At 42.3% G+C, this 144,179-nt stretch overlaps 2 protein-coding genes across 2 annotated transcripts; both read left to right on the forward strand.

The window, feature by feature from the left end:
• Positions 1 to 16,962: 16,962 nt before the first annotated feature.
• Positions 16,963 to 42,867, forward strand: SLC49A3 (solute carrier family 49 member 3). The gene is made up of 10 exons (XM_058043585.1): positions 16,963 to 17,115; positions 26,857 to 27,015; positions 27,901 to 28,120; positions 33,893 to 33,969; positions 34,087 to 34,224; positions 34,786 to 34,902; positions 36,454 to 36,606; positions 38,398 to 38,555; positions 39,428 to 39,540; positions 40,963 to 42,867. Exons 1-10 carry the CDS (start codon positions 16,987 to 16,989, stop codon positions 41,115 to 41,117), a joined length of 1,419 nt encoding a protein of 472 aa, XP_057899568.1. The 5' UTR covers positions 16,963 to 16,986; the 3' UTR covers positions 41,118 to 42,867.
• Positions 42,868 to 58,070: 15,203 nt separating this feature from the next.
• LOC131095815 (neuronal acetylcholine receptor subunit alpha-7-like) lies at positions 58,071 to 116,488 on the forward strand. The gene is made up of 10 exons (XM_058043929.1): positions 58,071 to 58,446; positions 74,283 to 74,422; positions 87,685 to 87,729; positions 89,390 to 89,499; positions 91,805 to 91,884; positions 93,096 to 93,263; positions 94,940 to 95,134; positions 96,435 to 96,521; positions 109,830 to 109,939; positions 115,102 to 116,488. Exons 1-10 carry the CDS (start codon positions 58,368 to 58,370, stop codon positions 115,621 to 115,623), a joined length of 1,536 nt encoding a protein of 511 aa, XP_057899912.1. The 5' UTR covers positions 58,071 to 58,367; the 3' UTR covers positions 115,624 to 116,488.
• Positions 116,489 to 144,179: the final 27,691 nt, after the last annotated feature.

Consider the following 144,179-nt stretch of genomic DNA (forward strand, 5'->3'; position numbering starts at 1 on the left):
CCAAGACATTTGTGGGTTAGATTACTGCAGTTCAGTTTTAAAAAAGAAAATTGAGAAATGTATTTGCATGATGAGAAATGCATGAAAGACTCACAGTGACAGGGTATTACTATGGTGACCAGTGCAGCATCATGTTTAGAGTACAGTGATAAGAGATGTTGATGGCAGAATCCGGGCTCCTGAAGCAGCCAGACCTTTAGGGGACCTGAGTACACTTTAAAAGGAGAATGAAGGTGTTTCCCAGAGATAACAAAGGAAAAACACAAACAGAAACATTGTCCTAGCCATGCAGAAGTTTGAAGCTGAGATATGAGGGGGGCTCTTGGAATCCCCAAGTACAGCTCTGAGAGTACAGCACTACTTTTTCAGTATTTCTAGTGCAACAGGCAGAAAACAAGCGAAACAATGGGTACATTTGTGAAGCTGGATACCAGAGGAATACAAAGACTGTATTTTTAGCTTCTTATAAGGAGAACAGCACAGCTCAGTTGTTTTCAGCTTGCACATTGATGTTTTGTTGCTAAGGAAGCCAGGGCAAATCATGGGATACAAGGCTCAGACCCAGGAAATGGAAAATAATCCCAAAGTCCATATCTAGCTGTAAATCACACATTATTTTTTTAATATGAGCTATCTATAAAGGGAAATACATTGTCCCGTAGCTTTGTGATAATTTTCATGTGAAAAACTTTCATATTTTCAGCATGCCAAACAGATAGTATTCCATCTTTGTGGAATAAACAAAAAGCATATTCCTGTGTTAGACTTCAGGTCTACCCTGTTCCTTGCTAAGCTGGTTTTTGTTTTGTTTTGTTTTCTCCAGTAATATGTTCATAAATTTCTTCAGTCTTCTGCTACTTTCATCCTGGATTAGGCTATTAGTCTTTTCTTGTACCTACTTGCACCTGGTGCTGCTACTACAGATTCTACCACCAACTTTCCTTAGCCCTCTACAGTAGCCATCACCTAGCTTGACTTGCAGAAGCCTCTGACTCCCTTTATTCCCGTAAAGCTTTCTTAAAGCTTTACTTGTAATAATCCCAGTTTATTTGCCTGGCTGTAACATGACACATTAAAAGTCTTTTTTCTTAAAACACTAGTAACTTTTGAAATCAGGATAGATCAAGGCATCATAGTTTCATGAGGAACAGGCAGTAGAAATGCACTTGATGGGTTTCAACCAGGGCAACAGTCACCAATACTACAGCTTCAGGACAAAGAAGCCTCACAACAAATTATCTCTTATTGTCTGCATTTGTCCTCCAAGTCAAGGAGTCACCCAACACACCGAGTACTACTCTTGTTAGTTCTGGAATGCTAACAGATTGCAGAGAATATTTCAGGAAAATGAGCTGAAATAGTGCCCAAGAAGCTGTGATATAGTATTGTAGAATATTTTTTTCACAAGAGAACTCTGGAGGTCTGATCCACCACTTGCCCCATCACACTTTTAAGCTCCATGTTTAAAGGAGTACCAGCTGAACCCGAGTGCCTCAGAACTTGTTCAGTAGAGCAGGGAATATATACAGGAGTGGAGATCCCATGGCTTTTCTGTATGTCTCTTCTTCAGTCAAGCATCTTGCTGGGGAATAAAGGGGCCCCTTTGGTCTCTGGCAAATGTCTTTGGTGCTGTCCCTCTATACCTCAGAGAAGAGGTCTGTCTCTTTCCTTTCTGTTTCCCCACCACAAAGAAGTTGAAGACATCCAAAACAGTCCTTCTCTCCCTTCTTGTCTCCAGATTGTACGAAAGTCTTTTCTCCATCCCTTTCCAGATGTACTACACTCCAGCACCTTCTCTATCTCTGTGACATCTACTGGGCTTTTTCCATGGAGTTAGTGGCTACCCAGTTCCAGGGAGGCAAAACTCAGCACAGATCTCCAGATGCTGCCAGGCTCACTGGTGCTGATGCAAGAAAAACACCTGAATTTGAAATTAAGTGGCACAGAAGCAAATTCAGGCAGGTGAGTCTATCAGAGTCATCTGAAGCACTGGTCTTGGTGCTCTCCTGAACTTAACAGGGGACTTCTTGGGTGAGAAGTTTTTGTGTACCAGATACTGGTTTTTCCAGGAGGAGATATCTAAGTGTGCATGGCACAGAAACAGGTGTATAGAACAGTTCCTTAACACTGTGCCAGCCCTGCAGGGGAACACTGTTTAAAACTGTCCTCAAGGGATGGACTAGATGTGTTTCTTTCCACTGTCTTGTGCCCTAACTCCTTCTACCTGATTTTCTTTGGCCTCATAAGAGGTAAAAAAGTGTCAGGTTTTAGATTGTAATCTATTTTATGCCATGAGACCCCTTAAATAATAATTAATTTTTAATTACTATTAGTACTATAGGTACTATTAAGTACTTATTAATTCTGGTTTTCATTTCTGGCTGATGTGTGAAACAGTGATCCAGAGTCTAGCACAATAAAATGAATACTGTCCCACTGCCTGTCTGCCCAGGGCAGAGGGATTTCTTGTCCATGAGAAAACCACTGAAAGGCTCCCTAACCTTTATGTGGAATATCTACATACTCCATACTAATACTTAAACATTGATAAAAGTATTTTAATTAAAATTTTTGTAAGCACCTTTCAGAAACTCCTCAAACACTTGTCTTTGTACAATCATCTAAATGCTATTCACTTCCATTGAAACAAATTATTTTCAGGACTAAAGAATTAATCTAAAATTGTCTCTGAAACTTCTTTTCTCAAAAAGACAGAATTAATTTCAGAGACAAAAATCCATAGAAATAATTTTATATTCTTTAAATAAACTGTTGAATTTGGAGCTGGACTTCAGAAATGATCATTTATTTTTATATTCTAAGTAGCTTGACTAAGATATTAATTTGAGAAACTAAAATCCATCACTTAAGCAGAGTAAATCCCATGGTTCAAACTCAGATCTTCTGTAATCATTTTAGATAAAAAATACTTACAACAACCCTAGGAGTGGAGAAAACAAGATCAGCTCTTTCCTTGGAGTGGCAAGAGCTTATTGTTGCAAACCCACAGCGTCTGTTCTCATATGATGGGGAAGTGAGAAACCACATATAATTACTGTCTGCAGTCTTGGAGCCACTGGCTGCCTTTAATTGCAGAGAGTTTGCAGACTCTGTCTAATGTAAACTCTCTCTGCAATTAAATCCAGCCCACTCACATCTCATCTGGGCAACTGACCCCCAGTGACCCTGCTGGAGCAGGGGGGTTGGACTGGACCAGGACCTCCAGAGACTCCTGCCGCCCTCAGCTGTTTTTCAGCCCTTTGAGGCTGCGATCCCCGCCAGAGCAACGAGGAGGTGTGGTCAGCAGCCACCCTAAGACAGCCCTCCTCCCCGTGCAGAGCTGTGCCCCAGCCAAAGCTCAGGTCAGGAGGTCTCAGCTCCTTATTCCTGCCCTATGCCAGAGCCCAGCAAGACCCCTGCCAGCTGCAATGGCAGAGTGAGGGCAAGATGAAGCATTTCCTGACAGGCTGGAGTCACTTGGTAGGAGCTGACACTCAGAAGAAAGATGAAGAGGGATGATAATGGTGAGGTGCTTACCTCAGCATGGAATGCCCAGCTGCAGAGCAGAGCTGCTCCACCAGAGATGAAGCCCCATGCATTTCCTGGCCTGACCTGAGGCATCAAGGACACCCCAAAGCTTAGAAGTCCAAAAAGCATAGACTCACAGCTGAAATGTACAAAGGTTTCTTTCAAGTGACACAGGCTGCTTCTCTGGAGGCCGGTGCTGGTGCTGAGGGTAGCTTTACATTGCTATGGAAGAACAGAAACTGCTGGGTGATGATGGGGCAAATCTTGAGGAATGCCTTGTTTGCTGTCCTTGCCTGTGGGAGGAACCCCTTTGCAGAGACTGAGCCACCATCTGTCCTCAATGAAAAAGCTATGATCAGTCCCTGGGACATAGTGGTGAGGCAGTGAAAACAGAAGTCCATAGGCTCACTGGCAGCATGATTCAAGGGTCAGAGCGGCACTGTGCTGGCAGGGTCATGAACAGGAGACCCAAGTGCAGCCAGAGTGATAAACATGAGAAACCCTCACAAACATCATAGATTTTAGGATCCCTGGCTTCTTTAGTCCTGATTTGCCTTTGTAATAACTTTTCCATGCTCCAAACATCCTCCCAATACCCACCCACAGCAAACTACCAGCAGGAAAAACAGGCTGCACATCAGAGGTAGAACATCTGTTGGGATAGGAGGAGCTGACACGAGTTCATTTTCCATACCCTTTAAGACATTGTTAACCTGAACAAATACATTCCCGCCCTGAAATTAATTTAAAGAGCAATTTTACAGATTATATGCAGAAATTACCTGGGTGTGGCTGATCTAATTTATTATGTTCTTTAATGTTCTTTTAACAAAAACAATCTTGTCATTCTCCTCTGTACATTGAACCCTGTTCAAAAGGATGCTAAAAAATAGCCTAACAAGTCATTCTTGCTGGACATAAATTAAAAAAATATAATTCAACTGCTGACTCATTAGCTAGAAGCAAGAGAAAAAATTCCTGAACTTGGAATGATTTAGAGATGTTGGTATGGCAACAATACATTGCCAAATTTTATGCCAAGCATGAGTCCAAGTAATAATACCCACAAGGGAAAACACACTGGACAATGCAGATATTGCTGTGAATAGGCATTGGGATTTCCTCACCCTGTCCAGATCTCTCTGCAGTGAGAACTAGTTCTCATGGTATGTATGACTGCATGTGAATGTAAAATTTTGACCAGAAAGGCCTCTTGAATGCATAAGTAAAATTCTAGACTACTGGAAATATTGTCAAAATCAAATGAGACGTCCTAAAAGCTTGATGACCAGGAGACAATGATAAAGTTCACATTTTATTTATCTTAAATGAGTGATTTACCATCTGAGTAGCATTAGGGAAAATGGAAACCATAGGGATTATCTTATCTTTGTTACTGAATGTTTAGGTCAGGCAGATGTGCAGCTAACCACTAGACATGTTCATGTTTTGCTAGTGAGGCGTTATCTGAAGAAGGAAATTATAAACCACATTGCAATACCAGATATGCTATTGCCCAAAAGTTGCTCTTTTCCCAATTTACTCAGAACAGAGCAGACTTTTATAATAGGCATTTTCCCACTTAGGCCAGGCCTGTAAATTATCTTGTTAGAAGCCTTTTTTAGGAGGATTTAGTGGAGATAGGTACTTTGCTGTACAAAAGGATTCATTACTATGACATGCCTTTGCTGCTTGTTTTAAATGCAAGCCAGGCTTTCTGCATGCTCTTCAGAGGGGATGCAGCAGCAGATTTTGAAAGCTTTTCTTCATTTTCTCAAGCAGTAATGCTTCAGCAGCCTAGAGACCTTATTTTGTTTCTATTTCTTAAAAGTCTGCCTGTGCAGACTTCTAAGAAATAGATCTGAATTACTTTCTTCCAGCAGAAATCTCACTGAGATTTTACTTTGATTGTGGCCTTCACACATGCTCAAGAGACATTATATCTGTGTAGACAGATAGTTGGAAACTAATCCTGCAAAGAGGGAGGCAACTTCACATCAGGACCCTCTATGGCTTAATTACAACCAACACACCTGTGTCAGATGTTTTCATCTTGAAAATTGGGCACATTACACCAAATACTTTTTCCAGATATTTGAAAACAGCAATATATGGCAAACATGCTAAAATAATACTTCTTTCTCCACTTGGACTTTTGAAAACTCCTGCAATTTCATGCAAATTAGTTTTAACTTAACAGTTGCCCTCTAATGTGTGTGGTATGGGTTTCATCATGTTATTAATGAGATTAGTTAAATTGCATTTCTGATATGCCTCTGAGCTACAGGTCAAAGGGGCATTGACAGCCAGTACATGACTGGCTCTTATTCCACAGCTCTTCAACCATGTTTCCAAGGCAGACAATTTGACCCTGTGATCCAGAACAATCCACAGCGGGAGAAGGCCTTCAAAAAAGAAAGGCAAACAGTTCGCCACTGTCACAGAGCGCAAGAAGCTTTGGTTTGAGTGGTGTTTGTTCCACATTCACATTCTCAGCATGCTGTTATGATTTCTCTTCCTTCCCCTACCAATTATAATAGGTGTCTCCAATCACAGTTTCTCCACAATTGACTTGCAAATACTTACCTAGTTTAAACACTGGACACTATCTAGCATAGTTACTGTTCAGTGATATAATTCGACTTAGTTTGTTATTTCCTTAATTAGTTAATATGCTGTTACTTGAAATGGTGCCACTTCACCCAGTTAAAACCAGATTAAAGAACAGAACATTAACTATTAATACAGGACCTAAATCCATGCTTGAAAAGCTCCCTGAGATCTTCAGTGATTATTTTATTTTTTAACGTCTTTTATTGCAATGAACCTACATGTCGGACCTAAATAAAGGAAACTATATATACTTTTTACCATATAATTAGCATAGTAGGTCAACCTTTGAGTCTGCCAAGACATCAATAAAGTAGTTAGAGGTCAAAAAATAAAATTAGTTAAGTTTGAATGTATGAATGGCTTTTTTTTAAAGAATGTTATGAATAAGTCTTATGCAAAATACTTCTCCTTAAGAAAATGAAAATGTGGGAGAAAGGTTGTATGGCTAAATTGCAGAGATGACTTTTTGCTTTCTCAAAAGTGTTTGAAATACTTATTCCAGTATAGAGGGGAGCCTTATCTTTTAAATAAAATGCAGACTGCTAAAGGTTTAGATGGGTTAGAGGAGAAAACCTGGCCTATACGTTTTTAAGAATGGCTATCAGAGCTACAGTCTTATCCCCAACCCAAGGGGAATTCAGGAATATAAATAAATTGCACCACTGTCAGAAGTGATGAGTGTATAGCAGCTGACTGCAAGGAAAGTTTGTGAGCATACTGTGGTGAAGCACAACAGCCAGGTAGTCTCTGAGTCTCTTGTAGTTCACAGCCCATTTCAGACAGCTTCTCTGCCAAAGAAGTCATGTAAGAGAGATTTCATTTTAAGACACAGCTTTTTCCACTCAACTTTTTTTGTTGGTCCTCTTTCTAGATTTCAGTGCCAAATCAGAAGCTTACCTTGACAAATAAAATTTCCTTGTACCATGTTGACTGTTAACTAGGCAGACTAAACAGCTGAACTCATGCCGACTGTACTTGGAGACAAAGCAGAGGAGAGCAGCTTGATTTATTGTCAGCAGGAGATTGCTTTTTCCAGTGAGGGAATGTGGTGTCTGAGGAGACAATGTAGCTCCTGATGCAATTCACAGTACTTCTGATGTGAGAAAGGTAAGGGCATGCTTTTTTCACATTGGTGTTATTTTCTGAGTGCATAGGTGAAAAGTAAGCAACCTCACCTTTTTGAAATGAGTGCGCACACTTCCCCTCTTACATTAAAGCTTTCAGTCTACCAGGAAGCTCATGCAGCTGATGTGTTCAATGTGGAAATGAGCAGCTGGATTTTAGAGCATTAATATAGTAAAATAAGTTGGTTTTGTGTAGTTTTTTTCCTTTACATTAGTGATGAGCCAGCATAGTATACTGCAGCACCAGCCTGAATGGCTGACTGCATTGGCTCTGCTATCACAGTTGACCTTTGTTTTACAAGCAACCAGTTCTACACAGGTTACCTCCACTGGCCTCTGTAGTATCTAATTTATCCCATGCTCTTTGTATGAACAGCTCCTCTGGGTAACACATTACAGTGTCTCTCTTCCGCATGTGCAAAGGCCACAATGACAATCAAATATCAATCTCATTATTTCTGCTGGAATAAAAACTGTTCAGGTCTGTCACATGGAAGCTTTACCATCCATGCAGTCTATGAGTTTTTCAAAATCAAATGATAATGCCAGCTTCATAGTCTTAAGCCACAGGATGTAAACACCCCATCTCTTACACAGAGGCTAATTATTCCCTAAAAGTATTTAAAATTTTCTGTAACAATTTTGATTTTAAAAATTTGTGCTGCTGAGAATATTTAAATTGTGTAATTGCATTTTCAGATATATTACACATGTGACAGCACAAGAGAGAACAAATCAGCCTCTGGTGGATAAAGTTCTAACAGGAGTTGAGCTTTAAAGCATTTCAGTAATTCTGCAGGACCATAAAGAGAATTTAAAATCATAACAATTGGGATCTGTGTTAAATACTTCTGTCTTCATATCTGTTAGTTATACATGGAAACAAGAACTGGGTATTTGCTCAAGGTGGGAAGCAACTGTGAAATTCAGCACAAGAACACAGAAGTTCTTTGTGAAGCGCTATCCTATTCTTACAAATTTGAAGACAGACCTGAACTATACCCTATGTATTTTCCTAACAACTCCGTGATACTGTAAAAAAAAAATCATTAAAACTGAAAAAAGCATCAAGAAAATAGGCATGATTTTTAACTGGCTAGTTTTTACTTTCTGGCCTGGTGTAATAAAAAACTAAACAAATTGGTCTTTCTGCAGAAAACGTGTAGTTTTCATGCATTTCTTCCCCATATCCACTCTACCACATGAATCTTTTCTTCCGGTCTTCAAGACGTAGAGTGTCTCTTTTTGGTTGAGTGGACAGCAGGCAAAGGGCAAGTGTGCCTTGGCTGGCTTGGAACAGGACACAGGATGCCAACTGCCCAGCTTAACTCTGCTCCTGAGCTTTTGGGGAGCTCACCAGAAGACAGAATACCTGACCCTTCTCTGCCTTTCCTTATGCACAGTTCTGTGTCTTCCTTCTTGTCTTCCTAGAAACCAATTTTACAAAATTTATATGACATCAAAGCCATTGGGATTTCCAGCATGACTGAAACAGGTCAACACACACAAAAAGTTACTTATACAGATCACAGACTTTTCCCTTGGCAAAAGGAGGGGTCTTCTAGTGCGGCACTAAGCAAATTGTACTTCTTTCACAAATACTTGCTAGCTCTCATTTTCAGTAACACTGACTACATGCATGACAAACATAATTACTTTTCCATTTCTCATCCTTCTGGGCTGGTTTAGGCCCAGTTGGTTTGTTTTGTATTTACTGGTCAGCAGCTATATCAGAAACAAAAGAACTGAGATTAACTGGTTAATTCTGGACTTCAATGAAGCTTTCACATGCCACTTTCTGCCACCACTGTGTAATAGAAATATTGAATTGCTCTTTTCCAATTACACAAACTGACAGCAGAAGACCAGGAGCAAAGCAAGCATGCATGCCTCCGTGTGCTGTGGGTGTGAGAACACACTGCGCGTCCTCCTGCAGAGAGATTAAGAAGTCCCCTGCTGGGGATTTCTGGCATGCACAGATACAGGCAAAACAGAAGAGGAGGGAAGTAACCTTGTACACCTTTGGACTTTGTTGTCCAAAATCCTCTGCCAGCCTATATACACCTTGGCCAGCTGCGCTCTACATCTGAAAATGTGTTTAAAGCAGAAGGAATGCATTAGTGCATTTGACTACTGAAAGGTAACACTACAAAAGGTTTTTAAGAACTCTGTAGTTATTAGCAGTCAAAAATGACAACATCCTCTTTGTTGTTTTGAATTAGGTTTAGGAAGGAATTCCATTCCAGAAAAATGTCCAGCTGAAGGGGCATATAACAGAATGTGCATCCAATGACATGGTAAAGTCCTCTGAAGAGAAACTAAAAATACCACAAAATAGGTCTTCCAAACACTAGAAATTGAACCGAGATGACTGATATGCAGAAAAGGCCTAGATAAATCACCCAACTTTTTTTGTTTTTCAGCGAGAAGGAAAAGGAAAGAGGAGGAGGAGAGAGAGAAAAGAAGATAGAAAGGCAGAACACGGAGCTACTGTCTACAGGTGTCACTGCTTTCTGGGAAGATGAGCAATAATGTCTTGAGGTATTTAAAAATGATAATGGTATGGCCTTTGCAAAGTATCCTTAAAGCAGATTTAACTAAGTCCCCGTGTGCTCTACCTGGATGGCACCAACCATCTCTTCTCATCTTCACCTTTGTTGCAGTGGACCTGGAATTGTAGCTGTTGCTTTCTGGGATCATCAGTCATCTAATTGTGTTGGCAATATGTGGATCTTTCTGCAGATCTTTACTTCACTCATTAGCTCCCATTTTACATATTTCTTTGTGCAGAGAGCAAAGGACAAATCTGGGAATGTTTCTGAGAAAAAGGCTGTCTTGTCTTGCACATACCTGGGGTACAAGACCCAGACACTGCTGACCCAGTAAGACACCTTTGTGCTGACAAAGAAATAAGAAAGAAAAAAATAAAAAAGAAGAGCAGAGACAATGCTGCCTCAGGAAAGCTAATGGTTAAAATTTCCTTTTACTTCAAATTGTAAATTGGACCTATTTTGTTTGGATTCTGCATTCGCTTATTTTAAATGGAGCATGAAATATGGTCTGATATAATGACTCTGAAACACTTTCAGCTATGCATGTTTGCAAAGCCATTAAAATTAATATTATTACGTCTTTTTACACATAAAATACAATAAAATAGTAAACTAAAGTATTATTTCCATTTCTGTTCTTGAAAAATTTATTCTACAAGGTGCTAAGGAAGCTGTGAGTTCACAAAGGACAGATTTTTAGATAAACCATAATTCTACTTGCTTGTCTTGTATAAGTAGGAAAAATTGGTACAAGTATAAATGGAAAAAAAATAACTCAAGGAGAACTAAATACAAAATAAGAAAATACTTTGAAATATATAGGAAATTTTTACATATTTCATTGAGTAGTCTTAGGCTTCACAAAAGACTGGCAGCAGAAATACAGCAGTCAGGAGTGTGTTTTACTTCACATTCATAGGATCCCTTTTCTAAGGCATGTGTAATTTTTTTTTGCCAAAAAAACTGTTGTGAGACTGGATCTCCCCATTTGAAGTAATAGTTGTAGCTACAAAGACAAACTGGTACTCAGCCTTGGGAGAAGGAACATCTCCACAAGGAGGAGCGAGACAAAGTGTAGACAAGTCTTTAAACTTACCCTGCAGAAAATTATTCCGAGATGAGACTGCATAATGTACTTGTCTTTCACTGGCACTTAGAGCAGCAGAGGTGACACAGCTTCCCAAGCTTTTGGCAGCTGCTCGCAGTTCCCTTACAGCTAGTTTTCCAGGCTCACAACTGCCAGTGATGGCAACACAAGGAATCATTCCCAGGACCTGCCTCACTGTGGAGAGATTCAGACACTGGACGACTGGTTTGCTACCCAGAGTGTGGGACATGCATTTTGCTGTCTCCTATATTTTTTGTGATTTGACTGGCTTGTTTTGTTCTGTTTGTCGAAGCAAGCAGCTAATCTATGTCTGGAGGAAAGTGTCTGGTTCAGCAGTCTGCAAACATGCCAGTGCAGTGACTTCTGCATTCCTGTTTCCTCTCCATACCTGCCAGTAATGCGGAACTTGCATATGCAATACTCTCTTGCAGTCTGGGAGATAGTTTGCTGCTGTTTTGCTCTGTGCACTCAATAATTGCTCTCTCTTCTGAAATCTTTTGCTGTTTCTGTTGTTTTTAATTTATGATCTGCTCCATGAAGGGTCTTAGACTTGTATCATGGCAGTCTTTGACATAAAGATTTAAATAGTTTCTTTCAATTCACCTTCCACACTGTGCACTGTGGAAACACACAGTATGACTGCTGGCCTCCAGGTCTGCAGAATGAATCTTCAGAGCCCTCTCTGCTAAAAACCAAACAAATACATACTTTATTAGCATTAAAGCATCCAGATTTTAAAAAATTCAGGATTCCCTGGGGCAACTTCCTTTTGCTTCTGACATCTAGAAAGAAAAAAGCAATGGAAAGTGGATCCATTTTTTTAACAACAGCACTTTTCACCATATTTTTGTGTAATGAAAATTAATTAAGTCTTGCTAATTTAAACATTAAAACATTAGGAAATGCCAGAATAAAAACTGCTTGAGCAATCCTAATTCCACCTCCACCCCCATACACACATTCTGTATTTCATGAGCTTGCGTGGCCTTTAATTACACTTTCAGATACCATGCGGGCTCCTTAGATAGTACAGAATGCACAAAACTAGTAAGTTTGCCTATCTCCTTCTCCTTTCTCTCTTTATTTTTTTTTAATGTTATCAAGTTTTAATGATACATAGCAGAGAGGCAGCATTCCTAAGGTAACAAAAGTCCCTACAGTTTCCTGAAAACCTGTGGCTAAGGAAAGAACCTATTAGCACGGCAGCACAGAAACTTGCAGTGTCAGCAGCAAGCAGATGATCCATGCAGGAGGATATTACCAATGCCCCAACCATGATGAAAGGGTTACAACTTTCTCAGTGCTAGTCAACCCAGTGGTGCAGCCCCAAGATATCTGACTCCTTTGTTCTGCAACTCAGGACATCTTGTTCCTCACCTCTTCCACAGCTTCTTTTCACTTTGTCACTCTTTCCAGCAGTGAGGAGATCTCTGAAGCTTCCACCAAGTGTAAGAACAGGCCATCTCAGTATTCAAGAAAAAAGGAGATAAATAAGGAGACTGGCTTGGGTAAATACGGAATTGTGGCAGAACTCCAGTGCAAAAAAAGAATATACAGAAGATGGAAGCAGGGATGGGCTATGCAGGAGGAATTTACAAACATTGCCTGGGCATGTAGGAATGGTGTCAGGAAAGTAAAAGCTCAGCTGGAATTTTAACTTTCATGTCAATAGTAACAAAAAGAGCTTCAACTGCTAAATGGTAAGCAGCTGAACAAGGAAAATTGCATGTGGTCACTGAGCAGGGTGTTTTACTCTTAAGTGGACACAATCAAACCTGAGGAACTCAATGCCTTCTTTACACAGCAAGGTCTCCTAGGGCTTCAGGCCAGGTATTCATGGAGGGGAGAGATCAACATGAGTGGGTGAATTAGGAGTTGCTGGAGAAAACTTGGCTTATATAAGTCCATGGAAATACAAGGGCCGTGTCCAAGGATGCTGAGAGACATCTGATTCCAGCACAAGGTTTCAATCATCTTTGAGGAGCCATGGATATCCCTGCCAACAGTAGAAATGTTGCATTTATACTTAAAAAGAACTTAAAGAACAGCCCAAGCAACTGCAGACTGTACAATCAAGCTTCAATCCCTGGCAAAAAAGACTGTACAAAAAGTTCTCGCATTATATTTCTGAACACATGAAGGAGAAATAGGCAATTGTGAATAATCAGCACAGGTTCACCAAGGATAAGTCATGACAGTGAACATGCCTGATTGCCCTTTTTTCATAAAAGAATGGGATTTGTGGATGGGTGAGAGCAATGCATGATATTTACCTTGAATGTAGCAACATTTTCAAGTCTGTCTACCGGCGTTCTTGTATTTAAGCTAAGATATTACGGTCTGGATGTTTAGCCAACTGATCCAACTTTGAATGAGGTCAGAGGGTTGTGCTTAATGAGTTGTACTCTATCTGAGGGCTGCATTGTGGCATCTATCCTAGGACTGATCCAGCAGGAGAATCAGTTGCCCAAAGAGGTTGTGCAGTTTCCATTGCTGAGGGTTTTCAAGACCAGACTGAGTCCTAAGCAAACTGGTCTGACTTCATTTCTGCAGAATCTTAGGAGACAAGAGGGCTAATGTATATGTCTCAAACACCGATATCCAGATAGCTGTGGAGCCAGCCATGGATTGTTGGTGATAACAGCCAGGAATTATTGGTAATAATACACTGAGAAAGAGGAGGATGTGGCTGGAGAAGAGGCCATAAGGAGGTAGGGCAGCACATTTCTGGGACAAACATCCTAGTTCTGGCTCCTGGAGATGAGCACAACACAGCACAAGTGCAGGGATGAGGCTGAGAAGTGGGCATGGACTGTAAGAGGGGATTGAGACCACCAAAGATCCCCAAAGCCATCCCCAACCCATTTCCAGAAAAGTCTAGAGGAATGGACTGCACAGGGTTGCTAATTTGCATAGAAAGTGAGAAACTTATCTCCAGTATGAGGAGATTTATCTGTAGAAGGTACCACCATAAAGCCTGGGTGCGCAGATGCTCCCAGAACCCTGAACATACCATCAGCTGGATCAGTGCTGGAGCCAGGACTTTTTTTCCTTTCACTCTGTCTCCTCCTCTCCAATTCATGCCTCTGTTCTCATTCAACTAACCCCATTACCCAAGCCCAGTGCCATGTGCTTACACCAATTTACACACCAAGAGTGTCATTTACTAATAAAACTTGGTAAGATTTTGCAGCCCCTCTGATTTGTAATTTCTTTCAACCATGTGCATCTACAAATCTTGGGTACTCCCCTCCCCCTTAAGCCACAATTTCTGACCCTGCTTGGAACCTGGATGATCCTGTAATTACCATCATGAGGGCTTAATACTTGAAAAGTGCTATGGGTGCGGAATTCTTTTCTGACACAAAGTTATTTCACATCCATTTTTCAACCAAGGTACAGAGATTTCAACTACTCCACTTCTGAAAACTTTCTTTCCCTTACTTACTGTATCAATTGCATAGTTGGATCTGTTCAGTATATCTTAGATATACTCACACATCGCAGACTACAGGTATCCCAGTACAAGTACCTATGAAACAAGAAACTGCTTAACTAAGAAGGAGAAATCTGGCTTATCCTTCCAGATCATAGAAACAAGAACAAGGATGAAAATAGGGACAGGATGGGAAAGAGAGGGTGACACTGCGGAGAAAGAGACTGATAGAAATACATTAGGAACAAACAAAGGACTAGGAAAGAATGAGAAGATGCAGGGCAGATGAAGCCATTCTCCTTCAACACTAATCCTATTGCTGTCCTGGTTGTGCTGCCAATAGAAATGGTGCCTCTGTTCATGAGGGATGTGGTGTAGAGCAGAGGAATCAGATCACAAAGAGCTGCTCGAAATACCTCTATGTTTCTGCAGCTCCAGACCGGTCCTTACAGGGTGCATACAACAAGGCAATACATCTAGAAGGACTAGTGTAGAAAAGGATTAATTTTATTCCCAGGTGTGGGAGTAAATTGTTCTGCTCCAAACATCAAAGCAGTTCTCTTCTGCTGCATTGTCCTTTTCCCTTTCTGTAGCCCAGTTTGACACTGGATTTCTGCACCCAAATGGCAGAGCTGTCACAGAAAGAACCTCCCTCACCATCCTGCTCCAATTTTTTCTGGGACCCTATTTCAAGTAAACAGCACAGGTTATCTTGACATAAATAATATCAAAAGAGGCTAAACAGGGCAGACTTGATTCTGATCTGTCTACAAATATTTGAGCTTTTGACATATTTTACTCACAAAATAAATGAGTAAGGGAATTTCACATGGGATCTTGGTTTCTGACAGCATTGTTCAGACATCTTTAATGATAATAGAGATTTTAAGCAGAAGTGGGTGTGAGCATGGTGATGCTCATCTACACAGAGTCTTAGTGAAGCTGATTTTCCCACAGGGGTTTTTCTGCCAGGAAAGACAAGGGAGAGGAGGGAATGATGGTTCTCGTGGTGAGCACCAGCCACTGTGCCTTTCTGCTGTCCCACACATCTGGGCTCTTCCTAGCATGTTGGTGGATAAGTTTCTCTGCATATGACAGATCTGCTGAGTCAGGAGGGCAGTTCACTCATGCACACAACTCAGATCACTGCATCATCTGTCTTTCCAGAGCAGGGCAGAAGCTGCTGTGCATCAGCCTACAACATACAAACAACAGTGCACATTTGTCAGCATCTCACACACCTGGCAAACCAGGTCAGGCATTTGTAGATAGACGAACATGTCAATCAATGATATTACCTTAATATTCCCACTTGTAATACAAAATGTCAGCTGGTATTACTAAATGTCAACCCCTCATTCCAGCTAAGAGAGACTAGAAGGCACAATCTATCAGTCAGTAAAGCTGACTAGCTTGCTCACGAGCACAAATAACCCATGCTTCCCTCTACCTTGAAACAACAGCCTTGACATGGGCTAGAAATGGTTTCTTCTTCTTCATTTTCCTCTCTCTATTGCCTACTCCTCTCTGATCCCAGAAAATTTCAGCTAAAATTGTTCATGAGAGAATACTGGCATGCAGGATAATCTTCCTTGCCCACTCTTCCAAATATGCTCAATGCATTTAGCATAAAGTTGTTCTAACAGTAAGTGACCTCAGCCTCTTACTGAGAGGGTGATATGGTTTTAGCAGGTTGTGGTGAGGAATGGCACAAGGATTTCAAAGGCCTGAGCAAGAGGTGACATGGTGGATGTTAATATTTTGGGGCCATTTCTGGAATCCATCAGCCTGATGTCTCAGTACTGCTGAGGCCGAGTGTTGGTGTGCAGCGGGTGTGTGAGAATGATTACATCTCAGAGGTGACATAAAGATGCTGAGGCACTACCAGTGTTCATCTGGTCTTGTTTGAAATCAGTGGAGACTTTTCTTTTGCATTCCTTTGCGTTTTTTTTCCCTTGGTGAGTTTTTGGGTAGGAGATAAGATCTAGTAGCGTGTCTCTACATCGAGGAAAGACAGCAGCAAAAGCAGTCATAAAAATCCATAACCGAACTAGATATACTTCGGCTGATAGACCCCCGTGGGGGGTCGGCTGATAGACTCCCCTTATTCTCCTCTAGTCCTTTTTCGACTCCAGTAAGCGATCACCCCTCAGACAGGGCTGCTCCCGCAAGGCTTCTCGCGGCTCATGCCACCACCAGCACCCCCAGTTGCGGCAGATGCCGCTCGGCTGCTGCCCGAGGCGACGGCTAACGGGGACTCCCACGGGAACGCGGAGCCGTCAGCGGGCATTAGTGATGGAGGCGACGCTGATGTTGTTTTTTTGGCGACACACGAGCAGGAGAGGCCGGGCAGCCCCCTTCCGCGCACCTCAGCAGCCCCGATGCGGGGCGCCGGGCTTTCCCCCGCCGAGGAGCGCGGCACGCCAGACCCCGCTCCGTGGGGAAGGTCTGGCGCCCGGCCCGGGGCGGCTCCGCAGCGAGGGCACGCCCGCAGCGCAGCCCAGCGCGCCGAGCCGGGCGGCGGCGCGGCCGGGGCCGCCCCGGGAGGCCGGGAAGGGCGGCGGGGCGGGGCCGGACGGGGCCGTGCCGAGCCGAGCCGAGCCGAGCGAAGCGCGCCGAGCTGCGATGGAGGGCGCCGAGACGGCCAGCCTGCTGGGGGAGCGCAGCCTGGGGCCGCCGGCCCGCTTCAGGACGTACCGGCGGCGGTGGTTCCTGTTGGCCGTGGTGTGCCTGCTGAACTGCTCCAACGCCATGGTGAGTTGCGGCCGCCTCTCCCGGCGCGGGCTGCCGCTCCCCGCAGCCGGCCTGGGCTGGGACGCTCCTCCGGAGTGCTGGGGAAGGGGGCGGCCGCCGGCAGCCCCGGGTGCCCGAGCAGCGGGCGGAGGCGCGGAGCAGGCAGGGCGCACAGCCCTTCCCTGCCGCCTCCCTGTGCAGCAGATCTGGAGAGCAGGTCGGGCCGCTGCTGCTGCTGCGGCTGCTGGTGCGGAGGGAAGACGGGCTGACATGGCTCGCCAGAGCCAAAAGCATCTCCTGTTTCTTCCTAGAAGCAGCCAGGCAATCCTCAGGGCTCTGCCCCAGTGCCCTGTCTCAGATCCACCCCCTCATCCTTGGAGCACCGGAATCGGTTGTACGCGCACAGTTCGGAGAAGCGTCAGCCTGGCCGTGCCTGACGGACGGAATAACAGGGTTTTACTTTTGAACTTTGTCGTTCTGGTTGACTTGGGCCTTCACGCTTTCCTTTCTGACCGGTGGGATCCGGGACACCGAGGGGTGTGACGGGGGAAGGGCAGGATGGGGCGGGAGAGTGTGTGGGATCTCCAAGAGCACAGCAGGAAGTACCGCAGCGTCAAGTCAGCCTGGGATGAAGCAAAATGTGTCCTGCAGCACAGCAAAAATTGCTGCCGAGTACACCTCGTGTGCCATGAGGAGACAGAGAAAGTATTCATCGTCTCTGAGGGTCACATGTTTCTAGCCTAAGAATAGCAGAGCAGTGTTGAAACGCCATGGGAGAGGAACGGGAGTTAACTGCTGCATTGCTTGCCTGTGACAGCAGATTTATCTGGTCAGGAAAAGAAGCAAGCTTCCTTTCAGGGTCTGTTGCATATGCAGAACGCTATAGGAGTGATTATGCACTAAACAGATAGTTGTATGAACTTCTTTTGGCCTACTCTGCCTTGTTCTGAGAGACTTGAAACATTCGGATGCCAGGTCATATCCCACCTGTTGAACTGATTTAAATTCAGTAGTTATAGAGATAAACCCATAAAGCTTCCTCTTATCAAGGCTTAGTGTATGAAAAAGAAGCCCAGATCTTTGCTCATCAAGTCTTTGAGGACATTGTTGATAATTATCAGACTGATGTAGAATTATTCATGTTCTTGAGGATTACCATGCTGTGAATGCGGGCTGTCTGGCAGACAAGATCAGGCACTGCAACCTGCAAACATTTAAATGCTTTGAAGGATGATTAGGTATTCCGTGATGCAAGAGTGCTGGAGTAGAGAAATGGGAAAAACATAGTGAGAATTTGACTGTATATGGGGAAAAAAATTAATGCACCTTCTCAGTGGAAAATCAGTATATCCTTTAAGAGTGTAAAAAAGTGTTCTGCAGAAAAGCCCCGCTGCTTGCTTGCAGTTAAATTGGCACAGCAGAAGAACATTATGTGACACGAAATAAACCCTGGAAGTGGACGGTGACAGCATGGGTGAAGGAAATTGTACCAAGCCTTTTTCAGCATGTCTTGTCAGATTTTGACTTTGCTGAAATCTTATAGGTGAAACTATAAGAAACAGATCTTTTCAGTATATCTGCAAGTATTACTTTGCTGAAAACTTTGTAGCCGTGGAAGATTGACCTGTTCTGTCTCCTTTGTATCTTGACAATTTCCTGACTGCCCATAATACTATTTTTCCACGGTATGAAATTAGGCCAGAACTTTACAACTTCAAAGCTGGGTGCCTAGTAAGTATCCTAGAGTGGAATTACTGTTTCTAAGCCATTGCAACATCTGGAATGGCAGCTGTGCTAACATATAAAGTTGTAAGCAAACATTTCCTGATGCTAACATTTCTTCTAAATGTTCCTGATAAAAATCACATTAAAATTGACGTAGTAGTTGAAAGTCCATGAAATCAAAGTGTTTGGTTGCTATTTAAATGTTACAGATGAAAAGATTAATTAACCAGTTCTGTAATGTGAAAAATTGCCCTGCAAGTTGTGTCATCAATTCCCGTGCAGATGTTGCGTGCAGCGCTTTGTTTTATGTACATCTGTGTCATTATCTGCAAATGCATGTAGTGAGGACAGGACTTTTGAATTGTCTGGCTTGAACCATTTTTGCGGGATCAAGCTTCCAGAATGATGCCTTGTATTCCTCATTCTTGTCCATTGACATGCAGTTTTCTATTAAGTACTGAGTGGGGGAGACTTTCAGTGTCAAGGAGACAAGGTAGAAGCAACTTAACTGCAGGTCAGCACATTTCGTCATGCAGCAAGTACAGGCTGAGAAAGGAGTATTTCTTAGTCTGGTTTAGAGTGTGATTGAGCAAAGCCAGAGCAGACCATGTGGTGATGAAAGAGGCACTCTTCCCTATATCCTCCTGCTGTTTCATCGTGTGAAATCCTTGCATTAACTGGAGCAGAGTGGAGTTAATATGATATAGAGGCGTTTACACCAACAATAAATATAGCACCTTACTTGTGCTTCTGTTACTGACTTGAGTTTAAAAGCCTCTGTCTCTCCCTGCTGTACAAAGTGGGTACTACCTTATCAGGAATTTGTTGTCATTTCCTAAATAGGGCTGTTTGGGGAATTCCTAGCTGACAATATAGTGTAAAAAACTGCTGCCTTATCTTAGGAATGCCATAAGCAGATATCAGCATAATATACTTGCTGCCTGAAGTCGTGTGCAGAGAGGATGTTGTGACCACAGCTAAACTTAGATGATTTATCCCCAGCTGTCTCTTGCAGCACTGCTGATGGGGGAGTTGACATAACTCTGTCTGTGGTTTCTCCCCAGATTTGTTTTGCCAAACTTACACTGTGGTTTTGAGTATGATTTTCTTCATCTGAAGGCTTAATGTTTAAGAGTGTTCATGCTGTGCTTGCAGCTGCTGTAGCACATAGCTCCTCCCTTTTTTCCTCCTTCCTGTGAAGCTGAACAGGTGGGAACTTTGTGTTTCACAGGAGCGACTTTCTCTTGCTTCAGCACTGGAGACACAGAAAAAGACAGAAGAATGAAACCAAGAGTGTTTACTGCCCAGTGCTGTGCTCACCAGCATGAGCCAGCTGGGAAGGAGCAGGGGAGCAGAGGGTTGGCGCTAGCTCACACTTGGCCAAGTGGCTCCTGACTCACCAAGTGGAGGACTTACACTACCACTCAGTGTACTTGGGAGAGGAAGGAGAGCTGCACAAGTGGAGCCTGGCATGCTCCAGGGCAGGGTGCACACGCTCCTCACCCACACCTGTCTGCTCCAGCAGTGCCCCTGTAGATACGCGTGCGCACACAGCTGCTGCTCTTTTTTCTTGCTACTTCTCTTGAGAGCTGTAGAGACTAAAAGAGACATCTTGGCAAGGATCTGGCCTTTTCTGAAGATCACACCTCTGTCCTAATGTCCTAAACTCCTGTGTCAGCATGGATTCTTTCAGCTGAGCCCAGGGGCTGTTTGCTTCCAAGCTGTGTGTCCCTTAAAGATGAGGACTCTGGTGTAAGGGCTTCATCATCCAGTTTCAGGGGAGAAGGAGGCAGCATCCATGTCACAGAAAGACCTCTTACATCACCTTGTAAGCTGTCTTCAAGCACATGAAAGAATGCATGCTAGAGTTGGCAGAATTGCTGTAGGTGAAGCCTGTGTGGGGACTGGCGAGCTGTGCTGGTGCCTGTTACGAAGCAGAAATTCCCATTTCATTCCCATTTCACAACCCTCTTGGCTCCTTCTTTTAAAACTGTACATAAAAGTTACTGCAGGCATTTCTACAGTCTCATTCTATAGTCAGCTATACAGTATGTTAGACAATGAAAAGTACTCCTTATAGCAACCCTCGCTAGCTGATACTGCCACTGACATGGCAAAGTGGCCTGATTCCCACCCTGCCTGATTGCATATGCTAGCTTTCTGCAAATACTTTCCACTTTTAGACTCTTGATTTGTTCATGAGGAAAGCAGGCATTGATTACCAGCTTGCCTTTTGTGAAGAACATGTCTGGCACTGCTTTTGTCAGGGTTGTACCTGGTTATATGTGTGGTGCATCAATATTGCTGCACTTAGAGACCCAAAAATCTTGCATCTGTCACGTATGCTGTTTTCAGCATATGTGACAGCTCACAGCTGTTGGTTACCAAAGTGTAGAGCCTGTGTGCAGTCCCACCTTCAGGCACCACCTTGGTACCACTGCAGACAGAGAGCTGGTGTCTCCCAGCCTACCTCCTGCAGAAATGGGAGGAAGGACAAACACTGGGCTCCCTTCAAATGGGTGGAGGGAAACCAGATCCTGCAGGTGAAATTGGTCCTGGAGAGTCTGTGTGGGAGTGGGAACAGTGAAGGCAGTAGGGTGGAAGAACTGAACCAGGAGTTCTGATGGAGTTGTAAGGGGAATGAGTGCAGATCTCGGTCAAATTCTGCGAGGAAGAGAGTGGGACACCTGTAAACCCTTACCTGTCAGCTAAGGGTCTACAAGGATATCAGAAAGGACAACATAAAAACTTAAAAATGCAATCAGGATGAGAACAGCTGTAACCTGTTTTGATTACAGGAATGCCCATGCAGGCCCGCAGTTGTCATAAGATCATGATCATAGAATCATAGAATGGTGTAGGTTAGAAGGGACATTAAAAATCACCTAGTTCCATCCCTCTGCCATGAGCAGAGACACCTTCCATTAGACCAAGTTGTTCATCCAGCCTGACCTTGGCCACCTGTAGACATGGAGAGTCCATAACCTCTCTGTGTAACCTGTTCCTGTGCCTCGCCAGCTTTAACATAAATTTCCTAATATCTAATCTAAATCTACCCTCCCTTAATTTAAGGCCATTCCTGGTGGTTCTACCACTGTATGCCTCGTGAAAAGTCCCTCTCCATCCTTCCTTTTAGTCACCTTTAATAAAGATTAAATCTCAGTTAATGGAGAAGGGACCAAGCAGTCTCTGGCTGGTGCAGGAGAATTAAAATGTCAGCTAGAAGAAGATTAAAGCAGAGGGCAAGAGAGCTGAAAGTGGAGCCAGAACCATTCCCAACGTCAGTATTAGTCAGAAAGTTTGAATGCCAGTGCCCTGGCCCTGGTGCAAGCCTCATTGTTAAAGAAGATGTGGAAGGGCCCTCCTGTAGCTGAGGATATGAGTTGACTGTGGGTAGAAAACATTTCTGTCCTTTTCTTCTAGTGTTGGGGCATGGCTCCCCAGCCAGACAGCTGTGTGCAGGGGGAGTTACAGCTGTACTCCAGCGTCAGCTGGGACAGGCTCGGGGATCATCAGGGGCCCTTGTGTTCTCTTCCTCAGCTGCTAAGCACAAGTTTTTATAGTGAAGAGTGTATGCCGAGGTATGTCTTCCAGACCAGACTAGCAAGCACTGGAGCTTTTGCTATCTTTAAACCTAAATCCACAGTGAGAAGAAGATGTTTCTAAGGCCTGAGCTCAGAAGAGGAGTGTAGGAGCTAAAATTCCTGCCTTCTTCCTGGAGAAGAAACGTCCAATTATTGGAGAATAAACTCCAATAAGCGTCCATTATTACACTCTCTAGGTGCATATATGAGGAGAGAAAGGAGAGAAAAGTCCATAACTAAATGCTGAAGGAGCAAATACCATGATCTAAAACATCAGTGAAATAACGATTGATATTGGATTATACTACAGGAGGAGCTGCAATTTGAAAACAACTAATGCCAAATCTATGAGAGATTGCTGGGGAAGTGAGTTTTGACAGGTGTCAGGGGATTGAGCTCACAAACTCATTCTGGCTTTTTGGCAAGCAAAGGTAAGAGTCCCTGTGATTTAGTGGCTCTGCATGGGTGTGGGAACTCAGGACATCCCTCTGGCTGTCCAGAATGGCCAAGACCCCTGCCAGGGGGCCCAGAAGCCCTGGCACAGAGCCTAAAACACCTGTGGTTTTGATTGTGACCCGTGGAGCAAATTACCAACCTTATATGAAGATCAGCAAGCCACAACAGTTTAAATAGAATAATAGTGAAATTATCACGGGGTGGAAAAGTAGATTTTGGGGTTTCTGGAATGAGGGTTTAGGAGGCAAGATGGAGGGATCTGGGTGTTTCCAGCCTTTCTCCTCCTTCTTCTTGGCCTCCATCTTCTGCTGTGATGTTGGCACTTTTAGACTGGTTTAGAGTAGAAGCTCACTGTCTAACATAGGTGGTAGGAATTGGAAAGTAATTATAAACATTGTGTACGTAGTTTTTAGTAAAAAGATATAACACCGCCCTGGGGGGAGGCAGAGTGCCTGGACTGTCTTGCTAAGCAGATCTTGGCAGGACAGGAGAAAGAATTTTATAGATAAGATGCAATAAAAAACCTTGAGACTGAGGAAATGAAGAGCCTTGACTCCTTCTTCAAGCACCGGTCTGGGAGAAGAGACTTTCAAACTCTTCTCGGGGTCACTCTGACAAGCTAAAGATCCTGAGACATGGGCTTCCATGTAAATCTTTTGATTAACTTGCCGTGGTCCAGAAAGTGAACTGCTGCTGCCTTTCATCATTATCTATTCTAACTTGTGCCAAATTGAGAATTTTGTCAAAGTTTGCCAAAAGGTTTCAACAATTGTAGTACTAGCAGGGCTTTGAAGGAATATAAGCTGTAGTAGGTGAGTGAAAATTGCTTGCCAGCATTGCAGTCAGGAGTTTACCTTGTGGCATCTATTGAGCTGCATTTGGAGAAGCTCATGTGAGCACAGATGAAGCAGTGCCATGCATAGCGAGAACTCATCTTGATGCCTTCTGCAACTTGCACTGAGGCTCTGGTTTTGTGTGGCCTCTCGGGCAATGGAGCTGCATGCAGCTTGACCAGACCACAAGGGTGTATTTCCACATAGTGAAGCTTGTGCAGGGACTGAAAATTGCAATGACTGAACAACCCTGCAAGAGGTATCTCTCTGTTTCTACTTTCTTTATCTGTTCCAGAAGCAACAAGCTTCTGGGGTCTGACATCCTATAACCCCACACATTGTCTCTCCCCTTGTATCTGTCACTGTGATCTGCAGTGGTAAGCTTTGATACAGGCCATTCAATTAAGACTTGGACTTGATGGTCCTTGTGGCAACCTTCCAGCTCAGAATATTCCATCGTTCTGTGATTCTGTGGTTTTGGTGTGCCAAAGATGAGTGAAGAAAATGGCCTTGGAGAGTGCTGGAGGCCAGAATCTCTCTCTGTCTCTGTTCTGCATCCTTGGAGCTTACAGGACTTTGATCTCACCAAGACAGAGCTGCATCTTCTTTAAGTGCTCTGAGGGGGCTTACCTCAGGGCAGCCCCTATGTAGGTGCCAGCCTTGGCAATGCAAAGTTTCAGAAAAGCATGTTGGATAAGGGCTCTAGCTTCCAGCAGAAGAGCTTATTAACTGCTGTGGGTGAAGTTACCATAACTGGGAAAACCAAAAGCAGAAGGTGGCATACTAACTGTGTATTTCCCTGAGTAGGCAAAACCCCACAATGCCACCTCTTTGTTGTAGGGGCATTTGGTGGCCTCTTTGACTACAATTACATCTTGAGCTCGATTGCCCAGTTCTGAATTTCTGTGTTAGAGCAACACATGGTAAACAATGAAACATACTTTTTCTGCCCAGACCCATAAATAGACCCACTTCCTATTTTGAGGGACAAGCTGCAACTTTCCACCCTCCATGCTCTCACATGGATATGCTAGGACTGGAGCTCTTGCTCAGGATAGGAATATGGGGCAGCCCCTATGCTTGGTTTTCTGCATGAAATGGTTTTACTAGATCTAATGAAATTGTGCCAGTGCTTGGTCCCACATCACCTAGATGCATACAATCACTGAACAGAAAATGCTGTGCTTTGGCTTGTGGCATCACATTCCTAATGATGTAATGCATGGTTGATCATGTTGTGTAGAGGAGCAAGGGGGTGAAAATGTACCTGAAGCTGGCTTACAAAATGTATCATCTCTTTAATTGTTTCCTGGTAGAGTGTTTCATCACCACCACCCTTGCGTAGAAAGCGTTGAGGAACGCAGAAGTGCTGTTGTTGGAAATACACAGCTGGGATTTGTTTAGTAGCAGTTTAGCATCCCATAAGCAAACTAATGCTCATGTCTTAGTCATGCTTGTAACATCTAAACAGTTACATTAGCATTAAACAATTAAACTCTCATCCCTGTCTGATGGAAGTCTGGAAAGTGACCTGGATTAATCTCCTTGTTGTCTAAGAGTACAGTTTGCTTCTGCACCTAGCGTCTTCCTTCACCAGGTTGTAGAAGCTGAGTAAACACCAAATCCATCCCCTACTAGACCTTTAAAGGATATCACATAGGTGTGTCTGAGCCCAGCAGGCTGATAGGAGCTCTGAATTGAATACGGGAGGTATAGCATGGCAGCTTCTTTCGGAAAAGAAGAAAGGGCTGATGCTAGGAGTCCTTGCAAGGCTGCTGAGAATATATTCAGAGCTTCTCTGTTACTACCATTTACTCATTGCCTCCCTGCCAGGGGAAAAGCCTAGCTAAAGAATCATTTGTGTGTGGCTGTTGTCGCACGGTGACTCTAGGGAGAAGAAAAGCCCATCTCCCCTCTGCTCCTATATAATGTGACAGTTTTTATGGTCCCTATCATGTAAGAAAAAAAACCCAGGAACCCTGGAAATAACAAGAAACAGTTTGTAGGAGCACACCTTCCTCTGAGATTTTCCAAGTCTTTTTTAGTTAAGCATAAATGCCACATCTGATGCTGGGTGTGGGATGCAGGCTGTGAGGAGGAAGCTTGTGATGACAAAAGGGAGTACCTGGAAAGCAACTGTGGCTGTAGTTCTTTTGTGGAAAGATATAACTGAAGTTTTTGCTCACATTTCTGCAGACTTTATAACCTTGAGTATTCAGCAGCAGCAAGATCATCCTGTAACAGTGAGGCAGCCTGTAATCGACATCATTGAATGGTTAGGCCATTTGATAGGTTAAACCAGTCTTTTTGAAAAGCACTAGGATGCATCTTGGCAAAGAATCTACAGAAACATCCTCTAACTTGCAGTACCTCATTTTCTTTCTCATGGATGTGATCTCAGAACCTGATTTTAGGATCAAGCAGTTCTTGTCATTCTCATAAGAAACCAGAAGCAGACAGGAACAATGAAATCAGTGTCTACAACGAAGTTTAGGGAGCTGTGTTCAGATATGGCGTTGGAAGAAATATGTGGATAGTTGTTGAAGTACCTCTTTTGTGTGTACCTCCCTGTTAGGTAAATAATGCAATTTTTACATTATTTACCTAAATAATGTAAAAAATTTACATTAAATAATGCAATCTCTAGGTAATTTTATATCTGTTGAGTGTGTCTAAGAAGGCAGGGAATAATGTATCTCTTGGCTGACACATGGCAAAGTTCTTCTTACAAGGCCACATCCAGGTGTTAAAATGGAACTGAAAATACCAGTCCAAGTTTAAAGGATCTTAGCTGTAGAGAGGAGGTGGCAGATTCTATTTGTTTATGCTAACACAGAATGAGTCCATGTGGTTTCCATCAGGTAAGTAAATGCATCAGAGCCAACCTGTTCAACATGGGGACAGGAAAGGTACTGATTTCTACTTTTGCCAGCCTCCAGCATCAGGACTAGGGGACTGGGGATGAAGCGGTGAAATGTAAGGGGTACTCTGGGCCAAGTAACTGCGGACACTGAAGGTTTGAAATTTTATTACCAGCCTTAACATCACAGTTTCAAGGAGAGACTAAGACAGCAAGCCTCCTCAAAACTCAGTTTGAGGGCATGCTGAATTACTGTTCTGTTGGGAGTGTTCATGTTTACTGATTTTCGGTCTTTGTTTGGCAGCTCTGGCTGACATTTGCTCCTGTGGCTGATAAGACAGCTGCTTACTTCCACATTTCCCTGGAGACAGTCAACTGGCTCTCAATGGTGTACCTCCTCATCTCAATCCCATTTGGTCTGGTGGCAACATGGGTCCTTGACAGCGTGGGGCTCCGCTGTGCTGTGAGTTGAAGTGTTCTGCTTCCCTGAGGAAGTTTCACCTAGAGGTAGCAGTAGAAGCACAAATCAGTAATGTACATGCTTTGAATAGGAGTCTTCCCAAATGCTGCAGAGAATTAGCACGTTGGAAGCTCTATTCTCGTTCAGTAACATCACCTCTGTGGCGATGGTGGAGAGAGCAGTGGGAAAAGTCAGAATAAAGTTGTATGCTTGCTTTTTCCAGCTTTAGTTTTCATTGTCTTAGCCAACTGACAGGGACAGATATTGTGAGCTGACTCTGTGAAGTCAGCTTTCACAATGCTTTCTGTCATTGGGTCAGATTTGCTATGGAAAAGTCTTAGCACAATATTGTTGTCTGGGCCAGTTTAAGGAATAGCAGGACAGAATGCAAGCAAGAGGGCCCTATCAGGTTAGAGCTTGGCCTCTGCTAAGCCAGCTTGCGATCTGTGCACAATCCCAGAATTGTGTTGTGGAATGCAGCAATGAAACACTAGCATGCTAATAGAATAGGAGAACATTTGCAGGATCCATAAGCTGGATGATTCATTGCCATTATCTTTGGGTTGTCACAGCAAAATATGGGTGATGGCGCAAACTTGATAGCAAGGTGTAGTTCGCGAACTCCAGATTTCTCATCAATGTGGTTCTTATATGGGGCTGAGACAGCCACCTTGCTCCCTGTCACCCCAAGACACTCCCTAAGGAGGCGGGTAGGATCAGGAGCATCTCACAGTGGCCCAGAGGGGTGGGCAGGGTCTGCAGGCAGTGATTACTGACACCCAGTGTCTCCTGTAGTGCGTTTGAGACCTTGCTCATGCTAATCCATTGTATTAAGTTCTTCCCTTCAGGCTTCAGCATGCAAACCCTGTTTGTTTCTGCTCACTGCAGGTGGTCCTGAGTGCATGGCTGAACATGGTTGGTAGCATCACCCGGATGTTCAGCGTTCTGAAGTTCCTGAGCTTGGGTTCCCAGAGTTACTGGTACCTGTTTGTTGGACAGTGCTTCTCTGCATTAGCACAGCCTCTTATCATCTTTTCACCAACAAAGCTGGCAGCGCTATGGTTCCCAGACCACCAGAGAGCAACAGCAAATATGATTGCATCAATGTGTAAGTGATAGCTGCAAAGTAACATTGCTGCCTCACAGAACTTGCTAGCAATTTGTTTGCCTTTCAGAGGCAGCAGGCAGAGGAAGTCCTTTGTACTTCAGCCATTTGCCCTTGCAGATACAGCTTCACCCAAAAGTCTTCTAGTCTTGTGCAACAACACAGATGAACAAGAAGTGGATATAAGCCACATCCAGGTGCAGTGCTCACCACCCAGACTCCTAACCTTCTTTCTCTCTTCCAGGACCAGGTTGTCATCTTTGCCTAAATATCACATAGGGTGACGACAGCCCTTAATGTTACTAAGTCTTTAGTGGCCTTAATTTTGCAGTTTCTTAGGAAGGTGTCTTAAATTGCATTGTAGTGCCAGTGGTCACTGGATGGAGGGGAGGTGAGGCTGCTGTGGCAATTTTGCCCACCAGTTTCATCCAGTAGGAAGGCTGAGCACATATTCCTAATTGGTATGTACGCACACACAAACAAAATATACTTGTCTGTCTGCACAAACATGTTGGGGATGCTAAATGGCAGGACTATCCATGCAGAAAGCACACTTGCCTTGCTAAGTGCCTGGAATCTGGGAAACTGGATAAGCAGATAAGCTTGCTCTAATCACATTTCTCTCTTGGCTCCTTTGGGCACAGATAGAGACAGGATACCACACTTGATGGACCTGTTTCCTCTCTTCACGTGACACTTTACCCAGCAGCCAAAGAAATCTCTTCCTCTTTTCTCCAAGGACTTGAGAGGTGCTCCAGAAACCATGCTGGTTCACTGGCTCCAGCTGTGAAGTCTCATAGTACCTCTATGTGTGTGGCAGCCCCATCTGTCCTTCCCTCAAAGCAGCAGCAGCTGCCTTCCCTCTCCATTGCCTTGAAGCTGTAAGGAAGGGTTAGGCATGGAGAATGAAGAGCAACCCTGTGCAGCTTTTCTAATGCTGCTACTGGACTAGAGCATGGGGACTCTTGTTTAGCAAGAATGGATCTATGGTGTCAGAACAAATGAATTATTTTTGCACTGCTTTTCCTAGTGCTGAGACAGACCTTCACCTTCGCTGCTGGAGAAGGAGCTCTGTTGTCAGTGTGGCACGATACAGGCATTACCAAGGACCACTGGGCACTCAGTGCTTCACTGCCCTGAAGGACTGCAGCCTGCAAACAAAGGGCTCTTTTAAGTGAGAGAGCAGCCAGAGAAGCTAAAGAGAATTTTATTCACACAGCATCCTCACAAATGATTTTAACTATGACAAAGAACAAACCTGAAGAGCAAGGAACAGTGGAATCCCAAGACCTGAAGCTGTTCAGTGTCTGGCATGTTGGGATGTCAGAGTGCAGGCTGAGTGGTGGTTATTGTCTGCTGCAGCACCTGCATGTTGCTCTATGGAAGGCTTCTATTAATAATGCCTGGTTACATCCATAATGTCTGCTGTACAGTATCAGGATTTAATTTCAAGAAAATTTAAATGCTGTCTGGAAGGAGGATCTGCCACAGCCCCAGTCTTTTAATCCAGTTTTTAATTAACTCATGGGAAATGTCATTATCTCAATGCTCTTTATGCCCTGCGTATTCAGTCTTGTTGCACCTGTCTGTGAGGTAGTTATCAGCTCTTCTCTACTTTGTCTTGAAAGACTTGAATGTCTCTTCTCTACTTTGTCTTTAAAGACTGAATGGCTCCCACCCAGGCACTTTACAGCCAAATTTCCCTTTGCTTCTTTGCACTTGTCTCCATTCTTCCTGTTGCTGATGTGAGCTTTTTTTTGTCATCTTGCTCCAATTTATCAGTGCCCACTTCCTGTGTAATTAATGCTGAGCAGCACTCAGAATTCCAGTTCCGTCAGTATCAGTGCTGCATGCAGAAACTGGCTCTACAGCCTTCTGCTGTTAATGCCTATGGATAGGCTTCCTTGGGCTTTTGTGATAAATATGAACCTTGCACCCAGGATCCTGCTGAGCAGCTGAAATTACTATGACTCAGCTGTCATAATGATTAATGACTCGGCTCAAGTGTTTGTTCTGCCCATCACTTACAGAGACTTACTCAGAGAGGAGCAGTGCAGGGCCAAGAACTCATCTCCTGTAAAGATCACAAGAAATTCTCCTGTGTCAGAAAGAGAGGGAGTTGTCTGAGTGCACTAAAGTGACCTCTGCTTCATAGGAGTCTTCATTTACTGAAGTTTGTTGGTATATCACTTTCTTCACCCTGAAGAGTTCCAGTGCATCAGGATCACTGACCACAAAACACCAAGCCCCACTGCAGAGTACTGCAAGCTAGTCCACCAGGATCTCTCGATCATAATGTATAGTTGATTAACTCAGTGGCCTCCTTTCCATTCATAATCTAGGCCATGCAATAGCTCTTCCCAGCTCTACCCAGCAACTGAAATCATGTAATTACTCAAGTGGTCTCAGTCTTTTCAAATTTAGCCCAATGCTCACCTATACCTTTCCAATGCTCATCTACACTTTCTGGAACTTCTTCAACATGTTGATAGCTCATGGAAACAGCTGACTAGTTTACAGGCAGTCCCCTACAATGCCCAGTTGCATTGTACCCCAACAGAGAAGATGTAATCCATCTCCTTGGAAACTCTCTTTAATTGTTTCCATGTACTTAGAAGCAGGTAATATTTCACCAGCATCATGAGCTAGTACTTTCCCAAGCACAGAGTAGAAATGCTACAATTGTGTGCTACAGGATTATTAATGATGCCTCAGCATCATTATAGAACAGACAGGGGTGGAAGTCACCTCTTGGGATCATCTTGTCCACCCCCCTGCTCAACCACAGTTGTCAAGACCAGGTTGCCCAGGTTTATGTTGAGTCAGGTTTTAATTATCTTCATGGATGGAGGCATAGGAGCTTATCTGAGCATCTTGTTTCAGTGCTGAACAGCTATCACAGGAAAGAAGTTTATATTCAGGTAGAGTTTCCTGTGTTACACTTTGTACGCCACTGAGAAAAGTCTGGTTCCATCTTTATAATTGCTGATCAATGTTCTTTTCTCCAAGCTAACTAGTCCCAGCTGTCCCAGTGTCCTTAGGGATGAGAGATGTTCCAGACCTTTAATCATGTCTTTGGCCTTTGACTGAACTTGCTCCACCAACTTGGTACCTTGTATCAAGGAACCCAGCATTGGACTTAGCACTCTGTGTGTTTCTCACCAGGACTTAGCAGAGGAGGAGGATCATGATCTTCCACCTGCTCTTCCTGATGCAGCCCAGCATGCTGTTGGACACGTTTCTGCAAGGATTCATTGCTAGCTTATACTCACCTTGCAATCCACCAAGACCCCACGTCCTTCTCTGCAAAACTGCTTTCCAGCAGCTTCTCCAGGCTGATTGGTCCCACCTCTTTAGTGGCTTCTCACATGACAGAATCTCCAGTCCTCTAATCATCTTTTCTCTTTTCTGGACCAGTAAATTCATGTCTCTCCCACACTGGGAACCTGAGAACTGCTCACAGTTCTCCAGATGTGGACTTGCTAGTGCAGAGTAGAGGGTAAAGACCAGCTCCCGCTGACAACACTGCCTAATGCTGAGCTCAGGATTGTGGTGACTTTCTTTATCAGAAGGCCATGTTGCTAGTTTCTGGTCAAGTTAGTGTGTACCAGGACTCCCTGCCCACTTCTCCTCTGGTCCTTCTTTGCACAGGTGCTTTCCAGTTGGTGAGTCTGAAGGGGTACTGGTGAATGAGTTGTTTTTCTCCCTGAGGTGCAGCATATTGTATTTCCTTTAGTCAAACTTCACAAGGTTCCCTTCTGCCTATTTCCCCAGTCTATTGCAGTGCCTCTGAGTGGCAGTACAGCCATCTCTTCTGCAAGACACTCCTCCCATCGTCACATCATCTGCAAACCAGCTGTGGGTGCACTGTGTCCTATCATCAAGGTAATCTGTATGGCCCCAGTATCAACCCCTGTGGTGCATCACTGATGACAGGGCTCCAGCTGGTCTTTGTGTCAGTGATCACAATCCTCTGGGCATGGCCATTGGGCAAGATTTCAGTTCATCTCACTGCTTCCTTGTGTAGACAGTACTTCCTCAGCTTGTCTGCGAGGTTGTTATGGAGATAGTGTCAATTGCTCTTTCCTCATCCATCCAGCAGTCATTTCACTGTATTAAAGCTATCAGGTTAGTTAAGCATTTTTCCTTTTCACATCCCTCATGTTCCTGGAACATCCCTTAAGCATTTTTCCTTTTCACATCCCTCATGTTCCTGGAGTTTCATCCCTCATGTGCCTGGAAATGGTGGCAAGGATTGATTATTCCATGACCTTCCCAGGGAACAAAGTAAAACTGAAAAGCCTGAAATTCCCTGGATTCTTTTTCTTGTTCTCTTTGAAGATGGGAGTGACATTTGCTCTCTTCCAGTCCTCAGGAGCCTCTTGGAATTGCTTTTAAAGGTAACCAAAAATGGCCTTGCAATGGAAACAATGTGTTACTTCAGCACTGATGTGTCCTATCAGTCCCATGGATTTGTGTGTCTGGCTTACTTAATGTTCTCCAACCTACTGTTTCTCCATTAAGAGTAAATCTTTATTGCTTCAAACTTTACCTCTGATCCCAGGGCTGAAGAGGTGAAGAAGGCATTGAATACATTTATGTTTTCTGTGTCCTTTATCACTGAGTCTTCTGCTCATCCAGCAAAAGGCCCACATTTCTATTTCCTTCTGCTGCAAAATGCTTAAGGGTACCTTCCCATTGCCCTTCACCAGGCTCACTAGGCTGGCTTTAGCTTTCTTAACCCCACCCCTGCATGCTAGTAGAAAAACAGATTTTCTTGTTTGACTATTTCCAGAATGTTGCCTTAACATTAAAAAATTGTTGCCTGTAATTTTGAATGTTCCCAACCTGAGTCCCAGGAGTGCTGCTTCACACACTGCTCAGCTCCAGCCCCATAATAATGCAACTGCCTTCTCCTGTACAAAATCTGCAAGATTCTCTGCTGCCATGTAATTTTTGTACTGGATAAGTAGCAGAGATCATGTTGTATACCTGCCTGCCCTTTGCAAAGGAAATGTAAAGGCTTGAAAGGTCTCAGGAATCAACCTAGTGTGACTTTTTTGTTCATGGCCTTTTGACAAAGAAAAGTAATGGCATCCTGGTGACCCTCCTGAAGAGCATTGCCAGCAGCTTGAGGGAGGTTGCCCGTCCACGTCTGAAGAACTGTGTCTGGTTGTAGATTCCTATATATAAGAAGGATATGGACGTATTAGTGTAAGTGCAGTTAAGAAGCCACTAAGACAATTAAGGGAAAGGAGCATCTGTCATGGCAGCAGAGGCTAAGAGAGCTGTGGCTGTTCACCCTGGAGCAGAGGAATCCTCTACGCAATGTATACATGCCTAATGGTATAGGGGAATACAGAAAGAAAAACACCTTTGTAACTCTTGCTATGTAACACCAGGACGCATGACGTGGATTCGCCCATTTTAATTTTGTCTCTTTAGCTTGACATTTATTGAGGCAGCCTTGTGAGAGTGAGGACATCCTAGTCCATAGTTGAAAAACAGGTTATACAGGAGTTAGGAAGGGAGTTGAAGGGAGATGGTTTTATAGAATGGATTTCATGCGAGTGAGACAACAGATGTGGCAAGAGTAAGACCACACAGTCAACTTCTCCAAATGTTCCCCTCCTGGTTCTCCCTATATATGCCTTGTTTTGTCCTTGTTCATTACAGTGCTGCACACTGCAGCTGTGATGCTGGCAGGCAGTAGGGGTGGATACATGATTCTGACTGCTTGCATGAAAAAAATATTTCTCTTCTATTTCCTTCCAGCCAATCCCTTGGGCATTCTTATAGCAAACTTGTTGTCCCCTGCACTAGTTCCTGAAGGAAAGCACATTCCATTGATGGTAAATGAGAACTGCTTTAATCAGTCAGCTGGGCTGATTTGGGTCCAGCTGATTTATTTGTTTGGACGTGGTGGAGCTGGAAAGACTGGTAACTTGTCTTGTCTTTTTGTTGCATAGCTGGGTATTTATGCTGTCCCAGCAGTAACAGCCTGTGCTCTAGCAACTCTGGGGATTCATGAGAAGGTCCCGCCAACGCCTCCGTCAGCTAGTGCCACCAACTCCAACTCACAGCCATTCTTCACAGGGCTCAAAATGGTAAGTGTTGCAACCTAGGGACTGCCATGCTGGAGTGAGGGATGCAACCCTGCAAGGCGGGGATATGCTGAACAATCTGCCTACGAAACAGACTCTGAATGCCCCTCCTCCAAACCTGCCATGGAAGCCCCTTAAAGGAGATTCCTCAGTATTCCTTCCTTCCTCAGGGAGTGGAAGCTGCTCACAGCAAAGCTGCAAGAGACACTGTCTGGTCATTCAGCTGTGAGCTGGCAGGCGTTCAGATAGCTCAAACAAGCGGACTTGGGCTTATCCAAGAGGATCATACAACCTGAATCTTCTAAACAGATGTGGTAACAGGATAGCACATGGCAAAGTAAAGAAGAATTTGGGCACTGAAGACTTCCTCCCTCCCTAACATGGTCCCCATTGTAACATGTCCTCTGGCTGAATTGCCAGGACAAAGCCACACCTTTGTCAATGGTCATGGGGTTACCTTGTCAGCAATTTCAACTGAGGAGTCAGAGCCACTGATCCTCAAGTCTGCTGTCACAGACAGGCCTTTTTCCTCCTCCACTTATTTACATTAATTTCTTTTTTTAGCTCCTGAGAAACAAGCCATACATCATCCTGGCAGTGTGTTTTGGAGGAGGAATTGGGATGTTCACCTGTTTTTCAGCTCTGCTGGAACAGATCCTTTGTGAAAAGGGGTATTCAAATGTGAGTCTTCCTCCTTTTCTCACCACTGTCCACATTGTCTATGATACAATCAGATTGATATTCCCTCATAAAGGACTCAGAGCAAAATGAAGACAATTGAATATGCTGCAGTCTCATATCTTATTTGCTCATGTTATCTAATATAGATCAAGCAGCAGATTAATCCAGAACACAGTCAGACTCTTAGTATAATAGATGACCTGCATTTTCATTACTGCCCATGGCCAGGCTCCCATTTGCAAACAAAAATTTTTTCAGGAAAAAAGAATATTGTGATTTTTCTAAGCCACTCCAGAGCATTGCTTATGCAGCCTTCTGTCACCTACTCCAGAGTAGAATGGGGCCCAGGCAGGCCCTAGAGTGAAGCCGAAGACCAGGTGATGCAAGCACCTTTTCCTCTTTGGACAGATTTACATGAAGCCAGGGCAGTAGAAGAGGTCAGTAGTACTGTAACAACTGTTTTTTCATCCTTCTCATTACATCAGCAGGTGCTGCTTTTACAGTTCAGCACAGTATGTGCACAGCTGGTTCCTGCTGCTCTCCTCCTCCTGCTTATTGGGAGGCCCCCCCAGTTCAGGCATTTTCTCTCAGCAGGCTGCACTTCAGTCCTGGTATATATATTGCCATGGGGGTCCTCTGAAAACACCTCTCCAGCTGTTACATATGCACATTAACATGTCTGGCTTCTGTTCACTCCCTCTTCAGCTCCCAGATCTGATATCTGGCTCAGGGGTCTATGGCCAGGTCACATTTTGCACACTCCATTGGCTTTTAACTGGAAACCTTAAACTTTGCAGCCTTGCTTTATATGCATCCTGATTTTGTCTCTGTGTGACTGGCTTGTCCTGGCCCTTTAGCCCAGAGAAGCTATTCCATATACCCTTTCCTTCCAGTGCCACTCAGGGTCCCAAAAATGTTTTTCCAAGTTTGTTAAAAGCTTCTCTGCTTTCAGGATTGCTGTCTGTGTTTGAGTTCTTATGGAGCTCAAGAAGTGCCACAAGCAAAGGGCAATCAGTGCAGGCAACAGAGCTTGTACCCTATCCCAGCCACTGCTCACTGTCTCTCTAGTTAGACTTTGACTCAGCTGATGTCTCCTCTAACATGCTTTGGGTGTGTCAGTGCAGGTCCCTGGTTAGAAAAGGGCCAGGAGGGTAATTATAGACATCAGCAGGTACCAAGGCAGTTGGGCCTGTTCTCACCAGTATGGACAAATCACCTGACTGCCCCTGGAAGAGCCCTGTGGCTCCAGGCTGGAATATTTAATGCCAGAGACCTGCTAGGGCTCTGCATCCAGCCTCCCTTGACAGGTGTACAGAGACTTGTCATCCTTTGGGAGTGCTGTCACTGTGCTGACCCCACACACTTGTAAAAGCACCTGGACTCTGTCACTTGCTACTCATAGCCCTCTGATGGCCTCAGCTACTGCAATGGGCAAGGAAGCTTTTCCTACCTCAGTAAGTGAACCACTGGTAGCTGGCAGATGGGTCAGTGACATTAAAATGTCTTTCCTAACTGCTCTAGTTTCTCATTACTTGTTCTTCTGCCCTCCAGGATTTTGCTGGCCTGAATGGTGCACTGTTCACGGTCTGTGGTTTGTTGGGTGCTTTCCTGCTGGGTTTGTATGTTGACCGGACAAGGAAGTTCATAGAGTCCACCAAGATCAGTTTCTGTCTGAGTGCGCTTGCCAGCATCATGTTTGCCGTGGTGAGTTCTCCCTTGCGTTGTGCCATCCTCGTGGGCTTATTTCTGTTGCTATCTGATTAATCATCAACTTAAATCAAGGTCATTTGATGTCATAGTGTTTATTAAGCCCTGTGTTATGCTTTGGGATTATCTCCTTGGGCTAGGAATTTCTTGTTTTAAAGAAAAACGTTTTACTGAGGATTTGACTGTGGAACCTGAGACAGACTGAATTGGGATAAACATAAATAGACATAATTTTACTTCTCCATACTGGATCACCATATTTGCTTACTGACTCCTGAGACCATTCTTTTAAACAAAAAAAGAAAGGGAATGGCTAAGTATTTATATCACAAAAATGAACAAGAATGTCATGTTTTTCCAACTCCTGCCTTTAACAGTGGTGAGTATTAGGGTTGTAACATTCATGGGAAGGACGTAGTTATATTCTACTTCTGAAGTAGTTCCTTGAGAGAGACAAGAGAGGCAGAAGAGGAAAACACTTGAATTCAGCCAGGAGAGGAATGCACAACCTGGAGACTTTACACCCACAAGGCCAAGTTACAAGTACTGCACTCAGGCACAGCCATTGCCAATGGGAGCCATCACACAGCACGAATCTGATTACAGCACACAGCACCACAGAGGACCCAGAATGGTGCAGTTTTCTGCTTTCCCAGCAGTCTTATCCTGTGCATTTCTCTTGTGTGATAAAAAGTCCAGACTTTCACTAGAGGGTGATCACACCTTCCCTGGGACCAAGGCCCCAGAGATTATAGTTCCATTTGGAAGAGACAGACAAATACAATGCTTTTGTCAATGTAGGACAAGGTGCCTAAAGCACACCTTGCATTTTCCCTTTTCATTTTCTGGCATTTGTTTTGAGGATGATCTGAATATAATCCAGCTTGCGGGGACTCAGGTGAAGCACTGAATAGGTAAGAGGCTATGTTAGGAGCAACAAGCAAACCTATTCCTCCTGCCCTTCCCTCCTCACCTTCATCCCATCCAGAAGAACTGTTAATTCAAAGTGGTAGAACAAAAATCACCCATTGAAATCTGTTTGATCCCTTTGTGCTTTGAACTCTGATTCCAGACACATAGAGTTTTCCTTTACTTAACCAGTTTAGCTGGGCCAGGTTTGCTGCCATCCCAGGACAGACACCTTGTGTTCCTCTGTGGGAATTTATTACATGGTGAAGGAAGGAGGTACCGGCAGCATGGCTGCAAAGTACTTTGTCTTTAGTAGCATTGGCTGAACAAGGTCATGCTCTTCCCTCTAGAGTTAGGGACAGGCTGTTATAGGCACTAAACTAATCTCCAGGTTTTGTAAATATTTTAGGTGTTTTTTTTGTTTGCATTTTTGTTTGGATCTTTTGATATTAAAATCCTAGTGTTACAAATGTGTGTCTGATTTTCCCTATCATTTAGCTGTAGCAACCCAGAATTCTCACAAGTAATCTAATGCAAACATAATTTCCAAAATGTTATGTTGCTTTGGGACATAGGTGTGTGTTTCACTTGGCCCTAGAGAGATGTTGAACATACTACTGGTAAGTTACTGACCTGACCAGTGAAGTTACTATAGTACAACCATACCGGTGCTTTTCAGATAATTCTGCTGATCCTCTCCTTACTTCAGTTCAACAGACACCTCTCCATTTTGTAGCCTTCTGTTGACTTTAGAGAGCTGAAAGTAAAAAATTGATTTCAGGAAAAGGTAGGGAATATACTGGTGAGCCACCCCCTGAGACTTTCTCTGCAAAACAGTGCTGACATTGAGATTTTGGTATTGTTTTGTTTTGCCTGCAGACTTCTCGGTTCAGACATCAGGCCGTCACGTTGGCCATCACCAGTTCGCTCTTTGGTTTCTTTGGTTTTGCTATCTACCCCATTGCCATGGAGCTGGCTGTGGAGTGCTCCTACCCCGTAGGAGAGGGCACATCTACAGGCCTGATTTTTGTTGCAAGGTAAGCAGGTAGATTAAATCCAATTGAAACATGAGCTTGGGTTCCAGCATTCACACACACACACAGCTAAATGTTTTAAAAAAGGGAGGACTTTGTGGAAGAGGCACAAGAAAAGCAGTAGGGAAGATGAAGGTCTCCATTGGTTGCCACAAAGTATGATTTATGCCCAGCACCACCTGCCTCTGAAGTAGATGGGAGCTGCATGGCTAATAGAGGCACCATTCCCACTACAGTACAGAGGTGAGTCAGTTCCCAGTGCTCTGTTGAGGGACAGTGACTGTCCTTCCAGTTATCAATTTACCTGCCTAGGGCTGCCTCTGGATTTCAGCAGGAATGACTTGCTGGAGCTCTAAGCAGTGACACCAGTGATATGATGCTATGTGTTTGTGTCAGGAGGAGGCACAGCAGCAAGAAACTCAGTGAGGGGAGTCAGACACTGCCTTTGAAGGCTGTTGTCTCTTACTGGTTGTGGACTTAGTGACTGCTGCCAGCCAGCTGTGAATGAGGAGGAGGCTGAAGCCACAGCCTTTTTTATATCCTCAGTTCTGCAGTGAGAAGTGTTTCCAAGTCCCTGCCCAGTGAATATGCCTCAGGTTTTTGACAGGTGTAGTTCAACACCTGCTCGCCTTCAGAGGGAGCATACAGTGATCCTGCCACCCTAGCCCTGTGTCTGAAGTTGACCTGGACACCCTGTGGGACAGAACCAGTTAACCACATGCCTGGGCCAGAGGAATCCAGCAGTAGCTTTCTCTGCTAGAAGGACCATGCTGCAGAAAGAGACATCATTCTCTTCCAGCTGGGGAAGGTGGCAGTGTCTGCAGCACTGGTACCTCAGGCAGGTAACATAACTGCATGTTGTCTTCTCCCCACAGCCAGATTGAGGGTGTGATTTTAATGATTCTTCTACAAGCTCTCACTGTCCGTGTTTCTGAGGATCCATTTTCCACCTGTGCCCTTGACCAGGATGGAGCCCTGGACTGGACAAGTAAGTATGTCCTTGGGAGATGATGCTGGACACTTGGTTGCACCCCATGTACTCCCCACTCTTCTCCAGGTCTCAGTGTGAGGGACCCTGCAAGTCTGATTCCTATTGTAGAATATCTTCTAACCCCTTTTCTGAGTCTGATGGTGCGCTCCTTGCCCCTCCTGCTAAACCAATCCTGCAAGATTGAAATAGAAAGAACTCTAAGGTGCCATGAATGCCACTGCTGCCTCTGGGTTAAAATTTCTCTTGCAGTCACCCTGCAGAGGCTTGAGTTTCATAAAACTAGAAAGCAGCTGTTCTAAGGGGAAGCCACTGTCCATGTAGCATAACAAGGGCAAGTTTTCATATCGGAGGCCAAGGTTACAAATGCTTTGACTGAAAGCTACATCCCTTTATTCTGCACACACAGCCGCCTGTATTTGAGCTTTGTTCTCACTTACTCCAGATTTCCCTTCCTTTCCTAGCTGGTCAGAAGAGATAGCAACTGAGATCAACAGGAGCACAGAAGTGTTTTCAGTGTGGACTAAACCCTAGTCTTGATCTCTCAGCTGGTTCATGCCACCTGGGGACACCGTAGGCAAAGGCTGACCATCACCTGTTAAATATATCCTGCTTGGCTGAGCAGAAACTCCCCAGAATAAGGTCTGCTAGCTGTAAGGGATCAAGGCTTCATAATAACTGTCCCTGAAAAGCAATTTGACTGCTTCACCTATGAAAGTCTGCAATTTGCCATTTAATCAGATCAGAGCTGGATCTTGGGATTAGGTACCCATTCATATTCCTTTTGTGGTCTGATAGATACAGGAAAAAAAACCTGTGGAGAAGGAGATGAAGATGACATTTGGGACACTGGTGAAATTAGAACTACTTCCAGGCTTTGTTGCATAGTCTTTTAGATATACTTTTTCTTTCCCTTCAGAAAAGATTCTTTAAACACAAATTTGTCATTAATAAAAGTTCATGTTAAGTGTACTTTTCTACACGTTGCTCTCAGATGATATTACAAGAAGCACTATCTGTGGAGCTGTTCCCTTGTGGAGCTCAAGTGATTTGATTCAATCTTTTTTGTAATGTTTTTCACTAACCCCAGGACACAAACGTGTGCACTTACAGAGGGACACACACTCCTACAAGTACAGTGTCTGCTCTGATGTAAGACCTCCAACCTGGGGGGTCATGCAGGACAGTGTTCTGGAAGCCTTCCACATGTTAAGTAAATACTCTTTCTATGCCAGTGGTAGGTAAAGCAAGACTTGTCTGTTACCAAACTGGTCATGTCCCACTGTGGTCTGCACCCTGTCCTCAGGGGTATCCTTTGGCAGGAGGTCAGACAGAATGTGTCGTTTTGGGGAGTTGGCCTGTCTGTTTCTGCACCCATGGGGAGTTTTGGCTTCACTGCCTAAAAGTGTATCTCTCTCACAGCTCCGGTACTGGTGCTGGCTGGCCTCTGCAGTGCTATGGCTTGTTTCTACGTCATCTTCTTCCACACTGACTACAAGCGGCTCCATGCTGAGATAATCAGTGCTGATTTGGTCAAGGCAGAAGATGCAGCGACAGCACATGTTCCTGAATCCTAAACAGGCCAAAAGGGGATGCCAAGGGCCAGGACTCAGACTAGTGGGCATGGACCAATCCTGAGCTGGTACAGCTGGGATATCTGTGTCGTGTTGCACAATAAGCAAGGACTAGAGCAAATAGCACCTTTGCTGTACATCTCTCAGTCTTGTGTTTATTTGGGGATCTGGGCTGTTAAGGGCTGTCCTGCCAGAAAGGTCAAAGTGGCAATGGACAACTATGCTCGCAACTAAACTTTTTAGCTGACTTGATTCAACCTAAAGAAATGCCACAGTGGAGGGTAGCATCATATTTCAGACATTTTTAAATTTTCATGTACGTGGATCAAGGGTGAAGGTTTCAGAAAGATGGAAGCTGTGCCTACCACAAACCCAATGGAAAACTTCTATTTAAGGACTGTGGTACAGCATAACAACTCTTCCACTCATGTTGGAACTAATCGTGCCTTTTAGCTAAAGGGCAGTAGAAGCTAGAGCATCCTTCCATTCCAGTGGGGATATGTAAGTATGTGATCTGTAATGGAAGTCTGTTACAATAAGTCACTTTGTCTTCTACAAGAAAAGAAAAGCCTTGCTTGTAGTGCTGCCTATAAAAGAAAATATCAGTAAGCAGAAGAAGTTAAATATAGCAGCATTTCTCACCCCTCTGCTTCCCTGAAAAATGCTGAGACATTCAGGATTAGCTTGTTTCACTTGGGATTCTGTTTCTTCACCTCTCTTGCAATTTCAGTGGTTTAAGTTTACACAAGAAGATGAAATTGCTGGTTTAGTATTTAGACTAATGTGATGGTCTCCTATAAAGCATCACTCCTTGGGGAATGACACTGTAGTGCCTGGCATGATGGAAGCTGGCAGAAGAACTGGCAATGGTGACACTAGTGCAGGGACTTGTCATAAGTTTCTGCAGGTGACAGGGGCTTTGGGGCGGAGACCAAGTAAGAAACAACATCAAAAAACACCTGTTCTCTCTGCAACTGACATCTGTTTTTTAGTGTTAGATGAGATGGGAAGTGACACAAAAGATTTGGAGTTCAGTTACACTGACAATTACAATGGGCACAACTGGATTTTTCATTTTACAGTACTTCCATGGCAGTGTAATGTCCTGCTTTGAGTTCAGGTCTAGGTGTACTACCTAAGAAATTCTTACTTTATAACACTTAAGTGGTAAAAAAAAAAAAAAAAAAAGTTGGGATTTTGTGATGCTTCATGCTCAGATTCAAGGGAATCTGAGTACTTGCTGATTAAGGGACCTTGATGCAAATTGAACCTGTGACTAAGTTCATCCAGTCCAGCTAGAAGACAGTCCCAATGCCAAGGACACACTGTGCCAGAGGAATACTGTACAAAGCAGCTCTATCAGTGCCTGAATTCTCTCTCCCATTAGCAACTGGAAGGTTCTCCCTTTGTAAAACGCGTTTGCATCCTTCTAAGGAGCCTGCTTGTTCCTACAGCTACAGCTACGCTCTCACTAGTAAGCACTGATGTTTGTCAAAAGGAGCAGGAAAGAAGTCTGAAACCCAAGTGAAACAAGATTGTTTAAGCCTGTCAGAGGAATGAGATAGCTGTCTTTTGCAAAACTAGCTGGTCAGTTCTGCAGCCCTGGAACTAACACACCAAACAGATTAACACCAAATTTACCTGCCACTTCTGAATTCCACTGTACTGGGAAGCAAGAAGCACTTGATACTTTATAATTTTATATATTTACAAATGTTTATGTTTTTTTAATAAAGGGTGGTTTAAGAAAGCATTAACCTCTTCTCACTGTATTATCTTTTAAAAAGTATTTTATAAATGCAAGGGTGTGTTTGATCTGCAGCACAAAGCACAGGCCCCTGTATTTGCTAGATGTGCTTACACTGACAATCTGTGAAGTATAATCTCAGATTAATCTCAGATTCTTAAAATGACCATGTGAAATCAGCTGCAGGATAAACTATGGTTAGCTCTGTTTTGAAGGATAGGTTAAAGGAGTAAGGAGATACTGCTAGCACTGTCTCCAAACCTGCTGTTGCCCTGGTGAGAGAGTCTGCCTTGCACCAGCTGAGACACTATTATCTCTATCCAAGCACATAAAAGAGATGATAAAAAGGGGACACTTTTCTGTCTACTAATGCATGAGACATAGAGGTGTGTAAGGCTCTTATTGGATTCCTGATGAGTAGTTGCTCCCTCACTCTATGGTTTGTCATACCCTGACAGTGTGCCATAAAGGTGTGATGGCGCTGCCAAGCAGTGAGGCCAGACAGCTCAGACAGGTACCTGCTTTGCAGCATTAGCTGTTCCTGCTGGCTCAGCTAACTTCACATTTTGTGTTTAGAACAAAAGAGGCTCGAGTGTCCATGCTAGTCTGTAATTACCACCACAGCTGAAGGAGACTTTCTGCTGTGTACCCTTCTCTTCAAGACTGTGTAACTGATCTATCTCACAGCTCACTTATAGACGTGCCTTTCCTTGGAAAACCTATGGAAAATGTGAAGCTGAAATCTTAGCAGAACAGAGGGATTTTGATGTTAAGGCATGGGCCAGGTATGCTGGGGACCCGTGTCCTTTCCCTGCCAAAGAAGTGGCCTTCCATGACCCCAGCAGAGACCTCTACAATTAGGTCTGTAGGTGTCACTGCAAGTCTGCAGAAAGCGTCCTGCAAAGGAGGTGCTGGCTGTAGTTGGGTCTCACTAGAGTCCTTCTGTTTTTGTGAAGTCAAAGCAGAGGAGATGGGACAGTCATGTCACTGCTCCCATTACAGCAGTGGATCAGAGAGAAGCCCTCTGAAACAGGCAAGGTTACACAATCTTGCTGTGGCTTCAGTCTGAGGTCTGCAGTTCTGCCTCTCCCCACAGCAGTTCTGTCTGGGTGGGGACAGCAGACACCACCAGGATAGATAGGACAGATCTCAGATTGCAGGAAGAGACATGTTTCTCCTGGGGAAGGGACAGGCAGCAAACCTGTGTGCAGAACACACGCTCAGGTGGCGCACCTCCTGCAGCAGGTGGCTGAGCTGCAGAAGGCAGCAAGAAGGGTGCATAACATCAGGGAGACTGTGAAGGTGTTGGATAGCTGGTCCCAAGCTCAGCCTGCAGTGGCCCCCCAAGCCAACGACCTAACAGCCAGAAAAACTCTCTCACTAGCACATAAGGAAGGGAGGGGCTAATAATGCAGAAGAATGGAAGCTTGCAAGGACCACAGGGGGAAGACACTTCCCTGAAGCCTGAAGTGCCCTTGCCTTGCATAACCACTTTTTTTCCCTGTGGACTGAAGAGGAAAGACTTGTCACATCATGAGAGGCACTGGAGCTGAGTAAGGCAGCCCCATCTGCTCCCTGCATAACAACCAGTAAGGCAGCCCCATCTGGTCCCACATCACAGCCAGCACAACTAAGAAAAGGCAAGGGGTGGTAGCAGTAGGTGACTTCTGAGAGGTTCAGAGGCACTGAGAGACCTGACACAGTCTCTGGAGAGGTGCTGCTTACTGGGGAGTCATAGCAGGGATGTCACTGATAGGCTGCTGAGCCTTGAACAGTCCACTGACTATTACACACTGCTGTTTCATTAATTACCCTCTCAAAGGGAAGATGTTTGAAAGGGCCAGTTAGGCAGGTAAATCAACAAATGGTTACAGGCTGGTACCTGAGTCCAGGTTTTGGTTTCTTGGACCACATAACTCACCTTGGGAAACTGGGTGTACTGAGGGCTCATGGGGTCGGTCTGCCAGGGAAGGGGAAGAGCATCTTCAGCCATAGGCTTGCCAGGCTGGTGAAGAGGGCTTTGAATTCAAGGTGTCAGGGGATTGGAACCTCAGTCCCTCTTAGTCCTTCCAGTCTGATGGGAAGTCAGCAAGAGATGGCCAGAGCTTGGGGCGGGTCAGGAGGAGAATACATGAAAAGTTATGAAGGAATTCCTGACACTCCAGCCAGTAGGTCTGCTTCATCAGGGACTGAATTTATGCCACAGACATCACAGGGAATGAACAAGAGGAGTTAGAGATGGGCTAAGAGGCACCACAAAGATATGGTAGGGTGGCTCCTACGAGCCAACACTCCTATGAAGCGTTGGAATGAGAGGTTACAGATCCTTTTGAAAACAGGCAGGAGAGATGAGGAAAGACTGTTGCTGTCTGTGCCAAGAACATGCTGAAGTGGATGGATTTCTGCCCTGGGATGGATGAAGAGCCAGCTGAGAGCTCATGGATCTGGATTAAAGGCAGGGCAGAGACAGGTGACATTATAGCAGGGGCTCACTACAGGCTGCCTGACCAGGAACATTGAGCAGATGAGTCCCTCTGCAGACAGACAGGAGCAGCCTCACATTCACAAGCCAGGTCCACAGAGGGGACTTGAATCACCCTGAGAGCAGTTCAAGGGAGAATATAGCAGGACTTAAGCAATCTGGGAGATTCCTGGAACACAATGGCAATTTCCTTCTTCAAGTGATAGAGAAGGAGACGTGTTAGGCAGGACCTTGTTCTCACCAAGAAGGAGAGGCTGGTGGGGAATGTAAAGCCCAGGAGCAGTCTTGGCTGCAGTGACCATGAAATGGTGGAGTTTGAGATCTTCAGGGCAGTGACAAAGATGCACAGCAAGCTTACTACCCTGGACTTCAGGACAACAGATCTTGGCTTCTTCAGGGGTCTTTAGGGATAAAGTCCCGGAGGGAAAAGCAGCCCAGGAAAGCTGGTTGAAATTAGGGATCACCTTCTTCAAGCTCAGCAATACACCCCAGCAAGGAGGAACTCGGGCAAAAAATGCCAGGAGGCCTATATAGATGTCAGGAACCCCTGGACAAACTCAAACACAACAAGCAAACACACAGAGGATGGAAGCAAGCACAAGTAGTCTGGGAGAAGTGCAGAGAGATTGTCTGAGCCACCAGGGAACAAGTAAGGAAAGCTGGTTTTTGGCCTGGTTTTTGGTAGTGGGGAAAACCACAGAGGTGGCTTCTGTGAGAAACTGCTGGAACTTCCACCGTGTCCAGCAGAGCCAATCCCTTATGGCTCTGAAGATGAACATGTCGCTGGCCAAGGATAGAGATGATGGTAATGCCTCTGTGATAACTTCTTTAAGAAACCAAAACAAAGGTAGGAGCACAGTTTTAATTCCAGCCTGAGAAGAGGAGGAAGTGAGAATATGTGAGGCACCAAGGTCAGTGGAGAAGAAGGGGCAGGAGCTGCTCCAGGCACTGGAGCCGAGATTCCCCTGCAGGCCGTGGGGAGACCACGGTGAAGCAGCTGTGCCCCTGCAGCCCATGAGGATCCACGGGGGATGCACAGATCCACCCACAGCCCACTGGAGGAGGCTGAGGGAGACCCAGTGGAGAGAGGGGTCCCTGATTCCAGGCTGGAGCAGCCTGTCCTTGGAGAACTGCACCCCGTGGAAGAGTGACCCATGCACAGCAGCTCTGGGCGGGAGTCACGTTGCAGTTTTGGGAGGACTGCTGCTCAGAGATTCGGAGCCATGCTGCAGAAGTTCACGGAGAACTGTCTCCCATGGCAAGGGACCCCATGGTCTCACAGGGGAAGGATTCCTCTCCCTGTGCAGCAGAAGAAAACCTCGGATGATGAACTGACCAAAGCCCCTGTGCCCTGTCTCCCTATGCTCTCCATGGGAAGGAGGGAGCAGTTGGGAGAAGAAAATGCGTTTTTAAGGGCTTATATTACTTATTATCTTCCTCTGATTTTGTTAGTAATAAACTCACTTTGTATCTCTAAGCTGAGCTTATTTTGCCCTTGAAGTATTTTCTCCTGGTTCTTAGCCCATGAGCCCTACGTTAAGTTTTTCTCTCCTCTGCCCAGCTGTAGCAGAAGAGGGTGAGTGAGTGGCTTTCATGGGTGCCTGGCACTTGGCACTCACCGTGAGGACCCACAAGTCCTCATAGACATAAATCTGGCCAGGGACAACAAGGGCAACAAGAAATTATTCTATGGGTATACTGTATAGACACTGTAACCAGGTTGTCTCAGTCACTGTCAAGTAACACCTGTTTTGGCACTGGCAAAGGCATGGTGACAGACATATTGCTGGGGATGGTCCTGGTGTGAGGAGGAGGCTGGACTGAAAATGTCCTGCCAGCAGCACAGCTCAAAGTCCCCACTGAGATGAAGAAAGCAAGTGGGTAGTACCTCATGTACCTCAAATCCCCTCTAGTAATTCAAGCACCATGGGACCCAGACTTTCAGGATTACTATTTACAGTTTCCAAATGATGTCAAGCAGTTCAAACATGCCACATGTTCTGTGGAGGATATCTAGTTGCATGTTCCCCGCCATCAGGTATGAAACTTTACAGAATATCTTTAGGTAGGTCGGGGTTGGGTCCAGTTTCATTCTGCAAGAGTCCTCCTGTCTCACACTCTCCATAACATCTTGACTTTGAGAAATCTGTAACACAGTTCAGGACCAAAGCAAAAGTTTTAGTTACCCGTGAATTATAAATACACTGATCAAGACATAAGAAATATCAAATTATTTTAAATACATGTGTAACTATACTCAACTACTGTTCTGCAAGCAGTGTTCAAGAACTTTTTAATACTCTGATGACACAGCCAGACACAATTTGTGGTTAAGTATGTGAACCAGTGAAGGGGCAAAGCAGGACTCAGGTTCAGAATAAAGGTCTTCGAGTAGCTAAATGTTGCTAGAAAGTGAGCACAAGACACTGGAAATAAGAAACATTCTAAATACACAGTAGCAAAAGCAAACCAATATAAACAGTGTGAGGAACAGGGGAGACCTCCGCCTCATTTTGGGAAAGAGCATAAAAGAAGCTAGGCACAATGGAGGAAAATCAGAAGTTGTAAGACAAGCTTACTTTAGCCTCTGTCCTCAAAGTGCTTTTGTGACTCAGCGCCATTCCCTCCATGACTGGAAGCCACTCAGGACCATTAGGCAGCAATGCTGAGGAGGTGGTATCTGCTACATGGTACTCATAGCTTACTGAGCACTGAGCTACATACTCACAGGGTGGGAAATGAAGATATGATGAACAGCATGCAAGAATGAATCTTTAGCAAGAACTGTGTTGTTATAGAATAGATCTGCAATTCCCCAGCTGATAGATAAATACACATATATTTAGGTATCAGTCATGGTTTGGGTTGCTTTGTTGACTCCAAGCCTTCCATCACAGGTCTCCGTGCCACTTCCCTTTGCAGGCTCCTACAGGACAGATTCTCAGAAAAGTCTGAGAAACCTGACAGCCTTCATTGAGCCTTGTCTGGCACTGAGGAAACACAGAGGAAAAGAAGCTATAAGAGATGCTGCTGTACCTATCATGCAACCTCATCTTAACCCCCGTTTTCCTTGTCAAGCAAGTTGTGAATGGATAAGGGGAGGTCCGAGTCAGGGGCTGCTGTTTATGGAAGCAAGCAGTATGCAAAGGGGAGACATGGAAGGGCTGAGGAAGCACTCATGGGCAGTGCTTGGAGTCAGCACGGACAAGACAAAAGCACTCAGGCTGCTTAGGTCAGCTAGGGTATTGACAGAGGCAGGCTTCATTCTCCCAGTGTCATCTGGGATGAGTGGGCTGTCCACCCTGCAACAGGGAAGAGTCTTCAGCTGGGTAGAGGGGCTCTGCTTCCCAAAGACATCTTCATCTCTGAGGTCCTAACTGCATATGGATTCAGGAGCTTACAGATGTCCTGAAGGTGTCCTCAACTTCCTGACTAGTCCCAACAGCAAGCCTGCAAAGGAGCTGGGGAGTCAGTCTGAAGTTGTTCCTCTGCTGACCGTCACCAATACTTCCCTGGGTTCCCCCATGCTGTCACAATGGTCAAAGCTCCTGTGGCTAAAGCAGTAGCCCCTCCATATGGATGGATAGCCCTTGTATGCACACTGCTTTGTCTCTTCCCTCCCTTCCTTGTCCAGCAGTCTTCACTCTCATGGAGCCTTCTTGCCCACAGTGAGGGAAGACAGCACTTCCTACCTGTTCTTACTTGGTGCTTACTGTTTGTACCAGGAACACAGATTGTGCATGCACAGCACAATCCTGTTGATCCTCCAGATGTGGAAGGAATGGGGGATGATAATGCAGCTCAAGGAATTCATGGCCTGGCCTCCCCCCAAATAAGTGCTTCTCCTCCACTTGGAGGAGAAAGAAAAGAACATAGAACTGAGAAAGTTACACATCCAAAAATCAAATAGTTGAAGCATAAGCATCCCTTGCCTAAGTCTATCACTTTGACAATCCAAAAAGATTCAAGATCTTTTTGTAGTTGCCTGTGGGCAAGAGAGAGTGTCCCAAAGGCTTTTATTAAGCCAACAGCATTGCTGCCACAGCCAGAAAGGAATGGCATGCAAAGCTGTTGCTGGTTAGTGGTATTGCTCTCAGCACTTGGCCCCATCTGCCTGGACAGCTGGGAGCAGGCCAGCTATGCACTGCCTGGCTGCTCTGCTAAGAGTGCCGTCTGCAGTGGGCTGGGAGCAAGCCTGAGTGCCCCCTCTGCAAGAGGAGAGTGACCTCCATGCTGTACTCGGTGTGGAGGGATGACAGCTTTGAGGAGCATGTCATTCCAGCCCACAGAGCACCACAGGACACGTTCCACCTCAGAGGAGGAGGTCCCAGGTACCCAGCTGCTCCCCCATCTGCACAGCCCTGCAACACTCTGGCCATCAGTGGGAAGAGAGCCACCTCCAGTGGCTGAAGGTGAGTACAGCAAATGAACTACAATATGTGTGAAGTTGTACTCATTGGCAAGTGCCTTCATTTAAAGAGAAATTTGGAAAACAAAACTGACCAACCAACCAGACAATCAAAAAACAACAACAACAACAACAAAAAACCTCAGCAAAACAAACAAACAAAACCCACAAAAATCACAAACAAATCTAACACAAAAATAATGGACTGCTCCAGGTTTGCATTTCTGCAGTTGATCCCAGGGCAGATGTTTCCAGCCCGTGCCCCACCACTCAACCTCGCAAGGTCTCCTCCTCACCCTGTGCCCCACATCCCGGGCTCTGCTCTCCTGCCGGCTTGCACTGCCCGCTGCAGCCTCACTACGGCAGTGCCCAAATCCCTCCTCCTGCCCGGAGTCATGACTTGCTGCTGCTCTCTGAGTCAATCCAGGCTTGTACCCTGTCAAGGCAGGAGCCCCAAGAAATTCAACAAGGAGAAGTACAAAGTGCTGTCCCTGTTTGCAGTGAAAGAGAAGTGGGTGAGTGTTCAGAACAGGCAAATGAGCAAAGAAAGGCCGAAATGATGAATTTAATTAATTCAAGCCTTTGTTAACTTTTCCTTTTCTTGGCTGGTGAATAAAACTGTAGTGGGTGGGGAGGCAGAGGAGCTGTCCTGGAGGAACCAGGCATTGTGCAAAATCCTTTGGTGTGAAGCTAGCACCTTACTTACAGAAAAGTTGCAAAGAACCTGCCAGGTAGTTGTAAAACTTTATGGCCATTGTGAGTCTATTTTGCAGGAAAGCAGCACACCTCCGTGTTTAAAGCAGTCCTTTCAGACAATTCCCCTTGTAGAAAAGAACCCAAATTTTGGGTGCTTTGAGTAGAATTGGGCAGGGTACGGAATCTTGTAGAGGCAGCAGGAGCTATGGCACATCACAGTATATCTGGGGTTTGGTGAGACATCTGTGGACCCTTGGGCATGGCCCTGGAGAAGTCTGAGAAAGTCTTCAGAGGGTTTAGGGTTTAGGTTGTTACTGGACATTTTAGATGAGTCTTTGGGGGCAGCTGGATGTGATTTCAGATGTATTCCTGGCTCAAAAAAAAGGTTTCAGGGTGTTTAGTGGTTGCAGCCTTGGACACAGGGTATAGGAACTTTTGGGGGTCATAGACACGCTTGTGGTTTGTTTGGCTGCTCCTGGAAGGGACTTACGGATGTTTTGTGGACTACAAAAGAGGTTTATGGGGTGTTTATAGGAAATTATGGTTTATGGCTCTTTGAAGAAGGACTTTCAGTGGTTCAGAAGCAGGGGCTGGGAAATTGGGGGCTCTGAGGCAGGTTTGGGGGGTTTTGAGGGTACTTGGGTAGGGTTTGCAGGTATTCATGACACCTAGATGGCATTCTCCACGTCCCATTCAGAGGACCATTCAGACGTATTTGGACACCTTGAAAGCAGTTTTGAGAGTGTACTCTGACAGAATTGGAGAATACCAGAGATACTCAGGTAGGCTGTGGGGATATGTGGAGGCACCCTGGAACCAGACTTAAGAGGGTTTTGAGCTGCTGGCATGGGGATGGGGGTGTTTGGAAACATTTAGGTAGGGTGGGGGGAAACTGCTGAGCAAGGTTCAGAGGGAGGAGACTAGAGCAGGGCTTGGGATGTTTGGGGGCTCTAGGACAACTCAGGCATCCTTGGGTTTAGTCAGGCAGGGATTTGGGGTTCTGAAGCTATTGCCTCCAAAGGAAGGCTACAAAGATGATTGAAGAGCCTTGAAGAGAGGCCATATGAGTGCCTGAGGCACTTGATCTATTCAGCTTGGAGGACACTGAGGGAAAACCTCATCACATTGTTCAGCTTCCTCGTGAGAGGAGGTGGAGGGCAGGCATTCATCTCCCTGGTGATCAGTGACAGGACCTGAGGGAACAGGGTGAACTTGTGTCAGGGGATGTTTAGGACATCAGGAAATGGTTCTTCACCCAGAGGGTGGTTGGGCGCTGGAACAGGCTCCTCAGGGAAGCAGTCACAGCACCAAGCCTGACAGAGTTCAAGAAGAATTTGGACACCACTCTCAGGCCCATGGTGTGATTCTCTGGGATAGCCCTGCGCAGGGCCAGGAGCTCGGCTGGATGATCCTTGTGGGTCCCTTCCAACTCAGAACATTTGTGTTTCTGTGATTATGAGAGGCTGAGTCTTGGAGGCCTCGAGCAGAGCTCTTGTTGTTCGAGGCTGTGGGGCTGGTTCGGGCTTTCCTGGGGGCACTAGAGTGGGTTTGCGTGTGCCCAGCGACAACCAAGAGCCCCGAGTTAGGGTGGGGGGCCTTTTTAAAGTGAGCGCAGGTGTGGCCACGGGCTGGCTCAACGCAGCAGGGACACGCTCCGGGCCCGTCTTTGCCGCTGTCCGGCTCCCGCCAGCAGAGGACATCCCGCCGCCGTCCCTCAGCCCTCAGCGCGCTCCCTCCGCAGCAGCGCCGCCTCCCCACGCTGCCTCAGGCCGTGCCCACCCTCAGGGGGCGCCGGCGGCCGCCGCGGTGGAGCAGCGGAGCGGCGCGGCCGTGCCGGGAACAGCGCGGGGAGGCGGAGGCCCCGCCGCAGCGGGCAGCGCGCAGGGCCGCACTCATGGCCCCGCCGTGCCCGCGGCTCCGCAGGCCGCACTCATGGCCCCGGCGTGCCCGCGGCTCCGCGGGTTCCGAGGGGACAGCGCCCGTGTGCCGGGCACGGACAGAGGCAGGGACGGTGGAGGGACACTGCCCCGCGGCGAGAGGGAGAGAAGGAGAAGGGCAGGGGCCGAGGAGTGGGGATGTGTTCGAGAGTGGAAGGGAGAGGAAAAGGGATGGTGAGTCAAGAAGTGGGGGTAGGGAGAATGAAATAGGGACAAGGAATGGAGGAGGAGGAGGAGGAGAAGCAGGAGAGAGCAAAAGGAGACAGGGATAAAGAAAGAAATGTGGAGATAGGGAAATGAAGGGCTAAGAAAATACACAAAAAGGTTACAGAAACAAGACAGGGCCTGGCAGTAGGAGGAAGAGAAATTGGGAAAGAGGGGCAGAGTGGAAAAACCGGGAAGTGGGGCAGAAACAAAGAGGAGGCATGGGAAGCAGGAAGGAAGCACAGCAGGAAGGAGGAAAGTGGACACTGATTTGGGGAAGGAAATGTAGAGGTGGGAAATAGGACAGATAAGAAGCTCTGCAGGCCTTAAGGATGCAGGCTGACTCCAGGAGCACAGCTCCCCTCTTGGCTGAGTCCCTTTCAGCAGGACCAGAGGCTGGCATTGCTCCTTCACCAGCTGAGCATCCACCATGTCCGGTAATGCAGACTCCAGCAGCCGAGGAGGCGGAATCACCCTCTGGCTGAGCTCTGGTGCAGTGCCCTTCACCTCTATGCTTCTCTTTCTCTTCTCTCTGCTTCTCTTGTGTGGGGAAAGGACAGAGCAGGGCCTGAAGAATCAGAGCCTGAGCCTTTGGGGTTAAGGGGCTACTTGTAGGCTTGCCTGACAAGGCTCGAACTCCTTGCACCTTGCTTTTGTTGTGCAGCTCTTTCCATGTGCCATTGGAGCATGCAGAGTTCAGGTGGCAGCTCCCTTGTCACCTCAGCTCACCCACTAGGCATCAGCTGCCTACAAGAGTGGGAAGCCATGAGATCCCTAGTTCATGCAGACCCTCCTGAAACCATCTGTCTCCCTTTGCACCAGCAAAAGAAGTGGACCCCTCCATAGCTCATTTCCTTGGCTTCCTCATCCTAGCAGCCAGCAGAATTTGGATTACCCCAGCCCAGCTCCCTGCTTCACCAGCCAGGTATATTCACAAGCTGCAGTACTTTCCTGTCCTCCAGCATCCCCAGCCTCACCAGCAAGGTCACTTGGCCTGTGTATGTGTGGCCTGGTGTCATCTGCCTTCCTTGGAGAGGAGCTGAACCCACTGAGTGGTCTCTGCAGCTTGACATGCATGGTGAAACCCTGGTGATGTGACTTCTGAACAATGCTCTGTGTCTTTCAGCACTTGACACCTTTATCAGAATTCCCCAAATCACTCATAACTCATCCAAACCACTCCTGGGATAAAGCACTTTCCAGTACTTCCTGCATTATGAGGGCTTTCTTCATCCTCCTTTCTTCCTGCGCAGCCGTTAAGGTGTCACTGTGGCCAGTTGTCCTTTATCTCTGTTCGCTCACAGCATGAGGTCCTGAGTTTGGCTTGGAAGTCAAGTCAGTGCTAGAAGGGCTGACTGGGCAAACTCAGCAGCAAGCATGGTTAAAGGTGGTAGAAGAAGAGCTGTCTCACCTGCAGACAAACCCATCCACAGAGGAAGGATGCCCAGCTCCAAACTTGCAGAGTTGTACCAATGTGACCCAGAGGAGACAAAACCTCAAGAAGAGGAGCAAGTCACATAACTTCCCAAGGTCAGAACACAGTCTGAACCCCTAAGTAGAGCTTTGACATGGACCTTGTCTATAAGCCCCAGTTTGCAGCAGTCCATCCCAGGCTTCACAGGGAAATGGCAGTGAGAGAAAATGTCCGCCTCTAAGGTCTTTGGTGAAAAATCCTGGTTTCTGTATTTATGCCATCTGCTTCTGTAGGAGATGAGCAATGAAAACATCCAGAGCTGAGGGGCAGGTGTACATCCTTACTATAGGATCTCAGCCAGAAGGGCTGGTTTTGTCTTCTCTGGGAAAGCCTTTTCCAGTGGCAGCGCACTTCAGGTGGCCATGAGAGAGGAGGAGCACAACTTGCACAATAATTTTGTCCTCCCTGTATCCTTCCTTAACTACAGCCTGTGAGAGAAGCACACCTTCAGGCCCCTGCACCGATGATGAAACCTATGTAAGCAGCAATCCCAACAAAAAACCTGGTTGCAGCTCAGTAGTGCAATAAGTTGTGTTTTGTAGACTCCACAGTGTATATTTGGTTGTAAGACATGCTCACTTCTGCCAGATGACATGGTTAAATGGCTGTCTGTGGAACAAAGCAACCCAGGCATTTCGAAGAATTCACCTGTAGCCTAATTATGAAATGTGATTAAGAGCTGAGAATCGCAGAAAAGGAGCTAGACTGCAAAGCCCCTGTATTCTGCCTGTCTGCATTTGCATGCTCAAAGTGGGATATTGCAGCACCAAGTCTCTTACTTGCAGAGCGCCATAATATAGGTGGATTTTCCATCCTTGTGAGATCAGTGGCTTTCAGCCTGTGCCCCTGTGAGTAATTTGCAAAATGGAGCTCTCAGTTGAGGCAGCCGGGGCACTCAGGAGTCACTCTTGCAGGAACAGAAATTATCTTGGGGGGGAAAGCTCCATCTGGGGAGCAGGCAAGGTTTCTTCTTGAGGGACATGGGTATTACGTCCATCCATCCTTGGGCCAGACAGCAATTGTGGCCTCACTTTTCTAGCACTACAATTGCTGCTGCAGTGTCACTGACAGGCAGTGAAGTGGTTTGTCATCCCCAGCTGTCTTCAGATGCCACTGCACATGGCAAGCATGGCCATGGAGCTGGACAACTGCTGTCCCATCTGCCTGGACAGCTGGGATGACACTGCCTCTCTGCTTCTGCTAAGAGTGCCTTCTGCAGTGGGCTGGGAGCAAGCCTGAGGACCCTCTCTGCAAGAGGAGAGTGCCCTCCATGCTGTACTTAGTGTGGGGGATGACAGCTTTGAGGAGCATGTCATTCCAGCCCACAGAGCACCATGGGACCTGTTCCACCTCAGAGGAGGAGGTCCCAGGTACCCAGCTGCTCCCAGTCCCCACACTCTGGCCATCAATGGGAACACAGCCACCTCCAGTGGCTGAAGGTACAGCAAATGAGCTACAATATGTGTGAAGTTGTACTCATTGATGAAAGCTTTCATTTTTACAGGAATTTAAGAAAAACCCAAATGTAAACCAAAAATCATGAACAAAACTATGCCCCACGTTGTTGTACTGTGGGGATGTGAGGGGAGTAGAAAAGGAGAAAAGGAGAAGTTTAGGTGCAGCTGCCCTGCAGTCAGCACAAATGTCTGGAAGAACAGGCATCTCTGCTGTTGGACAATACCTTTTTCCTGACCCAGAGATGCGACAACTGAGAGGTGTTTTAAAAGCTTTAATTCCATTTTTAGTCTCATGAACAGGGTGTGACAATACACATGTTATAATCCACGCCATCACAATCAGAAGATGACGATTTCCTAATTACATTACACTATATGCATTTCTTGGCCTGTCAACTTTTTGCCACACCATGCTGTAGATGCCTTAAAGCCAATCATCTAGAACTACCCCTCATGTGTCCTATTACAATGCATCTTTCATAGTTCTATTTTTTTCAAAGCATCTAGTCTTATTTGTAAGGCCATCTGTGAAACTTTTTTCTAGCTCCATTTCTCTCTCACCAATATCTGTTCTATTCCATGGCATTTTTAAGTCAGCATTTCTTGTCTCAAAGCTTGCATGTGGATGCATGCTATGTGGGCTTTCTGTCAGGCTTGAGAACTCTACAAATCCATTTCCCACACTCTGCAGTAGGCTCTGCTCAAGTGATCTCCCCTGCAGGAAGCTGTGATCATGTATCAAACTCACTGATCTCCTAAGCACTTAGCTGCTCCCAATCCCCATTGCTCTGCAGCAGTATCAGACCTGAGACTAGGATTCCTGCTGCCCCTAGTTCCCACAGCACTGCAATAGTCCTGCCATCAGCCGTGTGGCCACTGCCCTGGGCTCAGTGAGCATCTCCTGCACTACGTCTCAGCATCCCTCTTCTACCTTGCTGTTCTCCACCACCTGCTGTCACAGTTGCATTGGGAGCAGAGGCAGCTGTTTGAGGATGGTAGGAAGCAGCAACAGTGCAGTGCCTTGTCCCATCCGGCCTGCACTACTTTGGCCCAAATGAGGCTTTGTTCCAGCTTCTATGGGCTTCCCTGCACAGGCACACAAGAAGCTTTGCCCACCAGTTTATTGACACCATCACAGGCCCAACATCAAATGGGCCTGGAGGTCAGCAGTGCAGCTGGAGAGTGGGAGAACAGCCCCTCTACAGTCCCTGATGCCACTCCAGGGGGTCTCCCAGGCCAGCCTTCATGGGGTCCCAGCAGCAGTTCCCATTCTGTCCCCCTTCCTACTCATGGGGAGCAAGAAGGAGCCTGGGAGAATCCAGAGGAGGCTGTGCCTGGTTGTTCCACATGCAGCTGGTCAATGAAAGCTCACTTGGGGCATCCCAGCAAGCCTGCAAAGAGAGGGCCAGCAGCTCTGAGGACCCTTCCCAGACCCCCAGGAAGACAGCCCACCATCCAGTGACAGGATTGAGAGGGCCTGAGGATACAGCTAAATCACTCCAGGCTGCAGCTGGGGTATGCGCCAGCCCCTTGTGGTCTTAGCCTTCCAAATCTATTTAGCGTTTATTAAAAGAAAATGAAAGCATGAAAACTGCAGAACATGTTTGTGTGTTATTAACTAATGCTGGAGGCATTGCTTTCCCCACTTGTAATGTTTCCCTCCCCTTTCCTGGTTCTTTGACCTCTGATTTTTCATGTGTTTCCTGAGCATTATAAGTTTGCGTTTCTGCAGTTGATCCCAGGGCAGATGTTTCCAGCCCGTGCCCCACCACTCAACCTCGCAAGGTCTCCTCCTCACCCTGTGCCCCACATCCCGGGCTCTGCTCTCCTGCCGGCTTGCACTGCCCGCTGCAGCCTCACTACGGCAGTGCCCAAATCCCTCCTCCTGCCCGGAGTCACGACTTGCTGCTGCTCTCTGAGTCAATCCAGACTTGTACCCTGTCAAGACAGGAGCCCCAAGAAATTCAGCAAGGGGAAGTATGAAGTGCTCTGTCTACTTGCGGTGAAAGAGAAGTGGGTGAGTGTTCAGAACAGGCAAATGAGAAAAGAAAGGCCCAAATGGTGAATATAATTCATTCAAGACTTTGCCTCACCTTGCCTTTCTTTTGCTAGTGGATAAAATTGTGGAGAGGAAGGGGAGCCAAGGTGAATGCGAAATCCCACTGTAGACAGCTGGGGAAGAGGGCACTCAGAGCAGCTCCCTGCGACTGGTGGAAGCGATTACAGGAAGGGGTGCACCAAAAATGGACAGGAGATTGGCTATTTTCATCTTTTCAAACTTTTGCACTATTGAATCCCCCTGCCACCTCTGCTGGGAGAAAAGGCAGGTGTGTACCACAGGTGCTTGCTGCAAGTTGCCCTGGCAGCTGGGAGGGAGCAGAGGGGGATACACACTAATTCATTTCACCGGGAAACAACTCTAGAGGCACTCGAGTGCAAGCACTGGAAACACTGCAGCCGTGCTGTCTCGAGTTAGGTACAATATGTGGAGATGTGGAAAGCGTCTCCGAGGCAGCACACTCCCCCTTCTTGCAGTACACAGACAGCTGTGTGCGAGGATCACTTGCATTTGCTCCTGACCAGGGAAAGGCTCAGTGTGTTGAGCAATGTGAGTCCAAAGGAATGTAACCTGTTCCTTTGTGTTTGGATTTACTGACCAAGCACTGAGCTGTCTTGGCTCCTGGGGACTGGAGAAGCACATGAGCAAATGCACTTTTCTCCCCTGGTGGGAAGCTGGTTTGATGCCTTATTACCGTAATTGCCAAATCCATCAGTCATTGCAGGCTGTCTTCAAGACTTCATTCTCTTTCACCCTCTGCTCAGGAAGGAGAGCCAGCTTATTTTGACAATGCTCACAGAAAGGTGCTTGGCATTTGTTTATTCTGCACTGTACCTCTGGTCATCCTTGTTCTTCTCACTCTTTAAAGGTAAGCTAATCTCTGTTTGTCCAGGGCTTTCATTTTTTTGGTAGTGGTTTGGGGTTATTGTTGCTGTTGTTTCGATTTGTTGTTTGGTTTTTGGTTTTTTTAATCTTCTAAATGCTAGTTACCTCCAACCCCAAATATTTTTCTCAGTAAGTCTTGTATCTGCTTATATTTTGGACTTCATTAGAGTCCCATGCTGGTTTAACTGACTTTTGTAATCAGTTTGGGTAAGTTTGTGGATCTTACAGTGCTGGGATCTTACCTTTTTTTAGAGAAGGAAGAAGCGTGTGTGTTTGGTTTTGTGTTTTTTTTTTTTTTTTTTTTTTTTTAATTAAAAGTGAGTAATTTTAACTTCCGTAAATTAATTGAAATGGTTGTATTTCAAAAGAAATATTTCTTGCTTTCCTGAAAAATGTAACCTTACCATGTTTTTTTGACAACAGGAAATTATAACTTCAGGCTGAGCAGAATGATTTGGGAATGCTGTAGGTGTGTGACTGCAATGGTGTTCTACAGAGAAATACAAGCAGAAGAAAATTCATAACTGTTTATTCTCTGTGCATCATGTAGAAATATTAAATCTGTATAAATATATAAATGTATTAATTCTAGTTTGTTTTTATTAAACATACTCTTAGTATGCTTAATAAAAACCATTAAGACAGAGATGGATATATAGCTGAAAATATCTAATAAAAATAATGGGATTCTGTAGTCTAAGGTGTCAGCTCTGACTAAGCTGTCTTCAGAAGTTTCAGCATGGTGCTAAAAAAATAGGAGCTGTGTGATTATTTCAAAACATTCAGGACAGCAAGGCTGACAATAAAGTGTTTTTAAGTGAGAATGTTGAAATAGCCCCAGTCATGAAAGATATTCAGTATTCTACACAAAATGTGCTTTTATGGGTCCCTTTCAGCTGCAACATAAATAGCTGCAGCAACCAAAAATTCTAAAACTAAGTATTCTAGGTGTGAAGGACCATGTTTTGTTTCTCACAATTTATGTATAAAGAAGGATTGTCTTTTAAAAGCAGAGAAAGTTTTCCATCTATTTCAGAAGTGCAAGGGCACTAGAAACTTGCATATATGGGATGTTGCACTGGACTATTCCTGCCACATAGATAATTCCTCATTAATTCATCTGAAGCTGTAAAACATCTGGGCATTTCATTATTACAGATCCACATTTCATCTGCCTAATGTAGTAATGGTACTGCAGAAAAATATTTCCCTACCTTGCTGAATTAAGAACCTTGCTATCTTCAAGATATTTTTGTGCTACTGTAGGAGCTGAACTAACAGGCGGGTTATAGCATCTAGTTATGAGATAAGTAATTTTGTGGACATTGCCATTTTGAGTAGTTATGTGTCATGTGAATCCTGCCTTTTAAATTATGAGTAATCACCCATTAATCAGGGGATGCCTAGTTTATCTAAACAGCAAATGAAGACAAACTACTTTTATAAATAATTCAGAGAATTTTTTGTTAGGTGCTCTTACCAACAGCTTACAAGTGTGCACTTTTACAGAAAAATGCGAAAGCAGAATAAAATTAATCTCTGATAATGTTGGTCTGTAACTGACTTCTGCTTTACAGATTTTTTTAAGTAAAAAAAAAAAAAAAAAGAAAAAAAGAAAAAAAAAAAGGGAAAAAAACCCCAGAAAGACCTGGGAATTGAGCAGTGGGGGCAGAAGAGAAAAAAGTCAAGATGATATTAGCATGTTATCAGTAACAGAGTTTTTTGTTTTTTAACCGTAAATCCAGATGAACTTCCCCCTGGGTTCCTTAGTTCACCCACAAGGAAGTCACACCAAATTCAAATCATAGCTAAAATCACTCTCTCATAGCACTGAGTTTTTTTAACATTGTTCATAGCAATTTATCAAGTACTGAAAACTCCTGTAGGGCTGTTTGACAGGAAAGTTGTCACAAGAACTAGATAAAAACCAAACACAAACAACACATGAAGAACTCAGTTTTTTTCCCAGTTCTTTCCTCAACTGTCTGCCTCAACCTGACTTTACTTGCAATAATGCTGGAAGCCCCAGTAGTCATGTCATTTAAGTTGGGTCATTGCAGCCCTCCTTCTCAAAGGGCTGATGATGCTTTTTTTGAGACATGGGTCTAAGGAAAAATCAGGAAACTGGTTTTCAACCTTCCTATATCCCAGGTGAATACTGTCAGGGTCAGACATCCCTTCCAGGCCAGGGGCAATCCTTGAAGAAGCACCCAGAATGTAGAAGGACCCAGTGAGTCTCAGCAGCTACCTAACAACTTTGGGTGGAGAAACTTGAAAAACCTAGTCTAGGGATTGATTGCAAAGGAGGGATCATTCCTGCTCCTTTTTTTTGAGTGTGATGCAATCTGAGGGATAGGGTGCAGACAACCCTGCAAGTACATTCTGAGAAACATGTGACAGTGACCACAAAGATGCATAGCCTCTCTGAGGTGTTACCTTCAGATCAGGGCATGGTCACCTAGAGGGTTTGAACAGCCAGGGAGGTTAAACACACACTTGGCTAGTCTCCAGTCAAACCATGTATTCTAATTACTGTGTCTTTATATCCTTTTTTATTTCTCAAGTGAGACCATTACAGTGCCCACATGCCGCACCGAGCAGAGTCAGAGCTCTCAGGTTCTTTGTTCTGTACAGACTGCCATCAGGGTCGTATCTGGGCAAGTGGCTTTGAAAAGCCCAGCAAAGGCAAAGGCAAGCTGAGGACAACAACCTTTCTCTGCAGTCTGGTGGGAATATAAGTGCTCAGCTGTATGGGACAAATCCTGTGGCAGGGGATGCTGCAAGTGAGCTAACCAGCTCAAATATGTAAATGATGAAGTAATTCAGCCTGACTTGGTGTACCCAGCTGGTGCAAGCAGCTTTTCTTTGGCTCACTCATAAGACAGATTTGAATTGCAATGCTACACCCAATTTCATGCTTTTTCACACCTTTGCTTATTTCAACGGGGTCTAGTGATCACATCAGAAGAGAACTGATGATCTCTTGGAGCAAATCCTCACAAATTTCTTGGTTCACTTCCATGCAAGCAGGTGCTGTTTCTGCAACAGCAGAAGCATTGGCAAGATAGCCTCAGAAGGCCAGATTCCCCTGCCGGGCAACAATTTCTCTAATGTGAGCTAATTAGACTGAGGTGACACGAGTTGAGAGATCTGTGTAGTAGGAAGAACAAATAATATTACGTAAATACCTGTATATAGTTAGGAGTCCAAACTTCAGGCCTCAGCTGTTTAAGCCTGATAGAACTACAATGATTTAATCAAACTTAGTTACTCCAAAGAGACACAGTTGAACAGATAAAAGGATTCCTGTGCCTTATGGGAGAACAGCGTAATATCATTGGTAATTTAGGTGGTTGGTGAAGTAGCTGTATTTTTACATCTCATAACTGTTATCAGAGTAGAACCATATGTGAAAGTTAAATAATTTAGAATCTTTCATACCTTAATTAGAGGTCTGAAGGTTGTATTCACCTCAACTCTGCATATTGTCTATGTTGATGCACTGAATGATACAGTTCCAAAGATAACAATGTAGCTGATGCACATTTAAAATAGAAAATACATGAGCTAGGTCTTAGCTTGTATTGGTAGCTCTTTTCTTCCATACTGATGGCATAAGAAGATGCCACACATGCAACTTGCAGACATGGCAAATTGCTGTCAGATCCCTGCCACTACTTTAATATCTAATAGCACAGACAGCAGAGCTGATCATTCTGAATGCTGAGAACGTGCTAAGGCATCGCACGTGCATGGAGCCAAGGGAATAAATAACTGTCCATGGCACGTGCACATATACTCTATCAGGAGCACTGGTGCTATTGATATTTCTCAATACATTTAAGACAGGGTCCTCAGCAAACCCCTATTTCCTCTGCATTACTGTCTGCTACAGTAACTTGCTGTTCATGCTTGCTTCTTGAGGTTCACTTTATAGTTCAATGAACCAGACCTTGTGCTCAGTCAGTAATCTTCTATGCGCATTCACTGGCACAGCTCTAAGGCTGATCTGTATTATCATGGGCACAGCTGTGACAGTGGAGCTGGCCCAAGCTTCTGAGAAGTTGCCAGGCTCCAGGAGAGTTGGAGGTATTTCCATGTGCATTTGCTGATAGGGATCTGAGCTAAATCTTGTATTAATTCTTTTCAAATGTAACTGGAAAAAGTGGGCAGGTCCAGAAAAAGCAACTGAGTCATGACATCACCAGTGCCTATTTTTACATGCAGCTATTGGTATAGCAGTCTTGCATGTAGGGAAGGGTCCAGAAGTGGATGAGAAAGTAGCATCCATCTGGTCTTTGGGATGATGCCAGATGGCACCTTGGGTACCTTCAGCCTTGCTTCAGCTTGTAGAGTTTTCTGATGGCCTCAGAGCAGAAGTTCTCGTTCCAGGTAGAGGTTTTATCTCTTAAAGGCAGCTTCAGAACTTTTCTTTCTCTCTGGTTTATTTTTCTAAGGCCTGTGGAAAGAACATGAGTTAGTTATGGTGGTAGCACATACACTTTCATTTGCATGTGACAAGCAAGGAGGGAGGTATAGTCTCTTCAGCTCTAAAGTGTGATTAAAGTAGATGAAAACCCTTTGCATCAGTCCTGACATGGTTGTTTGAAGATGTCTACTGACTAGAGATCCTACATAAACTAATTAAGAGATCAAATCTGACTGAGACAGGTAGGACTAGCACTGGCAATCAGTATCAACCCAGGAAATGAGAAAGGCAGACAGGAGTTTATTGCTGTTTTAGAATGCAGTCCTGAGAAAATATGGCTTAAAGAAAGAGTTTTGCTAATCAAATACTTTCTGCATTGAGCAAAACAGCTGATGAGAAGGGTGAGACCAGAACCAGATGGAGTGTTTGGAAGTAAGACTCTCCCCACCCAGGGCTTACAATTAAGTCAGTAAATTGCAATGGAAAGGAACCTGTAGTCAGCATGAGTACTTATGTATGTAAACAATGAAGTGCATGCGTCTCCATCTTGCGTTGCTGTCAATTGGCTTTGCTCAATTAGAAAATCTGTGCTTAATGGAGTGCTGAAACAGATGCTTGCAAACCTTATCACCATTCAGAAATGGGTATTTTCAACACTTTTGCATCCCACAAGGTTGAAGAGAAAACCACAGTCCTCATTTCTATTCTTAATGCAACATAGATTTGATCAGAAAAATTACTTAGAAGAAACAGGCAGGCTTGAGAAGGCCTCATTTCTCACTGAAAGCTCCAAGAGGCTGAAGTCAGTTTGCAGACTGGACTAAGACAGTACGTGGTGTTCACTGAAGCTCAGCTTTGATTACATGGAAAAACATCACTGGTCACTTAGATCTTCACCATACAAAAGGAGAAAATTAAGTTGTAAATTGGAAAAGATATGTCTGTGGCAGCTGAGGTGAGGGAGGGTCTGATCTATACAGGTTCATATAATGGTAGAATAATTTGGCTGGAAGGGATCTCCAGAGGTTTAGTCCCACCCTTCTTCTCTGTTGGGTTGTTATCTGAGGAGTCAGCCAGCAAACATCTCCAAGGACAGTGGTGCTCCTTATGCAGAGTACACTTGATTAAAAAAAGGCTCTCTTAGTACTCTGGGAATGCCCCATCATGCACCTTTACCTTACCGGTCCTGTCCCTGTGCACCTCCCAGGAGAGCCTGGCTTCTTCATGATGGAGCCCTTCCTCATGGAAGCTGAAGGCAGCCAAAATAACTCCCCCTTGTTTTCTCATCTCCAAGCAGATCAAAAGCAAATCTCTTTAACTCTAATCCATCTGCTAGGTTACAGCCTGTTGTTTGTGGCCTCCATTTCACTCACTCCAAGGGATCAGTGCTGCCCTGTGGAGGCTTCATGATGCAGAACTAACTGTGTGTCATGTTGTGGGTCTCATTGAGTGCAGGCTGGCTGTAAAGAATGATGCCTCTTAATGTTCTCACCACATCTGAGTCAGTGCATTTGGGAAAAACCAAAAGTAGAAAGTCATATAATCATGCAGATAATACTTTACATAATTCTTAGCCATCTTGTGGAGTTTTTTTGAAGATCCTGCAGGAGTGATAAAGTGATTTGATGGAGTGCTTTCCATTTAATATTGTGTCATTTTAGAAAGGTAGTCAGCAAACTGAAATCCAGCTTTTATAACAAATATAACAATGGGAAGAAGAGATCAAAACTTAAATAAAAAGTTGCCAGATAGTTTGCAGTTCCCGCTGTTTCAAGTGGCAAATGGGCAGCAACTTTGAATTAAACCTGTTCATGTTAAGGCTTCACACACAATCCGTAAATGGCAACTGGGCAGCTGCAGGAGCTCCAAACAAAAGCTTTGCCTTTCTTTTATAACCAAACAGCTATCCTGTAGCATACCATCTGCAGTTGCATTTTGTTCAAGGTCTGAGACCTCTAATGTAATTTCCAAAGATGTTTGGGTCACCAATTATAATTTAAATTTATTGGATTGGTATCTCAGCGCCAGCACTTCAGCACTCCTGACACCATCTGATCTACTTATGTGTTGCCAGATCATATAAAAGAGAAAGTAGATCTAAGGAAACTGGTCTGTGGGTAAGGAGAAGAGACATCCTTCTCCAGAGGAGGTCTCTGTCAAGTGGACAAATTACTTCACCTTTGGGTCAAAATGCTCTAGCAGTCTCAGGAATTCTTTGCTGGGGAATACAAGAGGGCAGCCCAGACAGTACAGGATCACTTTCTAATTTTTAGGCTCATTCTGGTCTCGCTCAGAGACCAAGCATCCCGCATCTGTGACATTGCTGCTGTATTACAGGATGACAATCATCTCCCTCTGGATGCACAGGGCACCAGTTTTGTTTTAATATTGTTTTGTCTGCACCAACATAATTCAGGAGCAGTAGACTGAAGTTACCAAAGCTTAAAAGCAACAAAGACAGGACAAAATCACGCTCCCCAGATCATCATTCTCTAGAAGTACCTCAATTTCACTGTGATTCATTTTTGCTCTTAGCCAGGATGAGTGACTCAGCCAATGCAGGTATGGCTGGCAGGGTGCAGCAGGAAGAGACCAATATTTCTTATAATCACTAACAAAACCAGGACCTGAGCCATGTACCCAAGGAAAAGACAATAGCATCTAGGGTTCTGAAAATAGATCAAGGCTAACCAACACTCAGCTGTCACTGAGACCTTGATACCTTTAAAGTCTGGGGGAAAAAATCAAACAACAAAATTGATGTAAGCTTTTAAGCCATTTTGTATGGATATAAGTAAATCTGGACTGAGTCAGCCAAAGCATAGTACATACAGTTTCAAGAGTCTTAGGTCAGATCTCCACAAACCTTGTTTGATTGGTCACAAGTCCAATTTCCTCAGAGCCAGTAATTTACTTCATCAAGAGGTATTAAAAGCAGCTTTTCTCTTCAATGTGAAATAAATTCAGACTTCTTGCTAAGAATTTTCACACCTTTATTTACAATTCCCTTTGTCTTTGAAGACCTCAACCACCAAAGCCTCAGACTTCTTTCCCTTAGAAAAAATCCCTTGATAACAGCCACTTCTACTGCCAAGACCTCTGAACTGTCACCAGCTGATTGGCACAGCTATCTCACATAGACAGGCAGCATGGTTGACCTGACTTAGTGACAGCTCATGGCTGCTGCCTGAAACAAGGCTGAGTCTTATCTATAGGTGTGCTATGAAAGTTCTGCTCCCCAAGTGTGAAACGGTTTCAGATTTAGGAAACATTTAGAAAATGTCTCTCCATATTTCCCAGTTCACATACTAAGCACTGAACAAATTAGGAGTCATTCAAGGTGCAGTCAAAATTTTCATCTGACTAACCCCCATCCCTTTCAGAGGGCTCTTACATTGTGTTTTTCATTATCCGTCATTTAACTTCTGGTGTTGTAAAGACATACCTGGAACTTTCTTTGCATTTTCAGATTCATGTTCACTAAGGATGTTTGTGTCTTGCCTGTGTCTTGCAGCCAGTGGAGCTCTTACTTTGTTCATGGACAACAGCTGCAACTTGAGTGATGAGGGAAAAAGGCAGGAGAAGCCATCTCTAGCCTTGCCTATTTCATCCTCAATGACTTTGCTGCTTAGCTTTGCTATGCAAGTACAGGTGGCAGGCTGGCAAGGCAGCAGTTCATAGTTTGGGAAACTAGCTGTCTCTGGGATCATAACCAGCTGATGAGCACTGCAGAAGGAAAAATGGAAAGAAGCACTGCAACATCTCTGAGCGCACTGGGCAGTTCCTTTTCATAGTGTTATTGTCTGTATCATTTCCACTCCAGCCTATCCTCTACATTGCCCAGAGTAGTTTAATCATATTACCATTGCTTCACCAATAACACGTTGAGGCAATGGTTTAGAGCAAGATCTCTCCCTCATCTTTGAACCATAAAAAAAGGCAACAAGCTTTTTTTCCTGTTAAGGACATCCCTGTGACTAAGGAATAGCTCTTGGAATCTTTGCTCTCTTCACATCTTGGGACAAAATGATCATGTTTCTCTTTGTGGAAAGTTAGTATATCTCAGTATATAAACTGAGGAAAACTGACTAGAAAAGGCTGATTGCTGCTCAGGCAGGGGTGGGTTGGGCACAGATCAGTGGGTGGCAAGCAATTGTGTTGTGCATTATTTTTCTGCTTTGAGTTTTATTTCTGTCTCTCTTTTTATGGTCTCCCTTTTCATCATCATCATCATCATCATCATCATCATGTTTCATTATGGTTTATTGTTAATATGTTTCATTAATGGTATTGTATTTTTTTTCTAATTCTTCATCCCCTGGAGGGAGGGGAGATTGTAAGCGAGTGACTGCATGGCACTCAGTTGCAGTGTGGGGTTAAACCACAACATCATTGCAGGCTCCCTCACTGCTATTATCTGCACTGGGTTTAGGAAAAAGAACTCCTCCTACCTATTGTTTTTGTCAGCTTAATCAGACTTGCCTATCTGTTTCCACAGAAATCCTTATTACGCCTGTCAGTTAACTTATGCCTTTCTCAGATCTGAGCTCTCCACATGTGTAGAGTGGACTTTTGATGGGGAGGTGCAGACTGACTTGACCCTTTTCAGAGCCATCTGATAATGCTGTCTATAATGCCATGGCTTCCACATTGATGCCACTTAAAGGGTGAAGCTCATAGTGCTTTCCTAAGAAGAGCTTTCCCTGGGTTGACTGGTTTGGATGCTGAAACCCATAGAGATGAAGGGATGTGACAAGATGCTCTGCAAGCCAGAGGGGTCAGGGAGTGCAGAAGGCCAGTCCAGTATACTGATGGCCATATCACTGGTGTCTTGCTTTTATCTTACGGTTTTGTTTCTTCCCTTTGTCTTCCATTACTACTCCTCTCCACAAATCCCAGGATAGTTGGCAAGAGTTGCTTCCAGACAGCCACAGCACTCTGTAATATATAACAAGAGGTGTCCTTCTTTTCATGACTGCTCCAGATTCCTCCTCCTGTGCTCCCTATGCATCTAGTATTGTAGCAATGACTCTTGTATTGCATAGAGCTAATTCAAACTAGCATTACACTAAAAGTGCATTTTTTGCCTTTACTGGCTGTAGCTGCTTAGGTTTCTGACCTGGAGTAATGAGACAGTTTAAATAATGTTGATAACTGATTGATTGAGAGGCATCCCACTGTTAATACCTCAAACATACTTACACACATCACTCGGCCTTTAAAACACCCACAACCAAGCCAATAGGACCAAAAATATAAGTTCATCCTTTCATTATATCATTTTAGCATGTTGTCATGGGCCTAGAGTCTTTAAGAAAAAACCTTTCCTTGCATTACCTTTTGATACCCATCGCTGCTGGGAACTCTTTATCTGCTATGAAAGAACAAAAATGATCTGTATCAGGAATATTAGGCACTTCTTGCTTAGGAAGTCAAGTAATTTCTCACATTCCTCTGGATAGCTGATTTTTGTGTGTAAGATGCAGAAACAATCTGCATAGCGAGAGACAAAGATTAGAGTCAAAGATTACCCAGAAGGGAAGTAGATTAAAAAGAGGTTTTAAATGAGAGAAATATTCAAATACACAACACATAAACACACACACACAGACGCACAGGGGGTAGAGGTAGCTGATGTGATTCCATTGTTTCTTATGTGAATCCGCTTCCCTGAAGGCATGATGGCATGCATTTTAAATCAAAGGGCATTGAAAGAAATAGTGCATTTGCAGCCACAGATAAAAGTAACAATGCTGCACATAAGAACAAAAGCAGATGGGACACATCTGTGTCTCTGGAGATTAAGTGACATATGGCAATGACATGCTTTACATTCTCAAAAATCTGCAAAATATTCAAAAATAAGTTGTTTTTTATAGCTACCAAATCATTAGAACATGCCTCATTTTGTAAATGCTCTTGCCATTGCAGTTCTTTATGCGAATGAAATGGTCTGTGAAACAACCTGCTTTTTTCCTGATACTTTTCATGTTGCTTCCCCCATAATTCATTATTACTTGTAGTGTGTGTGTGCGTATATGTTTCCTGTGATCATTCTGTTTGGATTCTGAAAGTAATAGCTAAAAATCCCTGCAAAAGTACAGTGATAAACTGAAATGAAAATAAATAATAGAAGGAGCTGTGGAAGGAAGGTTTTAGGAAAACAGTTTTAAGTTCTAGGATTTACCCCTGATAACCATAGTATTTAATGGATTTTTCCTCTGTAAATATTCCAGCTATAAGAAAAATGATTAACTACAATCATTACCCAACTAACAACACTTCACAGTACGATGGCACTGATGTGTTTGTTTTTTATAAATGCCAGAACTTTACTAATTTTCTTTTATGAAACAAGTAACAAACAAAACAAATAACAAACAAATAAACCAAAACAAAAGATACATGTCAAAGTAGCAGTACAGAGAGAGAAAAGTGACATAGATGTGGTGAAATACTTGCGGAAGGTACAAGGGGAGTGAATAAATGTCACAGCTACGGTATCACCCAATTTTGAGACCTTTCATGAAGTATTGGGGAGCAAAATATATTAAAGCAACAATGTGATGGATCAGGAACATACTGTTGATTGTAACTTACCATGTTCTTCAAAAGGATTATATAAATGAAAGTGATTTTAGGAACTGTCTTTGAAAACAGAAAAGAAAACAAAGAGACATTTTATAATTCAGAGGCATGTTAGCATGCATATATGTTAATATAAAGTAATATGGAAAGACTATGATATTTTGTCTGAAAGCCATCATGTTAGGTACCAATAATCTTGTATGAATAAAGTAATAACTTGTATATTTGGACTCAAGTATCTGCCTAAAGAAATGAGCAACAGCTAGAAAACAGAAGCTCCCCCTCCCCAAAAGTTGAGAGATTATGAAAACAAAACCAGGGAACACTATGAAACAGATGTAGAATGGTTGATAATACAGGTGTCATTGTTGAAAAACTAGTGGAAATCCATGTTCTACTACCTATCACCTTGTCAATATTTCATTATTTATTCTTTGCTGTGCACAACCAGCCAGAATGTGTCTCAGACCTGCATCCTCAGTTAAGAAGCTGACTACTTTGTGAACAAACCTGGGGAACTGGAAGGGCTGGACTCTTGCCTTATAGCTTGGGGACCTTGGCACACAAAGCAGAGCAGGAAAATCAACCAGCCAAGACCAGGCATGACAGCACAGCTCCTGGAAAGGAGAGAGCATCTGTCCTTCCTGGGGGCGCCATATGGACAGCCTGGCCGGACCTAACTGCAGGTTCCCTTGCTGTGCAATTCTCAGCAATTACATCCTGGAAAGAAACATCAAATACAACTATAGGATCTGTGCTCAAAAGATTGGTAGCAGTTTATAGTCTATATGAATCATTCAATCAGTGGGCTTCTTGCAGACTTCTTTGCATATGCGGAAGCACAGAAGGAATTTCCAGAGAGATGTTTAAAAGTTTAACATAGTGCACAAAAACCTGCTTTCCATAGAGCTCTTAACTGCCAATCCAAAGATTGGTTGCCTTGTGCTTTCCAGTTGTCTGCAAACTCCAGTAGCAGTTTAGGGAACATTTCCATAGTATTAAACAATAAATCTTGAGGAACAATCCAGCCCTTGATCTGGTAATTCCATGTTTCCTTTCTGCTGATAAGCCCCAGCACTAGATCCAGCATTCCAGGTCTGTATCACCAGTGCTGAGTAGAGAGAAAGAATCACTTCTATTGACCTACTTGTGTGGTTCTTCCAGTTGCAGCTCAGGATGCTGGTGACCTTTGCTACAAGGGTGCATGGCTGGCTTATAGTCAGCTTGGCGCCTATAAGGTTCCTTGGGGCTTTTGTGCTATCCGGCTCACCAGACAGCGAGCCCCCAGCCTTTTCTGGCACCTGGGATTACTCCTCAGGCGCAGGACAACTTTATACTTTTTTTCATTGAACTTCATGGGCTTCCTGTCAGTTGTTTCTCCAGTTCTTTAAGGTCCTTCTCAGTGGCAGAAAACCTTGTGCTGTATCAGTCACTCCTCCCAGTTTTGCACCATCTGAAAAAAACCCAGCTTGCACTCTGTCCCATCATTCGTAACAGTGTTAAATATCATTGTTCCCAGTATCCATCCCTGGAGCACTCCACCACTGGCTGGCCTTCAGCTGAACTTTTTGCTGCTGACTGCAATCCTCTGAGCCTGACAGTTCAGCCACTTTTCTGCCCAGTGTTCACTTATCTAGCCTGCAAGGCATAGACAAATGTGCGTGAGAATTTTTCAGAGATGGTGTCAAAACTCTTGCTAAGCTTGAGGTAAACATCCTACACTGTTCTTCTCTCAAATTTTAATGAGTCTGTATGTTTTCCTACTGCTTCAAAGATATTCATAGACAAGGGAGACACAATCATGGGCAGTGGGTCATAAAAACTCTCAGATCCTTTCCTTAGAAAACATGCCCTTTGCCAGTTACTTTTACTTACCAGTAACATAGGCAAGCAAGTGTGGCACTGGTTTTGGGAGACTGACTTCGCAACCTTGAATATTGACATCCGTCATCTAGCCTAGTTTAAAAGATGAACCAGTGCCACTGCTTTTGGTTAAACTTGCTGTGACTGAGGGGTAGTCAGTGGTAAAGCTTATTCTACCACTAGTCCTGGGAGATTCAGGCTTCCCCATCACCAGCAAGCACTCCATTTAGCACACAGAGTTGTAGTGTCAAAATGCATTAGCACAAACATAGGAGAAAAAAAGCAGAAATCTGTCTTGAGTATGAAACATTAAATATTTGAAAATTACAATTTAAAGGAAAAGGCTGTGAACATATAAGTCAAACTAGACTTCCACCTCAGTTCCCTTCTCCAAAGCAGCTGTAGCAGAGAGATGGCAGTGTGATTAGGCTAGCCAGCTCTTTGTGGTACCAACAGCTGCTGTGGCACTTTGCCAGGACAGCCCAGGGCTCCATTGCTTCTGAATATATGTCATTTTGTAAGCAAAACCATGCAGCACAAAAATATATGGTCACCAATGCCAGCTCGGCAGACTAAGAATAGATCATCTATGACTGTGTTAACAGTTTTGAATTCAAGAGATTGCAAAGTACCAGGATTACATTACAGAGAGAAAAGTTGAAGAAAGGGTGAAAAACTAAGTGCAGTTCTTGCTTACTTCACCTCACAAAGTTTAACAGGGAAAGAGGCTTGACTTCAGCACGGATGAAGCTCATAGTGCAAAGATAGCTTTCCAAAGCAAAGGGTTATGCTTAGATTTCTGCAAGCCTCCCATCCCTTGGGGGGCTCTTCAACTCACCCTGACAATGGTAGTACCAGGGCAGTCTAGCAGCCTGGTTGGGTCCAGAAACTGGCGAAGGGTGCTTTTCCCCTTTTCAAAGCTGAGGGAGCCAGTTTAAAAGAAAGGTTGAAGGCAAGTATTATGTAAGTACTCAAGATGAGAGCAATAGTTCAGAAAGTAATTTGTTCCCTAAAGCACAGGAGCATGGGTGGGTAGGTGAGTGAAAGGACAGCAAATCTGCTCCAAACTCAGAGCATCTTTCCATAGGACAACATGGGGGATTTTCACGGGTTTCCTTCACACACAAGACATTTATGATGGAGTCTGGTCCTGCTGAGGTACTGGAAAATACTAAGGCTATAACAGAGGACTTAAATCTCTGCTTAAGTAAGCAGGGAAGATTACTTAAGATGCTGAAGGAGAGATACTGTGGTCAGAAAGCACATTGGTGAAAGCACAGCTACCAATATTGAGGTGTCAACAAGGGCTATTGAAGGCTTGCTTACAGCATTTGCTCCTCTGGGTGCCTGTGATCATGTAGAATGTTACGCAAGAGGAAAAAGGACTCATGAAATTGATGTGATGGTGTAATTTACCAAACTGAACCAAAATACTCTTCTTTCTTGTTTACTAGGCACTGCCGTGCTAGAAAGTCACAATCTCCCTTGAGTATCAGCAAAAATGAAAAGAACACAAGTTAACCAGACCTATGGAGTGTTTGTAAACTAAATGTATTATTAGTTTTAAAAGGCATGACTGCTTTGTTGTAGGGCAGCTTGTCTCAGGCTTGAAGGGTTTGCTAAGCATAGTAAGAGGCTGGGAAGGCAGAATGGGTTGTTATAGTTTGTTTATACTGTCAAGATAATATTCATCACAACCTCTCTGAGAGAAGTTTTGATCTCAACGTGCAGAGCTCTGATCAAGAAGTAAAAACCGTCATATACAGAGAGTGGCAACTGCAGTGGATAAAAACTGCTTCAGTCCAAAGTAATAATGATTTAGAGTGTAGATTGTCTCCCAGGGATTGAATTTATACAGTTCAGAGAATACACACTCATGTTGACAGGACTGATTGACCTCAGGGAACCTGCCGCCCATGACCTTCCCTCTCTTAGGTGCAGCTCTTAAGTAGAGCTCAGGCTGCCACTAGCCACAGCACCGAGATCAACACAGTTTTGAGGAAACTAGGGTTCTGAGCAGTGTATCCCAGAAACCTCCTTGCTTTGCTGGGAGTCACCAAACCTTTACCATCCATAGTTGTCATCAACTGTGACATCCATGAACCTGGCAGAGTAGGTTAGGTGGATGCTCTCCACACCCACCCCAAAGCTGGGAACTAGGGCATCTTGGAACTTAAGCATAGACTGAAATTCTGCTAATCTTCAACATGCTCAGCTGCTTGCATGACAGCTTTGTGTGGAGTCAGTTCTCAGTGCAAGCTGAGTTAAGCATGTAATACCAGAAATTCAATGTCTCTGTAATAGCTGTTAAATACTCTAGATTTCATACCACCACCTCAGTAGGTGTTAACAAAGTGTGCTGCCATCAGATGGAAAAGAGTGAAGGAAAGTAACCCAAACCCTAGAAAAACTGAAGAGGGTAGGAAGAACAGTTGTTACTCTTTCTTGAGCATAGAAAAAAGCCTGATACATCAGCTCCAAGAAATAAGGGTACCTGTTACCCATGCTTGATATAAACACAATATGGCTAAGTAAATGCTGGCTCACAGTAGCCAGTGTCTAGGAAATAAGAACAAGCAAATCAATGAATTCATTTGCTTGCCTTCCAGGAAGCTGCCTGGTAGTTTTGGAGCCTCAACCCTACTATCCATCAGCAGGAGGGACTCCAAGGAATGGGGATATTCAGTCAGAGCCCCAATTCTGTTCAGTAACTTCTGAAGTTACTAATGAGTTAGAGTGTTAGTAGTTAATTTTTTTGAGAGTTCATCATCCACATATGCAGAAAAGCCATGTCACATCCATATGCGGAATTTGGGTGGTATCTTTAGGAACTGCTTTCTAATTACAAACCTAATAAGAGGGAGTTTTCAACAAAACAGACAAACAATGCTGGCTGTGTGACAGTGTGAATGACAGACACCTTCTTTCTTTTCCTCTAGTCTCTCAGCAGGGGGAAAGCCAGAGACGCTTGTACAGAGAACTGCTGCGGAACTACAATCGTCTGGAACGACCCGTAGTGAATGACTCCCAACCGCTCGTAGTCGAGCTCCAGCTTTCCTTGTTGCAGATAATTGATGTGGTAAGTTACTTGCTGTTTTCTTCTCTATGGCACCCATTCAGCATAACAAATCTGATTGCTCATTTAGGAGACATATTTTTCCTCTTTATCAGGCTATCAGAGATGAAAGCAGTCTGTCTTTTGCTAAGCATCCTCCCAAAATGCTGGAGTACATGCTTTGACACTTTAGAAGAGTGAATATCATCCTAAAAGCACAGCTAGTTCTGACAAAGCATGAGCTTTAACGAAATGAATTATGTATTTTTTTTCCATTTGTTTTAAACAGAAAAAATAATTCAATCAATTAGAAGCCATGTGTTTCTACAAATTATTAATGATACATTCTTCTCAGAGCTGTGTGGGATGCAATAACTCAAGACCATGTGCGCATTCAAAGCTACCATCACTGCACTTAGTCTTTTTCATTAGATATTATAATGGCATTGGCCTCTTCTCCCATCATATTTTTACTGTGCACTGCGCTGAATGAGCGTGCCCTGAGATGAGCTTAGAAATACATAAAAGTAAAACCTGGAGGCACAGCCCTCTAATTGTCTTGACTGGAACATGCTTTTACAGAATTGGAGATTTGACCCATGGAAAATTTTAACATAATAATCCAAATCCTTTTTTTCATCATGAAGAGGATTCTGTATGATAAACCATGATATATATAGACAGGGTTTGTTTCGTCTACATGAGAAAAACAAGCAATTTTGACCATCTTCACCCTGTCAGCAGAGCAAACAGGTGAACACACTAGTGCTCTTATCTTCATCCTGCCTTTTCCATAAGCAGTATTTGGAGCTGGTTTCTGATACACTGTCACTGTTATGGAGGGAATGAGGAATAGACAGAGAGATGTGTAAATATATGTGCAGTCATAAAGCAATTTAACAGAAGCCTCAAATATTTAAGCTTTTTAAAACTCTCACAATCTTTCTGAAAATGTGTAGTATGCCAGGTGCTCTCCCTGGAGAGGCAAGCAGGACTCTGAAGGTGTAGCCCCCCAGCATCACAGCATGCAAGTGGCAAGTCCAGTCAGCTGTGGTATTCCTGGAGGCAGGCAGGAGCCACTCAGATAGGGTATGCATCTTTCTGTTTTGAAATGTTACCAACTGCATTGAACTGGAAGAGAGAGGAAATCTGTACTGTCAACCAAAGGCCTCTACATGAATGAAAGAGCAAAGATTTCCTGCAGCTAATTTCAAGTAAATTTCAGCAAGCAATTCTAGGTTTAGCAGAGGTGTCTCAGCTCCAAAGATCTTCTTTCAGTCCTTCTTTATTTCATTTTGGCATTTTCTTTCAACCTTATTTGAAGGTTGTGGGTACTAGAGGGCCATAGAGCTGTAACTGTACATTTTCAAAGTCAGGAGGAGTTACATAAAACAATTTTCAACTGTGTTTCATATTCATATATAAAACCCAACCTTTCAGGAAATTGGTATTTTTTAAAAGTGCTTTATCTACATTAAGTCAATGTCTATTATAAGAAATGTAGTTCTAGTGTTTCCTTTTGGTTGTCCACAATAGGAAATAGGTATGCTAGATGTTCATACCTTTCAGAAATGAAGCTTTTTTTCGCTACATCTTTGTACTCAGTACAGACGCTAGATGTTAATCTGTTTTAATCAGAACCTGTTCCAGGCTTGTGGTCTTGCAAACCCAAAGTGTTTTAAAAAACACCCAGACTTACCTGAAATTTTTACCTTGGATGATGTGAAAAGGTGCCTGTCTCCTCAGTGCAGGACAAAAAAATCACATGGAGGTTGAATCCCTATACTGAAAATGTCATTGTGGCATTAACAATGTGGCTAAACCAACCAGTCTGAAAGTGCACAAAACACTGGTCCCCTGGGTCCTTAAATCAGGAATCAATGCAGAAATATGCCAGCAACAAGCACTGTACTTGTAAGCCCCTCATCCTCCACTGCTGGCTGGACAGATGGCGGTGTCTGTCTCCTCCAGCTGCTGAAGTAAATGTCTGTTTAAAAGGAAGCTCGTTATAGCCACAGTGATGTAAAGAAAAACAGTCAAGCTACAAGGAAGAGGTAACCTCTGTCAGCTAAGACACCATGAGGCAAACTAAGTGGCCATCTCTGCTCAATCAAATGGGAGTCTGGGGTGAGTAGACTCTGCCTTCTCAGCTGCTCTGCCTGGTGGAAGACAAAGCAGATGGTGCATAGCTCTTCACTTGGGGAAGAGGAAAGACAGCATCACAGTTTTGGCAATGGTGTATGCATTAACAAAGGGAAAAACTGCTCTTTTTGAGGACCTATGTGTCTGGTGTAACATTGCTGGTCTGTCATTGCTGTAACAGAGCAGGATGATAGACAGGGCCCCAGCATGAAGGCATTTTTTACATCATACTCCCTGGGAAAAAAGCACTCCATGCTCAGGAAAGTGTCATGTGCCAAGACATACTACAGCATTGCTGGACTCACTGAGATACTTTGCAAGCAGTCACTGCAATGGGCATGAGACAGTGGACCCTGTTCTGGTTTCCCTGCAGGAGAAAACAATGTGAAGAAGATGAAAACAAATCTGTTTCATTGTTGCATGGAAATGAGAAGGGGTCTGCCACTGACAGTCAAAGAACCTTGTGCCTTACCCATGCTAAGACCTGTCATCACATCTAAAGCACTTCTATCTGGGACAGGTTCCATCACATGCCTCCATAAGTCTGTTTCCTACACATACTATATTAAAATCTAATGAATCCTGAATTCAACTTCTGCTGACAGACTGCTGAGAACAGCATTGGTGACAATCTAGTTGCACACTGCTACACAGAGAGAAAAGACTGCTCTGAGATCTCTATGGTTTTCCAAGCAGTAGTACAAGTAACTGCTTAAAATCTCACCTCCTCTTCTTAAAACCCATCAAAGAAAATGTCAAAGCATGACTGCTTTGGATTATGTTTTCTGCTTATTTGTGCATGTATTTGCCTACACAGGATATGTATGGTTTTTAGGATTCAAAGCTAGCCATTGTACTCAAAGCTGAGAAGAACATGTTATCTACTTTTCACAGTTGGGGTGGGCAAATGCAGATGAAGACTTCGGGGTTCGGACTTCTTCCCAAAATTACATTAATTCGTAACTACAGCCATGACAGGCCCATTACATTCAGGAAACAAGTGAGCAGAAAGAGGGACAGTTACATCCCCTGTTTAACAGCAGGGTTCAGTTCAGTTTGCCTTGTCCTCTGTGTGAAAGGACAGCTTCATGCTGAGCTGTCTCATGTATGCCATTTCTGAGGGTCACTTTTGTTTGGAGTCTGACGTCCAGGCACTCCCTGTGCATCAGGAGGGCATTGGCTGGTGATCTCTCTCACAGAGCCCTGTCAGACACTGCCAAGCTCTGCAAACCCAAGCACGGGTAGACATCCAAGAGTACTTGGACCAAAAATTCTCATCTTATTTTGTTTTGAGAGCCCAGTCAGTTGATGAGGGTAGAGTAATAAAGAAATGAGGCATGGCATTTTCTGCAGCAGAGGAAATGCAAGTGTTTTCTTTTGGCACAATGTGAAAGCAAGCTGCTAGGTGAAAACTATTTGTCATCATGAGTGATTGTTTTAATTTCTCATCTTGGCATCTGCAGGAGACCTTATCTGAAGGGTCTTATATGTAGTTGCACTGTTAAATTATTAAAAAAAACCAAACATCTGTTGATGTCCCTGCATATGGTGGAGTTCTGTAGTACTTTTCTCCTCCATGTTCAGCCTTCCAACTGCGACTGTCAGAGGTCATAATGATAAAAAAAGGAATTGCAAGTAACCAGTGGTAAGCCACAAAAGTGCTGAAAAAATTCTCGAGCAATCCATGAGTCATTATGCACTTCCAGAAGCCAAAACATACATAATCTTCATGTATTTTAGGCTGTAAGGTCAAAACAAATACTGTGTCTGGAAAAATTTATTATGGACTGTTCTGATTCAGTTGCAAAATGACTTTTCGGTGTGTAAAATGATTGTGCATCCTAGGGACTGCAGGGTTATCTCAAACCTCATGGTTACGATATCACAAGGTTGCAAACAATCTCACTTATAAAGTACAGAGGTTGTTGCCATGGTGTATCAAAGCTCTCCGCATTTTTGGAAAGCAGCAAGACAAGGTAATGTAGGAGTTTAGCAGAACAATAAAAACAAAGATTCACTTTGGATTTTTTTCCTGTAAACTGGGTCTGTGCCTTGCTGTTCCGAGAAGACAAGAGAAAAGATCTTCACATACTTCACCAAGTGCTCAGGTGCAGTCACTATCACTATAAGCAGCACATTGCCTTAGCAGCATAGATATTTTTGCCTTCTGTACCCAGACCTTATCAAAATGTTGGATTCAAACTTAAGCTTCCACTGGTTTCCTCGAAATCAAAGAATACAACCTTGAAGGAGTTGGAGTTTTTTGTTATTTTGGGTTGGTTTGTTGGGTGTTTTTAGAAACAGTTTGGTAAGAGACCAACTTTTAAATGCAGGCATCTGTTGACATTGAAGCTCCCTTCAGCAGCCTGCTCATTTCTCAGGTGATCTGCTCATCAAATAACAGGACTGTTGAACTCAGTCCTCAGGAGCTCAGACCTTTTTGCTGAGGTGTTCTCTATGTGAGTGAGAGTTGCCAGAACTAGAAGCTGCCTGTCAGTATACTGTGCCAGAAGTTAAAAGTGAGAAGGCAGGAGGGGATGCTATGCCTGGCCCTGGGGTGCATCCTGTCTGACACAGCTCTCCTACTGTTATGTTTTTTACAAAATTTCTGTCAGATCTAAATGCCTTTAGCAGCTGATATCCTTGTTTTCAAATTATTTTGTTTCTTAAGCTTTCTAGGGCTGGTTCTGCAGGTGTATTGAAAGGCCAGAAAGTTCCAGGTTTATTTTCTAGCTCTAATTCACCTCTTCCTTGTTAAACTGACCTTACAGCATCTAGGTCATTCCCTCCCACCTTTCATTCTACATTCTCACACATACAAAGATCTATGCTGGGTGTTATGTTGTAAACCCAGATCAACATACAAGCAATTCAAGGAAACAAATAAAAATATGCAGTGCACATAAGCACCTATTCATTTGTTATTCCCAATATAGTATCAGTATTTACTAGATTAAACTATAATCCCTATAGTACATCCCGTACAAATCTTTTACAGATAGATATCTTCAACTATGTAAGCTTGACCGTTCAACTGACTCTTTCAGCCCTTCTAGATTAAAGCATCTTTTTTTTTTTTTTTCCTAATAATGCCTTTGTATTTATTTTGGGCTTCCTGCATAGCTTTTGTGAGCAATGTTTACTCTGTATCTCCTTGAAAGACCTACTCTACCAAACCACATATCTTTCTGGAAAGTTTTTGTCACTCTTACCTTGCAAGAGACAATTCAATGAGACCAGAACAGCAAGGCTGATGCAAAATGGTGCAACTGAGAAGAAAAACAGACTAAACACCATCATAAAAGCTGAAAATCAATTTGTGACCAAGAGCATTAAAATTCCAGACAGAAAAATTACAGAAAGGATTTTAGACCAACAGATTCATTGGAGTTAAATCCCAAAATCTCTCTCTTGGTCACAAAACTCACTTAGTGTGACCAATTTTCAACTGCAGGAAGAAAAAATAAAATTCCTCTCCATTAGCATTGGAGGGTATTGAAAATTGAGAAATTCAAGGCTAATTGAGCAATGAATTATTATTTTGGCTGTCCCCTATATGCCAGACATTATCAAAATGCCAGTCTCACTAAACCAGTTAAACAGACATCTGAATTTGCTAGTACAATGAAATTAAGCACCATGGGTAGTACGGCTTCCTGACTATTACTACTTGCACATGCCTGCATGAAACATTATGATGGAGTTTTAATTGCCTGAACTTTACAGGCATCTTTTTATTTTGTATGACTTCTGCCTCAGCTCAGAGTGGAGGCAGCTCACTTAGTGGGAAGAAATGCCATGGTTTGTTTTCTTTCAGCATGGTTCCCCAAGCTGCACATAGTGGCAGTGGCTCTAACAAAAGAAAGGCTGGTTTGCTTCTGAGAATTTTGGTTGTGGTCATCCAGCTTGGGCATTTCATGATAATTAAACAATTTTCTGTCTGAGTGGTGAAAAGACTGTACTCTGTTGTTTGTAGATGTAGGAATTTAGATCTTGAGCTCATGTATATTCCTTAATTTTGGTTAACTAATCTGAGGCATCAAAGATTTGCAGTAAAACAGTTAAGCCAAAGCTGTTGGGGTTGCCTTGAACCTAGTATTTCTTAGTTTCTCTGAGTTCTCTGAGGGTAACTCCTGAGAGACAATGAGTTCAGCGCTTGAGTAAAATCTTTCCTCCTATTTTCTATCCCTAATCACAGGCTTTAAGAGCTCACTTGAGTTTTGGAACATACCTACATTCCCTTATTTTTTGCTGTGCTGTCACACCAGCATGGAAATATAAAAAGAAAAAACACAGAGAACCTTGCAGATAGATTGAATGTGGGTCTCTGATAAGTACTCAGTGTTGGTTTTCTCACCAATTCTTCTGCTGTTTTCCTTGTGATTTCAAATGCTGAAAAGGGCAATTAATAATTAATATCCTAGAATAAAGATTTGTGTCTAATCTTGTTTGTTTGAAGCACTGCCAACTGTGCACAAAATACATGGAGGGTATTTCAGGAGGAGGTATCCACCCTGGAGAATTTAAAAACCACCTACATGCTACGTGTGGATATTTTGGGATTTTAATGGCGGACTGAACAGCTTTTGTATGGTGACATAACACCCTTTCCCTCAGGAACTAAGCACGTATGTCAGCTTATCCAAGCAGTAAGAGAGCAGCACTGTGCTGCAAGGCCATGTGAGGCCCTCTGACCCAGCTTCTGGGGCTTCCATGAGAATTATCTTTGAAATAGAGGGACAAAGCTGGTGGCTTCACTTTTCCCAGGATGTCAGAGAGCTCTGGAGCAGGGAGTCCTGCAATTTGCAGGTCTTTGTGGAGGAACTTGGAAGTCAAACAGTCTCAAGCCCAGTGAAGCTACATTGTGTCACAATTCACACCAATGAATGAGATCAGTTCCCTCATCTTCGGGGTAAATTAGTTCCTAAGTCAAGTACCCACAGCCCCAGGCAGTGGTTGGAAGTCATTTCGCATGTGCAGAGCAAGAACAAGACTGCCTTTTTTCACCACAATGGAAATTGGAATGTTGGGAGATGCTGAGGGGTAAGGAAAGTGGGACACAAATCAAGTAGGCTTGGGAGACTCACCAGCCCTCTCACCAGAGAGGGCTGCCTACTCTGAGGCCCTGACTGGCAACAGAAACTGGCATTTCTTCCCTTATTTCTTACTTCTGCTCTTAGCTTTGGGGAATGTGTGGGTTTAGTACTGCTGCAGTGGCTTTTGTATCCAGGCCTTTGCATTTAACATCCATGTCTGGTTGGTCTCTGACATACAGGGAGTCAAGGAGTGCCTCTTGAGGACTTTTGATAACCATCCATTACACAGCCTAAGGAGTATGGCTGGCATCCATGTGTTTGCAGGCTTCTCTGGCACAGTCCCTCTTTCAATGCTGTGCTTCTCTGAGTACCGGGTTCGCTTAAACTCTCCACTGTCACCACAAGCGATTGCTCCTGGCTCAGGGGCTTGTAAGGGGAGGAGTATAATCTGTCAGGGGCCAAAACCTCCAATATGTAAAGTTCCTGTCTCAAAAGCAAGTGGATAGATTCTGCTGAAAGCAGCAGATAGAGATACAATGGTAGTCCCCCAAACTGGGGGGAGAAGAATGTGGCTGGTTAAAGATAGTGGGACAACACAGCCTCCACAGCCTACTACACTGCCTTTGTAGTAGCTGCTACACAGTGGGAAGACCGAAGGCAAATTGCACTTCTTGTTGACAGTGAAAGAACACATTCCTCTACAAGACAGGAAGGAACCAATAAAGGCATGACCTCAAGGAGAAGCCAGTGGCATCAGATGAGAGTGTGATTCAAGATGAAAAAACACTTATTTGAAATCACTTCCAACTATTCATAGGAGGAAATCCTGAGCAACAAAGATATCCAGCTGTGAGCACTTGCCCAGATGTATCTTCATCTGGATGGGCAACAAAATACTCAGCAGATGTTTGTTCTTTTGTTATTTCTTTGTATTTTTGTATTTCTCCCTAGTCTTTCGCCTTAGCTCTGGACCCTCCTGTTGGATTTCCATCTTCCTCCTGAGGGTGCTTTTTTTTTTGAAGAGATTGAGATGAAGTACTTAAACTTAAGTTATCCCTACCTAGTTGATGTTGCCATGACAAGGTTTATTTCAGCTTCTTAATGAGAGCCCTGAAATAAAAAGGCTGTCCAGCAATACTTACTTAAATGTTGCCAGGGCAACCTAGGCACTCCTCAAAATTACTGGCTCTGTGAGCCTTCAACCATTCAATGCATTTGAGTTTCAGATAATCAGCTGAAAATTGCGGGTAGATTGGTGGTTCAGCAATGAAAAGGAGTGCCTGTACAGTTGTAGATTGAGTATACAAGCATTTGAAAGCTTGATCAATTCCTTTGGATATTTTGAACAAGATCCCACTCAAAGATCAGTGTCTCTGCTAACAAAACTTTACAAGTCTCCATGGCAATGTTTTCATGTTACTTGACTGCTTCACTTCTCATCTTCAGATATTCAGGTATAAAAACAGTGGGAAAAAAATTTCAATTACCTGAAGTGGTACCTAAGTAGTCACACATGACCATTGAGAGTTACTTGTTCAATTAGGGACTTTTCTGATCATTGTCTTGAAATAGTTCAGTGGCTGATTCAACTCCGACTTCTGTGGCTCTGTGAGAGGGCAAGAATTAATGACTCCTGCTGATCATGTGGTAACAAATGCCTTGCTGCATAGATGACATGTAATCATATGATGTGACTACTGAACCAGGAAGGGCTTTGGGTTTTTTTGTCCAGGTGATGTGCCCCAAGTAGTTATGGGTAGTTAAGGGTGTTGACCTGGCAAGGGAGCATCTGACAGGCAGTGGTGCACAATGTAGGCAGATGTATATACATTGTAAGCTTTAAATTTAGGGCAGGGAAAAGAAAACCAAACTAAAACATTCACATGTCACAGCATGTGCACCAGAACAAACCAAACTGTTGCTTTACATGGGTCAAAGGTGGTAGGAATAAGCAGATATCCAGGGCAGAGGATTAACTGGAGTAAGGCTAGAGATAGAAAGGGGAGAAAATGACCCAGATAAATACAGGAAGGATTTAGGGAACAAGTGTTGCAATCACTTGTGACCACAGCTTTTATAGCATTTTTAAATACTAGAAGCAAAATTATTTGTCTGAGCTGAACATTTGCAAACCAGGAGAACTACCAGAGGAATGATGGAACAGCATCTCTGGGAGCTGATAATTTTCAGCCTCACCCAGAATCTTTGCAGGACTGCTTTCAATGCTTTGCTGCAAAAAAAGATGGGAGCTGAGATCTGGCCCAATGCAGAGGGAAGGTCATTCCCGAGGCTGACAGTGCCAAGATGGGAATCTTGAACAGAAAAAGCAGTGTGAGAGATTATTCAAGTTTTCTCCTGGGAGGAAAGGCATCCTCTCAACTGACCTTTAAACTCCTCTGCATAAACCAGTGACACAGAATGAGGGAACTGCCTCTAGCACTTCCCAAGCTCAATAATTACCTTTTAATTTCTGCAAAGATAAGTAACCAGTGATCTCCTGGGACAGACTTTGTCCAAGTTAATTGTTTGTGTGTGTCTGTGTAACAGAAAGATACAGTCCCTTCTGTGCTAAGCTGTTTAGGGGTGCATACAGCACACAGGTCATGATGAAGATGGCAGGAGCTGTAATTCTTCTGCAGCTCTGGAAAGGCCAGACAATCAGCCTACTGCAAAGGCCAAAGTATTTCCTTACAGAATGCAAAGCTACCACAAAGATAGAAAGCTCCATAGACACCTCAGCTCTAAAATGCCTCTCACTCTAACAGGGGGGGAACTCAGACTCAAGGTTCCCATGGCCCTCCTCTCCTTGGCAGCCCCAGCAGGCACTTTTTCCTTGGTCCCTCAGGGTCCTCCTCCAGAAAGGACTTAGCAGGAGAGCTACACCTGGAAAAATGCCTGCCCAGTATGAAGTCAGCTTTGCTGCTTCTGCAAACCAGGTACTTTTGTAAAACTCAGATCCTTGTTTGAAAAATGTTCTATTCTGTCATGCAATGAGAAGGACCCATCAGGCTGCGTCTGTTGACCAGTGCTACATATGTAAGCATTTTCTGTGTTTTGCCAAAATGTCAGATGCCATTTAAGAGCTCAGCAGCCTGAAGACAAGGATGGGAATAGCCTCTGAATGGCCAAGAAAACATCCTGAAGTGACTTTATTGTTTCACCCAAGCTAAGAGAAACGTAAGCAGCCCAAAGCCCTTGTTAGACCTTGTGGTTTTACTGCTATCTAAACACCCGACAAGGAAGACCATCATTGCTCTTTAGATAAGCATTTGAGAACTCAAAACTGTAAGTTTTCCGTTGACTACGAAACATATCTAAGCAAAGTAGCCCTGTGAAAAAACAGGCAAAGCAGACCCAAGACAGTAAATTTAACGTTACGTGGAATACCTGTCTGAATAATTATTTTGAGTCAAAGCTGATCAGCCAGTTATTAGTATTTGACACACAGTTAAACAGGTAAAGACAACAACAAACTGTTTTGTGAAATACAGAAGTCAGCCCGAGATATCTTCCTTTGCAAGCTGTCTAGTATAAACTTACTGTGCCAGAAAAAAAAATTAGTTTCCTTGTAAATCAGAGCCACTTATGAAAGGCTCCTGATGGAAGGCATCTGCACATGATGGAAACCCCCAGCCTCACATTGGACTTTAATGCATTCCTGTGATGTTTACATAGGTAGATGACAAAATGAGGAATGTCCCTTCTTCCCCTTCCCTGCAAGTTTCAGTGTAGATGGGAAAAATCCTTAGTTCTGTACAGCAATGGCATTGGCTGATTGTTGCTGACCAGATTTTTAATCATGTTGTTCAGGCTCTTTTAACAGTACACAGAAAGTCTTTGTTAGGAGGACATGTGCAGCGTACAAGTATAAAGTATCCTTTGGCTAAGTGCACAAAATATTGTTAGTACTTGATGTGCAATTCAGATGACCATCATGCTTGCCAGCCCTACAGGACACCTCAGGAGTCACTGGTGGCCAGGAATGCATCAATCAGATGGGCTGGTGGTTAGCCTCTGAGGATCCCTGAGACACAACCTCTGTGTTTCTGGGTTGCTTTCATTTCCCAGGTCAGTGGACACAGATAGCTCTGATGACTCTATCAATTACCAGCTCTGGGGTTATTCTTTACTTTAGAATTTTATTTTTCAAGATGGTGTTTGAATCCTCCAGCATCTAAAAAACTTGTCTCAACAAGCCCAGTCCTTCTTTTATTTTTCTACAGATTTTCTTACAATTGCTTCAACCACAGCAACCAAGGGAACAAAAGAGGGTGCAGAAGGACCAGGCCTCTGGAGGTGGGTTGTAGTTTGCATATAGAGAGGAGTACGTTTGCTGGAGCAGCAAAGAGAAGAAAGGGAAATGTATGATCAGTGTAACAATATAAAATCACATCTGATTTTTGTGTGGCATCTCACAGCAGCAGAAGCAGTGTAGTCAGGTCTTAAGGAGACTCAAGAAGAGGTACTGTGATAGACAGTTTTATGGGGATCACTATGGCAAAGACCTGTTTCCTGTCTCAAATTTACCTTTCCTGGTAAAAAGGGGCCTGGCTGCAGAGCCTAACTCTGGCCACAGTGCCAAATCAGGAATCTTCCAGAAGCTGATGTTACAGCTGGACTCCTTGCTGGAGTGTTTCTGTAATAGTCAATGATGTCTCCCTTTCTAGGTTGTTGTATTTCTGGAGCTCCAACAACCCAAATGTAAAAAGAGAAGATGATGCTACAGACGAGGTTCATGCTAAGAATTGAGCAGTACCACTGGTCCAGTGCCTGCTGTGCTGGGGAATCGGTAATTAGGAAACTTCTCTGGGCAGTTCTCCTTCATGCCTTAGCCTAGGAATCTGCAGCTCCTCCATGGGACACAGAAGAAGTAACTCCAGAGGACACACAGATAACCAGACACACCTGCAGTGAGATGTTGCAGTTTGATTTTGAGCAGCCCTTCCCTGACACTGCTGGGAAAGGTTTTTTGCATATGTACTGTGAGGGTGACTCAGGAGGGGAGGAGGGAGGAAAGGCAGAACGAAGGTAGCTTGAGGTGGGTAGACTGGTATTCTTCCAAAGTGAATAGGGCAGTTTAGGTTTTTCTACCTTGTTGGAGAGTAAGTACTGCAATAATGACACGACCAGAGAGGGCATGCATGTCCAGGGAGCTCTCTGTATGGTTTAAATGCGTGCCAAGCAGCTTGCAATTGCAATGTCTCCCACCTGAGACACTGCAGACAACCACATAAGCTTCCTAGGGCATGGACACACACAGGGACAACTGGGCATACAGTGAGCCAGGCCCGCTGAGCAGCATTGCCTCAGCTCCTGGGAGGTGCAGGGCACGGCTGCTGTGGTGTTTGGGAACCTGTGTATCTGCATCACAGTGACTCCTCAGCCCTGCTTCTCCATTCCCACGGTGCAGGTCCTGGACCTGCCGAGTAACTGCAGAAAGCCAGGCACAGAACGTGGGCACCAGCTGAGTGGTGAGAACATCTTTGTTTCTGTTATAATAGATTCTTCCCCATGGTCTCTGCATGCAGGAATGAACCTGCAGACTCCTGCTCTGTGAAGGTGGTGTGTGAGCTCCCTCTCATGCAGCATTTGTGTCCTTTTAGCCAAGTGATAGCTTCAGCCTAAGGCCAGCCCTTACTTTCCTTTAGCCAGAGCTAACTTACATAGCAATGATACTTGAAAAGAACAGCACTTCTGGCATTATTTCACCATTGCATTGTAGTGGCAGCAAACACAACATAAAATCTCTCCAGCTATGACATGTAGTGTGGTACTGAAAACCATCTTGTTTTGAACAGGTAGCTAGAAGGTAAAACTTGGTAAGGAATTCATCCCCAGAAAAAGAAGTTAATCATCTATTACTTTCCTTTCTATTGTTGATCAGTTATGACAAACACAGGGAGTCTGTAGATTTAAAGGATAAGAAAAAGAGCCACTATTGTCTGGGCCAAATAGTGGTGTTTCAGTGAGCTCACAATCTACTCCATGGAGTTTGGTTTATGTACCCCAAAAGTGTGGATTCTCTAAAAGACACAGAAACTCTTCCATCTCTAATCAAACTCTTTCATCCCCTTTTCTCTTGTCTTTCCTTCCCTCTTTTGTTCAAAGGATGAGAAGAATCAGGTGTTGATCACCAATGCTTGGCTGCAGATGGTGAGTAACCTCTGTTAGTAAAGAAACTCTAATTGAAAACTACTGAATGTGATTTCTTAGCAGAAAAGCAAGACTGCTATCTTATAGATTATGTATAATGCAATACAGGCATTTTGAGTCCTTTAAAATTTCTCTAGTACTCCTTTTAGAATTGAAAATTAACTTCAGGAGACTACATTAATCCTTTGGAAAGACCTGTTGACCTTTTGAGCATGGAAACCAACTGCATTGTTTTGCCAGTGGATGTAGTGATCTAGTAACAAAGAGTCCAGAGTTAGAGTCTCATCATAGCTGAGAAGAGTATCTTCAAGGGGCTCAAGGCCCTCTCCATAACCAGTGATGGGGACTTATGAGCAACATCCGGTAAAACAGGCACCTGCACCTACCACTTCTTGGAAATTTCCACCTCGGCCTGAGACTGGGAGCCGGGGCATCTGTCCCTGAACACAGAAGTGGTCACATGCAGACTACTCATAGGGGGTGGTGGGTAGTCCAGGGACCACAGATGGCCCAGGGCTGCTTTGCTGCTGGCAGCACCCAGGCAGCTCTCTGGGATATTGCCTTCCCTTATGCTTGACAAACCTCACATAAACATTCCTGCTCCCTCTTCTGCAACCTGCTCCAGCTGAGTATTCACCTGCATGCTCACACAGAATAAGCAAAACTGACCTTCACTAAGGAAAGGGACCTCCTTTACAGGATGGAATTTCCCATCAGGTCTGCCTGGCTGCCTATGGTGAGAGATACAGTGTTTTCTTCTGCTGCATAAAGAGATCTCTTTAAGGGCCTGTGGTCAGGAAGGAAGCAGTTCTTAAAGGAAAAACCAGTGGGAGACTTGAATGATTAAACTTATTCCACTTTGATTTTCACAGCCAAACACTATCTCATATTAATATGTTCAGCTGAGCAGGCTGTTTCTTCCTCAACTACCCACTGGGATTTGCAGCAGAAATGAGTGTTTTCATATTGCAAAAACTAACTGAGACAAACCTATATGACTACAGGATTGTTAGGTCAGAGCCTGTAGGTGTCCTGTCCTTTGCAGAGTTGTTCCACAGATTCAGATGTTCTGCAGAGATGTTTCACTGATTAAGGTTTCCCTTGCAAGCCTCCCACTGAGCTCCATTGTAAGTCAGAAGGTTCTTCCCAAAAGCTGTTCCTGCACCTTTCTCGAATTAACTGTGTTGAGTTGGAGGAGATGGGATCAGAAACAGTCCCTTGGCATGTAAAGTTCACTTGCCTACCTCTCATAGCAAGGTGGTTAGTAAAAGAGCCACCCAACCTTTCTAACAGATTAAATGATTTCCACCCGATGAGGAGACTCAGACCATGGTCCACCTACACTAACCACCTCAAAAACCACTTTTCTTCAGAACCAGCAGACCTCATGGAAGTGCCTACTGCCAGCGGATCTGCCAGCCATCCAGCAAATGTTTGGGATGCCTGGACACAAGATGAAAAGCTAAGGACTGTCTTCAGTAGTCACACTGTTATTTCCTCTATATATGCCAGCCTTTCTTAATAATTAAAACCGAGCATTAAACTATTATCATACTGAGGCTATTGCTATTGGCAAAATCTATTCCATTCCCATAATATTACAAAGAAATTAGAAGACTTTTAAAAGCTCATATAATCTGATGTATGTGTTTGTCAACAGTCCTGGGTTGATGTTTACTTGTCTTGGGATCAGTATGAATACCCAGGAGTGCAGAACTTGCGATTTCCTGCCGACCAGATTTGGGTACCAGACATTCTCCTGTATAACAGGTAAGCAAGATGTGAAATGGCTGGTAGGAGACTAGAAGTGCAGAAAATCAGCTATGCTTCACTGATACTAGGGGCCTTTTGCCCTCTGTGGATTTCCCCTTATCCTTAAAGAGTAACAAAAACAAGCCAACATCAGTGAACATATTTTTCTAGTAGCTCATCTGATCTTCCTTGCTGTAGTTCCGCAGATATCTTCTTTAACTTTTTCTCAGTGAACACAGAGAGGAAACTATTACAGTCTCTTCAAAATTACTGTATATGCAGGAGAGCTACTGTCCTATATGTGTCATAGTGTTTCTGATTGAAGTAAACAAATGGATTTTCATCTCACTTCCATTATCACATATTTTATAAACCTCTCCATCGTTCTTCTACTATGAACATTCGCTAATCTGTTTTTCCTTCTATAGAGATGAATCTAGCTCTCTAGACAGCATTGCTGCAGTGTTGAATGAAGTGGAAACTCTCTAGACAGCTGTTTCCTTAATGCTTTCCAGGAGAAGGGGATTTGGGGTTTGTCTAATAATATCTTAATTCTGGACTTATTTTTTTTATCTATTGCAAACCCCAGCTGTTGTTGTTCAGCTCTGCTGTCTTACTAGATTTTCCCTCTTATGTCTTTCTCTGACAGTTTTCAGGGTAATACTTTCTAATTACCCAGATTAAATTTCATTTTGTTAGTTTCCAGAGTTCACCATGATCTATATTCCATTCCAAATCTTTACTACAAGATATCCAAAGGAGGCCTGGGGACGCCTAGACTGTTTAAGTGCTTTACTTTACCTCAGCTTTGCTTCTTACTGTCTCTTTATTCCTTTTCAGTCTCTAAAAAGGAGGTGTACAGCTTGGTCCATATTACTGTAGTTTATAAGAAGATGCTGAAATTCAGATAGATACCAGCCTGCTCTTAGTAAGAAAAATAGATTGATTTGATGCAGTTGGCCCTTCACAAATCTGTGCCAGATGTTTCACCCCATTTTCTTTGAAGTTAGGCTGATGTCTATAATTTCACCTTTAAAAGAAGTCAGAATTCTCTTTGATCTCCCCTAATTCACCATGCCCTTCCCTCTTCTCCACAAGCTCTCACAGATAATTGTTAATGCTTCAGAGGGTATTTCGGCCAGTCCTTTCAGTTCTCAAGAGTAAATTTCATCAGCTCTGCTGAGTAAAATCTCTCTTATCTACATTTCCTTAACCTGTTCATCCCCTGTTCTGCCATGGACTCCTGCCACTGTGTGAGAATGGGTTGCAAAGAGTGAGTGACACAGGGTGCAGGAAACTGCAGCTCTCTGCACCCTGTTGTTTTTTCCCTTCCTTTCCTCTCTTCCTTGTCCCCTTGTACTTATAAAACCCCTTTTTGTTGTCTTTTATGTCTTTGATAAATATCACTTGTTCTGGACTTAGGCTTTTCAGTGCCATCCCCTTTGTTTTGTACTGGGGACTGAAGACTCAAGATATGAATAAAAAGCAGACCAGAAGAGTAATGGAGGCTCTGAATTTTTAAAATCTGGTAGAAAGACAGGGTGTGCAGGATGGTGAAGTCATGCAACACAAACCTGCACATGGCCAGTACAGGCAAGGCTCTACAAGCTAGGGGATCCCTCTGTGGCTAAACTCTTTCTAAAAGACCCTCTGGAACAAGCCCCCAGACCTGCTTCTTTGAAGAATCGTGTCCTTGTCTGGCTCATTACGCTTTAATTATTTCAGAATTTTGGAATAGTAAAGAAATTCTTTATTCTTGGTCCCTCCTGCTGTTGGAGTTTCAATGAATCTCCTCCTTCAAGCTCCTAAAATAACTTCTCTCCAGTGGTTTCTTCCAATGCTGGAAGCAAACTGTTGTCCTCTCTGCATCTGAGGAGACTGCAGAGTTGTTATGTCAGGCCACCACTGCTGTTACAATGTATCTGTTACTACAGATATCTGGGTAAGATAACAGATAAGGTGATTTAGGTGGTGAGCTGACTCATTTTGACAAGTGCCCTAGAAGAGCCTCATTGTCCCAACTGTCCAGTTTTGGGATACAGCTAATGTGGCACTTCTGCTTCTTTTCCTTCTGCCTTTTTTCTGAGACATGCAACACTCTGCCTCTTACTTCTTCGAGGACATTGCAGCATGCAAGCAGCCTGCCAAGGTGCAGGCTGAGAGTAACTACGAGGAACTGAGATATTTATCAAGGGACACTTCACCCAGATGTAGGAACTTAATTCAGCCAAAAGATTATTTTTATGTTGACAGTTACATCTTGACTTGCACATCAGCTTGCTTTTTCTTTATTTTGTTCTGTTTTGTTTATACTGTGTTACAGTGCAGATGAAAGATTTGATGCAACTTTTCACACAAATGTGCTGGTGAACTACTCTGGATCCTGCCAATATATTCCTCCAGGTAGGGCACAGAGAGTATTTATTTACTTTTAATCAAATAATTTCAAGCAGGTTTCCTTCGTGAATGAAACAAACGGTGTTTAAAAGACCTCTGTGAAAATTTTGCAACCTAATGTTTGCAACCTTGCAAACATTATTAGACTGTCTAATAATGGGACAGACCCACTATGAAAATTTAAGTCCAATATCAGTGGCATTTACACTTTATTAAGCAGTAAAATATTCCTCTTACCAATTTACTCAAAACATCCAGAGGCACCCCTAAGTAAGGTGGTGTGCACTATGTCATCATGTTTCATGTGCACTCCGGCTAGGTCTCTGTTGTGTGGAGAGGTGTGTGAGCAGAGGTGAACCCAAGAGCAGCACTCGCTCAGCATTGAAGCCCTGCTTGCCAGGCTGAGGCTAAAATCCAGGTGACAAGACAATCTGGGATTGGTCTCAGCCAGTGGGGCCCAAGTCTCAGTCTCTTTTAATTTCTGTTGCTGATTCCCTGCCTGCATGTTCCAGCATCCAGGACTCACCTGTGAACAGAGTGGCTATTCTGCAGTTGCTCACTGTGGTGGACAAAAAAATTCCTAAACTTTGTGTCATAGCATAGCACTGTCTCCAAGCAGGTCCACAAGGCCCAGTACGGATCAGCAATCATTCCCTGATGGCTGCTCCCCTGTTGTTCCCTACCCATTAGACCCCTTAAATCATCCCAGAACATGAACTAGACACAACCAGAGTTAAAATCAAGGCTTTGTTACCACACAGATGATAAAGGCCATCACCAAGCAAGGTTTAAGAGACCAATGTATTTTAAAAGGGCTGTGGGCCTGAGGCATGGCCTGTCCAGGAACTCCTTTCAAAGAGCTGCTCACAGCACAGTAAGCCCCTGGCGTGTACTCTTTGCTCCTGTCAGACCAAGCAACACTGCCTGCAATCTACTAGGGCCAGCTGGCACTGGGAAACAGGCTGGGCTGCTCCTGGTTGGCCACAGTGTCCCAGGCAACCTACCTCAAGGATGCAGTGAGAGAGATCTTCACTGGTGGAGGAAGGGACATTATTCCACTCATGGCAGCATCTTCCACCTGCAGTACTTGTTTGGTTACCCCATGACTGTATCACACAGAATTTTTGAAGAGGAAACTTGTTCACAATCAGAGACAGATGAGGGTAAGATGAAATGCACCCTGCACATGCTCGATCATGACTGATTTCTATCCACAGGCATTTTGAAGAGCACATGTTACATTGATGTCCGCTGGTTCCCCTTTGATGTGCAGAAGTGTGATTTGAAGTTTGGCTCCTGGACTCACAGTGGCTGGTTGATTGACCTGCAGATGCTCGAGGCTGATATTTCCAACTACATCTCAAATGGAGAATGGGATTTAGTGGGTAAATTGGCCAATGTATAAATTTTCAATAGTCTAATTTTCAAAGGCAAACCTCAAATATATAGAAATTATCAATCAATTGGACATGGAATGCAGATATTAAAAATATAGATCTAAGAAGAAGTAAAGAAAGAGGAAAAAAATCACATATCAGAGACAGCCTTTCAGCAATGTTCATTGAACTGGGTCTGAAAACACTGTGTTCTGAAGCAATTGCCTGCCACTGAGTACATAAATGAAAGCTACTAGTCCTGACACATCTGAGCAGTGTGTCAGTACTAAACTTGGATGTGTCTCTTGTAGGTGCATGGAACACTACTGTCACATTTACTCAAATACATCAGCAAAAATGATTGGTGTAAAAAGTATTTCAGCAACACTTTTACATAAAAGGATCTTTCTCACCCAGAAAAGCATCAAAATGTCTCCCAGTTCACAAAATGCACAGATTAGTATGTCTCTCTTCTATGCTTTGGAAAGTACCTGTATTTTCAAAAAAATTTATGTCCAGAACTAGTTATTCAGAGAACTAGTAAGTTATTTTGAGCTCATTTATGTAGCTGTAAGTCACAAGCAATGTTACAGCAATTGATGGAACTTAGACAACTGCAAGGAGAGGTTATGAAAAATATGTTTATCTTCTGGTCCGGATATACAGACAAGGAACTAAGTGCCCTACCCAACTGCATGCAGTATTTTTACCATGCAGGGCAGCTGAGAAATTATATTCAGTTTTATGAGAAGCCAGAAAACTCCATAGTGAAATCCTCCTAAAGTCCAACTATTTTAGAGCAATCCTTCCTTTCAGTCCTCCTTTACAGTGGGTATTTTTGTCCAATAACTTTGCATATGTGATTAAGAGTTTGTGGTTTATCTGCCTTCAACCCTGACTGGGGGAGAACAAAACAGGGACTTATTTAGCTCATACAGCAAAAGCATTAAATAGCACCTCAGGCAAGCCATGGCTATATCCTTTAATAAAACTTTTCTAAGCCTCTGCCAAAATGCACACATTGTCATATCATCTGTCATGTCCACAGAAACAAAAGAGAAGTGAGCAATTTTGGCATGAAAGATACAAGGTACTGACTTCTTCCATCTCTCCTGACATTTCCAGTGCTCTTGCAGTCCCCATCATGGAGCATGTCAGGCAATCTGCTGCAGCGGGATCACCATAGGCAACCCTGCAGTACAGCTGTATTGGACAGCTATGTCTCTTAACCTTCAGATATACAACAGACTTTGAGCTTAACTTGGCATCCTTTTGAAAAGTAAGCCTGTCTGTTTTTCCTGACAAAAAAAGGAGCAAAAATTTATAGAGGATCACAGAATAGTAAGAAGCAGTGGCACTTGTCACCCAGAAAATCTGCTGCATGTGCTAGTGAATATCACATCAACAGTGTGTTACCATTCACAGAATGTAGGAAGGCAGAATGCACATTGTTGAGGTTGTGATGCTCAGGACTGTTTTGTTGTGGCTCAGCTGAGCTTTATTAGCTAAGCTAGGTTTGAATAACTCAGAAGGCATGAAAGCAAACCCTAGAAAACACAGAAGATGGACCAAGAATAGCAGAGGTGACACACATTGGCTCATAAACCATCACTTCTTGATCCAGTCCAGGGAGGTAACTGGGAGTCCTGCCTCTCTCCTCACTGCTCTGATCATCCTGTCTGTAGGTGTCCCGGGGAAGAGGAATGAGATGTACTATGAATGCTGCAAAGAACCATACCCAGATGTGACGTACACCATCACCATGCGTCGACGCACCCTCTACTATGGCTTGAACTTACTCATTCCCTGTGTTCTCATATCTGGCTTAGCACTGCTTGTATTCCTTTTGCCAGCTGATTCTGGGGAGAAGATTTCTTTAGGTAAGTGCTAAAATATTCATTTGTTTTATAAGCGTCCTATAAAATAGGAAAATAAATACCTCATGGCACTATGTTGCTCAACGAAGAAAGATTTCACTAGAAGAGAGCAATAGAAGTACTTTTTTGGTTACAGGAGCAAGGAAACAGCTTTCTGTATGGCATTCACACATCCTGTGCTACACATAATATCTTGTGGCCTTGGAGGAAGCTGAACTTGTTGCTGGCACAGGAGGCAGTGATAATATTCTGTAATGCCTGTTGTTATGTACTTTAGTACATCTCAATGCATTTCACAGCTCATTGACTCTTGACTCTCTTTTTCAGATGAAACATACTAGGAAGCAAAGAGTGGAAGAGCTGTGAACAGCAGCAGCTGGGCACTGGATTTTCACCTTAAAAATTAGCTCCCAAAACACCTATTCATGTGTTCCCTGTGAACACAGCCATGGGAAGGGCTAAATGAGATTTACTGTTGTGTGTGTTGATAAAAATGGGAAGGGTCTCCTTCCAAGAGGAGATAGGCAAGACCTGTAAATACACCAGATTGGGCCAGCTGAGATCTTAAGAGTTAATTGTGCATGATTCTGTCTCAGGACAGAGACTTCTAAATCATATGAATTGTCCTCAGTGGGGCTTTTTTTGGTTAAAAAAAATGTATCTGAGCAGCCTGCCTTACAAAAAATAAAACACAGGCTATCAGGGGTACAATTGCTGTCTATGAAATAAAGGATGGGGATAAGGAAAAGAGCTATTTGAGCTGAAGTACAATGTTGACATAAAAATATGAGCTAATGTTAATGCATTGACCTTTTGATTTCTCAGTATCAGGATGGTTAAGTTTAGCAACAGCCTTTCCACATAGAATAAAGAGCTTCTTTTATAACAGGCTGCATGTCTTTGAGGGATGTTATATAATATGTGATAGCAAAACCTAGGCTGCTGTCTGTGCAAGTCTCTCCTAGCCCTTAACAATCATTTGGGCTTTGTGCAATGTTTCGGAAAAGCACTGTAGTTCACCAGTTTTGCAAGCTTCGTTTCACTCTGCATAAAAGATTTCTCCATTACTTTGAGAGAAGCAAGGGTTTGTGTGTATTAGAGAAAAGGGAAAAGAGAGCAGATAGAGTTGCATCTAAAAACACTCACACTTTGTGGAAGTTCTAATCGTCGCTGACAGACATGAAGTCATGGGTTTGCCTTAGCTGTATATCAGGACAATGCTTTATTTAACAGCAAAGACATCAGAGGAGCAGCTGCAGAGTTCATTTACCTCATTCTTCCCAAATGTGTTCACTCCCTCCAGGTATCACCGTCCTTCTTTCCCTGACTGTATTCATGCTGCTCGTGGCTGAGATCATGCCTGCAACTTCTGACTCTGTCCCACTAATAGGTAAGTTGATTTTCACTGCTTTGTGCACTGTGTATGACACCTCTCAAGAGCTGTTCAAAGCCAATTTGAGGACTGACTGTTACTACAGTTTTGCATTCAGCAATGTCAGGAATGTCAACCTGGATTTCACCATGTGCATGTATGAAAAGGACCTACATGAGGTTACAGAAAGGCACTGGAAACCATAGATAAGCAGGTAACTGCAATCAGGGATTGAGAGGACATAGACTCTACATGGCAAAAAGTTAATTTTTCTTCTTCTGCATCACACCACCTCCCTGCAATTACGCAAATCCTTCCTGCCTTCCCTCTTCCCTCAATCTGAAGAGCAATTCAGGATACAACAGTCATAATTCAAGTATATCATTGAAGCATTTTTAATGTATACTGAAAACTACGGGGCAGATCATCATCTTGGGATTGTGAGCGAGACAGACATTGTTACAGCCTGTTTTTATAGGACTGCTCCTTTACCTTGATCTCGTGGGGTCTTATTGCAGGGTAGACAAAATAAACCTGTCCTATTTTACAAATTAACAAATGAACACTACCTAAAAGACCTGTGATACAAACCATGACTAAAGTACATGTTCTAGACAGCAGAAATGAACAAAATAGTCAACAATATATCTGGACGCTGATGTAAGATGCACGTCACATTTGTATAATGAAAGCCTCAAAAAACTTATATAATGACTAGGACAAAAAAAACCCAAAAACATTTACTCAGACAGCTTCATGGTCTCTCTTCAAGGCTTTAAGACTAGGCCTGACTCTGAGGAAGGAGATAAGCATGCAAGAGTAGGTACAATGGCACCCATAGGCAAGAGTTTCTGAAAGCCTCCAAAAAACTTACTCATCTCAGTGAAAGTCAGCAGGACTCTTAGCTTTGAGTCATACAGGAGCTTCCAAAAAACTAATAAAACCTCTTTCTGAGCATGTACCTTGGACACAATGGAGACAGACACAGTTCTAAGAGAAACTTGTGTGCAGGAAGGGGAAACAAGCCATCTTGAACCACTGTTGACATAATTTTGCTGCTTATAATACAAAACAAATCCTATTTAGAATTTGTAAAGAGGTACACTTGCCTATGGCCAGTCCACTAGCTTTAACCTGAACAGTTTCTACTAATACAGTCTTCTATCACAGAAGGTAGGATTTGTACCGAGAAAAACTATGAATAATTATGTATTCTTACGGACTTTGATGTTGCAATGACAGGCAATTTCTGCTTATCAGAGAATTCCTAAAGTTGCTGTAAATGCTATCTACTACTCTCTTATTCTCTGCAAATGTTTTAATTTGTTATTGCAGATAATCATGTTGGTCAGGCATGATTTATTCTTAAAATTTGGATGTCTGTTCCCATCCCCATCCCCTTCCTCCACTGTCCAGAAATGTTCCCTGTGGACTTGCTGCCTGATGTACCCAGGGAGAGAGTCAGAATGACAAAGCTCTTGTTCTCTGGATTGTCCTTTTGAGAGGTGGATGCAAAGCTGTCTTTCTCCATCTCCTTGGTCTTGCAATCATCCCATTATGATTCTTGCTGATCGCATGGATTTGGGCAGGTTCAGATCTCACAATCAATCCATGAGTCCTTCCTTACTATTGCTGGTTGTGTTCCTCATCCTTGAACCATCTCTAAACACAGAGACATCAGAGACCTTGATGGTGCAAACTAAGGCAAAGTACACACTGCCTTGATCTTATCACTGTTCACTGAATCACTTATCACTTATCACTGAATCATCCCCTTCTTTAGCAGCAAGTCCATGTTTGCCTTGTTTAGCTGTTTGTGTAGTCTTTGTGTAGTGATGGAAACTCATCCTGTAGCCTTTAATACCCACACCAGCTTCAATTAATGAGTTTTAACATTTCTGACACCAACCATAATAACCAGCAAATGCTCCCAAATTTTCATTTTGTAGCCTGTCTCTGCTTCCCCCATCTCTTCTGCACTGAAGCCCTACCATGAGTTCACAGTTTGGCCGCACTGATCTACTGGTGTGCTTACTTACTTCTTGCATTTGGAGGCACTGTGCTTAAACTCTTGCAGTTTTCCTGTGCTGCTTTGTCTTTCAGAGCATTCCCTAGTGGGATCCCAGCTACTAGTTCCCCAAAATGACAAGTCTGTTCACCTGAAGTCCAAGGTCTATGCTTTGCTGTTCTTAGTCCTCACTCAATTAATGGTCCTGAGCTTCACTATTTCACAATAGCTCCAGCCTAGGTTGCCACTGATTATTATGTTCCCCAACAGTTCTTCATTGCTAGTGAAGCACAATGTGCACCACCCCTGGTTGTACATTATATATGTGCTGCCTTTTGGGCAGTCATCAGGGTAGATCAAGCCCCTGGTGGCAATGAGGGTTTGTGAGACAGAGTTCCATGAGTTGTTTTAAGAAATCCCCATGTCCACTGTCTTGGGATGGTCTATTATGCACTCCCATGACAGAATCACTCCTTTTGGCCTCTTCACTGAAGTGGATCCACAAGTTCTCCAGCAGCTCTCATCCATCCAGACAGAAGCCCTTCACACCCAAGTGGCTCCTTCATATAACTTCTTTTCCTGAGGAGATTCTGGTATTGAGAAATGTCCCTCAACATCTCAGTTTTCCAGTAACATTATTTCTTCACAACTATGTGCAGAGTTTCAGTTGAGCCTGCATATTCCCCAGACTTAATGCATTTTCTCACTCTGATGGTGAGATCTTCTACCTTGTTTCACAATTCTTGAGGTCTTTCTTGCTCTGACTACCCAATACTATTTTTTTCCACCCTTTTCTGCTACTTCTGCATTTACATATGGGTTGTTACTTCCCTTCCACAGTATTTCTAGTTTTAAATCCTGCCTTTATCTTCTTGGTCCACACCAAATTTGCAGGGAGACTGCTTATCCATTTGGCTTCTGTGCCCAAACAGCTCTTTTTCAGTAAGTGCTCAAAGATGGACTGTGCACTTTTACATTATCTTGAATTCTGAAAACCTTATCCTTACTCTAACAGAGTGACATAGCATCCTTTCCTCACAGTGGTCCTACAGGTGATCTCACAGAGAATATTTTAGCTGCTAAATAGAATGTGCCAGGTCATGCTCATAGTTTTTCAGTTTCTCAGTGTGATCTCTAGTTCAGTTAAAATACTCAGAATTAAGACAAGGAAGAGGAGTATATTTGGAAAGCTCATTCCAGTTTTGAATAATCAGCATGGTTAGCAGCAGGTTTCAGGAATAAACAAGTCTTCTAAAGCATGTGGTTTGTGAAGGATGCAGATAATTTGATCTTGAAGTAGAAAGATCCCATGGTGATCTGCTGAAGAGTCACTGTTATTGGTCTTCATGCATTGGGGTGCAGAGATACTTTGAAAACGTGACTCCACATGCTTTAAAAATCTGCATTATATTTTTAGGACCTGAGTTTTTAGAAACAAACATGCATCCATACCTCTCTGGATCTGTCTGCACCCTCACAGCCTTTGCCATTTCAAAGCCACTAATGCCTAACATGCACATGCTGTGCTATCTTCTTCTGACCTCGGCTTTAACTACTGATCTCTAAAAATATGGAAAAATATCACAGCTGCTGTTGGAGTGTCTTTATTGAGGTAGCAAAGGAGAACTGGTCTAATATGACACGAAGAAAAGTACTAGCTTTTGTGATCTGGAACATATTTACAGAGTAATGTGGAAATCATAAGTTAGTTCCTCTCAGCTGAGGGGAACTTCAAATTAAACAAACAAAGCACCTATCAGATTAAATAATCAGAAGGATGCAGGTGGGACAAGACAGCTGCTTTTTTGTACCTTTGAAAAATGGGTAACCCCTTCCTTGGTATGTGTTCTGCATTTTCTGTCTGTTTATCAAGCTACCCAAAGCAGAGACTCTCTTGGTCCACATATCCAATTTCCCCAGACGAGAGATTCCCATTTCTCAGCAGCCTACCAACTGTCATGTTAATATATATTAAAACAGGTCAACTTCTTTTTCTGTAAGGAGCAAGTGACAAGACTAGACCTAGGAATCAGTAGCTGGCAGCTCAGCACCTTAGAGCACCAGAACCCTACTGCTCCTGCTGCAGGGTAGAGCTTTCATATGTTCCAGTTGGACAGGCTGCCCCCTGCTCTCACTCTCCTTTCTTGGGGCATTCACATCAGTACCTCCTTGCCCAGCAGCATTCTCACTCCCATCCTTCTCTAGCACACCCTCCCTTTTGGGGAAAATATTTATTTTCAAAGCCCAGTTTTCAACAGCACACATCTATGCAAAGAAGCGCACCAAAATATTTCAAAACTTGAATCCTGCCCTTCCAAAGAGATGCCAATGGAAGGAGAAGGCCGAACCAGGGAATGATGTCTCTGATTCTGTTTAAAACATTAGTCACCCATAGCTCAGCAATTAGCTCAACCATTTAAATAAAAAGAGTCGAAGGCCCATGACATCTACAAACACAACAATTTGGCTAGAATCCAGCACATGTCAACTTTATGAACAAAGATTCTTTCTCTACAGAGTACTGGAAGTCCCTCCTGGCACTTAAAACCTCTAGAGTATAGCTCCTGAAAGCCTTTCAGACCATGGCTATATAGCAGCAACTGTGTCCTAAACTTACCCTTTCTACTGTAGCTTAATCATGCCTTGCGGGAAGTTTGTCTTGCTGCAGCCATGATTTTACTTACTTTTAATTTTCTCTTTAAAGTTACTTTTGCCAAGAGTCCATATAAGTAGAAAACTGGAGTTCATTACTTGAGGAAAGTTTGTACAGAAATGCAGAGAACTCCAGATGTGGTACACAACTAAATTACTGGTCTGACTGTGCTAATAACTAGGTAAAATCATAAAGCCTGTATGATACAGCTCAGGTATAAGACAATTGGTTTTTTTCTCTTTTTAAAAACCTGTGTAATTATGCAGATTTGTTCTGAACTATAAATGCCAGTAATTTTGTGAGGATTTCATGCACCTTCCAGTCCCTATTATTGCACTTATCCAGTGCATTACATAGGAAGATGTAACCATGTCTGACTGTGTTGATTTCCTGCTTCAGCAACTAAATCAAAATTGAACAAATACTGCTATTAACAAGTACTGTTATTTTAATTAGAGCCTTTGTACAAGATCAAGCTCTGCCTCTTGAAGTTAAAGGACTAGGTAATTAATTTGAAAACTACATTGGAGGTATTTAGCTCTACACTGTAAGGACCATTTTTTAAAATAAAGATATTTTGATCCATGTTAAGTGAATGGTTGAAATAAATTATTTTAGAGGTATTTTCAAACCTATATAATTCTATTATTCTAGGTAAATAATAGTGGACAAGGATCTGGTTTTGGTAATGGTTATATGGCCACTTCTCTGGAAAGGATGAGTTCTTTCCTTAGGCAATAGATATACGCCTGAATTCCTTTAAAGTCTTCATATCCCTGATCTGTTTCATAAAACAGTGTTTTCTATCCAAAAGCAACCTTATAATTAAGATTAGGAAATCATGCATTAAGAAGTCACTAAGGAACAAATTCCTCGAAGTCAATACAGATTCTGAACTGCAACTCTTACATTTCATTGCTATCGTTTGGCTGGAGTCTCCTTAAGATTACACAGTTGGTGGTAATGTGGTCCCACATCCAGTGGTACCAAATAAAGCAGTGACCAGAATCAAATTTATCATGCACTGTTGTAGGAAACTCTTCAATAATGCTTCAGGATAAGTTGCTAGTTTGGGCTCATGGACTTAAAAAAATTAATCTCCTAATGTAACACTTAATTTCTACCAAAATCAGCCAGTTTTTCAGAAAGACTGATCAATCCACAGCCCATGTTGTCAGACATGGCCAAAAGCCATTGCTCGGAAAATTTGGGCCAAGCCTGTGAGGAGCCTAACCAGTACACCTTCCTGAGTATTCTCTTCTCCTGCCTGCAATATCACCTCCAGAGGGGCAAAACTTTTGGGGCTGCATGGCAGTGTCTGCACTTCCCCCCCTTCCTGCAATTCACCTCTGTTTTCCTGCGCTGCAGTCCCACCACTGTGAGGACAGGGTGGCACCGTACAGAGACAAACCTTAAATGCCTGCTTTGAAAACTCCACCCAGCTCTTTGCACTTGTATGGAATTGAAGCTCTGCAGGCTTTGAGTTCAGGCCCCAGGTAGCACAGAAGGTACAGTCACACAAAAAGCAGCCAGCAGCACCCACGGCTGGACTCTTCCAGCTTTTGACTAAAGCTGCAATAAGCTCTGACTTAGCAGCTCTGTGTCCATCCTAGCCCATGCTCTGAGGAAGTATCATTTTCAAAGTACTTTGTCAAAGCAGATAAAGCATGCTTCTGCCCAACAGCCAAATCTTGAAATGAGATATTCAGATGTATCAGGCTGGTCAGATGATTTGTTTCTTTGGTAAACACTTTTTAGACCTTGTAATTTGAGGCTTCCCCTTGCACAGGAGAAGTAGTTAATAATATCTGATTGTCTTCCATGCAAAAAAAATTTCAAAGTGCTGCAAATCCTTATTTTCTACCAGCTCTCTCCAAAATTAACACTACTGTATTTTTCTTTAAAATGAGTTTATAGCAGAAAGTGGGGAACACCAGGAAGCTGGTACGTGCACAGTGTTTGAAAGGTTCATAAGTACAAGGAACTGGCACTTCCTACGATTAATATTCATGTGATGCTTGACATTTTGGCTTGATGTATCAAATAAAGCACAATAAAAATAAAGTTATCTCCATCTTCAGTTAGCAAAATCAAATTTCTCTGTCTTATTTTGCTAAGCTCCTCTGCTTTTTTAAAAATCGCAATTTACTTGCTGCTTAGGGCTCCATTATAATGATATTTTCCAGCTGTGTCCCATCCTTGCTGTTCTTTATCATGCCTATGCCATTTCAGTAAGCATGAACACTTTGCACTGTAGTTAAGTACCTTTGCAGCAGATGCTTGGGGTGATTTCTTGCATTTAGTTATAGAGCAAATGAGACTGGAAATTACTAGGACAGGGAAGCAATGTGGTGCTTTGTTACCTTCAGGAGTCACAGATTGTTTTAAGTTAGGAACATAAGGCATTAGCTGCTCTCCCTAGAGAGAAAATTAGATTAATCCGTATTATATTTTTTGTCATCTTACAGTATGTTCTCATCTGATGCCATCTCACTTTATTCTGTCCCTATGTGAGTTTTGGAGTGCTTTCCCCCCCCATCCTTTCATGGTCCTGCCTGGTACCTTGTCAGAATCAGGCCCCTACTCAATCTCTTTCATGAAACAGAAATTCTCATTCATGGCAGCTCTTAGAGTTTAATCTCCATGATCAGTGATGCTTTTCCAAAGCCAAGAGTCTTGGATGTTTTTTCTTTGCAGAAGAATACAGTCAAATGAAATTAGAGAACAGTTTTACTTTTCAAACTCCCATGTCTATTCTTCAAAAGCATGTAGAAGGAGAAGAATTTCAGAACACAATTTCCCTAATCGTATGTCCACTTATGTATTTCTTTGCTGTCTGTGTACAACAGTAAGTCATAAAGAGGCTTTCTCCTTTATCTTTGATTTCTTGGTCTCTCAGTAACTCTGCCATTACCGTTTTTAGACTGTCACAGTATCTGCCGAGCACCAGGCCTCATCCCTACCATAGGAGAAAAGAAGAAGGATGGTTGGAAGCCCCTCTGCCAGTATCTGAGGCTTTCATTAACCTACACAGGCTTTAGTTCTCTCACCTGGGCCATTCCAGAAGTAGAAGCAGTGAATATCTCATTCTGAGCTCACAAGAAACACAAAGCATTCAGCCTGAATGACTGAAATTACCAGACTTAGAGTGGCTCTAACCCAGTTATTCATTTCACATGCAAAAGCTGATGTTTTCTGAAAAAATAGAATAGAAACAGGAGTACCAGTGAGAGACATCCAACATACAACTTGATCAATGTGAATATTTGAGCACAACATTTTCCTCCTTCCCCTAGTATTTCACAGGAACAAGAAGACTGTGACTGGTCACAGTGCAGATACACTCTCTTGCTTGTGATTGACTATGTTAACAAATCTGGGTCTGATGATAACTGCTGGCGTGATATGATATAATTGATATGATATGATATGATATGATATGATATGATATATAATACGATACCACTTCTCCATGACAAAATCAAGACAAAACATTCATCTTAGGCATTCTGTTTTGTTTACCCTTAGCAGTCCTTGAAGTTAATCAAGTTCCACTTTAGTAGTATGTCTTCCAAAACATCTCTAAAATAATGCTAAGGTGCTTCTCTAACATCAGATAATGACAAAAAACATCCAAAAATGGTTCTGAATGCTCTTCAAATTATGAATTGCAAATGATTGCTACATTTTTGATGTAGGTGACATCAAAGAACAAATAGCTGCCTGCAAAGAACAAATAGCTGTTCTCACTGACTTTTTAGAAGATCTTCTGACTATCTGTGATTTTATTAGATCCGTATTTGTTATTATAACAGCACCTGATCATCTTCTGATTGTCCTGGGACAGATGACGACAACTCCTAGATGTTAAAACTGCTGTCCAAATTGTTGCATAATTCCTCTGGCAAAGAAAAGGAAGAATATCAATTGTACAAGAGCAAATATTTCATACTTCTTGAAGATCAATCAAGCATCCAAACCAGCTGTTCTGTTCACTCACCTCTGCTGAAGAAAGCATTCTACTGGTTTTAAAACCTATGAAGAGCATTTAGAAGTGACCGGTACAGACCTCAGTTTCCCTGAGGCATGTTGAGGGGCTCCTAACACAGGGTGGAATTCAAACGAAACCGTCTGTACTAATACGGTCATGCAGATCGTGTACACTGCGGTGAACGATGTGGCTAGAAGGGTTAGAGGTAGGGCTCAGGTGTTTAGGTAGGATGTGTTTAGGCTTTCAAGGATTTGGTCTTTTGAGTAGAACCCTGCTAGGAATGGTGTTTCGATTAGGGCGAGGTTGCCGATGGTGAGGCGTGCAGTGGTTGTGGGTAGCATCTTTTGGAGTCCTCCTATTTTTCAGATGTCTTGTTCACCATTTAGGCTGTGAATGATGGAGCCTGAGCAGGGGAAGAACATGGCTTTGAAGAATGCATTGTCTAACAGGTTGTCTGGTGCATTTTTCTGGCTTGTGGCAGTTACCCAGAGCAGTCACTTCCAAGCTCTGCCTCAGATCAGGTGAATTATCAGCAACCAGATCCTTGGTCTTTCACATGCACCCTGATTTGGGGTTGCTGTTCCTGACACTTCCCACAGTGAAGGGAATTGTTAAAGATTCTAAGCTAAGCTAATAACTAGGAGTTACAAGTAGGACACAGAGGGATGTTTAGTGGGAGTTGTTAAGCATTTTCCTCTTGTGGTTTAAGTAAAAGGGACTTTGTAAAAGGTTTAAGTAAAAGGGAGCTTCTTTGTAAAACCAGATTTGCTTTTGCCTCCGCCAACAGACACATGGGCACAGGACTTTGTGGGGGCAACAGCTTCAAAGGCCTAAATGAATAAAAAGGATTTAGGATGGTTCCTAAAATACTGCTAGAAAGGTCTGGTGGCTAGGCCAAGGCTGTTGCTTGGGAGACCAAATCTCATTGGTCTCTTGTACCCCACCATGCCCCACCTCACCGGACCACATCCTATTTCTGTGCTCAGCCGCATCAGTGGAGACCCAGAAAGAGGGTTTGCTAGTTCAGGGCAGTGTGGGGCTAGGGTAGAATGAGTGAAGACTGAAGCCTTGTGGCTCTAAGGGAAGTGTTATCCATGAGCATTGTAGCTTGATCCTTTAAGCAGAAAGGCTTCTCTTCTCACAGGCTTGTTGGAGAAGGCTGAGTCATAGTCATAATCAGAGAGGGTGTCAGAGGTTATGTTAAGTTCCACTGTGGGGAACTGCAAGGAGTATTTTTAATAATGGATGGTCTGGAACGAAATTAAGCCAAACGAGGCAAATGTTATATCTGAGAACCATTTATTGATAATGAAAAGACAAAATAAAAAGGATTTACTCTACTAAAGAGAGCTAGAGAAGATGGAGCAAGAGGAAGAAAAATGGGAGCGAGGGAGAGAGAGAGAGGAGAGAGAGGGAAAAAGAGGGCGCTACCTCCAGAAGTCGGGGAGCGCCCTCGCTGTGCCGAGGCTGTGCACACTGCCTGCCTGTGGGCAGATCTTGCAGTGGCTGGACGCGACGGGAGAGGGATCGGGCCGGAGGGCAGGACCCTGGACAGGGTCGCGGCAAGGATCACGGTGGTGGGCAGGCTCGGAGCGAGCAGGGTTGGACGCAGGTGGCTCAGGCAGGGATGCAGAGACGAAGCAGGCAGGGCACTGCTCAGAGACACAGGAAGGCAGGGCAGATGCGCGGGTGAGCAAGAGCCAGTGAGGGCAGGAGAGCCCAAAGGTCAGCTGGGGCCAGGGCAAAAGCTTAAGACTCAAGAAGCTCCCAAAAGGACAAAAGGCAAAGGATAGAACAGGCCCTAAAGAGACCCCAAGGCTTATAATGCTGATACCTTTTATGCCCCCAGCACCTCCCAAAGTCTGTCTGCTGACAGGAGACCATTGGCCCAGTCTGATGTCCCAGAGCAGTCCGTCGGCAGAGACCTTTTGCCATCTGACTGGAGAGTGTCTCTGGGGTACAGTGTCTTCAGTGTTCCCCTGCTCATGGGACTGCCTGTCCCATGTGGGACATGAACTGGCGGCCAGGCAAAGTCTGCCCAGATACAAGGCTTTCCTCCATCTTCTCCTAGCTGCCTCCTGGATGTGGCACATGTGCAACCCTTGCCCTGCATGCCTCTGACAACCATTGTTGAGGCATAACAAAACTGAATTGGCTCCTCACAGGTGAACAGGGACAGCAGCCCTTGTAGCTGTCACCAAGTGATGGGTTTTACCTTGCTGGTGCAAGGGCAAAAGACTGTCAGGAACAGAAATGAGCAGACTGGAAGATTAGGCCATGCTTTTAAGGAAGTGCATGGAGGACAGCACAGGAGTCTTCCTCATCTGTTCTCCTGCTGCAGTAAGACTGTGTTTTCTGCTGCCAGGAAAGAGAGGATGTAGGATTAAACCCTGGAAGAGAAATCAGAAAATGCTGAGTAAGAAAGGATATAATTTCAGAGCCATACCTTTTTTTTTTTTTTTTTTTGCCTTGTGGGCATACCCACAGAGTTCTGAGGGCCTTCCTTCCCTTCCCTTACAGGGGAGTGGTCAATGAGTCTGGACCCAGGGTCTTGGCCATCCCTGCCTGGTTCTAGATTGTAAGGACAGTCAGGGTTTTCAGTCCAGGGGATGCATGGGCATGTGATCTAGCAATTCCTTTGTGATCAATGGCTATTTGTTCTACCTTCTCCTGTCACACAAAAGGAGGCACAGCCTCCTTTTGTGTGATAGAAGGTAGAACTAATCATATCTCCAGCTAGAGATGTGAAAGACCAGCAGCTGTGCCAGTTATTGCTATATTTTTCCTCCACTTTCACTGTTGTCTCTTTAGGACTGCCAAAATCCAGCCTTAGAGCTGTGCTGGGCGTTTCCAGGACTTTGTGGCTTTCTCTCTGAATACAGCACCTGCACCTACCTGATGGGCATAGATCTACCTGCCAGATTTCAGAGATGTCTTGTGCACATTTGACTGCCTCACACTAACACATAGGGCTCAAGTACCGTGCACTGTGTCCTCCATCCTTACTTTCCAACTGAAGACTTCAGTGTACCTTGAATGGGAGCACCCCACTCCTCCCCCCAAAATGCAGATGACACATCTCCAGCTTCTTCCTTGCCTACCACCAGGCAAAACTATAAAATATCTTTCTTTATGGGTCCCTGGCTCCCTTCTGGAGAGAAGGCTGTTCTGTCCCAGGCTGTTCTGGAGAGAACTGTTTTCTATTTAACAGCTGTTCTATATAGCAGTTTCCTGACATCTGTTCCTGGCTTTACAGCACAAAAAAACTTGGGAGCATCAATGCCTTTGCTAATCATTGGCTAGGATCTTGAGTCAGATATTATCAGGTTGTTTCCAAGTTTAACCAGGTGACTAATTTTCCAAGGATATGTGAAAAATCTTAGCTAAAACCATTTTAAATGGACTATTTCAGGCCTTTGAAGTCCGGTGGCATCAAAATACGTAGAGTTTAAGGAAGTTATTTACTCACTCATGGTAGTAATTAAACCAACAATATCAACACTGCTGTGTTTCTGTAACATGGGACATGTAACAACTTCCATGAAACCTGGTTTGCTCTGCTTCTGCCTGCTTGTTGACTCTCCTCTCTATGAATAAGTGCAATAGAGACCTTTAAATTCATCTCACCCTTGGGACTATTCTTCTAATCTAGATACGTAATTCATTTTGTCATGAAAAGCCATACCTCTTGAAGCAATTCCAGCGTTGTTTTCAGGAAGGCCTTAGAACCTCATTATTGTAGACAAGCTTTTTGCTTCCAAAGCAGTAGGATTTGATATTAAGAAACACAGGCAGAACAAAACTTGCTTTGGAGCTTTGATTGATTTCTTTACTTTTCCTTCAGGCTGCAGGAGGAGGGAGGGCTGGGGAGTGCAAGAGGCTGCAGTCTGGGGCAGTGTGATGTGCTCTCCCACACTGCACCACTATGTCAGCCAACAGTAATGCTCCCTGGTATTTTGCCACTGAAGCCTTCAAATGTCATTACCCCTTGGGCAATTCTGCTTTACACTCCAGCGCATCAACCTCACTTCTGGCATGAGGAAGCTGCACTGCCACTTGGGAGATGTGGCTTCAAGCCTCAGTTCTGGCTTTCAAGATTTTGGTTTCTTTCCTGCACGGCAGATTAAAATTTAGCATTCAAAGAGGCTTTAGTGTACTTTATAGGAACTGGAAGAAGTGGTCTTGAGTGCTAAGAAGAGTAATGAGAAATATGCCTAGCCACCTGGGAGCAGTAGTGGTGCAAAGGTGGGGAACTGGTGGCACTTTTTGGAGGGATGCAGAGGCACCAAGAGGACAGCATCTCCCTCCAGAACCTCTGCTGGTACCATGGAAGGCCTAGGACTGGGAATGCTGGTGTTCAGTGGATGTTGTCAGCTCAACTTCTCACTGTCCTGGCAGCAGGCACAAAGGTCTTCTTACTGTGAGGCCCTAGACTCCTTTTCAGGGACAAAACACAAACAGTTTTCACCTTCCGTGTGTTCAGGGCCTTCCCTCACAGGAGAGAAGGGAGTTGAGCAGATACACAGCTCAAATGCTCCAGTGCAGCAAACCAGAGAAGAGGGTGTTCAGATGTGATGCAGTGCTTCTCAAATGTAGATCTTGAGGCATAGCCAAGGAATATTATGTGCTCCTTGTATTTCCCCCCCTGTAACCAAGTCCTCCTTTTGCTTGCAGCTCAGTATTTCGCTAGCATCATGGTCATCGTTGGTCTGTCTGTGGTGGTAACAGTGCTGGTTCTGCAGTTTCACCATCATGACCCCCAAGCAGGAAAGATGCCCAAATGGGTAAGCAGCTTTGGTGAGAAACATTCAGGAGGTTACTATTGAAACAAAAGAAAATTGTCTAAAAGCTACAGTAAACTTGTTAATTGTTATAGGTGAGAGCCAGAAGTAGTTTTCCATTAATTTGAAGAGTCAGTTACAAACAGCATAGTTGATGCTTTTGTTTGCAATTGAAGGGAAAGAGCAAGCATACTAAACGTGCTTTTCCACTGAAAGCAGTTTCTCCTATTCTCCATAAAAAATCGTTCCTCCTATTTGGCCTTTGTTTTCAATATTGTGATGGAGTGGTTGGGTCATTACAAAGTTATCTCATTCACCACTCAAGTGACATCATGTGCTAAACAAGCACTAGTCTCTACTGGGCAGTTTGTCTGCTGCCATCTGATCTATTCCCAGTGCATTAGCATGTGAACCCTCTTTTCTCTGCAGCAGCAGACTTTGTCAGCCCAGAGAGGTCTGGCACCAATGCCAGCTGGCTTTCAAATGGAATGCTTCCTTTAGATTTTCAAGTTAAAAGAAAATTATGTTCTATCTATTTAAAAGATTTTAAAATAGGCAAGATATGCTTGTGTTCAGAGAATGAAAAAGGACAAAAGCAGAAGCAGATAGTCACAGTCAACTATCTACCACCCTGTTTGTAGGAGACTGGTTGTACAACACCCTCTGATATCTTGTTCACCACATTTTTCATGCTACACAATTATCCTGACATTTCCCAATTATTTCCCAAAGTGCTGTATGAGTAAAGAACCTCTTACTTTCAAGGCAGCAGGGAATGTGCATTCTGGATGAACCAGCTTGTAGGCAAAACCTGAGGGCACAAATATGGGAAACATTTTTTAGATATCATCATGGACAGATTCTGCAGCAGTGTAACAGAACCCATTTTATTGCTTTTTGACTAGCCCAGACACAATGCCTCATGTTAGTCCACTTCACAGGCCCTGCAAGTCAGCTCTTGCTCTCTACCAGTCTCATGTTTTCTTGTCTGGAAACACAAATTCTCCTTCAGGAGAAACCTTGTTCAGTGGCCTGACAGCTGAACTGACATACATTATACAACATGCCATCAGGAAGCAAAAACTGAGGAAAGCATAACTGGGAAGTGCAGATGATAGACTGTAAAAGGTGTAGACCAGACAAGTTTACAGGGCTGAGGGATCTCAGGAGGAAAAATGTGAATGCCAAGTGTGTAGGGAAGAGGCTGACCCCTTAAAAGTAAGCAGTTATACTCTACAAGCCATAGCCAAGACTCAGTTGTCAGAATTTGTGTTAGTCTCTATTCTTTTTGTTGCTGTTTTGGGGTTTTTCTTTCTTCTTTTTTTTTTTTTTTCAGTTTTGCCTGTCCACCTATGTCAGGTGTTTCTTGAATGACTTTTTCTCAGTAAAAAAAAAAAAAAACCTGAAGTGAAGAAGTGGCTTAAGAAAGAAGAAAATTTTTTGCATTACATTTTTCTGCATTTCCAGTACCAGCTGCTGCCCTTACCATTTACTTATTCCCACAATGTTCTCTTCATGTCAGAGCCAGGCATCAGCTTATTGCAAGCTCTAGCCCTGATTAATTGGGTATTGTTACAGGATTGTTCTCACCTCCTGCTTAAATGGATTTGTCTGCTGGAGTCAGTTGCAGGGAGAGGCATTGGACAATTTGGCATGTGTGGGAGCTTCTGCAGACCCAGAAGATTTGAATGGATGCATTTCCTAAACACAGCTGCTTTCTAAACCATTTACAGTTGAGCAGTTTTTTTCCCTGCCTGTCTCTCAAGGGGTCTGTGCTTGCACTTTGCAATAGAAGAGGGAGGAGAGTGCCTGTTAGTGTCTATCCTCTCTGTAGGTGTTCACTTTCCTTATACCATTGCTTAGAATTGTGTCTTCCTTTCTATTAATCTTTGATGACTTGCAAACCAGCTTTTTCCAAGAGAGGAATTTAAATCCAAGGTGTTCAGTCAGGGCATTTGTTGGCTACTCAGTTGAGAAATGAGAGCTGCTGGCTGATGGACGCTTTTTATAATGTCTGCTGAGACAGCATGGAAAAAAAACACTAAAGAAGGCCCAGCTAAGGAGCTGTTTGGGAGTGGATAACATCAGGTATGGACTACAGCTCAACTGACCTTTCTCTACTGATAGCCAAGACTGTTTCATGGTAAAGAGATATAGAGACACCAAGCACTGAGGGAAGAAGGGATTTTGAGGGAAAAGGCAAGAGAACTCTGGCTCTTTGCTGTGCTTAAAGCAGGTTTGTTGTGTTTCAGGCTTCTCTGTTGATATGGTTGAAACTTGGACATGCACAGTTCCCCTAGGTGCAGATGTCCCTTATCAAGAGAGCTTTAACTGGAGACTGTCTGCTCTGGGCTAGGCCAGGCTGGTGGCTGTGATGGAAGCTAGCAGTATAGCTGTATTATAGATAGGAGAGGCTCACAGAGGGGTTGTTGACCTCTAAAGACAGCTGTACCTGTGTACTTCTTTCACAGAATTCCATATATGACAATGCAGGTGAAAGTGTAGATTCATATTTTCTTACAGCTGTAATCCAAAAACCTGTATGCTGCAGCTGTCGCTTGAATTAATTGTTATGACAAGAAGAGACTGATGCCTGAGTGTCTGTGTTTTCAAGGAAATAGGGCATTTGAAATCCAAGCTAATTAAAAGCTGTGTTACTGTCTTCTGGGTATTTATTTTTCTATGGGAAATGGGTTTGACTGTAGTTTTATTCCCTAAGGAATAAAAACCCTGTCTTGAAGGAAAAACCAGCATTCCGATATAAAAGTGCTTTTTCACCTCATGTATCCTTTCAGAGTTAAGGCAGACGTAATAACATTTTCTAATAAGAAAGTTTGTCTGACTAAGTGTTTTGGAATTTCACACTCCTATAGAATTAACTTCTCTCTCCCCTTTGCAACTGACACTGTTGACACATTGCTAGAAATTAAGACCTTCATTTTGTTCCATGTTGTCCCATTTTGTGTCCATGAGCAGTCTGAGCACATTATAATTAAGTTCAATTAAAGGCAGAATCTGTTTTTCAGGCTGCAACACTATGGATAACTATTTGTTTGTGGTGACTATGGAGAAAATAATGAAATATTTAAAGCAAAAAATTATGAATAATGGAAAACAGTCTTTCAGGACTTTCTTAGTTTAAACCTAGCTGGCATTTAAGTACCAGACAGCCAGTTGCTCACATCCCAGCTCCCTTCCCTTGTAATGGTGGGAATAAAACTCCAACACTTTGTGGGTTGAGAGAAGAACAGTTTAATAATTGAAACAGAATACAATATAATAATATTAATAATATTAATTATAATAATGAGTAACAATAATAAAAAATAATAACTGCAATGATGAGAGAGAGTAATAAAATGCAAGAGAAACAAGTGATGCACTATACAATTGCTCACCACCTGCTGACTGATGCACAGCCTGTTTTTGAGAAGCAATTGACGGCCTCCAACCAACTCCCCACACTTTATATCCTTTTGGAAGATCCCTCTGGCTAGTTCAGGTGAGCTGTCCTGGCTATGCTTCCTCATGGCATTGTGTGCACGTGCTCACTGGTAGAGCACAGGAAATTGAAAAGTCCTTGATTCAGGGTAAGCACTACTTTCCAACAACCAAAACATCAGTATTTTATCAACATTATTCTCATACTGAATCTAAAACACCATGCTGTATCAGCTACTGGGTAAAAAATTAACTCTATTCCAGCCAAAACCATGACAATGATGAAGAACAAAACATTGACTAGAGGGAGAGAAGCAAAGTGGCTCACAGAAAATGGTACAGGACTGTGACATAGAAGAGCTCACATTGCAGAATTAAAAAATTCTGTAACTGCCTTTCACTGGTCATTGGTTTTGGCTATTATTATTATTATTCCTATCTGTGATTACTTAGGCTTCCTCCTTTCTGAAATTATGCTTGTCATTACAGCAGTAGCTCCTAGTGCTAGTTGTGTAATTTTCCCATTCCTGTATCTGTACTGTGTAAACACAGGAGTCAATTTTTCCTGCATCTGAAGCATTTTTGCAGTCAAAGTGTGGTCCCAAGTCAAACATGATCAAAGTAAGCAGGATTATGCAGGGAGTCCTTGGGAGTCAAGGCTCAAAGGGAAAACCAGAGGCCTCATCTGCTTCCTTCTTGATGTCAGATTGTTTGGCTTGCAACCAGGATAATAAAGTCATCAAAGAGGTCTGTATGCATGGAGGGTCCCTCTCAAGTGCATTGTAAATGCCCTTTTTGAGCACATAACACCTGGAGGATCCTATAATTACAAGATTTTGCTAATTTAGTTTGCTGCTCTTCACACAAGACATTACTGAATCCACAGCCTTTTTCCTGCCTTATATGTTACCAGTAGGAATTCTAGCAGGCGCAGGCTCAGACCAAACATCTGAAGGTCAGTTCACTGGAAAAAATTTCTGGAAGCACTCTCTGGAGTTAGCTCACTTAATGACCTTGACAAGGAGCATATGAGGCACAATGTGCCATGTGCACGTTAGAGCATCTCGTGTTGCACCAGCACACAGGAAAATGACAGCAGTTAATAGCAGCACTTAGATTTTGAACTGCTAAATGTAATAGATTTAGTCTTTTGAAAAAAAAACCCTGCTGTAGTTGAACTCCTCAAAGAAGTATAAAATAGCTTTCAAAAAATCCATGAAAACCCAACCAAGGTCTTTTATTTAGATGTAAATAATAGCAATGGGGATGGGAAATGTTCCAGGATCTGTCATATAGTGATTTTTGTCAGCAAAATCTAAACATTGACACCCAAAAATATTTAAGTGTATCGCTTTCCTTATAATCTGAGAAATGTTTGAAAACCATGCAGCTAATTTTGGGCTGTCTGCTCAATTGCAGACATCTCAAAGTGTTTAATAAAGATGAGTCTCCAAGGACCATTTTGTAAAGTAAGATTTTTACATCTCTTTTGCTTTATAAGCTAAGTGGGCATTGAAAATCCCTATGTTCAAGACAGATCCAAAAAAGGGCTATCCTTAGTAGAAGGCTAGACCCTCAAATAACCATTTTGAAAGCAGATAGCTGGAGAATACAGAAATCCATCAGTATTTCTAAGAAACTGTGCAGACTAACTGTAATAGTCACAAAACCTTTTAAAACGATGAAGAGTCTCCTGTATTTCTGCAACGGTAACTCTCTTTCAGGTCCGTGTCGTCCTGCTGAATTGGTGTGCTTGGTTTTTACGAATGAAAAAACCTGGGGAAAACATAAAGCCCCTGTCTTGCAAGTACAGCTATTCCAAGCAGCAGCTGAGCGTGAACAGCATGGAAGTGAGCGTCCTTCCCGGGCACCAGTCCAGCAACGGCAACACCATCTACAGCTACCACGCCATGGAGAGCCCGTGCTGCCCACAGCAGAACGACCTGGGCAGCAAAGGTGGGAAGATCACCTGCCCCTTAGCAGAAGATATTGAGCTTGTGCAAAAGAAAGCTTTAATGGACACTCTTCCAGTGATGGTGAAGATCCTGGAGGAAGTCCAGTTCATAGCGATGCGGTTCAGGAAACAAGATGAGGGTGAAGAGATCTGCAGTGAATGGAAGTTTGCAGCTGCTGTCATAGACAGATTATGTTTGGTTGCATTTACCCTTTTTGCCATCATTTGCACATTTACAATACTCATGTCTGCTCCAAATTTTATAGAAGCTGTTTCAAAGGATTTTGCATAAGGTTTTCAAAGATGAGCATGATAATCAAAAAGTGAATATTGCCAGTAATTTTACTAGATAATTTAACTCAAATAGAGAAGTGTACTTATATGTGCTAACATACACAGAAGGGGATTAAAATAATTTCAGGACATAATTATTCCTGATGTTAGTGATTGTAGTTACTGAATAGTAAATGTATTGAACTCCGTTACTTATTTCATAGACTAGTGCCACATGTAATTTTGTCATGATCTGTGGTAAGTGATAGACAAGAATTCAATACATTACAATACTATAATATATTTATTACAAGTTAACATTAGTATCAATGTGTTACTTTGAATTTGTGAACTTTTGGATATCGTTAATTTAAATGACCATTGAAATTTTTTGCATAATTTTATTGTTTTCGGTATATCTGTGTTTTATAATTATTGTTTGGTGTGGCTGTGACATGCACTTCTCAGATTTGAAAGACGTATCTCCACAGTCTCATGATGCTGTATATTGTATTTATGAGAATAAACCATCATCATATTAGCTCAAGCTAGCACAATGACTGCAATGCTTTCTTGGTAAATTTGTTAAGACTGTATCTTTCCCAGAAAATCACTTTGGGTTATTTTTTTAAATTTAAATTAGGAAATATTGGTTTTGACATTGGAAAGAAATTTCTTTCTCCTTGTTGACAATCATCTATGTAATTTACAATGCTTGGTTAACTGTTTCTGTCATCTTGAAAGTCTACTTAGTTTAAAATATCACTGCTTTCTTGGAACACAGTTGCCAACCTAACACTAACAAACTCTGTGCAATTAAGGCAGAATCTTGTGGCTCCATAATTTCTAGGAAATGGTCCACAGATTTAATTCGGCTCAGATTTCCTATCCAGTCTATACCACTGAAGTAGTATTTTTTTGAAAATTCTATTAGTACAGTTTCCTTTCTATGTGGTCACTAGGCTTTGTTAAAAGGAGTGTATAAAAGACTAATTTTATTTCGCTCAATTATAATGTATCAATGCTTATTATGAAATTTCTGTCCTTAAATATTCTCTAATATAATGTCTCTATGTTAATAAAACATAATTGAATTATGCCACTTCCTGGAATATAGGGGGAAAAAAAGCTCTATTTTTAATACCAGCTTTTTTCTACCCAGTACTGTGGATGGGAGTGACACCTTTTTTGCATGATTTTATTTTCCCTGCTGATCACAGCAGAGCTACAAAAGAACATGATCTGTTGTAGACACCTTTCCCCTTTGGAGTAAGACAACACTTTTCTGAATGTTTACTAGAAGAAAATAGCAATCTGTTTTGTTCTCTGGCTGACTTTCAACTTACTGTTCTTCCAGGGTTAGTAAAAAATTAGGATTTCCCCTATCTGCATGATGGGATCCTTCACACCATCATCATTAGAGAGAGAATATGATCATGATTTTACTCAACAGGAAGTACTTCCATCTAAAATAGATGGTGAAGCTGGTAGTTCTATGGATTGAATAAGACACTATTTCTTACAGGAAAAGGTCCCTCAGCTTTTTCACTATGGCCTTTATTAGGTGGTGATGCTTGGCTTTAAATGGAGACTTCACTGTTTTGAATGTTAAACCTCTGCAGCAGTAAGATTAGATCACAACCATGGATTTATCATACTTCTTGGAGTTGTGTTCAAAAAAGCACCTAAGGAGGTCCTGACTACAGTGACCTGTTTTATATTTCACACAGTTTTCCTGGTTGCTTCAGCTCCAGGTGCAGCTTCAAGTGGTAACAATGGTAAAATCCCCTGCTAATTCTATCCATATTTCAGAGAGAGCTCTTCTTCTTGATAGGAGCACTGTGCTCTAAGTAACTCTTTCCAAGCCTGCAGAGAAAACTGCCAGTACCTGGTGATTCCTCTTGTGCATTTTGCTGCTTCTGCTTACAAAATTGTCCTTTCTGAGGTATAGAATGTAATTCAGGAAGGTTTTTCCTAATAGAAAAACCTCAGTGAAGAGCAGAATCATTCTGGGGGTTTGGGTTAGTTATAGCAGGCTCTTCTCTTGGACAGCAGCTGAAATACTACTTTCATTTTTCTGTTAGTTAAAAGTTTAAATATCCCATTATTTCTGCAACTTGTGATAAAGGATGCTAAATGAACTTTAGAGCACTTGTTCAAGGACCACTAATATTTTTGCTTGAAAAGCATTTTTGTAAGTAATTTTCAGTGACAGGATAAAAAAGGCAAAAGCTGATGTTAAAGCACATAGTCAAAATAACTTAGCATCCTCATGCAAAGCATTTCTCCCTTACATTAAATGAGTTGTTGTATAAGAGTATTTTTAACTAGATGCATAGACCTTAAGATCAGAATGAGGATGGAAACTATCTGAAAACAACAGTGAAAAATTAGTTTAAATAACTTTTTTTTCGTATGTAAAAGTTGATAGAAATAAAAAAAAATTCCATTTATAGGCCATGACTTTGTACTGTTAGATTGTCCCTTATAGACATGCCCTAAAACTCTAATTGCAATTTACAACTCTTCACACTGGACTTAAACTACTTGCTGATTACTTTTTCAGATTGCATATGAGGCAGATCCTTTTGCTATCCACTTATCACTTGGCTTTCTGAAAGGCAATAGCATTGCTACACAAAGTTTGTGGAAAAACCAGTGTAAAATAACACAGAAAAATGGTTACTGTACATTGAGAACATTGCAGAATAAAGTGTGAACCAATCTAAGATTTTCCTGAGAATTATAGTACACTCGAAAGATTGGGACATATTGATTCACAGCTCTTTATGGCATCACCAGTTAGTGTCATGGTGTATTTATTTCCAGGAGAAGGAAAAAATCCCAAATTGATTGTACAAGTTAAATGGCAACAAGAAACTAACCCACAAAATTCAAGCACTTGTAGAAATTTTACACAAGGAATGATGACCTTACTGTCCCCTGATAACACAGAACATGATAGTAAAGGTCATTGTGCACTTTACCTTGCTGAGGAGCACCCTATTTCCCAAAAGGCACAATAGGTTTCTGCAAAAAAGCTATTCAGCATAATAAAATGAGAATCTGCCCTGGTTTATTTATCAAACATAAAGAACAATTCATATAATCAAACATAATCTTTACTTTTGACTCATGAGTTAGCATATCTAGATACACACATGAAAGTCTGTGCTTTCTTTGGTTTTGGAAGTCAATTTTTGTCTTGCAAGTTTTCTAATTTATCTACCACCATGAGAAATACAGCTGTGTAGCTTCCAACAGCGAATGTCAAGTATTTCTATATTACAGTAAGGTTGCATACGTCTTTCATTTGAAATTAACTTTTCAGTATTGATGACAATAAAGAAATAGGGGATCATCATCTAAATCCATTATTCTGAATTACCAAGTGCCTAGGAAAAGAGGATGCTATAAATCAGAAGAAAGTTAATGAAGAACAGGACTAATCTGGGATTTTAGACAATAAGAATGTTAAATATTGAGAAATCCCCAAATACTGAGAAATCCCTACAGAAGTAAATAAAGGCAAAACATTTAGGGTTTGAAGGCTGAAATGCCTTCCCTTTTGTGAGGCTCCTCTTGGCAGAATTTGGGACAAAAATTTAGAACTCTGTTAAACTCTTGGTGAGGTTACATCTGGGTTAAGGGATTGGGCTGAGCAGTGATCCTCTGGCTGAAAGGCTTTCCAGAATTACATAACCAGTTTGGAATTAGATGCTAAACAAGGGTTTCTAGGTTTGTTTTTGTTTTTTTTTCTTTTCTTGATGACAAAGAGACTAAGGGAGAAAGGACATGCAACATATGAAAATCCAAGTTTCAACGTAGGTAAGAAAGCACATGCTCAGAATGCTGCTCCTTTTCTCTCTTGTTGAATGATCTAGAGAATACAAAGGGCTCTGCACTGGCCACAGTAGAAGAGTATCTTGAGTTTGTTTGATGCTGCAGCTGCTAAAGCTAAACTCCATCACAACTGCTTCCTGACACCATTTCGGATGGTCTTCAGATCTCTGACTCCTTGTCAAGTCTGTTAATCACACAAATATTGACACCATTTTTCTCCTGTCCAAGTATGGGACTAAGAGTGGCTGTGTCTCAAGTGCTTTCAAAAGGTGCTTAATCTTAACTTCCAATAACAGAGAATTCAGTTTCCCTAAGAAATTATTTGCATATTTATTACTCCTTGTTAATATCTAACATAAAAATGAATCTAGTCATCTCAATCACTTGAAAACCCCACCTTTCATGTGACAAAGCAAAATGTCAGGATTGTTAGCTGATTAAGTATGAATAAGAAGAATCTTTATGGTGATAATCATGATCATTATTAGCAATCAAAGTCCTAATCATGGCACAGTTATTTTAATATTGTGAATACCTTGATCATGTAACAGACACAATTTTGGAAAAGAAAGTTTACGAGTTCTTCAACACATAGAGAATTTATTTTGTGAATGGAAGCCTCTGAGTTGTTCCACAGGCTGTCAACACACTGCCCCTATAAATTTTCATTTAATGGAAGGAACTGATGAAGACCTTACCAAGTAAAACATAGGTTTGACACAAACCAGATGGACTTGTCCGACTGAACGAAAAAATGTGTTGAACCAAAAAAACCCAACAAAACACAACAAACCAACCAACCAACCAACCAACCAAACAAACAAACAAACAAACACCCCAAAAAACCAAAAAACAAAAAAAAAGCCCCAAAACCCAAATACAATTAGAATGCAGGAAAAAAATAACTGAATGCAGGAAAAAAACATTCATTCATTATGATGGAAAACTCTAGAAAGAGATATTATTGAAAAAAAGAGAAAATTCAACAATTTGATTTTCAGAACACATACTTAACTCTTACAGACACTATATCTTCTTGGATTTTTACATCCATTTATGAGAGAAAACAGGGTTTAAATTCCAGACCAATGACAGGAATAGGGTACTGTGCCTTTAGGAGTATCCATTTCCTCTATAGAAAATTATTTTTGGTGAAATAATTTGCATGGTTATACAACATATACAACATCCAGAAAGGGGAAGTACACAGGACACGGTACAGTGAGTACTAATAAAAATAAATTTAAAGATCATATCTGTGGTACTCTCAGCTTTCAGGCACATGATGTTGCATTCCAAAAATTTTCATTATTAACATTCAATGATAGAACATAAAAATGGGAAGGCATCCTTAGAAATCTCAATATCCTCTAATTGTCTGCCTCCCTCTAGGTTAAAGCTGTACATTCAGCTATTTTTGCAAATAAAGAGGACTGGGAGGTTTTTTACACAGAAATTTCATGTCAAAAAGGAATGGAAAAACCTTCCTCATTGAGAAAAAAAGCATAAAAAGCAAAAGAAAATGCAAAAAGGCTTGCTTATAATGTTTTTTAAATTGTGGAGGAGAAAAAGTAGTCTTGATGGTGTTTCAGGTAGAGATGTCTGAAATCTGTGAAATACACCATTTTAGTGGGGCAGATTGTGGTAGAAAAAGGGGGCAGGGTTTTAAACTACAAGAAGAGATTAAATTAGATGTTAGAAAGAAATTCTTTGCTGTAAGGGTGGTGAGACACTGAAACAGGTTTCCCAGAGAACTTGTGGATGTCCTATCCCTGAAAGTGTTCAAGGTCAGTTCAGATGGTGCTCTGAGCAACCTGGTCTCTTGCAGGGAGGTTGGAACTAGATGACCTTTAAGGTCCCTTCCAACCCCAAACATTCTATAATTCTATAATTCTGTGGTTTGATGATTCTATGTCAGTACACACTTATGAAACCTTTCACTTAGCAAAGTTTAGATTTCATCTTTCATGCATTCAAATGTTCACTTTCCAGCTCAAACAAATTAAGGTTTTGATAAGAAAAATGGAATTTCAAGGAAATCCTTATCTGTCATTGGCAGGTACCTGCTCTGGTTATGAAGTGCTGAATGTTACACTTGCAGATCAGCTTCACATTTCCTCTGCAGTTCCAAGTGAGTCTCTGGGACCAATGCATTCATTTGTGTAGATGAGGAATCCTCTGTGGCTGTGAGCTGTGGTTTAACCCCAGCCAGCAACCCAGCACCACACAGAGCCATTCTCGCCTAATGTCCCACCAACAGGATGGACTGGGCAGAGAACTGGAAGGGTAAAAGCTGGAAAACTCACAGGTGGAGAATAATTCAGTTGCATAGGGAATGCAGAAACCACATACACAAGCAAAAAAAACCCCAAAGAGCTCATTCACCATTTCCCATTGGCAGGCAGGTGTTTTGCATCTCCAGGGCAGCAGGGCCCCTTCAGGCCTCACAGGGACTTGGGAGGTCCTTCCTCCTTCTTGCACGCAGCTTGAAATACTGAGCAGGATGTCAGAGGGTCTGGAATGTCCCTTTGGTCAGCTTGGGTCTCTCCCCAGCCTCCCATGTACTCCCAGGTTCCTCACCAGCTTGGCAGTGGGATAAAGCAGAAAAGGTCTTCGCTCTGTGTAAGCCCTGCTCAGAAATAACAAAAACATTTCTATAACCCTGTATTCAGCACAAATCCAAAAACACAGCACCTTACCTGACAGATTGAAAAAACTAACCCTACCCCACCAAAACCAGCACATGGTGCTGTCATTATCCCAAGGACTTGCAGTCAAAAGCATCCCATAAACCAATAGAATATCCTCAGGACACAGACACTGAAAAGAACATCAAAAAGTGAAAACAATCATTAAAATGTCACAGACAAGGAAAGCCAACCAGAAACCCAGAATCCACTCAGCATAAAATATTGAAGTTCATGAAGGAAGAGATAAGGTCAAAGCCACAGAGAACTCCAAAAATAGATGTACCAATATAATCCTGAATTCCGTTTTAGTTAGAAATAATTCTGATGAAAAACTTTCACTATTTTTTATGATCTTATGAGAAGGCATATGATTAGTAGTTAAGAGTGCATTTTTATTTGGGTAGCACTGTCAGTTTGATTGTATAAAGAAAAATTACTGCAAAGAAAAAGTCAAGATTTTTCACTTTATGGTTAGTAGTAGAGTGTTGCATAAGTAACCTTTGCATATCCGTAGAGTCTTTCAGGCTATGAGGACTATCCAAAATTGCAGGTGATAGCTCCCTTTTTCCTTTTATCTAGGGGAAACAAAAGGGAGATATCCTGACATGAACAACTAGCATCCATGTTCTGGAGCTCTGTAGCAAACAAATGGATTTCCATTTACAGCATTGTTTTTTGTTTAGTTCACTTGGAGGTTTTGTTGTTGCTGTTGTTGTGGGGGTTTTGTTTGGCTGTTTCATTGTTTTTTATTGTTGTTTTGATTTGGTTTTACTTTTGGATTGTTAGTGAGGTTTCTATACCCTGTAAAAATCCTGGTGGAAAAGCAAAAGTGTGGAACAGAAAGACTCTTGGTGACTTTTTTGACCATGACACTACAAAGTCAGAGTATTTTACTGAATGTAATTTGCTAGTTTTAACACTGCATACCTAAACTGTACTTGGAATTCATAGCTAAGTTCAGCCTATCTGAAGCACAATTAAATTATGCATAGTGTGGTGATGACATGTCCTTCTAGTCCAGTGTCCAACTAAGAGGACCAGCAATTTCCATGACATGATTGTGCCTTCCTAAATGGAAATTAGTTTCTACAGCTTTGCAGATAACAAGGAAATAAAAGACCACATATTATATGTTGAGAAGAACTGACAATACAAAACATGTTTATGGTTAATGTGAACATCTCCACATATGACCTGAGTGTTTAAATAATGCATTTTTTCAGCACTATGAATGCTGAGATACCGTGACTTCATAAGGAAGTCAGAGCTGAAGCAGTTTTTTGCTAGTTCAGAAAGTTTCCAATTATATAATTCTGTGCAATCAAATGTCAAAATCCCATGGTAAATTTATGTGATTCTTACATAGCATAGGCATACAATGATGAGTAGAAGGAAATGGAAGTGACAAAAAAATAATCTTCTGCATTAGCTATTGAACAGGAGAAATTGAAGGTTTAGGACTGTGCAAAATACATAATCTCAAGCACTAGTTCAACTCCAAACATAAAATTTGCCATGCCCTGTTTGTTAAAGTCCCTTGGGTGTTCTTTGAAGATGTGTCCACTGAACACTACCACTCTAGCAAACCTCTCCACGAAATTCCTGCTGCTGCTGAATTTAAAATGAACATGCCCTGGGATTAAGTGTCCCAGCATACTCTCCACAAACAGATCTAAGGTCAGCAGAAAAGACTGCCAGAGATTCAGGTACTCAGCAGGAGTTTTTTAAAGGCAAGTAGTGCTTGTGGTAATGAGGAGGACACCTAGAGACTTAGCTCTCTCTAATTATGTTAAGATGTCCTTAGCCTTAATTGGAATACTGCTGCCAGAAACATTCTAGACCACACACCTGGGAAAATGGCATTAAGCACACAATATTCAAAGTGGAACGGGAAACAATAGCTCCAGAGAGATCAGACAGATGAAGGGAATGATCCTATCTCAGAGGCTGATCCAGTGCAATCACCTGGAAGGCTCAAGCTGTGGAGGTGCTGACTATCACATATTCCACAAGGACTGTGTTTCAGCATTTTCTCTCAACTGCCCAGAAGTCTCTGTCTTGAAGAATAACAGCAGATTGCAACCAGATGTCCAGGAAGAGACTTGACTTACAGACTTTTCAGTCAGCTGTGTGAATTTTAGATTTTAATTCCAAATTACCTTCAGAGAAAGGAATACAAAGCAAATTTGGGCCAGCTTTTTCTTTAATATCTCTGGACAGGTCTCCAAGTTAAAGCTGAGAAAGGTCAGGTTCAGTATGTGCCATCTAGAATGGCTATCCTGAGGTGAATCTTGTACAAAGATTCCTGAGGCTTCAGAGGATATGTTGCATTGGCCGACAGCACAGAAACCTCATTATTTAGAAAACTACTACAGATGTTCTCCATTTCTTCTGACATACTCAAAAACCCCAGCATTACCTTTTTTGAGAGTTCCCTCTGAATTCTAAAAACAAGACTTAACAGCATTGTCACAAAATCAGAATTGGATCACTTGTCTCTTATTCCTAGTTGTTTTTTTTTTTCATGATTGCTTCCACAGGACAATACCATGTTTTGTATTCAACAATATAACAATCTCAGCTTTTGATATTTTGCTATTTGTTGTAGTTTTTCAATAGCAAAAAGCAGTCAGATTTATACCATGGGTAAGATGGACAAGTGAAAATGTGGGCTTTTGTAAATGTCCATGACAAGCATCTGCCAAACACTAAAGATTCCTATGAAATTGTCAGAATTCAGTGATGAGAGAGAGAAAGAGATGTGTTCATAAGGAGAAGTGTCTTTTCCACACTTCCTGGGGATGCATGAAGACCATCTGACATAAAGACCAGCTGATCTTCCAAATCTGGATAAGGCAAAAAATAAGCCACACATGTGTCCATGCTCCTCTTCCATGGCTGTTAACAGACGAAAACAGAGGCACTGTTTGTGGTTAGACAGCAATAAGAATGTCATTTTAGACAGATTTTGATGTAATAATACTATAGTACAGTAGCTTTTATCATTCCCATGTACACAACAAAAGAGCTTTCCTTTTATCTCATTGACCAACCATCAAAAAATAGTCCCAGCTTTTTGTAGCTCAGGGATCACATTTTCTACCACATTCTAGTAGTCTCTTCTTAGCAAGATGACAATCAGTTCTACTCTCAGACAGGTAGTGGAGTACTTCTCCACTGAGACAGGGTTTTCCAGGTGGCACAACTGAAGTCTGTGTCATGGAGTTCCCTAACAGAAAAATGTGACAAAGGAAACAGGGGGTTTGTGCACTAGCAGAAACAGCCATTCAGGGTTTAGTCTTTAACACAGGCAGAGTTTTGCCATGGTGTTCACCACTTCTAACAGAAAGAAGGCAAATATTTTATTGCCCCTTCACAGAAGTGCAATATATAAACATCCTTACAATAAGAATCCCTGGTGTGCTCCTAACATTTTCCTTTGCATCAGGACGAAATCCCAGTCAGAGCCCTGTGGTACCTTGAGGCTGGATATAAAATTGTGGCTGACACCTGGCATAGGAGTATTTATCCATTGCACAGTGAACATTTGAAGTATAGGGCACATCTATTGAATATTTAGCAGTGGTTCACTGTGCTCATAAAACATGGCACCCATCAAAAGAGGGACAAGCACACTTGTCTAAGTCAGAATTTATTCATAACCAAGCTCAACATCAATATCACTAAGTATCTGTAAATGTTCCCAGGAATACAGACAAAAGTGTCCTGATATGAAAATCCAGTAAGAAATTATATATGTTTAAAAAGTGATTATCTGAAGTTAAATCTGTTCTTCCATTCAGTCATCCTATATAGATGTTCTCTAAGTTTATGAAATAGTCTCAGAAGTAAGGCTAGTAAATACTAGTGGTAGATGTCAGGGAGTTATTCTCTCCACATATAGAGAGAAACAGAACATGTATATTCTTTTCTGACTGCAGTGCAGGAGCTGTGCACTGCTCTGTTTGTACTTAGCACAGAGAAGGGAACTCTGGTAGGGTCTGCTGCAGTGACCCGTCGTGAAGCTTTAATGGGATGGATCCCCCCTGACGGACAGATCCAGAGCTGCCTGATACAGACTGACTGACCAAAAAAACCCCCCAAAACTGCACTGCCTATACTCAAAGCAGAATTAGTTAGATCTGGCTTTAGTAAAACGGCTACAACTGTAAAGTTACTTTTGTTTACTGACTGAAAGAATGCTTAAGATCTCAGTACCAATTAATTTATTCTGAACTGCTCTATTTTGAGAAAAATTAGCAGCATATCTTCTCTACACTTCTAACCAGTAGCATAGATGTAATGAAATACTGATGGTTTTGTTGCTTGCAAGCAGGTTTGCTAAAGTAGCTTTGAGACTGAGGTCTAGCTACCAGAGCATAATCATATTTTTAGTGAAATGTGGAGCCCTGCTTTCCTTTATCAAGGGCATCTGGAGAGTGATTGAAAGCTTTGAGTCAGGTGTCTGTATTCACACCTCAGCATCTAAATGCCTATTGTCATTGTTTTGAGTCAGCTTCAGAACCTTTGCTTTTTACAGACAAACTAATGGCGCAAGTGCTTCAACCTCCATAAAATATGCTGGGACTCATTCATAGCTGTGTATGGAAACACTCATCTTGCATTTTCAGCAACAACTTATGGACTCTATGCAAGCTCACCTTTCTAAAATTAACTTGGAGCATTTGGTGATTCACTGCAAAGTACAAGCTAAAGGATTTGGGTAATGTGAAGGCAGTCGATTGAACTCTTCCTGCACTTGTTATGTGGACTAGGTGAAAGAACTCTTGGTGTATGATGGGCATATAAGTTGCTAAGACAATAATTTCAAATTGTAAGCAAAAGAAAGATCTGTGCAATAGCAGAGTAATACAAAAGTAACTTCCACTTTCTGTTTTGCTTTTCAGCTATTTCATGCCATAATAAGAGATGTCCTAAATATTCAGAGACATCTCTTAAAGAAAAGAAACATAATACACTTCAGGGCAATTAAGATTTTCACTACAATGTCGTAAACATTTCTAACATAAGGATTTAATGAAAATTATTAACCGTGTGATTAAGGGTAGCTGGGAATAATGCAGCCTAATAATTATTAGTCACAATGCTTTTCATCATGTTCTATGCAGAAAACAATGTTTAGATAACATCCTTTCAAACATACTACAAAACAGAAAAAAATTAAATGCCCTCAGAATTATGGTCTAACCAATAATAGTATTCCTATAGGCAAACAGGGGCAAGCATTTTTGAGAAAAACATGACACGAGAGTGAATTTATTGGCCTTGCTTATCTATCAAATGCACAATATTACTGCAATGCCTATTTGGAAACATAAAGCAGTATTTCTAAAAGGATTTGGAAGTCTTAAGTGATTAGAAAAATCATCTCTACTGCTCAAATAAATTTTCCTGATGAGGTATCATAGCAACAATATGTAACTTTTGTTCCACTAGGGAGAATACCATGTTTCTGGTGAACAGCTTATATTTAACATTCCTTACATCTTATCACATTTTATTTTCTGATAAACAACTTTAACACTCATGTCACCTAAATTGCATAAATCTCACATATGATTACCCCTAAGAGTGGCCAGTGAAAATTTTCCTGCCTTGATTTACACTGATGTATTGAAGAGGGTTGGTGTTTGTTGCCATCCAGTCTCAGTGAACTTGGTGAGAATAGTTCCTCTGGCTTGTCGGAATCCATCTCTGAGATTTTCAGTATTTTTCCACAAAATGTCCAGTGCTTGCTCTGACTCCAGGAGTCGGGTTTCCCTTCCCTGTTCCCGTACAGTTGGTGGGCTCATCAAACAGCAGCTTCTAGAAAACAGGAGAAATGAGCGGAGCTCAGCTAGAGGAGGAGATGAACCCAGGTTGAACTCAATCTTCCTGCACTTCATTTTTCTAAGAAACATTTTCTGAAGTGCAAGAGGTTTTATTTTCTGATTAGGGAAACTGAGGAAATCCTAAAAGTAGGTGTTTCACCAGCAGAAATTACCACAACCTGTGATTCTGTCCTGCTGCTTTTCTGAGCTGTGATCTGTTGGTGACAAAGTGTTCCACGCTGCGCCTGCGAGGGCAGCAAGGCAGCAGGAGCCAACACGATTTAATCTACTTGTTTAAATGGTTTATCCCACCCACCTGCTCTGATATCTCTTCAGATGCAGTGGTTTGCAGCACTGGCAGGGTGGGGCACCTGGTGAGAGGCTGCTAACACTGCAGTTTGTCCCTGCAGAATGTTTTTTAGCATCACTCTTAACAATGATTACTGTTTGGGGTCTTATTTATTTAAGCACTTGAGTTATAACTCCCAATATTTATGCTGCGTAGCACCTGTCTATACTTAGCAAAAGAACAGTTTAGCTTAAAAGAAAAAAGTGTAATAATAACAGATGCTTTATATTCACTAGTCAAAATGTCTTTGTGAAGATGTTCAAAGCACAAATGAGAATTCATGCTCAATGATGCTTTATACAACAACTTCCATTGATTAACCATGATTTATGATTAAAATTTTTTCTCCTTTTAACATTCAAAGTGCAAAAAAAACTTTTGAGTATTAGAAGCTTTAACTTTTTATGCTATAATACAGGCACTATTTCATTAAGTAAGATCAGGATCACCCTAAGTGCACTTTTGTTAGGAGTAAGTTTATTGAAGAGAAAACTCATTTTCATTTTTTTCAGTCAAGAATGTTCACAATATAGAACAGCAGCACCAATAAGGATGAAAGTGAAGCTGTCATACCAGGAAATTTGGACAACATAGTTCTAGCAAATGCTTGAACAATTTCATCTCTGTTTTTTCCTGATCCCTGTGCTTTTGTTTATGGCTGCAACTCAAGTATTATTACAATTAGAGTATTTATCTCTTTATGCTGCAGAGGGAAGAGAAAGAAGAAAAAAAGAGGCATCCTTCAGAGAACTATTCAGAAGCCTCATCCTGTCTTTTCTTCTTTTTTTCTTTGTTCATAGGACACATTTCCATGGAATATTTGGGATTATTATCCTATTTACATGGCTCACTCCAGAATTTAATATTGGTATTCTGCACCAACTTTCTAGTTACGCACCAACTTTCTCAGCTATTTAGGAAAAGAATACCTACACAGGAAAAATCCATTTCCTAAATTTCATACCCAGAAATATACTCTATTTTTTAAATTCTGCACCATTCTAGTCCATTGAATTGCAGACTAGGAGTACTATTTAAATTTAAAAGATATGCTTGCAATCAGATTAAAATGTTTATTAATACTTCAAGCTGATCATTCTAAAGACAATTTTCACTGATTTCTACATAAAGAAGTTTATTCTTCTCAGTATGTTTCTAATTTGACCATTAAACTCCTTGTATATATTACTAAATGAGACTTCAAACATGAGGAAATGAGTTAAAATTTTAATGATTTTACTTCATTATCTTAGTTCTAGATGTTATTAAATCCTTGTTGCAAGCCCATAGGAACAAAGTTTATTAAATATTGTGTTATTTATCTTTCCTATTTTCTATGGGAAGAGTTCTCCTTTATTTTGCTAGTAATTCACATTATTGCTATAGAAACCTAGCTGGTATAACTAATTTTAGTTTATGGACACACACTGGAGCTTTTTTCCCCCAAACAGAGAGCTATGAAACCCCTACATTGATTTGGTTCAAAAGCTGCTTCTAAAACCTGAAGCTGATACCATCTTCCCGAAAGGACTGGTATGTGTTTTGTTGCCTAATGGATTTAGAATAGGAATTTAAATAATAAGAAATCCTCTAGAAACTGTCAGAGAAATGGCAGAATTATGATTTACAGTTCAGGTCACTCAGAATGATACAAGGTGAATGTGACAGTGTTTCTAAAGTCAAGGGTGGTCATTATTAAATACAACAAGTATAGGAAGAAAGCATATCTTATCAACTCTTGTGATTAGCAGAAACAAAGACAAAAAGAGGTGAAATTACTTACCCAGGGGGTCTGTGGTAAAATTAGGAATTATACAAAATGCCTGCAATTCTACCCAAAAACCTTAAGCACAAACTAGAATTTTTTTTCTTCTTGTTTATGCATCCATTAGTTGGTTTTTAAGGTCTCAGAATTCTTATCCCGTGTGTTTCTAAGCATATAATATTACTTTGATTCAGCTGCTATAAATGTCCTGCTTAAGAAGATTTTAGAGGATTACTAGGGTACCCGTAGGAAAAATGAATAGGATTAAAAAAATATAATGTTGAGAACTTGAGTATGAATAGCTTTTTAGTATTCCTTCAAAGTGCTCCTTTGTGAAATCAGAAAGTATAAAACCACTATCCCACAAAAAGTGATTGATTTGCACAAAGCCATGGATAATATATGTGCTAACATAGAACATAACATGTATAAATATTAAGAAGTTATTTATTAAAACCTGAGTTGATAGGAAATGGGCTGAAGAGAACATCCAAGAATCCTCTGTTATGCAAGAAAAGCCTGATCTAACAAGTAATACATCCATTTCTCATTATTTCTGCTTAACAAACTGTGATCGTTAAATCAAATTCACCCTTTTATCTACAAAGTCTAATTCATTTAACAAAACTATTTTAGAAATGTATTTAAGAAAAATACACAAACTTGAAACTTTAGGTTGGCATTTCTGGGCATTTTAAGGAATCCTGCATCTACACTCAAAAGAAAGTTTCAATGTATTCTTTAAATTCTCAGCAATTGCCACCCACTGAGCAGAGTGTACTCTGGTTGCAGAAACATCCATTTATTTATGACATCCATATAAAGTATTTTCTTGTTAATTAAATAGGTAAAATTAAAAATCAACCTAAACATATGTTATCAAAATAAACCAAGGATTCTCCTTGAAGTATCTGAAGATATATGTAATTCGCCATAAGAAAATGTCAGTGTGAAGACAAGGATGGCAAACTTTTACATAGGTGTGACCGATCAGTATCATCTTTTGATATCCTCAAGTTGAACCCTGAAACTGAGGGGTTTGGTCCCATTAAAAAACCCAGATATTATTCTGGAATACTCTGTCTTGACTGTGGAGGACAATCTGAAAGTTGACACTTTTTCACACACACCCCCAACTGTTCTGCAGACAACACACAGATGACAAAAAAAGATTTAGAAATCCCAAGATCTGTTTCAAGCTTGAGCATTGAAAAATAAAACACACAGCTAAAGTGAGCCAAATGAATCACCTGAAGGTGGTCACTGAAAGGTAGAGTGTTTATTTGTTGCTCTTCTGCTCTCTGACAGAAGAAGGAATCAAATAAAACCATTAGGTCAGTTTATGTATTTACAGATAATACTAATAAAGTAATGCTTAAATAATCTACAAGCAAGATTTATGATAGAATATTGCTAGTGCCAGATTTATTGCTAGATAAAATATTGCTAATGGAAGCCAAGAATGCTTCCCTGCAACTCTGCCTGCTGATCAGAAAGCTTTGCATATTGGAAATGAGGGAAATCAGCAATATTTCACCATAGAAAATAACAGTTTTCTATATCAACACCTGTGAAGACTATGACTGAATTTTGGCATATTGCTTAGATGTATTGAGTGAGCTTGAGTTTTGGATAAAGATTATTGCTTCTCTGTATCAAATAAAACAGGTAGGAAAACACTCAACTTTTCACATTCATGGAGTACAAATATAATACCTGAGTCTGAATAAATAATTCTACTCAGATTGTCAGATAACTGAAATATTTTCATCCTTTCCTCGAAATATATGTACCTGATTCTGTATATTTGTTGTATTTCAATGTGCCAGCAAAAAGTATCTTCAAGACTTTATAAGGCTGAGGCAGTTTCAGATGCAGTATTGAAGATTTCTGCTGAACATAAAAATGCACAAAGAAATCTTATTTCATATTTCTAAATATTCTGAGTATTCTGATTGATCTAGGAGGTTTTTTTTAATTGTCATGTACACAAAAGTGGAAGTGCCCTCATATCAGAATCAGTTCTTTTCAGTTGTCAAAGTATAATGCAATACTGGTAGTACTATAAAGCATATGTGTCAAGCAGTAAAAATGATGTAAACGTTGACTATTGGACATCATACATAAGCAACTGTATACCTGATTTGAATGTGGTCATGGTTGCAGCTGCATATTTATGCTTTATGGCCTTTATTTGCCTCATCACCCATGTGAACAAACAGCTAATTTGGGTCATCTATTTGTATATGTGCACAATTTCCTATATAAACAGAATTGATGCATGTGCAAAACAAGCACTTGTTTTCAATTTCTTCACTTGCAACTTCAAATTATGATCTTTAGTGGGATCATCTACCTGCATGAACTATTTTTGTCTTAATTTCACATTATGATTGAATGGGTTTCTAATTCTATATGGAAATACTAGTTTCTTGGTAAGAGATAAATGAAACTTCCTAGACATGCAAACCTTCTAAAACTAAATTGGTATCAGTACCAATCAATGTGTTTGATTACACATGGGCACACAAAGAGACTCTCTGAAAAACACAAAATGCATTTTCATTTGGCTTGTCAAATGAAAAGTGGAAACATTCTCAAGGGAACAAGAAAAATTATGTCAGGTATTATTACATGCTCTGACTTGTATCTCAAAGGGCAAATAATCGTGATACAGTAAACAAGAAGTAAAGGTTTATAAAGTGAATATTAGATGGCTAAAGAAATGCTGTGTCTCTTAAATGTAATAGAATTAATTTTTGTTTCAGGACAACTGATAGAAGAAGAATAAAAAAAGGAATCCTTATATGGTCTGTGTGGAACATGGAGACGTTTTACAGCGTTTGTCTTCGTAGGCTGATACATCTATATCTGAGAATCTAATTCTGAGTTACCTTGTGGTTTTACGTTTCCACACTTTTTTTTTCCCTGTCATTGGTAGTTTTTCCATTTTTAAGGGTCTGGCAATTTATGGAAAACCAGATTATCAGAGTTGATATTCTCATGAATGACACATTTCTTTGAAGTCCTTGCTTAAAATCTAGAAAGAAAATATTTTTTCTCTAGAATAGTTTAGGAGTCAGGGCTACATAATACCACAGCAATACAGTTGCATTTTCATATTTCATAAGAGAAAGGAAGAAAATAAAAGGAAACAAAGAAAAAATATTTGAATAGACACAATTAATTCTGCACAAGAATCGTTAGAATAATCAAATATTAATGTATATGCACTATCTTATATAGTAAATCAGTTTCAAAGGCAATGTGAGGGCTGCTTATGGCAGTGTTACAAAGTTGGTGGATGAAAGTGACTGAGCTTATCTGGACTTGTGCAAGGTGTTTGCCACTGTTCCACACAACATCCTTGTCTCTAAACTGGAGAGATGTGGGTTTGCCAGATGGAGCACTAGGTGGATGAGGAATTGGCTGGATGTCACACTCAAAGGGCTGTAGTCAATGGCTCAGTGTCAGAGCAGTGGCCAGTGGCATCCTCAGGGTTCAGGGCTGGGACTGGCCCTGTTCAACACCTTTTTTGCCCCATGAATGGTGGGATCAAGTGCAAGTCTGCCACTGAAACTAAGCTGTGGGGGGCAGCCAACACACTGGAGAGAAGGGATGTCACACAGAGAGACCTTGACACTCCAGGCTGGTGGGTCTGTGCAATGGTCATAGAGTTTAATGAAGGGCAAGGTCCCACACCTTGTTGGGGAAATCCCAAGTACAAAATCAGTGTCAGTGGGGAATGAATAAAAAGCAATCCTGAGGAGAAGTACTCGGGAATGTTGTTGGACAAGGATCTTGACATGACCTGACGATGTGCACGTGCAGCACAGAAAGCCAGCCTCATCCTGGGCTGCATGCGAGGAAGGGCCAGCAGTGGGAGGGAGATTAATCTGTTTGTGTGTGATCCTGCCTGGAGAGAGCTATCCTGAGATCCCCACACAGGAAGCACGTGGACCTGTTGGAACGAGTCCATTGGAGATGCACAAAGTAGATCAGAGGTCTGGAGCACCTTTTCTACATAAACAGGCTGAGAGAGTTGGGGTTGTTCAGTTTGGAAAAGAGAAGAATCCAGAGGACCTCAGGGCTCAGGGCACATTCCAGCACCTGGAGGGGGCTACTAGAGATCTGTACAGGGACTTTTTACAAGGGCACGTAGTGGCAGGACTAGGGGGAATGGCTTTGAACTGAAAGAGGGTCAGTTTTATGGTAGAAAGATGGTAGAAATATTTACTGTGAGGGTGGTGAAGCACTGGGGAAGGTCCAGAGAAGCAGTAGGTGGCCAATTACCAGAAGTGTTTAAGGCCATGTTGGATGAGGTTTTGAGTAACCTGGTCTTGTGAAAGGTGTCCCTTCCCACGGTGGGGGAGTTGGAAACAGATGATCTTTAAGGACCATTCAAATCCAAACATTTCTGTGGTTACATTATTGTAGTCCAAACCAATTCTGTAACCTAAACAAGCACTTACTTTCTTATGCCAAAAAACAAATCTTTTGAAACTCATGGTGGGCTGCATTCTGCAGATCAAAATGGATTTTGCCTAGTAGGGATGCTTGAAAATTTATTTCAACAAATATATAAGGGTCTTTTACTTAAGCTTTGCAAAAGAGTTCAGGACAGTATGCCCAGTTTTTGGGCATGTTTGTATCTTCTAGTGCATGGGGAAGGTGACTATATAAAATATGTGATATTGGGCAAAGAAAGCACTTTTATATTTCAACAGAAAGGAGATGTTTCTATAGAAGCTCTGCCTCATCTTTGCAGCCATTTTTCTCTGTTATACTACACACAGTTACCTAGGTTCCCCTACCATTGCTATCATAGGTGGAAGCTATGACTCCAGTAGAAGTTGGGGCAGTAGTGATGCAGTCTTAAGCACCCTGAACTTAGTACCAGGTTTAAAGACTAATGGGTAATACATCACCAGTTCTAGAGCAGAATGTAAGAGAGGTATTTGTAAGAGTGAAAAACTGTAATAACCTTGCAGAAAACACTGCAGTGTTGTGAACGCCCTGTTCAGTAACCTGTGGTACCAGAAATAAATTGTCTAAATCTGTCCGCTGTTTCCCTCAATACATTGAACAGATGCCTGGTCAGCCTTGAAGGGAAAACTTCAGGCATAAAAGTAAGCAGACAGTATTTCTTTGCAAATGTCATGAAGGTATGAAGTCAAGCAATGGTGGGTTGCTCCTGCTGCAGAGGGTGAGAGCATTCAGCTGCTGCCTGCTCTGCAAAGGCATGAAGGCTCTCTCTGTGGATGCTCTTTCTGTGAAAGCAAGAAAGAGATAATCAGCTGGGTAATGGCTAATGCACTCAGCAGACAAGATAATGGTAGAGTTCAAAGAGGACAGCAGTAAAGCAGCTGCATAAGCCAAAGACTGTGACTGTGACTGAAAATGCTGAGATGTGAAAGCTCTTTACTGTGAGGAAAAGACATTGCATTTTGTGTTAGAAGATAAAAACTGGAAATTTGCTTTTCATCTTGGAAAAGGTAAATGGTCTCTGTTAATATGGGAAATTTGGGGTTTTTTTATATACTTATATTTGGATAGGAGACTTCAAGAGATTACCTATGATTTGATAGGCAGCATGTAAGAATATTTAACTATTCTGGGTATAAGGACTGTATGTGAAGTCTTTAAGTTAGAAAGTTCTTCTTTCTGAGGAAAAAAAAAGAAAAAGAGGTTTAAAAAATCAAAACCTCTGAGTAATATTAAGAATATTTCAAAGGCACTCAGTTTTGACTCATTAATCTGAGTCTGAGATCAGTAGGGATCACACATCCTGGACTTCAGTTACAATATCCTTTGTTTCACTGAAAGCTTCAGTTTTAGAGAGTATGTGGAATTCAGCCCACCTAATTTTAGCCTTCAGAAAGAACAGTGCATTTTTGTTAGCCTGCTATCTTGAACCCTCCCCAGTCAATGGAACAAAAAGGGCACCTCACTAAGTCATAATAAATCAGGAAGAATATCTAAACCAGATGGAATAAACATGTTAAACAGATGGAATATGCTGTGTCTACACAGTGTGTGTTTTTCCTCCTTCACCTCCTTCTCCTTGCTTTTGTAAGGGATACTAGAGACAGCTCAGAGAATAGATCTATTAGCTTTATGCCACAATTAAGCAAAATACTTCTGCCTGTCAGCAACCAGCATTCACCCTACCTTTAGTTTGCCATGACAAGCTGTATTAACAAGAAAAACATCTTTGGGTTCTGCAAATGCTTTACAGCTTCCATCTGGCAGCCAGTCGGTGGTGTCAGCTCTGGGCCACGTTACATAAGCTGCCTTCTGCAGAGCTGCTCTTGCCCGGCAAGCGCCAGGAGCAGACAGCCGCGGCACGACTGCTGCGCTTGTTATCCCAGGCAGGGCAGCCCACGGCCCGGCCTGCCCGCCAACCACGGCCGCAGGAAAATATCATCCTCATTAAACTCACCACAGATGTTCCAAACAAGAGACGCGAGTGTTTTCCTCTCCCTCTGTGTCTGAAGCAGAATGCAGCGTGTCCTTGTGTGGAGTGGGTTTTGTGCGGTTCTGGAAAGGCGCAATGACCAGAGCGCGGATCACGCATTGTCCCCTGGGGCACACAGAGGGGTACCTGACCACCTCTCTGCCTGCTGTGGCTGAAACACCAGTGCTCAGGAAACCTCCTCTGAATTGCCACTGCATTAGCTCTTGGAAAAGCTGAAGCTGTCAATTCAGCCTAGAAAAATTGCTTAAACAGCCCTTTGAATTCTAAACTCTACTTGAATGTTGATCTCCTAGTTTAGACTCTGAAACAAGTTTCCATCATTTAAAATATTTTTTTCCCAACATCTAATCACCTTTGTAAAACAAAATATATACATTTTGTATATATATACATATATTTTGTATATGTATACATATATACAAAAAATATACATATACATATACATACACAGACACATACACATACACATACACATATACATACACATATGCATATATCTGTATTAAAAATATACATCTGTAAAGAGATTTTCTTTACAGATGTATATTTTTTTCACACAGATTCTTCCAGATTTTTTTCTGAGTGGCGTGAATGAAAATGGTCATGCAAGTGGTTTTTTTTAAGTTACAGCAGCAATTTTCTCGAGAAAATATTTTAAAAATATAAACAAAAAACTCATTTTTGCACTCAGCTTTGGAAATCTCTAGTGCAGAGTGAGATAAATAATGGGAAATGTTGTGAGAACAGGATTTAAGCTGAAACCAATGGCTCTTTAATATGCATTTGTAGTCTTAGAACATGTAGCTCGGCAAGTTTTCTTTGCATGACTGAAGAAACATGAAGTTGTATCTACAACAATTGATAAAAAAGAAATTCCTGCCACTTTGAAATGAAGCTAAATAAAATGTATAACATTAGTAACAAGTAAACTACTGTTGGCTGTAGTGGAAAATGGGATAAATATTGGCTTACTGCAAAATCAGTAAAGGAACATTAATAGTATTTTTATTTAAAAACACTTCCAAAAATCAGGATGAAAAGACACTAACAATGGAGGCATATATATCCATGTGTCCACTCCCAGTCTATGACCTTATACTTCAGATATATAGTTTATTAATTGAACTGCTTGGAAACACAGAGACTACTTTTTCTTTTTGTGTTTTCTTCCTTCACCTTGTAATTTTATAAGTTAGTTTTAAGTAGTAAACTTGTGCAGACTTTTCTGCAGAATCACAACTAATATGATTGATGAGATGCTTCATAGTAGATAAATAAACACTGCACTGATTTCTTTTGAGATAGTAACTATATAAAATCTGCAGAAAATACTATTACAATTGTGAAACTCTCCTTAAAGAGAAAATCCTAAATACATACCACAGGCAGAATAATTGTTTTAATAACTATCTCTTCCTATGTGCTTCAGTACCTTCAGACATACCTGGCAAACAGCATCAGGAAAAAAAAAAGAAAAGCCCCACAAATGCAAAAAAATATTTTTCTCTGCATTTTTCAGAAGATATATTTTTAAGAAATGTAGCTGTCATTTGTGTGAATGCTGGCCATCTGTCTGCATGAAGTCCTTTTGCAGATTCATTAGCTGTGAGAATTAAAAGAAAAAACAGTAACTATATATTTAAATATTCTTTCCATTGTTTTATGGTGCTGTGAAGTTAACAGATGGACTCTAGCAACATGGAAACTGGATTTCCATTTTCTGAATGAAATAGATTTATCTGCAATAGGTTTTAGCTTTAGTCAGATGAGCATGCTGATTACATAAAAAGCGGCATTAAAATTTTGCAACATTTGAATGTGGGAAAGAAGAGATTTAGAGCAGAAAAAGATGTAAAATAAATGGTCTTGCAGAGATGGGCATAACCATGCTATAAATTAGCTGAAAGTTGACTGAGTACATCCTTTTACAATTTAATGGCCTTGTTTAGCATATTATAATATCCCATTTTGAAGCAGCAGTTACCTTTCCTAACAGGCAGAAAGGATGGCCAGGCAGGAGAGCCAGCAGCTTGATTAATAAGATGAGGGTTGCAAAGGTAAGAAAGTTCAGGAAGTATGGAGAGAGAGTATAAAATCAGAGATATCATAGAATATTCATTTCTCAGAACCTCTTCTGGGTAACCTTGCTTTGTGGGGAGCATATGCTTTCCTAATCTAGGAGTGTTTTTTTCTCCTTAGATTTCATATAGTAGGATCTTTTTTTTTATTTGCTAACTAATGGCTTGATTTGATGCCCATCCTCCTCTTTTAAAGTATACTGTTATTCCCCTTCTACACTCTTTTGATCTTAACATAAAGGTCTGTTATTTCTTTTTCATTAACTTCTTTTCCAGGTTGAAGGTTACTAGTCTTTTTAATTGTTCCACATAAAAAAACCTAAAAAACATATTAAAACCCCCAAAGTTTTACATCTGTGATGATGTTTAATGCTCTTTTCTAACCTTTTTTTTTTGGTTTTCTTTAAATTATTATTTATGTAGCTTTTGACAGGGGATGACCAGAATAGCACACAGGACTCAGTGGAATCAACATGATTTTTACAGAGATGTAGTACAGAACTGTGCTCCTCTCCATTACTTTCCTTCCACCTTTTTGCCCTTTCCTGATTGCTCTTCTTAGGTTTTCAAAGGACTGTGTGCCAAATCTCCTCAGATTGTGTTGTAGGAAGAATTAGGGTTTTTTCCCACATGCATTGTTTAAAGTTTATCTACACATCTGGCACTTTATTATTCATTTTACTGCATGAGATTCTTCAGCAGCTCTTCAGTTTGCTTTTGTTTTTACTTCTGTGTATATCTTCAATAATGCCACTCCACTGATCACCCCCACTTACAGGGCAGTTGCAGTCGTAATGGACACAAGTGATCTTAGCAAGGAGGTCCATGGGTTTTTACTAATTGCTTGCACCATTATGGATGCTATCTCCTCTGGGTTTGGTTTTTGTGTTTAAACAAGTACAGGCACTCCTACTCTTTCATTGGAGACTTTGCTGAGTACTTTGAATGCCAAGAGTGTTACCAGTATGACAACTGGTTTGCACTTTTAATTCTTTCAAGGACCTGCAACTGATCCATGGGGCCTGACTTCACTTCACAAATGGAGCTCCCTGGCTGTGTGATGCTTCCCAAGAGTACTTGTTCATCCATTCTTAGGAAAAATGGGTGATGACATTCCTGAGAATAAATTGACTCATAGAATGAATCATAGAATGAGTAGTAAATTCTATGATTCTATGATTCATAATTTTTTCAAATTTTCTCAGTCTCAACAAAGACTCTTGTGTAGCTTCCAAGAATGTTGCTTGAATCCTTTTTAAAAATTGCAGTCACATTTGCCACAAAGTGAACTGCAGATACTGAGGCAATTTGAACTGGTCTATTTACACTTGAGTGAGTAGTACATTTTTTTTATCCTTGCAAGGGTGAGGTCAATGCTACTGTGTTCTTGTTACTTGCAACTCTCAAATATATCAGGTGTTGTATCCACATCACTTCTGCCAATACTAACATTTAAGACAGAACAAAGAGGTTCTGGTTGGGAATTACTTAAAGTTCATCCACCAGAATAGAAAATGCAAACTTCAATTTATGCTTTCTGTTATAATCATTCTGTTATTTGATAATTTATTTAACTGGAGATTTCCATTTCCAGTTTCTGCTATAATTGGAAAAGATCTATTTATGATCATTTATTTTGCAACTACCTCTCTGGAATTTTAAAACATCACATGTTTTTAAAAGCAAGGGAAGATAGGAGTTTATTCTGTACTTCCTCAGAACCTACATTTCCATTCCTGAGACTTGATATACGTACTTGCTTAGTACTTGTATTTACATGTACCACATTATACATGAGGACTAAAATTGCAATATGTCATGACTTGTTGGAACTTGATATTCTTAAGTACCTCCAGTGATGACAGTTCATCCCATTTCATGTAGTCATAAATAAGGTGTGTCTTGAAACATAAAGGAAGATAACTAAAGACAAATCTATCAGTGTGTAAAACCAACATCCACAAATATATTTTTAAAAAAACAACATAAATATTTTATCTGAAAGATTCTATAAGGAAATGCTTTTTTATTTTGCTTCGTATTTTCATTGGCAATATCTGGCAGCACAGGGACCAAACAGGTTTTACAAAACAGAGAGCTTAAATGGAAAAGGAAGTTCACATGAGCAGAAATACGTGAAAAACAAGCAATTGTTGCAACTTAACCCCAGCTGTTAACTAAGCACCACACACAGCCACTCAGTCACTGTCCCCTTGGTGGGTTTGGGAGAGAGAATCAGAAGGGTAAAAGCTGGAAAACTTGTGGGTTGAGATAAAGACAGTCTAATAGGGGAAACAAAAGTTACACACACAAGAAAGAAAAGCATGGAATTCATTCACCACTTCCCATGGGCAGGCCAGTGTCCAGCCACCTCCAGGACAGCAGGGCCCCATCACAAGTGATGGTGACTTGGATTGACCAACACCATCACACCAAGTGTCCTCCCTCGCTCTCCCCCAGCTGAGCATGAGGCCGTGGGTTTTGGGACATCCCTTTGGTTAGCTGGGGTCAGCTCTCCCGGCTGTGTCCCCTCACGATTCCTTGTGCACCCCAGCTCACATACAGTGGGATGGTGTGAGAGACAAAAAAGGCCTTGGCTCTGTGTAAGGGCTACTCAGCAGCAGTGAAAACATCTCTGTTGTCAGCACTGTTTCCAACACAAACCCAAAACACAGCCCATACTTGTTACTGCGACAAAAATTAACTGTATCCCAACCAAAACCAGCACATGTGAACAGCTTGTTCTCTTGTTAACTTTGGCTTAATGCACTAATCCAATTTTTAAATAACATGGTGTCACAAAACTAATTAAAATGAATAATATTTGCTAATTCCTATATGTGTGATTTGGGGGACAAAAGAAACAATTTTCTAATTGCATTTAGGAAGTCTTCTTGGAATTGGGGAGTTTGGAATTGGTTGGAGGTTCAGAAGAATGAACAAAAGCACAAAACCTACAGAAAACTTACGGGAGATAACAGTTAAGAATTGAAATTAAAGGCAGAAGATAATTATTGAAAATTGGAAAGGCAGTAATTATGTGCTGTTTGTGCAACCATATAATCGCAAAAACAGTCTTTTTCGGCATACAATTTTATCACCATGGCTTGAATACTGACATCCCTTTCGGAATCACTGCTACCTATTAAAAAAGTAGAAGACCAGTGAAATTATAACAAAGAAATCAGAGACTATGGATATCAAAGCAAAGTGAGAGCTGTAAGAATGAGCACCTGGTGGTGGTTGAAGAGTAGATGCAGCAAAAAATGACGGCTGGCCACATGTTATGTAGACCTTTCTATGATTCAGCTCTCAGGCTTTAAAACTGGCTAAGTGTACAGTTTTCCAGTGGATTGTCATTAATTCTTTCATAAAAGAACCACATCTATGTAATGGGGTACACCTCAAAAAGCCATAAAATATGGGAGTGTCCTGAAGGCCACTATAATGTACGTTACATTTTGCATAACAGTACAGCAAATAGTGACTTTTAAATCATAGAGCATCTTTCCATTTATCCTAAACTGTAAGTGAGAATTACAGGAGCACAGTTCTGATCTGACATTAACTTTGTGAAAACATGCTCCAATGAAAATTGCATACTTGGCTGGGTTAGACATTTTACAAGCTCTTTTAGAGCAAACTCCCATGAAAAGCTGACTTGGCAGTTTATCAGAAATATTCCATTTGTTTTATTGCATCCTACATCATGATTTTCTGCAACAGAGCCTTGGCTTTATCCCAGTGAAATTTACTCCAGCCTGCAATAAAGCAAACGTTTTATGAGTGTTCATAGTAAGTACAATTATGTATCACTTTTGAAATAACTGAAGCTTTGGGATTTGCATTTTTAAAACTCTGGAGCTTAACTGTTGAAATCAGGGTTTTCAGTCTAATTTTCAGACCTAAAATGAAAATGACTTAATTTTCTGAAGAGTTAAACACCACCAAATCCGTGAGCACATCATTTTGGCAGTAGCGGCCTAAAAACCAGAAATCAAGGCATCATTAGTCATTTAGTTGTTCCATATTACTTTAGACAGAAAACACCTGCTGCTGTTCTTATAAAGGTGAAAACTACATAATATGCATAAAATATATAGAAAGATATATCTACACTTACACTATGCGGATGAAATCTCAGCTTCTACTAAGGCAGCAGTAAAATCTTGTCAATTGTTACACAGCTTCATGCACAGCAATGTAGCAACAAGTATTATGACAGGATAAGGATACGTTTAAAGGAGACTGGCATTTTAAAGGGACCAAGTAGAGTTCTTTTCCAAATAAGTCTAAAAATATGATTTACTAAATATTACTAAAATATTTTGATATTGACATCTGCAAAAATCTGCCTGACAGCATGTGCAATCAAACAGTGTAATCGATGCGTTTCTAAACATCTCTGCTTTTTGTGAAATTGCTCAGAAGCCTCAGTTGGGTCGGGACATGTGCTCAAGACAATCACCAGTGCAGCTGAGGAAGATTTGTCATTATGCAGAGGTCAAAATCCAGCCTGAAGATTCCCTGTGAATTGTTTTCCAAGATGCGCTGTTCCAAACTCTGCAGGTGCAGAGGTGATCAGAAGAAATCATGATACATGTAGAGATTCTGCTCTACATGAATGCAGAAAAGATCAGCAAAACAAACTGTACCTTAGCAGTAAATCCATTTCTTCTTCAACAATACCCGACAAAATCATATGTATCCTATTTTTTCATCGTTATACAAAAAAATTCAGAATTAAAAAAAAAAACTACAATCATCTGGGATACTAATTTAAAAATTTGTCATGTCTAGAAACAGCTGCTTCAGTATATCCACAAGCAAAAGAAAGAGCTCTCTTCAATCTATTAATTCAAATAATATTACTTGTAACTCTCAATGCTTCAAGAAATTGAGGTCAGCTTCTAGAAGCTGGACCAGGTCCATGTCACAGGGAGGAACTGCAAAAGAGCAGTGTCTCCAAGTAGTCTTACTGAAGCCACTGTTCCCACTACATTCACATATATAGACTGTAAATGGCACTGTACAGCTGTAAAAAGCCTCTAAAAAGCAGGAAGAACAGACAGAAACTACCTTTAAGATCTATGTTCCTCCATAACAGCTACAAATCTACAAGCTAGTCTGGGTCTACCTTAAACCCAGCTTGAACTGGCTTGTAGAGAGCCATGCCCTCACTCTCGCAGGACTCACATTTCATTATCCCTTTCACAGAGAAGTATTGGAGTTTGGAACAAGTAGAATTCAAAAGGAACCATAATTTTTCTGAAATAAAGAACTTTACCACAAATAATTTCTAAAACCTGATTAGTCTTGAGTCTCAGGAAGCTTTTGTCACGTTTTTATTTCTTTCTTCCTCCTGTTGCTCCATAGGAAAAGGCTCCTAATCATCGTGTCCCCATTCTGGATGAACATGAACTCCAAAGGACTTTACATATGGAACTACCATTTTCTATGCCATGATTGTCTAGTCCATACCATATCAATAATCTCATATCTAGGTCATAAATATGACACAGATAAAAGAAACAGATTTTT

The sequence above is a fragment of the Melospiza georgiana genome, chromosome Z (genome assembly GCF_028018845.1).
Source record: "Melospiza georgiana isolate bMelGeo1 chromosome Z, bMelGeo1.pri, whole genome shotgun sequence".
Classification (NCBI taxonomy): Eukaryota; Metazoa; Chordata; class Aves; order Passeriformes; family Passerellidae; genus Melospiza; species Melospiza georgiana.

What these genes read in the sequence shown, in the direction of transcription:
- SLC49A3 (XM_058043585.1), top strand. Translation starts at nt 16,987, where the DNA reads ATGGAGGGCGCCGAGACGGCCAGCCTGCTGGGGGAGCGCAGCCTGGGG. An exon ending in AAATATGATTGCATCAATGT is followed by an intron (nt 28,121 to 33,892) that starts GTAAGTGATAGC and finishes ATTTCCTTCCAG; the next exon opens with CCAATCCCTTGGGCATTCTT. An exon ending in GTGAAAAGGGGTATTCAAAT is followed by an intron (nt 34,903 to 36,453) that starts GTGAGTCTTCCT and finishes TCTGCCCTCCAG; the next exon opens with GATTTTGCTGGCCTGAATGG.
- LOC131095815 (XM_058043929.1), top strand. Translation starts at nt 58,368, where the DNA reads ATGCTCACAGAAAGGTGCTTGGCATTTGTTTATTCTGCACTGTACCTC. An exon ending in TGTTGCAGATAATTGATGTG is followed by an intron (nt 74,423 to 87,684) that starts GTAAGTTACTTG and finishes TTTTGTTCAAAG; the next exon opens with GATGAGAAGAATCAGGTGTT. An exon ending in CTGCCAATATATTCCTCCAG is followed by an intron (nt 91,885 to 93,095) that starts GTAGGGCACAGA and finishes TTCTATCCACAG; the next exon opens with GCATTTTGAAGAGCACATGT.